The sequence below is a fragment of the Alosa pseudoharengus genome, unplaced genomic scaffold, assembly GCF_046254945.1.
Source record: "Alosa pseudoharengus isolate Yale_2024_CS ecotype anadromous, Long Island Sound unplaced genomic scaffold, YU_APseudo_1.1 YU_APseudo_1.1_scf_1, whole genome shotgun sequence".
Classification (NCBI taxonomy): Eukaryota; Metazoa; Chordata; class Actinopteri; order Clupeiformes; family Clupeidae; genus Alosa; species Alosa pseudoharengus.
In genome coordinates, this window is record NW_027468564.1 from 42,771,514 (window position 1) to 42,915,692 (window position 144,179).

General features: G+C 40.6%; 9 protein-coding genes and 1 long non-coding RNA gene across 14 annotated transcripts; 4 read left to right on the forward strand and 6 right to left on the reverse strand.

Annotated features, from left to right (window-relative positions):
- Positions 1–10,708: 10,708 nt before the first annotated feature.
- Positions 10,709–17,546, forward strand: LOC143128643 (GTPase IMAP family member 8-like). Of its 2 annotated transcripts, XM_076289861.1 has the most exons (6): positions 10,709–10,866; positions 12,885–13,565; positions 13,851–14,636; positions 15,092–15,175; positions 15,288–15,455; positions 15,979–17,546. In XM_076289861.1, the coding sequence occupies exons 1-6, from the start codon at positions 10,836–10,838 to the stop codon at positions 16,080–16,082; spliced, it is 1,854 nt and encodes a 617-aa protein (XP_076145976.1). In that variant the 5' UTR covers positions 10,709–10,835; the 3' UTR covers positions 16,083–17,546. The 2 variants fall into 2 exon arrangements, with proteins under 2 accessions (XP_076145976.1, XP_076145977.1); XM_076289862.1 differs by lacking the exons at positions 15,092–15,175; positions 15,979–17,546 and having other exon boundaries at positions 15,288–15,375.
- A 4,146-nt stretch (positions 17,547–21,692) lies between these two features.
- Positions 21,693–24,767, forward strand: LOC143128686 (chymotrypsin-like protease CTRL-1). The gene is made up of 7 exons (XM_076289864.1): positions 21,693–21,814; positions 22,129–22,232; positions 22,426–22,505; positions 22,950–23,028; positions 23,421–23,601; positions 24,146–24,276; positions 24,472–24,767. Exons 1-7 carry the CDS (start codon positions 21,763–21,765, stop codon positions 24,631–24,633), a joined length of 789 nt encoding a protein of 262 aa, XP_076145979.1. The 5' UTR covers positions 21,693–21,762; the 3' UTR covers positions 24,634–24,767.
- A 2,049-nt stretch (positions 24,768–26,816) lies between these two features.
- On the reverse strand, positions 26,817–29,977 carry LOC143128669 (GTPase IMAP family member 8-like). The gene is made up of 5 exons (XM_076289863.1): positions 29,441–29,977; positions 28,522–29,289; positions 28,255–28,365; positions 27,731–27,874; positions 26,817–27,524 (listed from the first exon to the last, which is right to left on the reverse strand). The coding sequence occupies exons 1-5, from the start codon at positions 29,886–29,888 to the stop codon at positions 27,388–27,390; spliced, it is 1,608 nt and encodes a 535-aa protein (XP_076145978.1). The 5' UTR covers positions 29,889–29,977; the 3' UTR covers positions 26,817–27,387.
- Positions 29,978–34,671: 4,694 nt separating this feature from the next.
- LOC143128702 (GTPase IMAP family member 8-like) lies at positions 34,672–47,008 on the reverse strand. 3 transcript variants are annotated; one of them, XM_076289865.1, is made up of 6 exons: positions 46,629–47,008; positions 43,441–44,121; positions 36,961–37,731; positions 36,643–36,753; positions 36,135–36,299; positions 34,672–35,931 (listed from the first exon to the last, which is right to left on the reverse strand). In XM_076289865.1, the coding sequence occupies exons 1-6, from the start codon at positions 46,654–46,656 to the stop codon at positions 35,810–35,812; spliced, it is 1,878 nt and encodes a 625-aa protein (XP_076145980.1). In that variant the 5' UTR covers positions 46,657–47,008; the 3' UTR covers positions 34,672–35,809. The 3 variants fall into 3 exon arrangements, with proteins under 3 accessions (XP_076145980.1, XP_076145982.1, XP_076145981.1); XM_076289867.1 differs by having other exon boundaries at positions 36,135–36,278; positions 46,629–47,006; XM_076289866.1 differs by lacking the exons at positions 43,441–44,121; positions 46,629–47,008 and adding exons at positions 37,913–38,587; positions 39,330–39,564.
- Positions 47,009–70,322: 23,314 nt separating this feature from the next.
- On the reverse strand, positions 70,323–92,687 carry LOC143128738 (uncharacterized). The gene is made up of 5 exons (XR_012987988.1): positions 91,409–92,687; positions 91,283–91,303; positions 90,885–90,952; positions 75,633–75,769; positions 70,323–74,617 (listed from the first exon to the last, which is right to left on the reverse strand). It is a non-coding gene; the product is annotated as an uncharacterized LOC143128738 (long non-coding RNA).
- A 117-nt stretch (positions 92,688–92,804) lies between these two features.
- Positions 92,805–100,931, reverse strand: LOC143128749 (GTPase IMAP family member 8-like). Of its 2 annotated transcripts, none has more exons than XM_076289870.1 (6): positions 99,281–100,931; positions 97,619–98,302; positions 95,393–96,163; positions 95,095–95,223; positions 94,606–94,755; positions 92,805–94,369 (listed from the first exon to the last, which is right to left on the reverse strand). In XM_076289870.1, the coding sequence occupies exons 1-6, from the start codon at positions 99,306–99,308 to the stop codon at positions 94,239–94,241; spliced, it is 1,893 nt and encodes a 630-aa protein (XP_076145985.1). In that variant the 5' UTR covers positions 99,309–100,931; the 3' UTR covers positions 92,805–94,238. The 2 variants fall into 2 exon arrangements, with proteins under 2 accessions (XP_076145985.1, XP_076145984.1); XM_076289869.1 differs by having other exon boundaries at positions 94,591–94,755; positions 99,281–100,930.
- A 104-nt stretch (positions 100,932–101,035) lies between these two features.
- Positions 101,036–111,615, reverse strand: LOC143128775 (GTPase IMAP family member 8-like). The gene is made up of 6 exons (XM_076289871.1): positions 111,417–111,615; positions 109,180–109,875; positions 108,110–108,868; positions 107,811–107,897; positions 105,814–105,963; positions 101,036–102,071 (listed from the first exon to the last, which is right to left on the reverse strand). The coding sequence occupies exons 1-6, from the start codon at positions 111,439–111,441 to the stop codon at positions 102,034–102,036; spliced, it is 1,755 nt and encodes a 584-aa protein (XP_076145986.1). The 5' UTR covers positions 111,442–111,615; the 3' UTR covers positions 101,036–102,033.
- Positions 102,078–103,875, forward strand: LOC143128791 (uncharacterized). The gene is made up of 3 exons (XM_076289872.1): positions 102,078–103,027; positions 103,317–103,487; positions 103,686–103,875. Exons 1-3 carry the CDS (start codon positions 102,775–102,777, stop codon positions 103,871–103,873), a joined length of 612 nt encoding a protein of 203 aa, XP_076145987.1. The 5' UTR covers positions 102,078–102,774; the 3' UTR covers positions 103,874–103,875.
- A 5,306-nt stretch (positions 111,616–116,921) lies between the features above and the next one.
- Positions 116,922–124,118, reverse strand: LOC143119034 (hatching enzyme 1.2-like). The gene is made up of 6 exons (XM_076280253.1): positions 124,050–124,118; positions 123,665–123,677; positions 119,553–119,684; positions 117,818–118,000; positions 117,435–117,516; positions 116,922–117,147 (listed from the first exon to the last, which is right to left on the reverse strand). Exons 1-6 carry the CDS (start codon positions 124,116–124,118, stop codon positions 116,922–116,924), a joined length of 705 nt encoding a protein of 234 aa, XP_076136368.1.
- Positions 124,119–126,043: 1,925 nt separating this feature from the next.
- Positions 126,044–130,036, forward strand: LOC143128950 (HEPACAM family member 2-like). The gene is made up of 8 exons (XM_076289873.1): positions 126,044–126,069; positions 126,273–126,336; positions 126,638–126,967; positions 127,154–127,405; positions 127,586–127,855; positions 128,234–128,315; positions 128,470–128,521; positions 129,029–130,036. The coding sequence occupies exons 2-8, from the start codon at positions 126,294–126,296 to the stop codon at positions 129,080–129,082; spliced, it is 1,083 nt and encodes a 360-aa protein (XP_076145988.1). The 5' UTR covers positions 126,044–126,069; positions 126,273–126,293; the 3' UTR covers positions 129,083–130,036.
- Positions 130,037–144,179: the final 14,143 nt, after the last annotated feature.

The window sequence follows — 144,179 nt, forward strand, 5'->3', positions numbered from 1 at the left end:
ACACCCCAGGATGGTGGAAGTATTTCCCAGCCAAGAACACCCCTGATAGTGTTAAGACGGAACTGAAGAAGAGCCTGACCCTGGGTTCTAAGCATCCCCATGCCTTCCTCCTGGTGGTTCCCGCAGATGTGTCCTTCCTGGAGGATCAGAGGAAGATCATTGAAGATAACATGAAGATCTTCGGTGAACAGGTCTGGAGACACACACTCATACTTTTTACTTGGGGCGATCAGCTGGGCAGTGCAAGCATCGAGGAGCACATTGAGAGTGAGGGAGAAGCCCTCAGGTGGCTCGTGGAGAAATGTGGGAACAGGTACCATGTCTTTGACAACAAGAATAGAGGAGATGGCTCTCAGGTTAGAGAGCTGCTAGAAAAGGTAGAAGAGATGGTAGCAGGCAACAGTCTCTACAGCCCGAATACTGAAGAATGGAAAACCAAGTCTAAGGAAACAGATGAAGAACCAGATGGGGCAAAGATGGAGGTTGTGAATCCACTGGATCATGAGTGGAAAAGGCTGGACAGACAGCTGGAGGAGAAGGTTAACAATATGTGGAAGCAGATGATTGATCCTGAGCTGAAAGGAAACCACAGTGGAGCAGGCCGTCCTAACTGTGAGTTAATTGTACTTGGGGATTGCTTAAAACTTGTGAGATCACTTCAATTTTATATGAAAATACGTTTAGATGCAGGAAAAAAAAACGTTCTTGGTGCATCAGTGCAGTTTGATTGAATTGCTTTTATTCTAGTTAACATGATCTTAACAGGCTTTAAAAAAGCCTGAGTTCAGATAACCCTAAAGCCATCACGCATGATCTTAAGTAGCTTTACAAAGCCTGAGGTTAGATCACCCTAAAGCAATCACACAGCAATATCACTACATTCATAGGATGGGGAAAAAACTCCCATTAACAGGATAATATATTGAACAGAACCAATCCATCTGCTTGAAACAGAAATGCTCACTTACTATTCAGATAGTTTAGAAATGTTGTGTATGTATCACCCACATACTGTATTCTTATAAAGAGCTCAAACCACACAAACACCATTAACCTGTTCATACATGTTAACAATTGAATTTCCAGTTCATGAGCCACCACAGAAAGAGAAGGAAATCAGTGCCCATACTTCTCAGCTAAATGTGCCATCGAAAGTAACTCCAGGTTGTCTTCGAACTTTCTTCTACTTTTAATTTTACCAGCAGTTCATATTTCGGTTTCGCTTAATATAGTATAAACTAAAGAACTGTCCTATGAATGCTATGTGTTCCATGTTAATAACATCAGAAGCTGGTAATGAGAGACAGACTGAAGGTCAGCTTCAAGGACATGCTGACAATCCAGAGAGTTCCACTGATGGAATGACTGAGCTGTTTGCACGTGAGTGGGGGAGACGAGAGGCTGTGATCATGGACAGAGTCCGTGGAATTATGTTCCAGCTCCAAGAATCATTTGGTGAGCTTTCACAAGGAGAGAATTGTCATTGATATAGATCTTGGGCCCTAAGTCCAGTGCCAGGCAAAGTGAAAAGTGTAAAGTAACTAAAGCTAATTTAAAGCAACACCAAAGAGTTTTTTGTTCCCATAAAATAATGTTTCCAAAATCGTTTCAGTGGTTCATCAAGTCGTAACAGGGTGAACGGCCTTTCTGCATTCTCTTCGCGACCCTCTATCGGCTATAATCACACTCTGTAAGTTTGCCAGATCGGATAGCGGATCTGTAGTTTGATGGAATTAGACATAAGAAACTACAAATTTGTCGCAATACATCATACTTTCATAAAATCATGCAACATATTCTACCTTGTCTCTGGACATCGTTATATGCAAAGCCGGTAAGCCTACTGGGTAAACAAAAAGCGTGCTTGCGACAGAGGAAAAGTTCTTTGGTGTTGCTTTAAGAACTGAGCAAACTCTATTTGCTAATGAAATACTCAGCAAGACACTACAGGTGTAAACATTGGTGGGTACCTTGAAGCTCTCACATGCCACATGATAAATTTAGCACAAAACACTTTACTCATTGACTGACTTCGCACTTTGCCCAGCATTTGAATTTAAGACCTAATTTGTTATATCTCCTTTTTTGCATTATTATTTCACAAAATAAACTGTATTGCAATATGAATTAAATAAGTATTGTGAAGGAATGCACAATTATATTGAAAGGGAACACTAAGGAGCTCAGACAAAAAAATCACCAGGGGCTTAGTACATCTTTGTAATGAATGCATATTATTAAAATGGTAGAATAACTGATAAAAAGGCAACAAAATACAGCACCAATATAGCACCTTTGTCAGAGGACACCTCATATAACATCTAACAATCTGCAGGTCCTTTGTCAGATGTTGATGAGAGACAAAGGGAAGACTCCCGTCAAAAGGTTCAGAGATGGTTTGAAGGATGGTCTGGAGTTTCTGGATATGAATCAGGGTGAATTCCTTCACTCCACTGTGAAAGGTCTTCTATATTGATTTCACAATATGACCTAGGACATCAGTTTATTATCATTTAACATCAGTAAGAAGTCTTGGAATAGAAATAGATATTGTAGCATAAAGAAACTGACTGTGATGCATGACAACAGATTGGGTATCTGTGGCCCACTGGTCAGCAAATCAGACTTGTAACCGAAGGGTGGTTTGATCCCCGACTGGTGGGACAAATGTGGGTGGGGATAGTGATTGAACAGCATTCTCCAACATCCACATTCGTGGATGAGGCACCCTTGAGCAAGTCACCTGAACTCAAGCTGCTCCATGGATGCTGGATCAATGGCTGCCCACTGCTCTAGGTGTATATGTGTGCTCCCAGAGGATAAATTTACTTCAGGAGAAATAAAGTAATGTATAATATATTTAATAATATTTATTAAGATTAATTGCCATTCTTTGCAATAATTAAAATGATTAATTATTATTATATTTAGAGATGTATTAGTTGACTGTATTCCACAGAAGACTCTTTAGACAGCTCATATATTTCTGGTGGAGTGTCAGCTCGGCATCATCTGTTATATGCATCTTTCATGTTCACTCGGGCACTGAATATCTTGTTTATGCACAATAGGGCAACACTTTAGCATCTTAACATGCTCATTCATTAGGTGCAACATTCGTGTAAACAGGAACCGTGTAAAACACGCCACACTGGAAATATATGACCTGGCTGAGAACCTTCCTTGCTATGCGATCCATTGCCTAGCTATGTGAACACATGTTATCCTCTTTTTTTGTCATGAGTGTTGGACCATGCATGCTGTACAAGTTAAAGTTTCTACACAAAGTGCCTTTCATAATGCTATGCTGTACTGCCTTTTCTCTCTGAGCTGTTGATAATTAAAGGATTTAAATTGTATTTTAATAAATCTACTATTGTAGCCCACCAAATCCATGTATGAACTGTGTTCATGCCTGTTCATTTAATCTGTTTTAGTTTTTGTTTCTCTTAACATGTTCTTTTCTTTATACTGAACATTCTGTAGACACTTGTCTCTGTAACACTGAGTGGGAGGCACCTTTTTATGCACACTATGATGTCAGTAACTTATGTTTTTTAAGTAGTCAGTGATTTGTAAGCGGATGAGGTCTTCCTCTTTAAAAAAATAGCTTCTCCCGTAAATCGAGACTGCGTTATGGCTTAGTCTTTTCACTTCTTCTTCACTTTTTCTTCTCTCCACTTTCCTTTTGCTCATTCTTTCTCCCTCCAGCATGCTCCTGACTTCTCTAAGTGCCATCTACGGAGCCTGTGTACCTGCACAAGAGCAACCAAGTGTTTCTAAGCTAGTGCTTGGTGGTGATGATTCTGCAGGTCATCACAATTAAACCAATAGTTGCAGCAACAACTTATGCCACCTGTGTTCTTAGACAAACTTTAGACTAAAAACTATCTACACGTGAGCCACATTGACATAGCCTCGTCAGAAAAATTTAATTATGACCATTATGTCCTGTGGTTGCTATCATTATCTCCCTATGATTTCAGTAATTTTACTGTGACTTTGGCTTTGCATAATGTTAATGTTTCAGAAAACGTTTCTGTTAAACCTATTCTAGTGTCCATAAATAGTGTTCATGAACATTAGAAAAAAAACATTTAAATGAACGATGACTGCTAAACCATAAAACATGATTGATCAGAATGTCCATGGCAACAGTTTCTGAAGATATGATGTTACAGAGGGAATGTCATTAAAGGAATTTTGCACGGAACTCTGCTGGACTTTTGCGCCTTCTTTTAGGGATACGTTTTTGACTTCAGCACTAAAAATGGCATATTTTTGTTACATTGTAGAATTTGCACTTAATTTCTGGCCCGAGTCTGAATATCTGATTCGACAATTATATAGAGGGAATGCATTGACGGCAGTCTGTAGAAAGAGATCTCTGAATTCCTGTTGAATCTATTTGCACATTCCCAGTTTGATTTTGAGATTCAAATGGAATGCTGCCACTCATCTTTTTGCCACTCAGTGATAGTAACCACGGTGACTCATGCTGTGACATTGTGTGCAGGGATGTGCACAGAGAATTTGGGGGGCAGGAACTCAAATGAAAAAAAGAGCTCTTCTCATAAATTTCCAAATAAAAATTGCTTTAAAGGTAAACTTGGCAACTATTTCAACTTAATAAACCCGTTTAGAAATCATTTGGATGGTTAAATAACCTATTACGGTGAAAATGGTAGCGTCCCCAGGCTAAAAACCAACCTTGCAACATTGGGACTATCCCCGTAGAGAAGTAAGAAACAAGAAACTCATTTTAAATCGTGTTGCTTACCTTGTAACATCCGCATTGTTCTGCCGAACTTGCTTACCGTTTCGCTGGCTTGTAAACAAATCTATTTGCTTTATCGTTACCTTTTTCCACAGTTTGAAATAGCATAATGCACAACTTCTCCAGCAGAGGGGGAAGCTGATCCTGCCAAGTTTCCCTTTAAAATAAGTGGATAATGTATAGGCTTGCAAATGTTTGACTAACCAATTTATTAAAATACCCTCACACTCATGCAAACCTTTAATCATTTTCTACAAAATAATCAGTAGTATTATACAATCCCCCCTTTTACATGTAAGGCAGGGCTGTCTATATCATATATTGATGAAGATCCATTGGCAAAGAACAAACTAGTGGAATGAATAGGCCTAGTTATTGGCTAAGGAGCCAATTAACGTTTTTAGGAAATTAAAGTGAGCTATTTGTTTTAGCGGTGATTTGCTTAGTTGCAGACTTTGGAGGAAAGAGGAAGAAATTAAGGAGTTGGTATGGGACAGAAGGACGTCATGACCTTTTGGGCCATGAGGTGTCCTCATTTTTTTATAAATGAGGTAAATTGAGGTACATTTATTTATTTATTTATTATTATTTGTTTCTGATCTTACTGATTTGAGCCTGGTTAAGATTTGGATATATATATTTTTTATAGATATTTTTTTTTTTGGGGGGGGGGGCTTTTTTATGCCTTTAATGATAGGACAGTGGAGAGTGACAGGAAGCGAATGGGAGAGAGAGCAGGGGTGGGATCCGGAAAGAACTACGGGGCGGAAATCAAACCCGGGTCGCCGGCTTACGGTGGAGGTGCCCCAGCCAGTTGGGGCCAAGATTTGGATATTTTGAGACTCTTTCTTTCCAGCTGGTCTTACCGAGTATTTCTATAGTGCTTGTGTCACTGTTCTGACAGATTTATGTCTGGTGAAATTAATCAGGCCCTTATGTCTACTGAAATTAATAGAGATGTTCCAGACGGATCCAAAGATCGACAGATCCACCTTTTATGTGACATGAAGGCCCCGGCCGTGGCGCAACTGGCTGGGGCACCTGCACCGTACGCCGGCGACCCGTGTTCGATTCCCGCCCCGTGGTCCTTTCTGGATCCCACCCCGACTCTCTCTCTCTTCCTGTCATTAAAGGCATAAAAAGGCCAAAAAATAAAAATTACTTCAGAAGAGCTGTCTGTGTTGGTCGATGAGGACACAATGGCTGCTCTACAGAGAGTTCTGCAGTTGAGCCAGCGTTGCCGCCAGAGGTGAAGCAGCGATGAATACATGAATGCCTGCATTCGTACAGCGCTTAACCCATTACACGTTCTTTCGGATGATGCCATCATCATAGGGGGGAAATGGGGGCATTTTCCCAGCGACACCTAGTGAGGGCCACTAGGCGCAACTTCGGTCACACAGATCCTTCCTGTCTACAGCAGAAGACATTATCCACATCAGCGGTGGGTTTTATGCCATTGCTGGCATCCCACGGATGATCGGCGCCATAGATGGGACCCTCGTTTGCATCAGAGGCCCAACCTATCCAGCCCTTAACATCCAGGTAGTGACCCCGCAGAGTTGGAGAGTTTTCATGTTTAGTATGTGTTGTGTTCATGTTCAATGATCTTGTTGGTTTATAACAAGCAACTACTGACTGGCTGCAACATTCAGTGGTGTTCCCGAACAGTTGCACACAAGGCCACACCATAATCACAACCCCCTCATGTCAGGGCAGGGCCCCATTATATACTGTACATTATAGCTGGCCCATGTTTACTCAATGGTCTGGCCTCTGGGCTGCTTTATAGTAAATACATAAATAATAAAACATGATGAGAGACAGTATTCAAAGTCTTTAAAGTTCAAATTGCTCAATGAGGCCATCATGCCATTAATCTATATTACAGGTAAGGTTGTCACACACAAAATGTATAAAATGTTTCTTCCCACTCTGGCTCGTCAACTATTTTTACTGACAAGCTCTATCACGAAGTCTTGAACATTGGACACATATTTGCATGTATTCAGTCTTCTTTGCATGTTCCAGTACATAGAGTGAGTGAGCTTTGAACGTGCCGTATCACCATGTAGGCTTTAACCCTCCTGTTCTCTCAAAAAAGTAGTAAGTTAATTTATTCTGACTATCATGAGGCTCCATGACTTTGTTAACACAGGACATTTGAACACACAGAGCAAATTTTTATCATTTTGATAACAATTTGGGTGTTTATATGTTTATAGGTTAGGTCAATGAGGACTGCAGGCCATGAATAGCAAATGGAAGTTCAAAACTGGTAATATCCAATAGAACATAAGTTGATACAAAGGTCTAGCACAACATTAGATGATAATATATGTGTTACTATGGATTTATAACAAGTCATAGCGTAGCGGTAATTTTTGACCAGGAACACAAAAGTAGTGAACATAAAACGAACACAACAAGAGGGTTAAAATGTAAAAGGTTACAGATTTGCTACCATGTTATAAATGTCATTGTGAATGTAAATAATGTAACTACTTTAAGCAAACTAATGTAAATTTGAGTACTTGTTGAGAGAACCAGTTTTAGAAATACTAAAAATCTGAGCACATATTGCCAAATGAGTTGAGCCTGTCTAGTTGATGAAGTGATACCGGCATATACAGTAGCATTGCTGGTTTATACTGATGGCTCAGTCAAATCAGGTTAAAGCCATTTTTGAAGCACAAATAAAGCTAATGTTGTGCTTTGTGTAAATTGTTCTGTCAGCTCTGGCTCCACCCTTTGTGTTTTGATTAGCAGAAATAGCGGTAGGTGATAGGAAATGGTGTGATCACTCTTGGCGGTCTACCAGCGTCTTTTTTGTTTACATGTTCCTGCTTAAACCAGTCAGTCTGGTTTATAATAATCTAGTTTAAGATGCCTCAACGTGACACTTTCGATGTGGACGCTTTTAGGCAGCACAGCAACAATCAACACTCTTACAAATGGACAGTAGGAAGAGACCAAAAAAATACTAAAAAGTAAGAAGAGACCAAAACATGTCCGAAGAGAAACATCAAAGGCAGCATGGTAAGACCCACAATTTAATTAGAACAAAGTGTTGTTCACTATGTTACATGTTTGGGCTTGGGCTCAGGTTTCCCCTGTTTGTTTGCGTGTGGCTTTACACAAAACAGCATTCATCATTTTCAACATACTTAAATTGCATTTCTGCCACAACTAAGGGTGTATGGCCCATAAGCTTTGAACATTCTTGTTAGCAAGGAATAAAATAGTGAATAATCTATATCCATTGCCACACTCATGTACTGTACTTACATTACGTCCATTTTATGCTGTATTTTGTCACACACCTAGTAGTGTCTTATGATACAGTACTGTGTTTGTGTTGTCATGTCTACTGTATAGTGAGTTTAGATAATATGCGTTACTAATCTGGCCTCTCTTCAGCTCCTCTCTGCCTCTTTGTCCATATTGTCTGATGTTTGTTATTTATAGTCAGCTTGAACTTCTTGGTTGTTTGTTGCTGTCCTGTCTGGGCCTGCTATGCTGTTAATTTGATCTGTGTTTAGCTATGTAACGAGGCCCAATCTTTTATGTCACATGTACCTAATAATCTCAATAGCTATTTTTACAGTATTACACATGTTTTACCATTAGTCTAGCAGATGTACAACAGACCTTTGGCTAATGACATTCTTTTTTTAATGTACTCTTTTTTAATTTACTCTTGTTGTAATGGGCATAACATAAAGAAATATGTGTGTAGTTAAACCAGTTTGAGTACAGCCATTCTATCCAACTGCACATACAAATCAGAAGATTTCACAACCGCAATAAGAATGTAGTTATACAGTACTAGCCTGGAAGCCAGCTCCAATATATTTAGATTCTGATATTGTGTATGTTATACAAGATATTGACAGTGCAATAACTTTGAAAGCAGTGGCAGCAGTGATGAGTCCTTGAGCTATGCCTCCTTTCTCTTGTCCTTAATTGTTAGCTTTAATTAGAGACAGCACTCAAAGAATCCTACATAGAAATGCCTGGTTAGCGCTTCGAACTTGTTACCGGAGGGTTGCCGGTTCGAACCCCGACCAGTAGGCACGGCTGTAGTGCCCTTGAGCAAGGCACCTAACCCCTCACTGCTCCCCGAGCGCCGCTGTTGTTCCAGGCAACTCACTGCGCCGGGATTAGTGTGTGCTTCACCTCACTGTGTGTTCACTGCATGTGTGCTGAGTGTGTTTCACTAATTCATGGATTGGGATAAATGCAGAGACCAAATTTCCCTCACGGGATCAAAAGAGTATATATACTTATACTTAATATGGCAGTAGTCTCTACACATACTCCTACTTTGCCAGAACTTTGCTGGAACTTTGCCTTTAGCGGCCAACACTCGCCAACTTCTGGCAATATTAAATGGGGGCATTTTCCCAGCGACACCTAGTGAGGGCCACTAGGCGCAACTTCGGTCACACAGATCCTTCCTGTCTACAGCAGAAGACATTATCCACATCAGCGGTGGGTTTTATGCCATTGCTGGCATCCCACGGATGATCGGCGCCATAGATGGGACCCTCGTTTGCATCAGAGGCCCAACCTATCCAGCCCTTAACATCCAGGTAGTGACCCCGCAGAGTTGGAGAGTTTTCATGTTTAGTATGTGTTGTGTTCATGTTCAATGATCTTGTTGGTTTATAACAAGCAACTACTGACTGGCTGCAACATTCAGTGGTGTTCCCGAACAGTTGCACACAAGGCCACACCATAATCACAACCCCCTCATGTCAGGGCAGGGCCCCATTATATACTGTACATTATAGCTGGCCCATGTTTACTCAATGGTCTGGCCTCTGGGCTGCTTTATAGTAAATACATAAATAATAAAACATGATGAGAGACAGTATTCAAAGTCTTTAAAGTTCAAATTGCTCAATGAGGCCATCATGCCATTAATCTATATTACAGGTAAGGTTGTCACACACAAAATGTATAAAATGTTTCTTCCCACTCTGGCTCGTCAACTATTTTTACTGACAAGCTCTATCACGAAGTCTTGAACATTGGACACATATTTGCATGTATTCAGTCTTCTTTGCATGTTCCAGTACATAGAGTGAGTGAGCTTTGAACGTGCCGTATCACCATGTAGGCTTTAACCCTCCTGTTCTCTCAAAAAAGTAGTAAGTTAATTTATTCTGACTATCATGAGGCTCCATGACTTTGTTAACACAGGACATTTGAACACACAGAGCAAATTTTTATCATTTTGATAACAATTTGGGTGTTTATATGTTTATAGGTTAGGTCAATGAGGACTGCAGGCCATGAATAGCAAATGGAAGTTCAAAACTGGTAATATCCAATAGAACATAAGTTGATACAAAGGTCTAGCACAACATTAGATGATAATATATGTGTTACTATGGATTTATAACAAGTCATAGCGTAGCGGTAATTTTTGACCAGGAACACAAAAGTAGTGAACATAAAACGAACACAACAAGAGGGTTAAAATGTAAAAGGTTACAGATTTGCTACCATGTTATAAATGTCATTGTGAATGTAAATAATGTAACTACTTTAAGCAAACTAATGTAAATTTGAGTACTTGTTGAGAGAACCAGTTTTAGAAATACTAAAAATCTGAGCACATATTGCCAAATGAGTTGAGCCTGTCTAGTTGATGAAGTGATACCGGCATATACAGTAGCATTGCTGGTTTATACTGATGGCTCAGTCAAATCAGGTTAAAGCCATTTTTGAAGCACAAATAAAGCTAATGTTGTGCTTTGTGTAAATTGTTCTGTCAGCTCTGGCTCCACCCTTTGTGTTTTGATTAGCAGAAATAGCGGTAGGTGATAGGAAATGGTGTGATCACTCTTGGCGGTCTACCAGCGTCTTTTTTGTTTACATGTTCCTGCTTAAACCAGTCAGTCTGGTTTATAATAATCTAGTTTAAGATGCCTCAACGTGACACTTTCGATGTGGACGCTTTTAGGCAGCACAGCAACAATCAACACTCTTACAAATGGACAGTAGGAAGAGACCAAAAAAATACTAAAAAGTAAGAAGAGACCAAAACATGTCCGAAGAGAAACATCAAAGGCAGCATGGTAAGACCCACAATTTAATTAGAACAAAGTGTTGTTCACTATGTTACATGTTTGGGCTTGGGCTCAGGTTTCCCCTGTTTGTTTGCGTGTGGCTTTACACAAAACAGCATTCATCATTTTCAACATACTTAAATTGCATTTCTGCCACAACTAAGGGTGTATGGCCCATAAGCTTTGAACATTCTTGTTAGCAAGGAATAAAATAGTGAATAATCTATATCCATTGCCACACTCATGTACTGTACTTACATTACGTCCATTTTATGCTGTATTTTGTCACACACCTAGTAGTGTCTTATGATACAGTACTGTGTTTGTGTTGTCATGTCTACTGTATAGTGAGTTTAGATAATATGCGTTACTAATCTGGCCTCTCTTCAGCTCCTCTCTGCCTCTTTGTCCATATTGTCTGATGTTTGTTATTTATAGTCAGCTTGAACTTCTTGGTTGTTTGTTGCTGTCCTGTCTGGGCCTGCTATGCTGTTAATTTGATCTGTGTTTAGCTATGTAACGAGGCCCAATCTTTTATGTCACATGTACCTAATAATCTCAATAGCTATTTTTACAGTATTACACATGTTTTACCATTAGTCTAGCAGATGTACAACAGACCTTTGGCTAATGACATTCTTTTTTTAATGTACTCTTTTTTAATTTACTCTTGTTGTAATGGGCATAACATAAAGAAATATGTGTGTAGTTAAACCAGTTTGAGTACAGCCATTCTATCCAACTGCACATACAAATCAGAAGATTTCACAACCGCAATAAGAATGTAGTTATACAGTACTAGCCTGGAAGCCAGCTCCAATATATTTAGATTCTGATATTGTGTATGTTATACAAGATATTGACAGTGCAATAACTTTGAAAGCAGTGGCAGCAGTGATGAGTCCTTGAGCTATGCCTCCTTTCTCTTGTCCTTAATTGTTAGCTTTAATTAGAGACAGCACTCAAAGAATCCTACATAGAAATGCCTGGTTAGCGCTTCGAACTTGTTACCGGAGGGTTGCCGGTTCGAACCCCGACCAGTAGGCACGGCTGTAGTGCCCTTGAGCAAGGCACCTAACCCCTCACTGCTCCCCGAGCGCCGCTGTTGTTCCAGGCAACTCACTGCGCCGGGATTAGTGTGTGCTTCACCTCACTGTGTGTTCACTGCATGTGTGCTGAGTGTGTTTCACTAATTCATGGATTGGGATAAATGCAGAGACCAAATTTCCCTCACGGGATCAAAAGAGTATATATACTTATACTTAATATGGCAGTAGTCTCTACACATACTCCTACTTTGCCAGAACTTTGCTGGAACTTTGCCTTTAGCGGCCAACACTCGCCAACTTCTGGCAATATTTTCTAGTGAACTCATTTGTTTCCACAAAGTTCACCCAAAAGTTTGCTGCAAATCTGCCGCAAACATTTCATTTTTGTAAGGGTGTCACATAAAATGGGAGCAAACAACAAAAAACAAATTTTTGGCATCTCTTTCTTCTACTCTTCAGATGTAGCCTACTGATGGCTTGCTGTGACATGCAGTCAGTCTGGTTTATGAACCCTCAAGCTAAAACAAACAGATCACTTTAGCTTTATTTTTAATGTGTCACACCAGAGAAAGGAGGCCTATTCATTCTGTGAGCTGAATGTTTGAACATTTGTACAGTATGTACTTTTTAGTGTGCAGGAGATATTTGAAAGACTGCGATTTATTTTGACACTACTGCTCAGAATAGATATATTTGTCTGTGAATAAGGAGGAAATGTCTCAAAACCAACTTGATCCAGGTGGTAAGTCACCGATTTGAAGCTGTTCCTTTTAAAAGACTTGTATTGTGTAGATCTTGAATTGTTTCTGAGTACTGAATCTCAGATAATTGTGTCAGTCGTCAAATTACACCATTTAAAAGCCTTTTGTCATACAACCTATAGAGATCATATGCATTTTATTTTACAACCATGTTAGCATGAACTCTCCATTATACAGTATATGGTATTATGTGAATAGCTCTATGTGTCTATTGCAGCGCTGCGGGTGGTTCTGCTGGGTGGAAGCCAGTCAGGCAAGACGTCCGTGATCAACACTGTGCTAAGCCAGGAACCCGGAGGAGGAGGAGAGCGACATGCTGGTTGTTTGAAAAGAGAGGGTGACATTAGTGGCAGGAGGGTCACCTTGATTGACACGCGTGGATGGTGGACGGGCTATTTGCTGACAGACACAGCAGAGTTGATGAAGCAAGACCTAGTGTTGAGTGTGTGTCTGTGTGCACCTGGACCACATGCCTTCCTTCTGACAGTTGAGACTGATGCCCCATTCACTGAGAGAAACAGGAAGGTTGTAGAGCAGCACTTGGGACTCTTTGGGGAGAATATCTGGAGACACACCATTGTAGTCTTTACCAGAGGAGACTCTCTGAAGGGTAAAAGCATAGAACAGCACATTGAAAGTCAGGGAGTGGCTCTGAAGTGGGTAATACAGAAATGTGAGAACAGGTATCACGTTGTTGACAACCACAGCAAAGATACTGACCAGGTCATTGAGCTGCTAAAGAAGTTAGTGGCTGTGAATTTGGCTAACAGTGGAAGTTATTTCCAGATTGACATGGAGACTTTAAAAGAGGTCGAAGAGAAAAAGGCTGCAGTGAAAGTGAGAGCTAAATCCAGGCAGGACTGTATTACTGAGCAAAGACAAATGCTGCAACAACAAGGTGAGCTTGTTTTAACCAGATCTATTAGCAAAAGTCTATCAAATTCTATCAAATGAGGTAATTTTTATAACAACCACATGTATAGTTTCTATGTGACCTACCTGAATGTTGAAGGGCATTAAACCATTTTAGTCTCAAATATTTATGCAAGCTTTTTGCAACTACTGATATGAAAAATATAATTACAATACATTTTTTGCAGACCTTCACTGTATGAGAATTACTGTCTCATTGTGTTCTGTGCTACAGTATGTATACATAACTGTTAAATATGTATTGCTTCAGGTGAAGTGAAGCCTTTAACAGAAATGAGAATTGTCTTGCTTGGTTGGGTGAGTTCTGGGAAAAGCTCTGTAAGAAAAACCATCCTGGATGGAGAAGAATTGGTCACCCGAAACATAACTGTTCAGTCTAACAAAAAATCGGGAAAGGTGGAAGGGCGGTGTGTCACAGTGATCGACACTCCAGGATGGTGGAAGTATTTCCCAGCCAAGAACACCCCTGATAGTGTTAAGACGGAACTGAAGAAGAGCCTGACCCTGGGTTCTAAGCATCCCCATGCCTTCCTCCTGGTGGTTCCCGCAGATGTGTCCTTCCTGGAGGATCAGAGGAAGATCATTGAAGATAACATGAAGATCTTCGGTGAACAGGTCTGGAGACACACACTCATACTCTTTACTTGGGGCGATCAGCTAGGAGGTACAAGAATCGAGGAGCACATTGAGAGTGAAGGAGAACCCCTCAGGTGGCTTGTGGAGAAATGTGGGAACAGGTACCATGTCTTTGACAACAAGAATAGAGGAGATGGCTCTCAGGTTAGAGAGCTGCTAGAAAAGGTAGAAGAGATGGTAGCAGGCAACAGTCTCTACAGCCTGTCTACTGAAGAATGGAAAAACAAGTCCAAGGAAACAGATGAAGAACCAGATGGGGCAAAGATGGAGGTTGTGAATCCACTGGATCATGAGTGGAAAAGGCTGGACAGACAGCTGGAGGAGAAGATTAACAATATGTGGAAGCAGATGATTGATCCTGAGCTGAAAGGAAACCAGAGTGGAGCAGATCGTCCTGACTGTGAGTTAATCATTCGTACTTGGGGATTGTTTCAAACTTGTGAGATCATTTAAATTTTATATGAAAATATGTTTACATGCTGGCAAAAAAGTGTTCTTGGTACATCAGTTCAATTTGATTGATTTGTTTTATTCTAGTTAGCATGATCTTAACAGGCTTTGAAAAAGCCTGAGTACAGATAACCCTAAAGCAATCACACAGCCAATGGTAGCATGGGTAAGTGTATTTTGCAGGGAAGAACCATCATGGTGCCTCACTTCAATTTGATTTAATTCCTTTTGTTGTAGTTAACATGATCTTAATTAGCTTTACAAAGCAGAAATGTAAGTACAGTTCACTTGCTGTTCAGCTAATTTAGAAATGTTGTGTATGTATCACCCACATATTCTTATCAAGAGCTCAAAACACACAAACACTAGTAACCTGTTCATATATGTTAACAACTGAATTTCCAGTTCATGAAAGTGAGCCACCACAGAAAGAGAAGGAAATGAGTGCACATACATCTCAACTAAATGTGTCATCGAAAGTGACTCCAGGTTGAACTTTCTTCTACTCTTAATTTTACCAGCAGTTCATATTTTTGCTTAATATAGTAGAATCTAATGAACTGTCCTATGAATGCTATGTGTTCCATGTTAATAACATCAGAAAGTGGCAATGAAAAACAGACTGAATGTCGGCTTCAAGGACCTGCGGACAAACCCCAGAGTCCCACTGATGGAATGACCGAGCTGTTAGCGCGTGAGTGGGGGAGACGAGAGGCAGTGATCATGGACAGAGTCCGTGGAATTATGTTACAGCTCCAAGGATTGTACGGTGAGCTCTCACAGGGAAGAATTGTCATTGATAGAGATCCTGGGCCCTAATTTAAGTGCCAGGCAAAGGGAAGTCTAACTAAAGCTATTTCAACAACTAAGCAAACTCTATTTTGCTAATTTAATACCATGAGCAAGACACTAAGCAAACATTGTACTTTAAAACTCTCATATGCCACATAATATATAGCTATATAGCTTTAGCACAAAACACTTTGCTCATTGACTGACTTCACACTTTGCCCAGCATTTGAATTAAGGCCCAATATATATATTGTTTTAATTATTTCAGATAGTAAACTGTATTGCAATAGGAATTAAACAACTATTGTGAGGGAATGCACAATTATATTGAAAGGGAACACTAAGGAGCTCAGACAAAAAAAATCACCAGGGGCTTAGTACATCTTTGTAATGAATGCATATTATTAAAATGGTAGAATAACTGATAAAAAGGCAACAAAATACAGCATCAATAGCACCTTTGTCAGAGGACACCTCATATAACCTCTAACAATCTGCAGGTCCTTCGTCAGATGCTGATGAGAGAGAAAGGGAAGACTCCCGTCAAAAGGTTCAGAGATGGTTTGAAGGATGGTCTGGAGTTTCTGGATATGAATCAGAGTGAATTCCTTCACTCCACTGTGAAAGGTCTTCTATATTGATTTCACAATATGACCTAGGACATCAGTTTATTATCATTTAACATCAGTAAGAAGTCTTGAAATAGAAATAGAAATTGTAGCATAAAGAAACTGACTGTGATGCATGACAACAGATTGGGTATCTGTGGCCCACTGGTCAGCAAATCAGACTTGTAACCGAAGGGTGGTTTGATCCCTGACTGGTGGGACAAATGTGGGTGGGGATAGTGATTGAATAGCATTCTCCAACATCCACATCCGTGGATGAGGCACCGTTGACCAAGTCACCTGAACTCAAGCTGCTCCATGGATGCTGGATCAAGGGCTACCCACTGCTCTAAGTGTGTATGTGTGTTCCCAGAGAATAAATTTACTTCAGGAGAAATAAAGTAAAGTATAATATTTAATTATATTAATTAACATCAATTGCCATTTTTTGCATTAATTAAAATGTATTATTATTATATTTAAATATGTATTAGTTGACTGTATGCCACATAAGACTCTTTAACCAGCTCATGTATTTCTGGTGGAGTGTCAGCTCGGCAAAGATGCAAATAATCATGTTATATGCATCTTTCATGTTCACTCAGGCACTGAATATCTTGTTTATGTTTAATAGGGCAACACTTTAGTATCTTAACATGCTCATTCATTAGGTGCAACATCCAACCAGGTCCGTGTAAAACACGCCCCACTGGAAATATATGACCTGGCTGAGAACCTCTCTTGCTATACTGCCGGATGTAATTTGTCATGAGTGTTAAAAATATCAACCTGTTGGTCCATGCGTGCTGTACAAGTTAAAGTTTCTACACAAAGTGCCTTTCATAATGCTATGCTGTACTGCCTTTTCTCTCTGAGCTGTTGATAATTAAAGGATTTTAATTGTATTTTAATGAATCTACTATTGTAGCCCACCAATTCCATGTATGAACTGTGTTCATGCCTGTTCATTTAATCTGTTTTAGTTTTTGTTTCTCTTAACGTGTTATTTTTCTTTATACTGAACATTCTGTAGACACTTGTCTCTGTAACACTGAGTGGGAGGCACCTTTCTATGCACACTATGATGTCAGTAACTTTTCACTTCTTCTTCACTTCCTCTTCTCTCCACTTTCCTTTTGCTCATTCTTTCTTCCTCCAGCATGCTCCTGACTTCTCTTATCCTTTTATCCATTTAATTTACTATTTCGCCTCCTCTCTTCCTTGCCTGACTATACAAGGGCCGTCCACGGAGCCAGTGTACCTGCAAAAGAGCAACCATGCGACACCATTGGGTCTGGGAGAAGATGGCAAGGCATCTCGCAAGACTGTGTGACATGACATAAACCTCTCATTTGTCGTACTTTTTCTCTTTTTCCAATATTTATCTCTTAGTTTAGTTTACCGTGCCTCCCCTTGTTGTTATGTAATCTATTCCAAGTAAACACTTTACTATATTATAACCATATTCTCTTGTGCTTTGATTACTTTTTAAAGGTGGAGAGTTTCTGTGTTTCTAAGCTAGTGCTTGGTGGTGATGATTCTGCAGGTCATCACAATTAAACCAATAGTTGCAGCAACAACTTATGCCACCTGTGTTCTTAGACAAACTTTAGACTAAAAACTATCTACACGTGAGCCACATTGACATAGCCTAGTCAGAAAAATGGATTGCATTATGACCATTATGTGCTGTGGTTGCTATCATTATCTCCCTATGATTTCAGTAATTTTACTGTGACTTTGGCTTTGCATAATTTTTCAGAAAACGTTTCTGTTAAACCTATATTCTAGTGTCCATGAATAGTATTCATGAACATTAGAAAAAAAACATGTAAATGAACGATAACTGCTAAACCATAACACATGATTGATAATGAATGGCAACAGTTTCTGAAGATATGATGTTACAGAGGGAATGCACACAATGTCACAGCATGAGTCACCGTGGTTACTATCACTGAGTGGCAAAAAGATGAGTGGCAGCATTCCATTTGAATCTCAAAATCAAAAGACTGTAAAATGAAGGAGAGAGCAGAAAACGTGCTGCCTGGATCATTGATTGGAACATTTCTTTTTTAAAAAATGGCCTGATGGTGTTAATTTAATGGATAAAAATAAAGTGTTGAAAATAAAGTCCTCTGCAATGTCTGCAGCAAGGAATTTGCATATCACCGGAGTTCATCAACTCTATAGTCGCACATCAATGCAAAGAAATAAGTGTTGACATTGAGGGGAGTGTTAATTTATTTTCATTGTGTCCCCTAGGTTATATCTGTGGCCTGAAATGCCTTGTATGTGAAAAAAAAACTTCTTCCCAAAGCACTGCTGAATTTATTTCCTCAGCATATTAGGTCATATCATAGATTATTATGGCCATTATTTGAACAGTGAAAATAATAATGAAAGAGTTTTTGAACTTTAATGTCAGTAATGCTGATTATTCAATGATTCATTTGAATTTAAATATTTAAAATACTTTCACAGCAAAGATTATATATGCGATTAATTTAGATTAATTAATCACAGAGTATGTAATTAATTAGATTTTTTTTTTTAATCGATTGACAGCCCTAATTCTGCTACAAGTATTTACAGTGATAACAGACACTTGCACTTGAAAACTGTAGGGGGACCCCGAGAGCAATTCTGCTGTAGTGCCCTGTTCATTTAAAATTGTATTGACAATATATAAATTAAGAAAATTAAAGTGAGCTATTTGTTTTAGTGGTATTGAAACCTAGGATTTACTTAGCTGCAGACTTTGGAAGTCCAATTAAGGAGTTGGTTTGGGAAGAACTCAGCATGATGTCATGTCATCACCTTTTGGACCATGAGGTGTCCTTTTTTTGATTCCATTTGAACCTGGTTAAGATTTGGATATTTTGAGACTCTTTCTTTCAAGCTGGCCGAGTCTTTCTGCGGTGCTTTTGTCACTGTCCTGACAGATTTACACCCTTATGTCTAGTGAAATTAATAGAGATATTCCTTGAGATGGATCCACAGAGCGACTGGGCTCAGATCCTGTTGAATGCCCAAGTCAGCCCACTTCCTTCAGCTACAGTTTCATTTGTGATCCTGATCTACCCATCAGGCCTTGGAGATGGCTCCAACAAGAAGAAGACAGAATGCAACCCTGGGCAACCAAAGAATATAACAGAATTCTATTCTCACTGGTATCACTTTGCACTTTTACTATATCAGCTGATAACAGAATGGGTAGACGACGTTAGCAAGTGGCCAACTGAAGTGCCCGACATGGTTGCCCAGTGTGTATACATCCAAAAAAGTAGTGTAAGTATAAGTTAAAGTAGTATAAGTAGCATAAGTAATTCAATGGGACGGAAAGTTTACTGACCCCAACATGCGCACATCTTTTCTGTGACGTGAACCGTGAAGGGGTCTATAGTCTTGTGTGCATTTTCATGTTCAGTATGCGATATAAGCTATGGGATGCCTATATTGTGTTATTATGACTTTTATAAAAAAAAGAATAATTTTCCAATATTTTGGAAATGCAAATACATATCAAGTCAACTTTATTATATACATGTAGTATTCACAATCAACATTGTTAATGACTAGTGCAGTGCCCGTTCAAACATGCTATTCCTGTAGCCCAATTACATGCCTGCAGGTAGGCCTGCTTTGAAAATAGAATAGGGAAAAACATAATTCCAGGTAAGCATTCAATAATGAATAGGCCTACAGATAATATAACTAGATGTACCGCAGAGCGGTACAAAATATGACCGCCGCCCAGTCCAGCACATTTTTTCCACAAAAATAAATCACGCTGAAAGGCCTATATGATTCTAACTGTCTCACTAAATTGCATTATCCACACTCAATTCTCACTGGTATCTGCTAGACAACAAGTACCAAAACATGATTAGTTCATAGATTTCACATGTAAAATTCATTTTATACAACCCCACCTCCATCTTGCCTGTTCATAATTCTGAGAAATTCTTGAATTGTGTGCATGTGTGCATGTACATGTTTATGTTATGCGTGTGTGTGTGTGTGTGTGTGTGTGTGTGTGTGTGCGTGCTTGTGTGTATGCCTGCGTATGTGCCTGTGCATGCAAGCGTACATATGTCTACTGTGTGAGTATGTGTCATACATATGATTACTGTGAATGTATGTGTGTGTGTGTGTGTGTGTATCTGTTTGTGCACATGTGTGCACATGAAATGGGTTAACATGACCCCTGGAGGCAAACATACGGAAAAAAATGGTCATCCTAGGCCCTACAGTTCTCAAGATATTCACAGAGAACTGTGTCTGCCCTACCCTCCTTTCGGGGGGTCCAGTCCAGCGGGGGGGCTACAGATCAAAACGAAAAACGATGGTTCCATGCTATCCATGTGGGGTTACATGCCCACCAAGTTTCGTGTACCCCGGTCTTTCAGTGTCCCGGGAATCATTGACAGAAATTTGGGCATGCGAAAAAGAAAAAAATAAATAAATAAATAAAAAGAATAATAAATCTGACTAAACCTATATGACCGCCGCTTCGCTGCGCGGCGGTCATAATAAATGTGAAGTGAGCAGAATTTAAAGCGATGGTTTAAATCAGTCTCTGGTGGCCCTTTAAGTGACATCACACTCTTTCTGCCACTCGTTGCTTATCGCTGGTTATGCTTTGCATGTGTGGCATTCTGAGACGTTCTTTAATCGGGACCATTATCGCTCGTTTCAATTTAGGACCTTGCAGTTGGAACTGTCGTTTGCTTATTCAAAGTCTAAAGACAGTCCAAAGTAGCCTGGGCTATTCGAAGTGTCCGTTTATTGCACATCATTTTTTACGTCATTTTGAAGAATGAAGAGCCACTGCATACCTGTGTGTCTTGGCGTGTTGCAAAATCCGTGGAGTTCACTTTATTGTTTAAGTCAGACATGTTAAGTTTTTACCCGTATAACTTACACTGATCCATCTTAGCCAAAGCCCTGCTTCTATCCTCACTGGTAGCTTACAGTACAGTGGTGTGTGGGAGGGGGAGTGGCTAGCGGCGAAAGCCAATGTGCTTCTTTTACCGATATATTTAACGATATCTTTTGCATTTCTTATTCAAACAACGTCAAATTTGGCACTGAAATCAGTCTGACAAACGGTCAGCGAGATATGCGTGCCACAGACAGACAGACACACAGACGCTTCTTGCTTTATAGATAGATGTTGAGGCCAACACCATCATAAACAATAAACAAAATGCACAGATTTACTAAAAGTGTACCCCCCCCCCCCCCCATTTTTAATTGTTATTTTATGAGTAAAGGCAAAATGTACTGTACAATGATCTAAAAAGTAACTAACTGAAGGTGGTGTTCTCAGAACACCAGTAGTGGTGTTCTCAAACATTTGCACACAAGGCCACGGCATAATCACAACCCCCTCATGTCAGGCCAGGGCCCCATATCTTGATATACATTCAAGCTGGCCCATGTTTACATGTTTACTCAACAGTCTGGCCTCTAGGCTGCCTTTATCCGTAACTGCAGTGCAAAAAAAAAATGTGTTCATGTTGTGAGATTGGAGCACCTGGCAGGTAGCACCTTGGTACTTTCCCAGCCGAATCAGCCAGTGCTGCGTCATCAGACACAGCCCCCGTCAGTCAGAGGGTATAAGAGCAGAAGAGGGTTCCAGTGCCGTGGTACATCTGTGGACACACTACGATGGCCATGCTTTGGATTGCCAGCTGTTTCGCCCTCGTGGTGTCTGCCCTGGGTGAGTGGGGCGTTTAGTGTTGCTGTTTATTCTGTCTGTCTTAAACTACTTGGCACTTGGTGTCTGGTTTGAACTATTTCGAAACCTCACAGTGATTAAATCATGAAAATCACAGATATGAAGATTTACACTCTACACACAGAAAAAAGAATACATATGGATGTAAAGTACTGCACTGTTTTGTACTGCAATGGCTTAAAGAATAGAATAGCCATTGATCAGATTTATGATATTGACATTATTGTGAAGTTATTATGTCACTGTGGTCAGTCACTCTCCAACCCCTCTTGTTCTGTATTCTCTTCCGCCCTCAGGCTGTGGGGTTCCCTCCATCAAGCCCCAGGTGAGCGGCTACAACAAGATCGTCAACGGAGAGAACGCCGTGTCCGGCTCCTGGCCCTGGCAGGTGTCTCTTCAGGTACGCTCAAAGTCAAAGTCAATTTTTACTATAGATTATTAAGGTTAGAAACTAACCATACGTATAGTGTGCCATCTGCAAATGTTTTAGAAATGAGTTGAATGAGTAATTAAATGAGTTATCTAAATGTTCTTCTAACATTCTTAAAGCTCTTAAAGTTATTTTCCTTTTCTTCTTCCTCTCTGACACACAGCAATCTAATGGATTCCACTTCTGCGGAGGTTCTCTGATCAACCAGTACTGGGTCCTCACTGCTGCCCATTGCCGTGTCAGGTGTGTGTGTGTGTGTGCCTCTGTGTGTGTGTGTGTCTGTGCCTCTGTGTGTGTGTGTCTGTGCCTCTGTGTGTGTGTGTGTGTCTGTGCCTCTGTGTGTGTGTGTCTGTGCCTCTGTGTGTGTGTGTGTGTGTCTGTGCCTCTGTGTGTGTTTGTCTGTGCCTCTGTGTGTGTGTGTGTGTGTCTGTGTGTGTGTGTACTGTATGTCTGAGAGCAAAATAAAGTGTGTTTGTGTGTGTGTGTGTGTGTGTGTGTGTGTGTGTGTGTCTGTGTGCGTGCGTGTGTGTCTGTGTGTGTGTGCGTGCGTGTGTGTGTGCGTGCGTGCATAGGGTGCGTGTGTGTGTGTGTCCAGGTGTCCAGCCCATCACTCTCATCCAGTGCTACATGTCTCTACACACTTGTACACATCCTCTTACATGCTGGTTGTTATCTCTGTGTCTCCAGTGCCTCTCACCGCGTGGTCCTCGGGGAGCACGACCGCGGCTCCTCTGCTGAGCCCACCCAGGTCAAGAGCATCGCCAAGGTGAGGCACCAGTCACAGCCTGCTGGCTTATCATCCCTCTGCATGTCCGTCTGTGGGATAACCTACTTCCCTTTTAGTGTTGTCTGCCTCTTTTATGTTCTATCAATCTCCCATCTAACATTCCAGGAATGTTAATTAATTTCCCTTTTTTTCAACATGTTTCACACCATATCTAAGCCATTTACTGTGGTCTGTCTGCTCTTAAGGTTATCACCCACTTCATCAGCAGTAACATCACTATGTCTTGCACCCGCTCTATGTCCTTCTGTAGACTCTTTACTATTACTGTCACTGTTATTATTAGTTTGTGAATCACTCAGAAGTCTCTCTCTCTCTCTCTCTCTGTCTCTCTCCCTCTCCTCTCTCTCTCTCTCTGTCTCTTCTTCCTGCAGGTCATCTCCCACCCCTACTACAATTCCAACAACTTCAACAATGACATCACACTGCTGAAGCTGTCCAGCCCCGCCCAGCTGACGTCCCGCGTCTCGCCCGTCTGCATGGCCTCCTCCAGCACCAGCTTCCCCGCTGGCATGCGCTGCGTCACCACCGGCTGGGGCAAAACCGGCTCCACCTGTGAGGACGCACACACACACACTCTTTCTCTCTCTCTTTTTCTCTGTCACCACTGTTAGGGGTATCACCTGTGAGGACACACACACACACACACACACACACACAGACACGCACGCACACACACACGCATGCACGCACACACACAGACTTTCTTTCTTTGTCACCACTGTTAGGGGAAGACTGGCATCACCTGTGAGGACACACACACACACACACACACACACAAACACACTTTCTCTCTCTCCCTCTCTTTCTTTCTTTGTCACCACTGTTAGGGGCAAGACTGGCATCACCTGAGGGTCCTGTATACACACAGTCACACACACTGTCAAACACACACACATACACACACACACACACAAACTGACACCACAAGTGAGTGTCTAATCCAGAAACACACATTCTCACACATGTTTATCCACACACACACACACACACACACACACACACACACACATACATATTTCAAGATGTTTTTAATTGTTTTGTCACCGCACAGTAAAATAACTCTCTTCTGTCCGCTCTCTCTCTCCCGCCCCTCCAGCGAGCCCCCGTATCCTGCAGCAGACCGCCCTGCCTCTGCTCAGCCCTGCTCAGTGCAGACAGCACTGGGGCAGCAACAGGATCACCGACGCCATGATCTGCGCCGGAGCCTCTGGAGTCTCCTCCTGCCAGGTGAGAACACCACTGACACACGCACACACACACACGCACACACACACACGCAAACACACACACACACACTTGTACGCACACACACACGCACACACTCATGCACGCTCGCACGCATGCACACACACCCTGTGTGTGTCACCTTTATATCTCGAGCTGAATACACAGTATATCATGCCCCATGTGTTCTCTCTCCAGGGTGACTCTGGCGGACCTCTGGTGTGTGAGAGTGGAGGAGTGTGGTCCCAGGTTGGCATCGTGTCCTGGGGCACCAGCAACTGCAATGTGCGCAGCCCTGCCGTCTACGCCCGCGTGTCTTACCTGCGCAGCTGGATCGACCAGACCGTCGCCCGCAACTAGAGCTGAAGCCTCTGGAGCTGAGAGAAGATGTACTATAGACTGTAACAATAGTCATTAAAAAACGAAATATCTCCACAGAGTTGTTTTGACCATTTTGTTATTAGGTAAGATGAAACTGTTCTGTAAAAGGTAGCATTTTTTTTTTTTTTTAGTATTGCCAGACTCTTACAATTTCAAACAGATAAATATTTTTTTTCATGCATTCAACACAGACTTTTATATACATTCCGCAACATTATTAATTAAACATGACAATTTAAGATGAAACTACACTAAAAGGAAGTCTTATTTGTTTCTGTAGTATTACCAGGTTCCAGTTATGGGCAAGCTACTTAGAAAATAAATTAAGCATTAAAGATAAATCAGTCAATTTTTCATATAGATCTGAATATTCATAGATCTGAAAGTCACTGAATATTGTCAGTACGTGAAAAAAAAATGGTAAAGCAGGCAGGCAGCTACATCACTACATTTGGGGGCATGAACATGGGGGCTCAAGAACCAGAGTGTAGCACTGTAGCTGCCCGTAAGCTCTAACTGTTGGCTGATGCAACTCAAGCTAGGTAAAAAACTATGGTTTTTGGATTTCTCCTTTAAGAGTAGCTAATAGGCCTAGAGTAGCTTGTAGCTTAGCTCACTACATTTTGCCCATCACTGCCAGGTTGTTAGGTCCGTGTACCTTCTGTTCATTTGATTTTCAAGGTTGAAACAGTGATCAAAAAACGGATTTGAAGACCTTTACCTAAAACAGTACTTCCCAGAGAAAAATAAAACACAAATATTGAAGCATTTTGTGGAAAAAATAATCAAATATACAATGAGGGTTTGAATTTCAATATTGTAATTTCAATTAGTCATTATTCAAGTTAAAAATGAAAACCCAGGCACACGAGGCCACCACACACTCAACAAGCTACTGCATGCTCACAGCATTTTTTTGCCACTGCCCGAATGGATAATTGCTAGCCTATATGTTCATCAAAGGGAGCAAGTGGTGATGTTGAAGGACAGTGATCTGCACATAGAAAAAAAAATCGCCAGAACATTCCAAGCTTCTCATTTTGATCGATATGTAGGCCTAATTTATGTCCAGGTGTGCTAGGGAGTGGGATTAAGGTTGCGTGCACCCTTCGAAGAAAGAGGGGAAATGTCACTGAAAAGACAATCAACATCATGCAATTTATTTGACTATGTTTTGTAGGTATAGGCTTAGCTTAACAGTTTAAACTGCAAAAAAAAAAAAAAAAAAAAAAAATCTAACGTCGGTGCGTTTGTCTCGTATCGGACTCCCATAATGCCATATGTGCATGTTGGAATGTGATATATCGGTTTTAGTAGGCCCATTGTATTTGCATTTACCTTGTGGTGTGTTAGCATGTGTAGTCTTCCCTTGGTTGTACCCATAGGTTGTACCTCATGTGTTTATTCATGTGTGTTGTGTGTGACTACCCGTTGTGCATGTGTTAGTGACTAGCCTTGTGTGTTCTATAATGATGTTTTGACCTGTCTGTGTTCCCTGCTCCTGACCCAATAAATGTACTGATTTGAACCTTGTTGCCTCAGTTGTTACAATATGAATATAAATATATAAATAGCCTACGCCTTGGTCAGCTGGCTACTATGCTTCCTTAGGCCTTATCACGTGCACCCCCCCCCTCCCCCAATGCAAGGACAACTCATTCTCGATTCTTTCTCCATTACTATTCTCCTTTACCAACATAATACAGGCAACGATAGGCTAGTCGCGCATACAGAACAACAGAGGAGCCCAAATGCATATTTTCGTGCCTCATGCTAGGCCAGTGAATTGTTGTCAGATTTTTTCCAGCTCTGCGTTCTATGGCTTCCACTCCCCTTGCTCCTAGTTGATACAACGTAGGCCTAGTTGACATTTCTGCGTAAGTTAGCTTGTTTACAAACATGTCTCTAATTAAAACGTCATAGGTTTCAATGTAGGACAGCCTAGCGGGGATAGGCCAAATGAAAAATTTGGAAAGTGCCGATTTCACATTATTGTTGTGCGGATTTTGAATTTCGGTCGTGGGGTTACAAAGTTTAATATCCAAAACAAAAACACGAGGGAATTTCCTATTTTGTTTTTAAAAATACAGATATAAGGTCGTTTTTCGATTTTCAATTTTCGTTTCGAATTTGAAAATGAAATGAACAGAAGGTACACGGACCTTGTTACCATTTCTGACAGTTTATTCTGTTTTACATTTAATCAAATGGACAAGCAAAAAACGCTGCCAAATTTGTTTTTAACAAAACATGACAGTAAAACAGTAAAACGACAGTGATTTGTTCTTAGCAAAACATAACAGTAATTAAGTTTACATTTTATCTACTGTAAGACCAAATTATATCAATGATATTTACAGGTTCTTACAATATAGGAATGATTACATTTATAAGTTATAATTTAGTGAATTAAGAGTTTATTATGAATACAATAAATTATGCAAATAATTCAGTCAAACTGAATGCAAGTTAAATATTCCACAATTTTGGGAATTACGCTCATTTTCCATCTCCCCTCGAGTTAAACAGTTGATTTTTACCGTACTTTAGTTTATCCCGTAATAAGACGGAAAATGAAACGGCCGAGGGGACTATTTTCAGGTGCTGCGTGCACCCCCCCCCACACACACATAAAACGATGACAAAACAAACAAATAAAAAAACTTTACTAACAAACAACAAACTAGCGGTGGTCATGATATATATTTTTTGTCCCTTAGATAGGACTACAATTCATTCATTTACACCCATTTCCTCTGTGTGTAAGTCATCTACAGGTAGGTCTGAGGCAATTCCTGATGATTCACGATTCATCCACCGGACGACTTTTCTGTATGATCGGTTAAGGTCATGCACATCAGCTTCAGACCCTGGGGGGATTCAAACATACATGAATGAGGAACTACTGCTGGCAATAATCATAGCACATCAGAAATGGAATATTTAACATGAAATACAATGCATATACAATTCACAAAGTTCACAGCTTGCAGGACAATAACCCTATGTTTGAATGATCAAACATGTTTAAAAATGGTAGTACAAGCCATTCTGTGAAACGTCTGTGTAATCTTACCAAATTCTTTTAGCTCTGATATCTGATGCTGAAATCTCTGTGTGACGCCAAACTCCCGTCTCCCCCACTCCCTCTCCAACATCTCTTTCATTCTCTCCATCTGACCAGCAGGCTTCTCGCTGGCCGGCTCTTGGTCTTCAATCCCTGGTTGATCACATGGGTGAGCCCAATAGCCATTCAAATGACCACCAAATCACATCATGTAGCATTTATGATGAGTAAATACTGCATGTGGACACTGGTCAAAACCTTGACCTTGCTATGGGATTTTCACTACTCAAAATTACTATTATTATATGCATTTGACACTTTATATAAAATAAAAAATAAAAAAAAATCATAAGTTGCTATTAGCAGATATTATGAGCATAGTATCTTGCTAATAATAGGCCATTATTAGTGGCATTGGTAATCTGAAAACCTAATTCAACCAAAGATGTTTAAACAAGTGGAACCAAGCTTAAGACTGCAATGAAAAGAGTGGCAGTACTGTATATCAGATGAGTTCAAAACTGAGTTATTACCTGTGGCAGCATTAATAAGAGATTTCTTGATGGGCAGTTTGGATTCAGATGGCCTCGGTGAACAGGTGCCTTCTCCTGAAGTTTCCTCAGAGGATGAGTGATCGTCTCTGACTGATTAAAATGTAACCGTATTTATTGATACGCAAATATATATTTCTGTTACTTACAATATTAATTGATATTATGTAATCAAAAAATGTAGCAAAAGCAGTAGAATTCATATCAAGATTTACTGAAGGGGGAGAAAAAAGCACGATCCAAACTCACATATTGTTCCGGGATTATCCATACTTCCTTTCAGCTTTGTTGTGAATTCACTGCAGATGGTCACAATCTTCTTCTCTAATTCGCTATCCATTTTCTGCCATTTCTGATCCAAGAACTGCACCATTTCATTTGGTAAATCTATCACATTTTCAGTGGTCTTTTTATCAATAAATTTTTGTGATTCAGGTTCTGGCCTAAACAAACAGAGATCGGCCATCATTTCCTCAATCTTCCTCAGCAGCGTCATGACTTCATCTTCTTTGTCATACCAACTCTGGACATGGTATCTATTCCCACATTTCTCCACAAGCCATCGCAAAGGTTCCCCTTCACCCTCAATGTGCTCCTCAATGGTTGTGTCTCCCAACAGATCACCACTTGTGAACAGCACCATGGTGTGTCTCCAGATATCATCGCCAAACATCTTCATATTGTCTTCAGTGATCTTCCTCTGTTCCTCAGAGAAGGTTGTGTCTGCTGGCACAGCCAGGAGAATGGCATGAGGAGTTTTGGAATGAAGTGTCAGCCCTCTCTGCAACTCTGTCTTCACCCATTCTGGAGTGCATTTAGCAGGTAAGTACTTCCACCAGCCAGGGGTGTCCACCACAGAGACTCGTCTTCCAGAAACTTCTCCAGATGTTCTCTCAGACTGACATGTTCTAGTTCTCTTTGTATGTTTCACACGGCGCAAGATTGTATTCTTTGCAGATGTTTTCCCAGAGAACAACCACCCCAATAGAAGAATCTTGAGTTCTGATAGTCTGACATCTGATTTGGAAATGTGATATCATCAGACCACAATCGTGGATCAAAAATAGTGTTGTGTTGCAATTAAGTTAGTAAGTCCTTATAGTAAAGAGATTACATTTTGAATGCTGACCATTCTGTATCAATTGTGCTTTGGGATTAATCTACTTACCATATTTCTGTAGTATTTCTCTTTGGATCTGAACCTTCTGCAATCTCTGCTGTGCTCTCTCCCTGTAAGTGTTCCTCTTCTCTTCAACTTCCCTCAGTATTTTCTCATCGAGCTCAAAACAGCTGTTTCTAGTCTTTGCTAGAATATCAATTTGTTCTAGTAGCTTATTCACCTCATTACAACCTTCTGTACTGTCCATGTTAAACATGTGACACCTGTTCCCACATTTCTCTCTCACCCACTTCAGAGCCTCTTCCTCACTCTCAACATGCTGCTCTATGCTTTCACCCTCCAGAGATTCTCCTCTGGTGAACACCACTATTGTGTGCTCCCATATTTTCTGCCCAAAGAGGCCAACGTGTTCCTCCACAGACCTCCTGTTCTTCTCAGTGAATGGCACATCAATACCAATGACCAGAATGAAAGCATGAGGTCCTGGTGGACACATAGACACACTCTGCACAATCTTGTGCTTGATAACCTCTGCTGTGTCAATAACAGGAAAATACCTGATCCAACCTGGGGTATCTATAAAAATAACCAACCTCCCCCTCTCTCTTCACACAATCACCTGTCTTTTTTTCTGACTCATCTGGCTCACCAAGCACATTGTTTATTACAGGTGTCTTTCCTGACTCAATTGGACCTAGGACCACCACATGCAGGTCTGAAAAAAGAGGAGCAGAGAAGTCACTGTATTAGGACGTTAATAGAATTTCAATAACATATTACGTAATAAACTGGACAGTCTGCATTTTCAATATGCCATTGCAATATCTGATGAGGAAAAAAGATCATGCAAAACGATAACCAAAACTATTCTGTGATTTACCTTGTAATTTGTGACTACTGTCATAAAGTGTTTTAAGTAGTGTATTGTTTTGCCAATAACAGTTTGTTATCATTAATAAGTCAACATAAAGGGAGATTGACAGCACAGTAGAGTGACATAGTGAGTAGTGCATTCATTGAGCAATCTTAGAAAAGGAAACTTTTGAACGTCACACCACAAAGCCCATATCAAAGTGTAAAAATACAAATCAATGTTGGACATTAATCATTATACTCTCATAGTAACAGCACATGTACTGTACAGTACACACATTCTTCTTACATAATCTGAAGCCTCAAATGTCTCACAGTCTCTTTCATGAACCTCATGTTCAGTTCACCTTAATGTACAGTACCTCACCATGTCACAGCAATGTAATTAATAGCCATTTCAGTCAGTAATATGAACTTGGTATATACATTTGACCTGAGATATCAATGATGAATTCTTAAATTTATATTGTTGCATGACCAATAGATATTGCTTATTTTATTTACCTTGTTGATTGAGATGTCCTGACATGGTCTTCTTCTTTTCAACATTTATTTCTTCCTCTGTTCAGCACATCCATATTCAGTGTTGCACTCTAACAAGTAACAACTGAGCTCTGAGTTCTAACTTTCAGCTCTTTCACATTTGCGTCACTGATACATGCGGAAAGGGTTTGATACTGATCAACTGGAATGACTGCTTTCTCCAAGCGTCTTATCAGAACATTCAGACTGATGCTAAGATAGAGCTGTACCAGAAAATAAATCACATGATGCCAAATGTTTGTTTGGACAGAAGCATGAACGACTAAACCAGGTTGAGACAGATAATGCTTGTTGTTTTTTTGACATTGCATGATGTCATTGTGCCTCAAGATGGCTGACAGTAACCTAATTTCAATCATTTTCATTTTGTTGTTGTTGTCATTGTTGGTATTGTTGTTGTTTTTACAGGCACACAGTATAATATTAATGAAAATGTGATTTGTTGCATCAGATACATTGCTGTATCATTACCAAAAGCATAGTCTCCAATCTAGAACCTGGTCTTCTGACCTCTTTTGGGATATTTCTTAGGCCTATCCTAAGCTTTAAGTTCTTACAGTTTTCCTTTTCCTTTTCAGTGTATCATTTACCTTGATAGTGTAAATTAATATATTGCAGAGTTGTAATTCAGCAAGCAGTGTCTTAATATTTTTGCTGCCATCTAGTGCTCTTCCACATTCACTTACATCACCACTTTAATCATAAAATTATGATTGTAAATACCAGTGTCTATAAAAACTAGATGTACCGCAGAGCGGTACAAAATATGACCGCCGCCCAGTCCAGCACATTTTTTCCACAAAAAAAAATCACGCTGAAAGGCCTATATGATTCTAACTGTCTCACTAAATTGCATTATCCACACTCAATTCTCACTGATATCTGCTAGACAACAAGTACCAAAACATGATTAGTTCATAGATTTCACATGTAAAATTAATTTTATACAACCCCACCTCCATCTTGCCTGTTCATAATTCTGAGAAATTCTTTAATTGTGTGCATGTGTGCATGTTCATGTTTATGTTATGTGTGTGTGTGTGTGTGTGTGTGTGTGTGTGTGTGTGTGTGTGTGTGTGTGCGTGCGTGCTTGTGTGTGTGCCTGTGTATGTGCCTGTGCAAGCGTACATATGTCTACTGTGTGAGTATGTGTCATACGTATGATTACTGTGAATGTATGTGTGTGTGTGTGTATCTGTTTGTGCACATGTGTGTACATGAAATGGGTTAACATGACCCCTGGAGGCAAACATACGGACAAAAATGGTCATCCTAGTCCCTACAGTTCTGAACATATTCACAGAGAACTGTGTCTGCCCTACCCTCCTTTCGGGGGTCCAGTCCAGCGGGGGGGCTACAGATCAAAACGAAAAACGACAGTTCCATGCTATCCATGTGGGGTTACATGCCCACCAAGTTTTGTGTACCCCGGTCTTTCAGTGTCCCGGGAATCCTTGTTGGTGTACGTCACTAAATGTACACATACATTATTTTATTGTAAGGCCCCCCATGAACGAAAGTACACAAAACTTGGCAGGCATACGGAGGGTGTCATTATGATCCTACACCTTTAATTTCGTGCAGTTTTGACCTTGTCAGCCAGAGATATTGTGATGAAAACACCTAATTTTTTGCTTTTTAATTTTTAACTAGGTGGCGCTATACATGAAGTGAGTGGTAATGGGATGGGTTGACATGCCCCCTTAAGACCAACATACATAAAAAAGGTGGACCTCCTAGGCCCTACGGTTCTCGAGATATTCACAGAAAACTGTCTCCGGCCACCTACAGGCCAGTTGGTGTATAGTAACATAAATTAATTTATTGTGTGGCCCCCCATGAACGGAATTCCACGAAACTTGGCGTGCATACAGAGGGTGTCATAATGATCCTACACTTCCAATTTCGTGCAGTTTTGACTATGTTAGGTCACAGATACCTGCGATTACAACACCTCATTTTTACTTTTTTGTGTTTAACTAGGTGGCGCTATACATGAAATGAGTGGTTATGGAATGGGTTGACATGGCCCCTTGAGATCAACATACAAAAAAAAATGGTCCTCCTAAACCCTACGGTTCTCGAGATATTCACAGAAAACTGTGTCTGCCCTACCCTCCTTTCGGGGGGTCCAGTCCAGCGAAAAACGATGGTTCCATGCTATCCATGTGGGGTTACATGCCCACCAAGTTTCGTGTACCCCGGTCTTTCAGTGTCCCGGGACTCATTGACGGAAATTTGGGCATGCGAAAAAAAAAAAAAAAATCTGACTAAACCTATATGACCGCCGCTTCGCTGCGCGGCGGTCATAATAAAGGAATTGTAACTGAATATAAAAGTTAGATTTGATATAAAGTACAGCTGATAGATTATTATGACCGCCGCGCAGCGAAGCGGCGGACATATAGGTTTAGTCAGATTTTTTTTTTTTCGCAAGCCCAAATTTCCGTCAATGATTCCCGGGACACTGAATTTCAGTCTGTAGGCTAATGGCTACCTTCACATTTATATTTTTCCAATATGTCTGCAGGCAACCTTCAACTCCTGAAATTTAGATAGTTAATGCAATTCTATGAATATAGCTTATGCCAGTTTATGACACAGTGCAATTTGTGTGTTCTCTCCCCAGGGTGACTCTGGAGACATAGCCGTCACTCATCCAGGCCTCTGGGGCTGAGAGGATGTGTACTAATGGCAACGTAGGAAGGCTTTTTGCACACCTCTTTTGTCAGGCAGGTGCGTAGGATATGACCAAATGATCAGGTGAAGGTCCAAGACCGAAACTTTGTAATTTCTAATAAAAAAGAATTGCTTGCGGAATGGTCAGTGTGTGGGACTCTTTCTAAGTTCAGGATGTACACTAAAAACCATTAAAAAACAAAATGTGTGATGTGTGTTGTGTGCTGTCTGTGGGGAGTTTTGTTTTTACCATTTTGTGATTAGGTAAGATGAAACTGTTCTGTAAATGGCAGCCTTGTTTGCTTCCGGAGTATCCGGAGACTCTTACCATTACAACTCTTAACATTAACTGATTAGTTATTTTTCCGTGCATTCAACTCAGAATTTTACCATGTACAGTACATTCTGACACATTATTAAGTTAAGTTATGCTGTATGGTCATGTAAGAAGTTTCCTACTAGAAATTTGTTCTCTGTATTTTACCCATCCGGGGGCACACTCAGAGCAGTGAGCTCAGTACGAACACACCCACACTAGGAGTATACATACACACCCAGAGCAGTGGGCAGCCTGATCCAGCTCCCGTGGGAGCAGTTGAGGGTTAGGTGCCTTACTCAAGGGCACCTCATCCGTGGATGTGGTAGAGCGCTGTTCAATCTTTCCCCCCACCCACATTTTTCCTTCCAGTCAGGGATCGAACCGATTCCCTAACCAGTAGGCCACAGATGCCCAACTTAAACATCTATCAACTTTCAACTTTTTCATCTATCAAACATGACAATTTACTGAATATGTGTGATAAAACTACTTTAAAAGGAATTCTTATTTGTTTCTGTAGCATAATGCCTTTTCTGACAGTTTATATGATTAAATGTAAAATATACAGTTTATCTTTTACATTTAATCAAATAAACAAAAAAAAATGTTGCCAAATACGTTCTCAGTAAAACAACAGTAATTTGATGTCAGCTAATGACAGTAATGACAATAGTTAGGCCTAAATTGTAACTACTGCAAAAAGAAGCCTTTGAATCTGTGGAATTTACAGGTTCTTACTAAATAAAAATAACTACATTTCTAATTTATGATTTAGTAAATGAAAAGTTCATTATTAATACAATAAAGTGTACACTTTTACAAATATCAGTCATTCTGAATGTAAGTTAAAACCTTGAAATGGAAATGCCTTTGACCAGTCTTTTATTTTTTATACATTTACAAAATACCTACAAACACCTGTTAGGGTACATGAATCATCATGAATTTATGCATGAATTAATCCATGATTTATGTATTACCAGAGACTTTCTAATGAGGAGACACAGCACTCAAAAAATCCTCCGTAGAAATGCATGGGGCTAGTTTGTAACGCCAATATGGCCGTTGTCTACACATATCCCACCCCTTCCGCGGCAAAACGTCAACATGTGAATACATTGAGCAAATCATGTGCTGTGTTGTGAATACATTGAGCCAATAATGTGGTGTGTTGTGAAGACATCGTGCCAATCATGTTTTGTGAACTCGCCGCTGGAGCAAGATAGGATGCTTGATGAATGCCCAAAAAGCGTTGCAATATGGCCGCCGAGTGGAGGGACTTGCCTAAAAGGACTTTGGTATTACTTCATTCATTAACATCTCATGAACCATCATGAATTGACATGAGTTCATAGTTTGTCATTTGTGACCTCATACATGAACAACACATCAACTAAAGCATTAAATATGGTGGGTACATCATTATGATTTATGATTTATTAAGAATGACCATGATTATTTATTTTTCTGCCAAAAATGTGGTCATCACTACTCAAATTCCAATTTGATAACTTTTGCAGTTCTCTAAACAAATGCCATTGTTCACACTTTAGTTGAGGGGCCACAAACATGATCATGAGTATTTAGTAATCATGAGTAATAACCTTAAATGCATGTAATCATGATGATCATGCTTAAGAAATCATAAATCAGAATGATGTACCCACCTTAACTTATGCTTTAGATGATGTGTTGTTTATGCATGAGGTCATGAATGAGAGACTATGAACTCATGTAATTTCCTGATGATTCATAAGATATAAAGGAATGAAATAATGCATAAATCATTAATTAATTCATGCATGAATTCATGATAATTCATGTACCCTTACCGTAAAGTTTTACCGTGGACTCGTGGAGCTACATGCCGACATGCATGTGCCTCAGTGTCCCAGGAATCATTAGCCAAAAATTGATAAGGAAAAAGAAACTGAACTTTGCTGACAAACAACATATTAGCGCTAGTGGCAGTGTGCCTTAGTTTTTCCGTTCCTTAGTCGTGACTACAATTCAGTGTGTAAGTCATCTACAGGTAGGTCTGAGGCAATTCCTGATGATCGACGATGCATCCACCAGACGACTTTTCTGTATGATCGGTTAAGGTCGTGCGCATCAGCTTCAGACCCTGGGGGGATTCAAACATACATGAATGAGGAACTACTGCTGGCAATTACCATAGCACATCAGAAACAGAATAGTTTACATGAAATACAACGCATAATACAAGTTCACAGCTTGCAGGATGAGAAGCCTATGTTTAATTGATCAAACATGTTTAAAAAATGATAGTACAAGTCATTTTGTGAAATTTCTATTGTGTAATCTTACCAGATTCTCTAAGCTCTGATAGCTGACGCTGAAATCTCAGCGTGACGCCCAACTCCCGTCTTCCCCACTCCCTCTCAAACATCTCTTTCATTCTCTCAATCTGACCAGCAGGCTTATCGCCAGCCAGTTCTTGGTCTTCAAGTCCTGGTTGATCACATGGGGGACCTCAATAGGTATTGCAATTACCACCTAATCATGTAGCTTTATGATAAGTAAAATACTGTATGTTGACACTGGTCAAAACATTTCAGCAATGGTAATGTAATTGCTTTTGCACATGCATTTGACATTTTTTTTATTTAAGACTGAAATTAATAATAATAATGCTAGTTGCTATTAGCATATATTATGAGCATAGCAGTATCTTGAAAAATCTAGGCCATTGTTAGTGGCACTGGACAGGTAATCTGAAAACCTAATTCAACCTAAGATGTTTAAACAAGCAGAAACCAGCCTGCAATGAAAATTGAGGTGATATATCAGACAAGTCCAAGATTGGAGTTATTACCTGTGGCAGCATTCATGACTTTATTCTTGATGGCCAATTTTGGATCAGATGGCCTCGATGGACTGGTGCCCCCTCCTGAAGTGTTTTCAGAAGATGGGTGATCGTCTCTGACTGATTAAAATATGTATAACTGTATTTATGCCAGTTATATATCTTTCTGTTTTAATGCTTACAATATGAATGAATTATAAATTAATTAACATTCCTCTCAAGGTTTACTGAAGGGGGAGAAAAAAGCAAGATTCAAACTCACACAACAGCAGTTATATTAATCTTAGGTACATTAATGGGGAGGAAGAAACCAAGACCAAAACTCACAATCTAAAACAGAATCCATACTTCCTTTCATTTTTGAAGTCGTTTCACCACAGATGGTCACAATCTTCTCCTCTAATTCTCTATCCATTGTCTTCCATTTAATATCCAAGAAATGCACCATCTCATATGGTACTTCCATCAGATTTTCAGTGGTCTTTTTAACGACGGGTGTTTGTGCTTCTGGGTCTGACCTAAATAAACTGTTACTGGCCACCATTTCCTCAATCTTCCTCAGCAGTTCCTTGACTTTCTCTTCTTTGTCATACCGACTCAGGACATGATATCTGTTCCCACATTTCTCCACAAGCCACCGCAATGGTTCTCCTTCACTCTCAATGTGCTCCTCAATGGTTGTGTCCCCCAGCATGTCCCCACATGTGAACAGCACTATAGTGTGTCTCCAGATATCATCACCAAACATCTTCATGTTGTCTTCAGTGATTTTTCTCTGTTCCTCCAGGATAGTTGTGTCTGCTGGAAAAGCCAGAAGAATGGCATGCGGAGCTTTGGAATCAAGGATCATCCCTCTCTGCAATTCTTTCTTCACCCATTCTGGAGTGCATTTAGCAGGTAAGTACTTCCACCAGCCAGGGGTGTCCACCACAGAGACTCGTCTTCCAGAAACTTCTCCAGATGTTCTCTCAGACTGATATGTTCTAGTTATCACGGCATCTTCCACTTGGCCCAAAATGGTATTCTTTGCAGATGTTTTTCCAGAGAACAACCACCCCAATAGAATAATTTTAAGTTCTGGTAGTGAAGGTATGACATCTGATTGAACAGATTTGGGAATGTGACATCATCAGACCACTTGTGGAAAATATATGTTTTTATTGATGCTTGTTGTGTGCTGTGCAGGCTGCATTAAAGTTAGTAAGACTTCATAGTGAGGAGATTACATTTTGGATGTTGACCATTTGTTATAGTTGTGCTGTGTGATTAAGCTACTCACCATATCTATGTAGTATTTCTCTTTGGTCCTGAACCTTCTGCCATCTCTGCTGTGCTCTCTCCCTGTAGGTGTTCCTCTTCTCTTCAACTTCCCTCAATATTTTCTCATCAAGCTCAAAAAAGCTGTTCCTAGTCTTTGCTAGAATATCAATTTGCTCCAGTAGCTCACTCACTTCATTACAACCTTCTGTACTGTCCATGTAAAACATGTGACACCTGTTCCCACATTTCTCTACCACCCACTTCAGAGCCTCCCCCTCACTCTCAATGTGCTGCTCTATGCTTTTACTCTCCAGAGATTCTCCTCTGGTGAACACCACTATTGTGTGCTCCCATATTTTCTCCCCAAAGAGGCCCAAGTGTTCCTCCACAGACCTCCTGTTCTTCTCAGTGAACGGGACATCAGTTCCAATGACCAGAATGAAAGCATGAGGTCCTGGTGCACACATAGAGACACTCTGCACAATCTTGTGCTTGATAACCTCTGCTGTGTCAGTTGAAGGAAAATACCTGATCCAACCTGCGGTATCTATAAAAATAAGCTTTCTGCCACCAACCTCCCCCTCTCTCGTCACACCCATCTTTTTCTCTGACTCATACTTTGTCTCACCAAGCACACTGTTTATTACGGATGTCTTTCCTGATTCAATTGGACCTAAGACCACCACATGCAGGTCTGAAAAAAGGAGCAGAGAAGTCACTGTATAAGGGTGTTAGTTAAAAAGACAATGACATTGAGTTTCAATTACTGTTCATAAACTGGGCAGTCTGCATTTTCAATACGTCATCACAATATCTGAAGAGGAAAAAAGATCATGCAAATTGATAACCAAACGATTCGAGTTTTACAGTGCAATTTGTGACTACTGTTATACATTGTTTTATGTGAACTTTGTGTGAATGTTGTTGTTATTCCATAGCGCATTACTTAATATGAATTAAATTAACCTTGTTGATTCAGCAATAACAGCTATGTTATCAATAATAAGTTAGCACAGAAGGGAGATTGATAGCATAGTAGTTTAACATTAGTGAGCAGTGCATTGAGCAGTCTTAAAACAAAACTTTTGACCATGTCACATCACAAAGTCCATATTAAACTGTAAAAATACAAATACATGGAGAATAAAGCATTAATTATTATACGATCCTAACAGCACATTTACATACATTCTTCTTACATAATCTGGAATCCTTGTTTCAAATACAAAGCCGCAATGTGATCTCTCAGTCTTTCGTGTACCTCATGACACCTTACCTCACAACCTACACCATCACACAGCAATGAAATGAATAGCAATTTCAGCCTGTAGTATGGACTTACAGTACAATATTAATTTGACCTGACATAAAAAATGGAATTCTTACTATTTTTTTGTATTGTTACATGTCCAATAATCATTGCTTATCTAATTTACCTTGTTGGTTGAGATGTTCTCCAGACATAGTGTTCTTCTTTTGAACATTTATTTCTCCCTCTGCTCAGCACATTTGATTCTTAATCTGGATCAATATTCAGTATTACACTCTTAACAAGTAACCACTGATTTCTAACTTTCCACCCTTTCACATTTGCGTCACTGAAGTGTGCATCAATATGAAGCCAAAGGGATCTGCCTTAACCGGTTTGATACTGGTCACTGGAATGACTGGTTTCTCCAATTGTGTTCATCAGAATATTCAGACTGATACTGAGATAGAGTTTTACCAGAAAGAAATCACATGATGCAACTAAACAAGGTTAGGACAGAGACTGAGACTGTCATCATGAGACTGATGTGGTGATTGGTGTGTACTTGATTCCGTAACTTGATATATTGCAGAGCGAGGTTTTAATTCAGCAAGCAGCCTTGTATATTTTTGCTTGCATCTAGTGTTCTTCTTTCACATTCACTTATCACAAATTCGATTAAAATAGAATGATGCTGAATACCAGTGGAGTCAAATAAACTGATTTCTTAAACCACATTGTCAGTGTGATGTCACTCTCTTTTCAATACATGGTTAATAAAGAACATGTATTACATATTTGCTAACTGTTGCTGAAATGAAGATGTTTGATGTGCTGTTTCTATCCAGTTAGAATCAGAATGTTAGCAATGTTAAGTCTCTTTGGTTCATTTTAGATGTATAACTGGCAGCTTCGTAGACAGAGAGCCAAAACATCAATATGATTTCTGAATTTAGGTAATTTATTTGGGACCAGACAATCAATAGCAACAACAATTTCATTGGTGTTTAAATGTGGTTATGTGATTTACATAATGAACATTGGTGTTAGATAAGAGTGAACAGTTTCAGCAGTCTCAAAACAGAAACCAGGTAGACTGCATATTTACACTGGACTATGACAAGAGGGAACATGACAATATTTGTTCAGCAATTACAATATTTTCACAATCATACATTGGTGTTTAATGCAAAATGGGAAAACAAACTAAGAACATTTTATATTTAGGGCTCAATTTTATGCATTACAATTTGGTTAATGATTTGTCCATGCATTATGTCAGATCACAATATCACAATACACAAACCATACTATGGTATACATAAAACATCAGATAGATAGATAGATAGATCAACCAACTACACTTCCACATAACATCAGACAGTGATATTTAAAAAGACAGAATAAATAAGTTAAGTGCCTAGAGATAAAAAAAATAATTAAAATGGTCCATTTCACAGCACAGTCCAGTAAAGTTGTGGCAGAAGGGTGTACAGGTATGTGTGACTGAAATGAAGGAGGTGTTGAACAGTCTTATTGGGGTGGGAACAAAAGATCTCCTGAAACGTTCTGTTCTGCAGCACAGCGAGCAGAGCTCTGTTCCAGGAGGCTGTGGAGAGGGTGTCTGCTTTTGTCCATTATAGTATTCTGTCTGTTCAATGTGCCCCTCTCCACCACAGTTCTTAGTGGGTCCAGTCTCCTGCCCAGCACTGAGCCAGCTTTTTTAACTGTCCAGTCCCTTGGGGTGCCTGTGGGTCAAGCTGACCACCACGGTGTTATACAACATGTCCAGCATCTCCACCACACACAGCAAAACACCTCAGTGTCCACAGAAAGAATAGGCAGCTCTGCCACTTCCAATAAAGGATGTCACCAGACCAACTTATCATCTAAGAGGACTCCCAGATATTTATAGGTGTGTACCGCCTCAGTGTCCTCCCCCTTTATGGAGACTGGTTGATGGGGTGCCCTCTTTCTTCTAAAATCCACCACCATATCCTAATACTTAAATAGATTAAATGATTGTACATGGGAATAAAGAATAATACTAGAAGAACAAAGAATAATAGGATAGTTTATTATAAAAAATGAAATGTATTAAATTCAACCCATTTCCTCCGCGTCTACATCAGAGGCAATTCCTGATGATCCACGCTGCATCCACCAGACGACCTTTTTAAATGATCGGTCAAGGTCATGCGCATCAGCCTCAGACCCTGGGGGGATTCAAACATACATGAATAAGTACTGCCTGCAATAATTATAACATGTCAAAACAGTAGCCATGCCTTGAAACTGTTGTTCTCTAATGTGTAATCTTACCAGATTCTCTTAGCTCTGATATCTGACGCTGAAATCTCTGTGTGACGCCCGCTTCCCGTCTTCCCCACTCCCTCTCCAACATCTCTTTCATTCTCTCCATCTGGCCTGCATGGTTCTCACAGGTTTGTTCTTGGTCTTCATGCTCTATTTGGTGACATGCGTATCATTTTCCATTTATTAATTGTCATGCCAGCATTTATTGGCTGTAACAACTGAATTTAATTTCTAGGCATTAAGTACAAGCATTTAGCAAATCGTCCCCTTAGAATTCTGAGTAGTTCTGAGTAGTTCTGAGATATTGAGCTTCAAAGTTTTAGAATTCCATAGAGTTATACTGATAAGTGGAACAAACCTCTTCAGATATAATGTCCAAAAATGCATACAACTACAAGAAACACCTCACCTCATCTTTTTAAGGTGTCACAGAATAAGAATATGTCAATAACTCAATTTTGACAAAAATGTCAGATAGAACCTTATAATTCTAAGGGGACGAAATGACCTGGTAATAAAGATTTTAAGGTCCTTTTACTTTGGAAAGAATGGAAAACTGCATCTGACATTACCAACAATAAAACATTTTAGAATAAACGTTCAACGATAGTATCTCCTACCAACTCCACAATAATTGTTCTTTGTGCATGTACATCTCAAAAGAAATAGTTTTTACATGTAATTATGAGTATGATTATTAGTAGAGGCGAGAAGTAAATAGTCAAACATGTTAAAGGTGAGTGTAATACCTATGGTAGCATTAATAATGCCAGATTTTCTGATGGAGGATTTAGACTCAGGTGGGCTCAGGGGACTGATACACTTTCTTGAGTTGATTTCTTCCAAAGTATCCTCAGAGGTACTGCCATTGACTGATTACAGAAAAAGAACTATATTTATTGCATGTGCATTTTATGTATTATTGTATTGTTGCTTATGATAATATGAGTTAATATTGTGTACAAATATTAGAGCAACAGCAGTTATGTTAATCATAGGTACATTGATGGGGAGGAAGAAACTAAGACCAAGACTCACAGTCTAAAACAGCATCCATACTTCCTTTCAGCTTTGAAGTCATTTCACCACAGATGGTCACAATCTTCTCCTCTAATTCTCTATCCATTTTCTGCCATTTCTGAAATGCACCATCTCATTTGGTACTTCCATCAGATTTTCAGTGGTCTTTTTATCAACAGGTTTTTGTACTTTGGCTTCTGGCCAAAATAAACTGTTACTGGTCACAATTTCCTCAATCTTCTTCAACAGCTCCATGACTTGATCTTCTTTGTCATACCAACTCAGGACGTGATATCTGTTCCCACATTTCTCTACAAGCCACCGCAAAGGTTCCCCTTCACTCTCAATGTGCTCCTCAATGGTTGTGTCCCCCAGCATGTCCCCATTTGTGAAAAGCACCATGGTGTGTCTCCAGATATCATCACCAAACATCTTCATGTTGTCTTCTGTAATCTTCCTCTGTTCTTCATGGAAGTTTGTGTCTGCTGGAACAGCCAGAAGAATGGCATGGGGAACTTTGGAATCAAGGATCATCCCTCTCTGCAACTCTGTCTTCACCCATTCTGGAGTGCATTTAGCAGGTAAGTACTTCCACCAGCCAGGGGTGTCCACCACAGAGACTCGTCTTCCAGAAACTTCTCCAGATGTTCTCTCAGACTGATATGTTCTTCTTTTCTTTGTGTCTTCCACTTGGTTCAAAATGGTGTTCTTTGCAGAGGTTTTCCCAGAGAACAACCATCCCAATAGAATAATCTTGAGTTCAGGTAGTATTATTTCTGATTTGGAAATGTGATATCATCAGACCACTGGATCAAACATATTTTTTCATGCATGCTTCTTGGGTACTGTATTGCACTACAGTACAACACAAATTATAAGTTATTCATAAAGAGATGGCATTTTAACATACTGTATGGCCATTCTTTCTCTGTAGATTTGCTTTGTGTGATTAAGCTACTCACCATATCTATGTAGTATTTCTCTTTGGTCCTGAACCTTCTGCCGTCTCTGCTGTGCTCTCTCCCTGTAGGTGTTCCTCTTCTCTTCAACTTCCCTCAATATTTTCTCATCAAGCTTAAAATAGCTGTTCCTAGCCTTTGCAAGAATATCAATTTGTTCCAGTAGCTCTCTCACTTCATTACAACCTTCTGTACTGTCCATGTAAAACATGTGACACCTGTTCCCACATTTCTCTACCACCCACTTCAGAGCCTCCCCCTCACTCTCAACATGCTGCTCTATGCTTTTACTCTCCAGAGATTCTCCTTTGGTGAATACCACTATTGTGTGATCCCAAACTTTGTCACCAAAGAGTCCCAAGTGCTCCTCTATAGACCTCCTGTTCTTCTCAGTAAATGGGGTATTAGTGCCAACTACCAGAATGAAAGCATGAGGTCCTGGTGGACACATAGACACACTCAGCACAATCTTGTGCTTGATAACCTCTGCTGTGTCAGTTGAAGGAAAATACCCCACCCAGCCTGGGGTATCAATGAAGGTGAGTTTCCTGCCACCAACCTGCCCCTCTCTCTTCACACAGGCAGCTGTTGTTTTTCCTGACACATACTTTGTCTCACCAAGCACAGTGGTTATTACAGATGTCCTTGCTGACTCAATTGGACCTAAGACCACCACTTGAAGATCTGAAGAAGAGAAGGGTGACGAAAAATTATTGGAATTTGATATGGCTGTGCAGGCATAAAGCAGAATTGGTGAAACTTAATGTGCAATAAATTATCAACTGAGTATTTTGGACTTTCTAACTATAACAATTTCATTATGACTAGTGTTCTAAGATATGGTCAGAAAATATTATGGGAAATATGCACTGCTTGACCAAAACAAGTTGCTGTTTGGATCCAAATAAGCAAATGGGGTTAAGTGTTATTGCAGTGCCTTTGTGAAGAGACCAAGCGAGAGGTCACTGTTGAGTCCTGTATGCTATGCATTATATCTACCTCGGTTAGCAAATAAAGAGGAAAATCCGAAGATACTGTAACCTACACTGTAAAAAGTTTAACGTAAAATTTACAGCAACTTGCTGGCAGCAAATAACCAGCAAGTTGCTGTATTTTACTCTACAGTACACCTACTGTATATGAAATCACAGTACCTATGCCTGATACTGTAAATGCCAACTACAGTAGTACTACCAGTGCTGTAATGTATACTGCATTGAATTGTCTACCGTATTTTTAATCACAGTACTTATGGATCATACTGTAACTAAGTACAGTAGTAATACCAGTGCTGTAATATTATACAGTAATTTTGGGAAATTCATATCCTGCTTTATCTACAGCCAGGATAAATTTGGCTAGGCCTAGGTATGGTTTAGGCTACACAAACTTGCATAAATAACCATTGACAACTTGTTATCAGTTTGAAAAGCAAGTACATTTATTCACTTTTTTCCTTTAGAAATTCTCGTGTGCTGCATCCTAACGTTAGACCAACGGTTGCAGTCAGCCTGTAGCAGAGTGAAGCAGCACCTAGCAGAAATAGAAGAAGAAAAGATAAATAGTGTTAGATAACAATTTTCAACTGAAACTGAAGGCTACTTACAAGTGAAACTTTAGAATAATCATTTATATATATAGGCCTACTGTATGTTTTTTGAGTTTACTGTCAAAATGCCAGGCTGAAGATGGTGTTAGCATAACTCAGTTTCGCAAGGTATATTTAACGTTAGCCAGCTGGGTGAGCTCATTGATGATGTTTGCTTGCAGCAACAGCCATTCGCGCTGTTCGTCCGAACAACGGTTAATGATAGTCAGATGTGACTTAAAGTTAACTTATATCAATATTGCTAAAGTTCGCCTATTAAACTCACAAAACCGTACATGATTACGAGGAGTTAACGTTACATAAGTCAGCTAAACCTTCACGTTAACGTTAACCAGCAGCACATCATCTTCAGCCTAACATTGTGACAGTAACATACTAGCTGCTAGGCCTAGCACTACTAGTGAATGTTTTATATAAATTATATGAATATAATAAACTGTAACTTACTGAGAACTAAGGTAGGCCTAATATAAATGAGACTGCCATAACGTTAACGTAACATAAAACATTAACGTTAACTTAATGCCATCGTCACAGCAACAGCAACTATGATAGCTAGCCTAACGTTAGCTGCTACTTACTTAGTTGATCCAACAAGCATGGATGAGTTGTAAGTTAGACAGTACAACGTACATAGACTGTACACATGCCCGAATTTAATGTAGTACAATTTCACAATGAAACATTAACGTTACATAAATAAATGCTTTCTTACCATTAAGGTGGAGCTGCGAACTTGTCAGAGTGCTGAACACCGTTGGTCTGACTCTGACTGAACTGTTGCTCAAAAATGATCTCCCGCCGTACAGTTCAAACGTCGTCGCGCGGTGCACATTTCAATCACCACGTCAAAATTTCCCAGTAAACCATAAATCCATGACTTTTCAATATCTTTTCAAAATGATGATTTGGATGGAAAATCAACATAATATCAATGTCACCTTGCTATCTGGGAGCTTAACTTTGTATTTATGTGCAAAAAGAAAACAGAAAACCCCAACTGATTTTCCGCCATGTTTTTTCAAAATTTTCAAAAAGCTGACAAGTGAGGGAGGAGTCAGATTTATTACTGTGTTATGATTCGCAGCAAATTTTTATTACTGTAGTTTGACCATTTTTGACCATAATTCATAGCGAAACCACAGCAACATACTGTATTCACAAATACAGTACACATTTTTCCCAAAAACAGCAGTGATGCTGTGAAAATCACAGAATCTTGTTACAGTGTATCGTTGTATATTGCAGTATTTTGAAGATACACGACAACAACAATATCATATTTGTACATAAAATGCAGGAAAACACCACAGTAGTGAAAGTAGTTTAATTACATGAGAACAAAATATGAATGAATTATTATACCTTTTCAGTTATAGAACATTGACACATTTTCTTTTTACATATAACCCTTATGAATACAAAGTCATAATGTGCTGCTTTCTCATAGTCTATGTACCTTTATCTTTCTATCTCACATCATTAATAGCCAGTTAAACATTTAACATGGACTTTGGCGTACACATACTGACTCTCATATTACATTGTTACATGGTAAATCCACATTGATTATGTAATTTACCTTGTTGGTTGAGATGGTTTCCCGACATTTTGTACTTGTTTTCCACATCTATTTCTGCAGCAAGGGTCACTTTCTCTACACTGAACAAGTAACAACTGACCAACAGAGTTCCAAGTTATACACTCCTCATACTCTGGCTTCTCTTGTGTTGTTGGTGTAAATATGAAGCCACAGGGATCAGCCCTAACAGGTTTGGTGATGAATGTGTCATCAAAACATCCAAAGTGTCATCAAAACATTGAAATCATGGATACTAAGATAGATATGGATTGCCTTTCTTAAGTATGGCTGACGCCCCCATACGTTGTAATTAATTCAATGCAATGTTGTTTCAGAAACCAAAAACATATTTCCCCATGTTAAAGGAGAATTCCGGTGTGATATTGACCTAAAGTGTGTTGAAACATGATACCGAGTGTGAACGTATGTCTCATAGCCCATCTCGGCTTGTCCCCTGCACTCCAAAATCTGGCGCTAGTTAGCCGATGCTACCAACAGCTTTTTCAATGGTGGTGCTTCGGCATCGGGCTAGCCATGCAAATAAATCACTGTTTTACACCATTTACGAGGCTCAATGTATCTCCACACTTCATTGGTAGACTACCGAAGGCCCTGACATTTAAAACGAGACATTGAGAACTTTGAAAAAGCACTGGTAGTTTACTTACAAGAAGTTTAGCGTTTGCAGCCATCTTGAATTTAGTCACGATAAGTCGAGCGACGAGTAAGAATGAACAGGTATGATAAGGGATCAGATTCCAAAAATAATTCAGTGGAAATGCATGGATTCCAGTTTCTTCCAGTAGCAGCAACTGGAATCCATGCATTTACACTGAATTATTTTGAAAAAGCTGTTGGTAGCATCGGCTAACTAGCGCCAGATTTTGGAGTGCAGGGGACAAGCCGAGATGGGCTATGAGACATACGTTCACACTCGGTATCATGTTTCAACACACTTTAGGTCAATATCACACCGGAATTCTCCTTTAAATATATACGAAATAGTACACAGATAGTACTACAGGGTAACACTAATACAAAAATATGAACATGAACCATGAATGTTCAAATGCAAGCATTGAAAACCAGTGCAGCAGGACATTACTTTTTCCTTAAGGTGTCTTAATTTGTATGGCATAATTGCGCTTTATTTCTGCGTTTGGAGAGGTATCTCAACAGACTATAGCCTAGGTCGAACACTTCCTTTGATTCCTGGATTCCTATGATTTAGAACTTAATTTACCATGTTGGGGGGTGGGTATTTGATTGTTCACTGTTACATTTTAGTTGAATTTAAGTGTCGGGCATTCCGCCACCATCTGTCTTACGTTCAAGACTGCTGTGCCGCAATTGGATTTCAGAAGTGTGAATTGTTAAAGGGACACCAGGCAACATTTTCGTGTTAATTAATCATCTTCGTAAGTCGGTATATGGTTAAATGACTCATTACAGGGCGAATGAAGACTCTCTCATCCGCCCCTACTGCCTGTAGGAAGAATATCCCTTGCAAGTTCAGTGTATCGTACCCGCCGACCTTCAGTCTCACAAAGTCTCAGACATTGCGAGAAGCAGGATTAGTTTACATCCATCCACAGCACAGAGGTAGGCTAACGAAACGCTAGCGATTGTTGCAAACGTGTGTATAATGGCAGAGCCGGCGAAGAAGCAGCGAAAACCCTTGATGGAAGATGCAAAGACAAGGAAAAGAGCTTCAGACCGAGCGAGGGCTCGCACACGTATCGACACGTACAGACGCTAGGGGGAGTTTTGTAGAGAAAAAGCATCAGGCTTGCCTGGTATCTCTTTAAATCGTTACAATGTCATTTAAAATCTGCTTTAAAAATAAACATATATGTTTATTTACCATGTTTGTTTTGTCCATATGTGTTTGTGCTGTATCCCCCAAGTGGTAGGCCAGGTCTAGCTGCTAAAATTAGGTTTTTTATTTTTTTGGTTTGCCCCCCCTGTCTCGAATGTCAAACTGCGCCTATGGTTACCACCTGTAAGCTTGCACACCCTTTTCTTAAACATGTAGCTCAGATCATGCATTGGCTCTGCAAGATGACAATTCAGGACATTGTGTGTAAATGAAATTGAAATAAAATGTAATTTTTAGTAGGCCTATCGGAACTCCCCCTATTACCGTCGGTCCCGTATTTCCGCCGTCTTGCGTGTATGTGTCACTTAATATAAATTTCAATAGAAACCAAGACGGTGGATTAACGCAAGCACCCACACCATAGGTGTATCTAAATTAGCTATGTACCAAAAATTACATTTTACCGTGACTCGAAGAGCTGTGAACAGTGTTGTAAGACTGTGTGTACACATCCGCTTGGAGCTCCAGTGGAATTTTAATTTCATGACGAGAATTCTCGGTCTAACCGTTCATGTGCCGTAGAAACGGCGTAAATAGGCAACTGACCAGGCCAGCACTAACCTCCGAGCGTGGTAAACAAAATCAGATATTTCAGGCAGTAAATGCTCCCGTTAAGAAACAAAACAGATTTTGTTCAAATCTAGACACCTATGGCTACTGAAAAATGTAAGGTTCATTTATCAAATGTTATTTTGAAGTATTGAAAAACATTGTTGGGTAACACTTTATAATAACTACACACAATTCATCATTTATTAAGCCTTTACTTATTAGTTAATGGTTTGTTCATCATTAGTAATTTCTTGTTCATACATAATTTATCATCAGTAAAGCATTTGTTCACACAATTATAAATGGTTTGTTCATAGTAAATAAGCCTATCCAAAAAATATGTTTGTAAGTACATGATTTATACTTAATAAGTAATGAAACAACCACTTATAATGAAATCATTTTATTATTATAAACCAGTTGCAAACAATTACAAAATGCTTTGTTCATCATTTGTAAAGCATTTTTCCTATGTTAATTCTCATAAATAAAGTATTTGTACACAGTTATAAATGGTTTGTTCATAGTAAATAAGCCTTTATCTAAAATATGTTTATGAATTATTGTTAATACTTAATACATTATGCAATATACACATGCACTAATGATTAATTAAGGTGAGGATACATATTTTATAAACCACTTCCTAATACTATAATTCATGATTAACTCAGGGGTTACAAGTGGTTAGTTGATGATATTTTGTGAGCTTATCTAAAGTGAGGACTTTCTATGCCTTGCAACACATTTTCAAATGAGTTGTAAAGATTGCATTCACATTCATTCATTTAGCAGACAAGCGACGTACACATGTCAATTAAATTGAAGGCCATAACAGTGAAAGCCGGGAATCGAACCCCCCACTTTTCAGGCTATTGCATGCTAGTCCAGCTCCTTATCCACTACACTACCTTGACCCAGATAGAAACCCCTACAACTATGCAAGAGTTTCTGTTTTCTTCTACTACACACTGTTATTAAACATCTGTAAACTATTATTAAATGCTGTATTCTTCATTTGTAAAGCATTATTCCTGCATTAATTCTCATCTGTAAATCATGTTTACACACAGTTAAAAATTGTTTGTTCATAGTAAACAGGCATATCTATATTATATTTTTTAATTGACTGTTGTAATACCACTGGGCAGAGGTAGTGTAGTGGATAGGGAGCCGGGTTAACATACAGTAACCCATAAAGTTGGGGGTTCAAACCCTGCCATCCACCAATGTGGCCTTGCCCTTTAATTTCATTGACATGTGTAAGTCGCTTTGGGTGAAAGTGTCGGCTAAATAAATAAATGCAAGTGTAAACTTTATAGCCTAACTCATTTGTAAATGTGTTGCAAGGCATAAAACGTCCTCACTTTAGATGAGCTCACAAAATATCATAAACTAACCACTTGTAACTCCTGAGTTAATTATTAATTATAGTATTAGGAAGTGGTTTATAAAATATGTATCCTCCTAACTTATCATTAGTGCATGTGTACAGTATGTAACAACTGTTAAATAATGGAAATATTACTTAATCAAAAACATATTATTGCATCATGTATTAAGTATTAACAATAATGTATAAACATATTTAAGATATAGGCTTATTTACTATGAACAAACTATTTATAACTGTGTGAACAAATGCTTTACTGATGATAAATTAGAAATTACTATAGAACGCCGGTCATTACTGGGAAAATAAGTCCCGACAGGGCGAACCGGACCCCGACGCGCAGCGGAGGGGTCTTGTTCCGCCTTGAAGGGACTTATTTTCACAGTAATGACCGGCGTTCTATACATTATCCCGCTTATTATACGGCTACTTGCCAAAACGAAAAAATAAACTCCCCACGATATGACTTTAGCCTACATAACCTAGCCTATTTGTTACGTTCATCGTGGCATTTTCTGAGAAACAAATAGTTCGCAACAACACACGCTGCTGAACTTGAATCAAACATTCTTTAGAACACAGCTGATCAACCGTCTGCTTTCACGTTTGAATGAAGTTCCAGTCCTTGCGTAGTGATATGAAAGACGTATCAGAAGCACAAAACCCGTTGCCGTTGACAGCGGTAATTATATGTTTGCAGCGGTAATTACATGAATTTATTTACCGCTAGAACTTTGTCCCATTGAAGTCAATGGAGCGTTCTACTAGCATTGTGAAGAGCCGTATAATAAGACGTAGTTAGATACACTTGAGATCCCAGACCCCACTTTGTAGTTACACGCGCCTGTCTAGCTTAGTTGCTCTATAGGCTAATATATGAAAGGGACAGCAGCAGGGAAAAGAGTCCAAAGCGAGTGTGTGCATCTATGTCAAAGACTGCATCAGGGCAAATATAGGTAAGTGGGAAGTCACACCAGGCCCGTTACTGAATAGTTGCGTTCAGTTTGACACGTACGCACCGCTATCACATATGGGGCTGCCAACTCTCACACATTGAGAGTGAGATTCATTCATTTGATTGGCTCCACGCGCTCTTACACCAATCGAATGCATGAGGGTTGGCAGCTCTGTAGCTACTTACATTGATTACAGTGGAAGCTAATTGTTGCAGCAGACACAACGCGAACAGAACGCTTCAATTACGTGCCTGGTGTAGCTTATAACTGAGATTAGGAAATGTTTCAACCACACGCATCACGCACAAAGGCACCAAGGGGCAGGTGGGGTACCAAAATGTAGCCAATAAATAGCCCCAAATCAGAACAGAACCCTGAATGATTGCCTGCGTCTTGGTGGGGAGATAGGGCACATTACAAGATAATGTAGCCTGTCGTAGCCTTCTCTGACATGCTAGACTTTTGTATCATCGTTTGGTAGCCGTAACCAAACAAGTCTTCTTCTGCATTGGTTTGCTGCGTTTTAAGTGTTCAGATTCTATGTGTTCCACCTACTGGAGGGGCATGTTTACAGCAGTTCCGTTTCACACATGCGCAGTCTACACGTCAACATGACGCGCGGTCTTAACTTTCGGTCGACTTAAAAACTCCCCAGTGCCACGTGAGCGAGACGCGGGGGCGTACCATAGTCCTGAAGAGGTGTCTGCCTGCTGAGCCACTGACTCAGTAGTAGTGACAGTTCATGCATTGACAGCAATGACTAGCTTCCGGATGCATCAAAGATAATTAACAGAACTGCCTTGCTGCTTTTAAAGTTGGAGTGTACTGTATATATAATGTATCTGCTCGCTGCATTGATGACCTGGTTGAAGAACTCTGGTTTAATTTGAGCTTGACATCAGTTTCTTGTTGGCGCAAGATTGTTCAATCACATTTAAGCAAAAATAACGTTGCACCTAGTGAAGAGAGTATTGAGGAATTTGTTGAAGAGTTATGAAACTCCAATCCTATTGGAACTGCATTAGTTGGTCCTTTTGGCTCAGTATTTAAAAGAAGGCAGTATTTGAAGACTCATTTGGATGTTGTAGATCCTGTACAATATAGTTTGTGTAGGAGCCAAATTGAGCTTTATGTTAATTCTTATATTTTCCTTGTTTATTAGCCGGAGTAAGTATGTGTGTGCATGTCTGTGTGCGTATGTATGTGAGAGTGGTTGATTGGATTGAGTATGGGCACAGGTCTGTCTGTCCCACCTACAGGATCCTGGAGGAGGTTGCTGAAGGTGGAGCCCCAGGGGGATGACCTTAAAAGCTGTAGGCTGCAGCATGTGGGCGTGGCTGAGAAGGGCATACAGTCTTTTGACCGTGCTGCTCTGCTGACTAAAGCTTGGACTTTTGGACTTTAATAGAAAGCCTTATAGTGTATTTTCATGTTTTTCTTTACAACAAACTGTCAACAATAAATGGTCAGAAGGGACCGACTTGGAACAAAACCACCACTCCTCATCATTTCACTACTCCTCATCAACACGCGTCAAGACTAGGATCCACTCAGCCACAAGTAGTAGACAAATTTAAAACTTAAACGCTACTACAATTTAGTCAAAAGACTACCCTGGATGGATTCTTGGAACATTGGATGACATTGGATGAATGGATTTCTATGCATGCAACTGGAAACTGGAACAAAGGAAGTGAGTGTCACTCTGGATTGTTTGAATGCCCAAAGTTAATCCAAGGGAATCTGGATCAATCGGTATGTTAATGAAGAAACTTTGAAAGGAATCTTGTTTAGTATCTTAAGAAGAATCAGTTTTGAGGAATATTGAGTTAAAGTTTGAAAGAAAAATAACTTTTAAGTTTGTCAAGTTGAACAAAAAACTTTGTTTAGTTATCAAGATGGATGCCAATGCCACGGCTTCTTCACCTCTAGGAGAGCTGGAAGAAATTGAGTTAAGAAAGGCTTTGACATGTGAAGATGCAAAAAATGTTAGAAAGAATAGAAGTGCTGCAATGACTCGCAAAATGAATAAGATAAATAAACTTATGTCTGATCAAGCAAATGTAGAGGAAGTTAAAAAGGATTTACAGAAATACATAGAAATGCTGGAGAGTTTTAATGAAGTTCACAAGCATTATCAAACTTTCCTGTCAAAGGATGAGCATGTTAAAGACACAAAGCAGTGGTATGAACCAAAAATGAGGACCATTGAAATGTTTAAGGCCAAGGCAGAAGAGTGGATTCAATCTTGTCCAACTTTGCTCTCACCAGTTTTACCACCACCTGAGAAAGAGGAGGAAGTTCGTCCTCAGGACAGCATCTCTGTGGTAACTCGGGCATCAAGCAAAGGGACAAATGTTAGTACAGCATCAGCCAGACTGGTAGCAGAGGCTGAGAAGGCCGTTCTTGTAGTCAAGACTGCCGCTCTGAAAGAAAGACATGCTTTAGAAGAAAAGGAAGAATGTCTAAGAAAAGAAAGAGAGGAATTAAGGAGGCAAAAGGAGACTCTGGACTTTGAAGCTGAGCTCTCTGCTGTAAATGCCAAGCTTGCAGTGTTGGCTGGTGCTGAAGAGCAAGTGGCTTCCACTCCAGTGGATGGAATGAAACGAGTACCTACAGGAAATGGAAACCTTGCGTGCAGGACCTCAAACCACTAACATGCTCGGTGGAAGGACTCAAGGATTAAAGTTCTCCGTCATAGGACGGATTTCCGTCAATTTGATTTTAGAAATGTCATATTTGAGATCGATGCAGATCCGATGAGAAAAAAAATAGGAGGGGGGGGACTGTCACCTTTGCTTTTCCTTTTTAACGCAACTACAAATATTAGGTAAATGTTTAAAGACCTAATAGTGTTCTTGAGAACTTTCTGTGTCTCAATCAGTGACCGCTCAAGAAGATAGCCTACGTCAGCCATGAGTTTTGCTTTGTAGCTACACACTTGTCTCGGGCGTTTGCTTAAAAAAAAAAGAACACGTATGGAGGACTATAACGGTCTAAAAGTTGGATTATAGTGACACAATCGAGACAGCTGATGAGGTTGGCCAATCCGTTTAACTTTTTTGGATATGATATTGTGAGCTCTATGTGTGAATTCGGAGAATAAGCGTAGGCTGTGTTCTTTCCGTGCATCAATAGACACTTACTATCGCGAACTCTTGTCAGGGGAGGTCATTCATTTTGGGTGTCACCTATGACTTGAATAGATAGCCTGCTATGCCACCCGATGTAGGCTACTATTATTGTTACAGTTTTTAATCAATGCAACTAACATTATGTGTAAAGCGACGCAATATAAACCGTAGCCTATGCAATTTATTATCCCGTCTGTTATGACATGTACAACAATGTTTTTCACAATTTGCGACGGAAGGTTTTGACTGATCGTGTCGAGTAAGGGGGTCAGTCGTGTTTGTGACGCACAGACAGCCTTGTAGCCTATTTTGCTTAGGCCTCACTTTTAACGACAGTAGGTTGTGAGTGTATGTTGACAAAAAATAACCATACAATTAAAATAGTCAACTTAAAACTTTGCTATAAAATATTATTAATTTATAGCACAAAACCATAACCAGTAGGCCTACCAGAACCTCGCATATTAGCGTCATGATTTGTGTGCGTCTATTTGGCAAGGCCACTAGCTGTCATGGATGCGTTGTTGCTAAAGGAAGGCAGGTGTCAAAAGTTAAAAAATAAATGCAGATGTGCAGCTGTTGGAAACGGGGGAGAACTAACAAGCCATGGTGTAAAGAAATTAAAGTGCCAGTGGTTTGCTTTTGCGCGGTTCGCTGCAAGAAAATTGTTTATGGATGCAATAGGAAAACGTTTTAGCACGCCACCAATCAGAAGACCGCCATAAGGTTAACGTTCGTGCACTTCAGGACATCTTCCCTACCTGGTGCAACTAGCCACCACGACAGAGGTAGGCTACGTTTATCTATGGCTGACCGTTTTTACGTTTAGAAAGTAGGCTACGCATGTTCTTTCATAGCGCAACACATATGTCCTTAACCATATCGCAACCTCTTGTCAACCTTATACAATCTGTTGCTGAAGACAAAAGCGCCGTCTCCAGATTGTCGTTATCAAATGCGCAGACCTCCTGCATGAGCACACACAGTATTGCTGCTCATTGGAAAACTGAGTTGTCTGTAAAACTCAAAATTACCATGTTTTCATTAAATGCGGATGAGGCAACAAATGGAAATATGAACAATATCTAGAATGTTCTGATTAGTTACTTTGATGAGGAAACGGGAAGTCTTGCAAACTTGATTTTATAGATTTTACTTGGTGTTGAATTGCATATTAACAAGAAAAAAATCTCCCCTTTAAACACTTTTGGCCTGAAGTAATTAAATAAGAGTGTGTTAAAGCCTTTCTACAATATTGCTGCAGTAGAAAAGAACAGCAATGGCTAATCAGCAATGGTCAGGGATGGTACTAAAATATATTTTTGTTCATCAGGAAAACTCAATCTCAATCAAGAACACTCTCAATTCGCCTTATTCACATGGCGGCCATTGGCGGCTAAAACGAGGCTAGGGTACACAAACCATAGGATTGTTATGTTCTATGCATTCACCTGTAGGTGGCATTAATTATATAGTAAGTGCAGGGGCGCCTGCAGGAATTAATGCTATGGTACGCACACCCATCCCCCCCCCAACCCCCCGGAAAAAAAAAAAACGTTCACGCGTGGACAGTATTTTTCCTTTAGGTTCGTGCTTACATAGCACAACATCCACATGCAATAATGCAACAACAGGCTAAAGCTACCTTTAGTTGTGTTATAGCGTACTGTAACGTCTGGCTTTAAACGACTGTAATGCAGTCGTTCTGACAAGCACACCAATTGCTTAGCCAACCTTGTTCTTGCCCATCTTAAATAGCTCTAGCTTTGCTGCCTCCATCCTTTCTGTTTTCGTTGTTTAAACTTGTGATATCCATGAATTGAGTTAGTGAATTAGCTCAACATCGTGTGCTGATAACCATATAGAAAGCCGAGTAAAAGAAAAAAAGTAGCCTATGCGTGCCTGCGTGCGTATTCTCTCCTGCTCAAACATGTGTGCGCGTTAATTTTAATAAGTGTTCACTAACTTTACTTAATAGAAAATTGTAAATAGCCTGATGGCATGCAACTAATGGGATACTGTGCATAGTTGGAAAGGTATGGTGGGCCAATATGGTGTGAATATACACACACACAAGGTAAATTTTCTCTCGTTGTTGAGTGATGGTACGCACAGTGCGTACGGACGTACACCTGCAGGCGCGCCTGAGTAAGTGTACCCTGTAGCCTCGTTTTGGTTTAAACAATGGCCGCTGTGTGAATAAGGCGAATACTCCCTTTACTTTGCTGTTTGCATCTTTTTGTACATTAAAAACCAATAGGTCGCGACCGCAAAAGGGGTGCTATCTCTATAGGTAGATATGAACAACGTATGACTTATGGCCTGAAAAAAGTTCAGTCAAATGATTTTTTTTCACTTTAATCCCTGAGGACTGTTCGACCCAGGCATGGTGTGCAGCATATACCCTTGTTCCAACCGCGCAGCAGACAAGCAGGTTCGGGTGAGGACGACAAAGAACACTGGCTACTCCAGGACACCCAAGAGGCTATAGGTGCAGCTCAAAGGCCACAGTCAGTGCAAAGAGGTAATGTTCTTCGGCAAACTATTGTGGAGAAATCTCATGATCTCTCAGAAAGAATTGAGCTTAGTACAGAATATAAACAGCTGGCTGATGATGTTATTGTAAAATCACATGCAGACACAGAAGGTCCTGTGAAAACACATCAAGGACAAGAACAGCGCAGGCCAGTACAAGACAGTGCAACCTCTGGTAATCTGATAAATATTTTGAATAGACAAAATGAAATCACATCTATGCTACTCAAGCAACAGCAATTGTCTTTATTGCCACCCAAAAGTGTTACCATCTTTGAAGGGGACATCTTGCAGTTCAGGTCATTTATGTCATCTTTTGAGCACAACATTGAGATGAAAACTGAAGATGCACAAGACAGATTGTTTTACCTTGAGCAGTACACAAAGGGTCAAGCTAGAGAGTTAGTAAAAAGTTGCCAGCACATGGATAGAAACCAAGGCTATCTCAGAGCCAAACGCCTGTTGCACGAACATTTTGGCAATGAGTGTAACATTTCTACAGCTTACATTGAGAAAGTACTTAATTGGCCTACCATAAAGCCTGAAGACCCAAAGGCCTTGAACGACTATGCCTTGTATCTCAAAGGATGCTGTAATACCATGGACAGGCTGGATTACATGAAAGAACTGAATGTAGCTTCCACCTTGAAAGCCATTGTCATGAAATTGCCCTACAAGTTGCGGGATAAATGGCGGACTAAAGCTCAAGAAAGGTTGGAGAACAACAGCGCTATCACATTTGCAGATCTTGTTCAGTTCATTGAGAAACAAACAAAGATATGTTCCAACCCAATATTTGGAGACATACAAGACAAGGTTGCGGGCAGGAGAAGTCTCAATATCAGTAAGTCCATCTCTAGGCCCAAGTCTTCTTATGCAGCTAATGTGGCAACACTGAGCACTCCAGTGGCTCAAAGCTTGAACAGCAATGATCCAATTCCCAAATGCCTCTGCTGTGAAGGTGCCCACAAAGTCAAAGGAGCATTGCTCTGACCTCAGGAAGAAAACCCACAGGGAAAAGTTAAACCTTTTAAAAGAAAAGGGACTCTGTTTTGGTTGTTTGTGCAAAGGGCACTTAAGCAAGGACTGCAAGGACCGTCTGTCATGCAACATGTGCAACCGAAACCATCCCAGTGTGCTTCACATCAACTTTCAGGTCAAAGGTGAGACTTCCAGGTCAGTGGAACCACCACAGCCCATCCCAACTGTGTCATCAAACATCTGTAGGCATAATGGGGCCGGGAACTCTAAATGTGCACTTTCAATTTTACCTGTTCAAGTGAAATCTGTTAAAGGAAACAGGATCATTCAAACTTATGCTTTTCTCGATCCGGGAAGTTCAACAACATTCTGCACGGAAAGGCTGGCGCAGAAGTTAAGCCTGGAAGGAAAACAAACCACTGTGTTATTGAGAACATTGTCATATGAAAGACCTGTCAAGAGTGTGTTGCTGTCAGGACTGGAAGTGAGTGAGCTGAAAAGTAGCAAATTCATGCCTATAACTGAAGTTTACACTCAAAAGTCCATGCCAGTGACAAAACACAACATCCCAACACAGGAGGACTTAAAGGAATGGCCTTACCTCAGTGAAATCCACTTACCCCAGATAGACTCTGATGTTGACTTGCTCATTGGAATGAACGCAGCAAATGTGATGGAACCCTGGCAAGTGATCAATTCACAAAAACATGGGCCTTATGCCGTTAAAACCCTGTTAGGCTGGGTGATAAATGGTCCATTGGGAGGATGCAGCAAAGGTGTGGAAATTGCCACAGTGACTGCCAATAGGATCTCCTTGGTCGACCTGCAAGAACTTCTGGTGAGGCAATACAACACAGATTTCAACGAGAAGGCCTATGAAGAAAAAACTGAAATGTCAGTGAATGACAAGAAATTCCTGAACATTGTCAATGAATCTGTGAAAGTGAAAGAGGGTCACTACTGCATTAACTTACCTTTCAAATCAGATAACATCACAATGCCCAACAACCGCGTTGTTGCAGAACAGCGCCTGTTGAATCTGAAAAGGAAGTTCAAAAGAGATCCGTACTATCAAAGGGAGTATACAGAGTTCCTCAGTGATGTCATTCACAAAGGCTACGCTGAAATGGTTCCCTTTGCACAACTGTATAGGACAGATGGAAAGGTTTGGTATATCCCTCATCATGGGGTATATCACCCAAAAAAGAAGACCATTAGAGTAGTCTTTGATTGTGGTGCAACCTTTCAGGGGACATCGCTTAACTCTGAACTACTCCAAGGCCCAAATTTGACGAACACGCTGATTGGAGTGCTGACACGTTTCCGAGAAGAACCAATAGCGCTGATGGCGGACATACAGGCCATGTTCCACCAAGTCCAGGTGACTGAAAGTGACACGGACTTCCTGCGCTTCTTATGGTGGCCACAAGGGAATGTGGATGATGCTCCAGTGGAATATCGCATGACTGTTCATTTGTTTGGTGCAGTCTCTTCACCAAGCATAGCCAACTTTGCTCTCAGAAAGACTGCACAGGACAATGCAAACAACTTCCCTCCTGAGGTAACAAACACAATTATGGAACACTTTTATGTAGATGATTGTTTAAAATCTATGCCCACAGAACTAAAAGCAATGGAGCTCATCTCAGACCTCACTGAAGTCTGTCATAGAGGAGGCTTCCATTTGTCAAAATGGGTAAGCAACAGCAGAGCTGTCCTTGGTGCTGTCCCACAAGAAGACAGAGTTAAAGAGATAAAAGACTTGGACTTAAGCAAAGATCCATTGCCCATGGAACAAGCCTTAGGACTTCAATGGTGTGTCCAAAGTGACTCCTTCAAGTTCAACATCACCATCAGTGAGCGTGCACTTACCAGAAGGGGCATCCTATCAATGGTAAGCTCTATATATGATCCATTAGGCTTTCTGTCTCCACTTACCTTGCCAGCTAAACTGTTGTTACAGGAATTGTGCCGACAGGACCTTGGATGGGACATGACCATTCCCAACACACTTTCTGACCAGTGGACCAAATGGACCGGAAGTCTCTCACAACTCACAGACTTTAAAGTTTCACGCTGCTTTAAGTCAAATGATTTTGGTGAGTCAGTGCAAAACCAGATTCACCACTTCTCTGATGCCAGCGAGCTAGGCTATGGAACAGTCAGCTATCTCAGAATGACAAATGGAGAAGGGAAAGTCTATGTATCATTCTTGATTGGCAAGTCAAGAGTAGCTCCATTAAAACGACAGACCATCCCAAGGTTGGAATTAGCAGCTGCAGCTTTGTCAGTTAAAGTGGATAACATGTTAAAAAAAGAATTGCCGCCACCTACAGATAGGTCAGTGTTTTGGTCTGACAGCACATCTGTCTTAAAGTATATCTCAAATGACCACACTCGTTTTCATACCTATGTGGCGAATAGGACATCTAGGATTAGCGAGGCTACACAAGTCAATCAGTGGAGGTATATTGACACAAAGAGAAACCCCGCAGACGACTGCTCTAGAGGTGTGAGCGCAGAGAGGTTCATGAGGAACCCAAGGTGGATCTCTGGACCAGAGTTCCTTTGGTCATCAGAAGAGGACTGGCCGAATGAATCAGTGGACAATGTTGAACTTTGTGAAGATGATCCAGAGGTGAGGAAATCTGCAACAGTGAATGCAATTATGCAGACATGTGAGGAAAGGCCCACAGACAAGTTGCTCAATCACTTTTCAGATTGGCTGAAGTTGAGAGTAGCTGTTGCATGGATCCTTAAAGTGAAAGAAGCATTAAAACACCTTGTGCAGAAAGGAAATGACTCAAAGAAAGATTGTAAGCAAACTCTAAGGGTAACCAGAATGACAAAAGGGTATGTCAAAGACAACATAAAAGAAGCAATAACAGTGAATGATCTGATAAAGGCAGAAAAGGCTATTCTATCGTATGTACAGAGACAAAGTTTCCCTGATGAAATCAACATGCTGCAAGAGGGCGCTTCCAATGTGAAAAAGACCAGTAGCATATACAAATTGGATCCAGTGCTGGACAATGGAATCCTCAGAGTGGGCGGTCGCCTCAGAAGAACAGCAATGCCTGAGGAAAGAAAACATCCTGCCATTTTGGCCAAAACCCACCATGTGTCCACTCTGATCTTACGCCATGTCCATGCTCAAACTGGACATGGAGGAAGGAACCACATGTTATCCCAGGTGCGTAAAACATACTGGATTACAAGTGCTAATTCTGCTTCAAGAAAGATTATCTCTCACTGTGTAACTTGCAGAAAGAACAGAGGAAAACCTGGTGAACAAAAGATGGCTGATCTGCCAAGGGAAAGGCTAGTCATGGACTTACCACCATTCTCCAACATTGGTCTTGACTATTTTGGCCCTTTAGAGGTGAGAAGGGGAAGGAGCACAGTAAAAAGGTATGGTGTCATCTTTACCTGCATGACAAGTCGAGCAGTACATCTGGAGGTTGCCTACTCTTTAGATACACACTCGTGCATCAATGCCATCAGGAGGTTTCTATGCCGAAGAGGCCATGCACAACACATAAGATCTGATCATGGCACTAACCTTGTCGGTGCAGAAAGGGAACTAAGAGAAGCACTCAGAACATTAGACCAAAGAAAGATCCACCAAGCTCTGATGAAGGAGGGAGTTCACTGGAGCTTCAACCCCCCTACTGCTTCTCATCATGGTGGGTGCTGGGAACGCCTCATCAGAATGGTAAGGCATATCTTATGTTCAGTCTGCAAACAACAAACACTAGATGATGAAGGCCTAAGCACTGTTTTCTGTGAAGTTGAGGCGATTCTTAACAGCCGGCCTATTACAAAAGTTTCTGATGACCCACACGATTTGGAAGCCCTGACTCCTAATCACATTTTGTTGCTCAGGACTAACCCACTTCTGCCCCCTGGAGTGTTTTCAAGGTCTGACCTTTACCACAGGAGACGCTGGAGACAGGTCCAGTATATAGCAGAGCTCTTCTGGAAGAGATGGCTGCTGGAATACCTACCTCTTCTTCAAGAAAGGCAAAAGTGGTCAAGAGTCAAAAGAAACTTCATCCCTGGAGACATTGTCCTAATCGCAGACAACTCAGCCCCTCGTAATTCATGGCTACTTGGAAGAATTTTGGAGGCCAAACCTGACACCAGAGGCCATGTCAGAGTTGTGAAGCTGCAAACGAAGACCAGTGTGCTGGAGAGGCCAGTATCTAAAGTCTGCTTGCTGCTGGAGGGTGATGACACTTCTGTGATGGGTTCAGAACAAGTCAAAAAGGATTAAAGATAAGTGAACTGATTCACTTTGCTTTAATATTTTGAGATTTCAGTTGCAAATAATTTAGAATAATTCGGGTGCAAATAGAAATGGCTCCTTTTATAATTTAATGAATTAATTGTCTTTGCCTCTACAAATACAATTAGGGGCCGGTATGTAGGAGCCAAATTGAGCTTTATGTTAATTCTTATATTTTCCTTGTTTATTAGCCGGAGTAAGTATGTGTGTGCATGTCTGTGTGCGTATGTATGTGAGAGTGGTTGATTGGATTGAGTATGGGCACAGGTCTGTCTGTCCCACCTACAGGATCCTGGAGGAGGTTGCTGAAGGTGGAGCCCCAGGGGGATGACCTTAAAAGCTGTAGGCTGCAGCATGTGGGCGTGGCTGAGAAGGGCATACAGTCTTTTGACCGTGCTGCTCTGCTGACTAAAGCTTGGACTTTTGGACTTTAATAGAAAGCCTTATAGTGTATTTTCATGTTTTTCTTTACAACAAACTGTCAACAATAAATGGTCAGAAGGGACCGACTTGGAACAAAACCACCACTCCTCATCATTTCACTACTCCTCATCAACACGCGTCAAGACTAGGATCCACTCAGCCACAAGTAGTAGACAAATTTAAAACTTAAACGCTACTACAGTTTGGATGTGAGTCAAAAGAGAAGTTACCAGTACAGTATGTGCAGGTGATAGACAGCAATTTCCAACATTTGCTCAAAGAGAAATCAAGTGCCCAGTCTTCTTTTGAATCATTACTTGATAAGGAAATGTTTTTTATGAGGGAAGTGAGACTAAATTTGTCGTTAATTCTTTACATTGATGATTTTGAAGTGTGTAATCCTCTTGGTACATCCGAGAAAAAGCACAAAATTACTGCAGTGTATTGGGTTTTGGCCAACTTGCCTCCTGAACTGAGATCATCAATTGTAGCTATTAATCTAGCTATTATATGTAAAGCCAATGACATCAAACGGTTTGGTTATGCCATGGCCCTTCTAAGAGACAGTCTTTTGGATCAGCATGGTGTTTACAGTGACAATTTAGGGAAAAAACATTAAGGGTGCAATACTTTGTGTCATAGCAGACAATCTCGGTGCCCATTCTCTTAGTGGTTTAGTTAAAAGTTTTCCAGCAGGTTACATTTGCCGGTACTGTGTGGCTAATCACAAGGAATTCAAGGAAAGGAAGTCAGGTTAGGTGTCCTAGAACAGAGGTGACCTATGCCCTGCATGTACAGACTGTTAGGGAGGACCCTCAATAAACCAACTGCTTTGGCATTAAAAAGGCCTGTGTGTTGACAGAAAACTTGTCACACTTTCATTGCACTCGTGGTTATCCCCTGATCTGTCACACAACTTATTTGAAGGGGTTGTACCAGTTGAACTACTGTAGCACTGTGCCTCACTCTTTTTTATAAAGAAGCGCTATATCACTTTAAATGAGCTCAATAACTGCATTGGGCATTTTCCATTTAGAGACAGTGATAAAATGTCCTCAGGTAATACCCCAAACTATTTCCACTAGGCGGACAGTAGGGGGTAATGCTCACGAGAAATGGACCCTGCTAAGGCTGTTGCCACTCATTATTGGAACAAAAATACTGTGTGATGAACCAGCATGGGAGCTGCTTATGGTTCTGAAAGATATCATTGAACTTGTGGTGGCCCCTGCAGGGCACAGGACCAGTAAGGGGCCCTGGGCACAGTCAAAGTATTATTATGACCGCCGCGCAGCGAAGCGGCGGTCATATAGGTTTAGTCAGATTTTTTTTTCTTTTTTTTCTTTTTCGCATGTCCAAATTTCTGTCAATGATTCCCGGGACACTGAAAGACCGGGGTAGACGAAACTTGGTGGGCATGTAACCCCATATGGATAACATGGAACCATCGTTTTTCGTTTTGATCTGTAGCCCCCCTGCTGGACTGCACCCCCCGAAAGGAGGGTAGGGCAGACACAGTTTTCTGTGAATATCTCGAGAACCGTAAGGTTTAGGAGGACCATTTTTTTTTTGTATGTTGATCTCAAGGGGCCATGTCAACCCATTCCATAACCACTCATTTCATGTATAGCGCCACCTAGTTAAACACAAAAAAGTAAAAATGAGGTGTTGTAATCGCAGGTATCTGTGACCTAACATAGTCAAAACTGCACGAAATTGGAAGTGTAGGATCATTATGACACCCTCTGAATGCACGCCAAGTTTCGTGGAATTCCGTTCATGGGGGGCCACACAATAAATTCATTTATGTTACTATACACCAACTGGCCTGTAGGTGGCCGGAGACAGTTTTCTGTGAATATCTCGAGAACCGTAGGGCCTAGGAGGTCCACCCTTTTTTTGTATGTTGATCTCAAGGGGCCATGTCAACCCATCCCATTACCACTTATTTCATGTATAGCGCCACCTAGTTAAAAATTAAAAAGCAAAAAATTAGGTGTTTTCATCACAATATCTCTGGCTGACATGGTCAAAACTGCACAAAATTGAAAGTGTAGGATCATTATGACACCCTCCGAATGCATGCCAAGTTTTGTGTACTTTCGTTCATGGGGGGCCTTACAATAAAACAATTTATGTGTACATTTAGTGACGTACACCAACAAGGATTCCCGGGACACTGAAAGACCGGGGTACACAAAACTTGGTGGGCATGTACCCCCACATGGATAGCATGGAACTGTCATTTTTCGTTTTGATCTGTAGCCCCCCCGCTGGACTGGACCCCCCGAAAGGAGGGTAGGCCAGACACAGTTCTCTGTGAATATCTTGAGAACTGTAGGGCCTAGGATGACCATTTTTTCCGTATATTTGCCTCCAGGGGTCATGTTAGCCCAGTTCATGTGCACACATGTGCACAAACAGATACACACACACACACACACATTCACAGTAATCATGACACATACTCACACAGTAGACATATGTACGCTTCCATGCACAGGCACATACGCAGGCACGCACACACACACACACACACACACACACACACACACACACACACACACACACACACACTCACACACACACACACACCCACACACATAACATAAACATAACACAAACAATCAAGAATTTCTCATAATTATGAACAGGCAAGATGGAGGTGGGGTTGTATAAAATGAATTTTACATGTGAAATCTATGAACTAATCATGTTTTGGTACTTGTTGTCTAGCAGATACCAGTGAGAATTGAGTGTGGATAATGCAATTTAGTGAGACAGTTAGAATCATATAGGCCTTTCAGCGTGATTTCTTTTTGTGGAAAAAATGTGCTGGACTGGGCGGCGGTCATATTTTGTACCGCTCTGCGGTACATCTAGTTTTATATCACGTTACAAACGCAGGCCTCACTTCCCAAATCATATGCAGATTTGTGCAACCCGTTCGATCAAAATGTTAAATCACGTCAAAAACGGTGTCTGCACAAATGCCGCCTGCCATCAGCTCTACTCTGACACGGTCAGTGAGTGAGGTCGAGCTATCACGTCGAAACAATTCATAACATCAAGACTAGGCTATTCGTCATGTCGAGATGTCATTTTAGCTAATGAGGTTAGCGGTTTCTCGAACGCAATTGAGCATTTAGTCCACACTTCAACAACCCATAAACATGAAATCTGCTTATGTCTAAACTTTTGAGAGGTAGAGACACTACATTAAGTTTCGAGTGTAGCGCAGTAAGCACACACATAATTTAGTGGCTTTACGCATAGAGCGAGCGCATTCGTGCCTGGTATGGATTACAATTTAATGCAGACAAGGCTTACATGCTATGAATATGACACACGTTTTGGCGAGACAAAGCTAAAGATATCTATTAGGATGTGAGAGTGCCACTCGTACCCCAAAGCACAACCAGTAGGCTAGTTTACAGATGCTTTGAGAACCACCGATGGGCTGCTTAGAAATACTTTGTGGTAGTTTCTAGATGATAGCCTAGCAGATTTATTTATGGGTATCCTCAATGTCCAAGTTCCATCCCAGATAGCAAAATCAAAGATTATGGTCCATGCGCTTTGAATCCAAGCATAGCTTCTTCAAGCGTATTGTAAGGCACTCAAGAAATATAAAAAAATGTCTCAACTTAGCTAATGATGGCCTATAGTATACAAGCAAATGGAGGAAAGGCCTCATTGTCTGTAAGCAAGGTGTCAGCAATGCCTGTTGAATTGCTACATACAGATGTGCAAGAAGCACTAAGGTCTAAAGCACCAAAACCACACAGTTGTAGATCTATCCAGCACTGTGGTTTATAATAGAGTTAAGTACAGGCTTGGAATGATTCTTTCATACGGTAGCACTGGTGGTCTGCCTGATTTTGTGGAGATTTGTCAGATTCTCATCTTGGAAAACAATGTCAGTTTCATTGCTGTGTTCATGGTATGATGAGCATCTCAGATCATATTACCTTGAGTATTCTGGAGGTATGCGTCTTGTTGAACACAAGGAACTTAATGATTGGTATCCTTTGTCAGCTTATACTGTGGCAAAAGAAGCGCATGGTTACACTGAAGCATCACATACAGTACAGTATGTATCTCATACTAGAGAGGTCTTTGACTATCAGAGGATTTATGGCTAGCTGTAATAAGTTGTTTCTGTGTGATTTCAGGTACTTTTCAGTGTGGATCATTTTTTGGAAAATATATTGTTTCTTCCTATTTCAAGGCTTCTTGATGACCCAATGGATCCAGTCGGCCTCCCTAAGAGTGCTCATTAAGCAGGACATCAACAAGTTAATACTTCCCCTCAGGGATCCCAAATACAGTGGATGAATTGAAATTGGCTGTAAAGGATGCATTTCACCTCTCTGACGAGTTCAGTTTGCAGTACATGGATTTGGGGTGTAATGATTTTTTTCACTCTCGCTGCAACAAACCAAATTCAACATAAAGACACAATCAAAGTTTTTTTTATCCTGCTCCGATTCTACTCAGACTGTGCTGTGAGGATAGTGATATGACCAATGCAAGCATGTCAGCACTCTCAGATGAGACTCATTCATTTGCTGCCATTCCGCATCCCACACATACTTCTTCTCCACATGCATCTACATCCTACTCAGATCTTACCACTCCTTCCTCTCAAGACAGTCATGCAGTCCACACAAAGTGGTCAAGAGAAGCTGCTCTGGCCAAAAGACTTCCCAATACCTAAATTCTCACCTGAAGTGGAGAGAGCTCTCCAAAATGCCATGGATACAGGAAAGAAGGGACATTGATGGACTTCAGTCCAATTGAAAAACAACTAAAGGAAAAGTTAGCGCAAGCCATACACATAATACAGTATACCCCACAGGCGCTCAAACTACCACTGTTGCCGCAGCTCTAGTTCAACAATATCCTTGTCTTAAAGAACCAGGATCTTGGAGCGGCCTGTATGCTTGGTGTAACACCTCAGAAATAAAATGGGGGATTATCGCCGGCGCTTAAGTAAATTCGGCTGTCCAGAAGTGGCTGTTAATTCGCTAAAAAACAAGAAGCCCGAGGACTGGATATCGGCCAAGAACATAAAAAAAACAAGAAAAGCAGAAGTCAACTATCTGCCTCCCTTTCCAGTGGGGGAAAATGAAGAAAGCTTGGAGAAAGAGACACAAGTACTACTAAGCGAAGTACTGTAAAGAAACGTGATAATGCAATTGTCATTAAACAAAAGATGTCCCAAGACATTTTCACTCAGGAGGAATGAGATTGTGCAGTAGTCCCCCAGTGTGGCACACAAGGAAAGATGGCCTGCCCTGTTCAATTGCGTTAACGTAAGTCACACTTGTCTGTCATTTATTAATGTATTTTCATGTACTTTAGGATTATGTTTATAACAAGAAAATGCAATTGACTGCAACAAAGAAGAGGAAGGATAATTGTCCATTGCATTGACATGTTTCATGTCCTCTGTGTAATGCATTACAATGTGGTATTAACTTGACAGGGTAAGGTTGTTGGGTTGTCATTGGTCTACTGGTCATATACAACATATTGTCTCATGGTGTACATGTGTGGATTTTTTGTTTTGTTTCAGGTATAGGAACAATTGGGTTGAACCAGAGACTTTCTAATGAGGAGACACAGCACTCAAAACATCCTCCATAGAAATGCATGGGGCTAGTTTGTAACGCCGTTGTCTACACATATCCCACTCCTTCCTCTGCAAAACGTCGACATGTGAATACATTGAGCCAATCATGTGGTGTGATGTGAATACATTGAGCCAATCATATGGTGTGTTGTGAAGACATCGTGCCAATCATGTGTTGTGAACTCTCCGCTGGAGCAAGATTGGTGTCGTGAAGCCTTGCGCACACACATTTCTGCCGAATAGGATGCCCGATGAGTGCCCAAAAAGCGTTGCAATATGGCCGCCGAGTGGAGGGACTTAGGTTGAACTTGAATCACCATGTTAAATCTGGAGGCGAAGTTGCGCAAGCTGCTGTCTTCAACTGTATATGTTGTATGGTGGTAACCTGACTCCGCCAGATGGATTGCTTTGCATTTGCTCGGCATATCCATGTGGGAACTTTCCATTGGAGAACTTTTGGGAAGGGGCGAAAATATGCACGATATTGAATTTTAGCCGATATGCCGATCTTTACGAGCTCATTTTGGTCGATTGCCGATACCGAAATTCACCTCTATTTTTATTAATTGAAAAGTTTCTCCTGTACTACAATTAACCTGTTATTATGATCGTGTAGGCTACTTGCTGTCGATAAGGGACATTAAAAACTTTACTTTGATTCAAACCTGTATCATTTTAGAAATAGACATTCACTCATGAAAAATATTTAAATTATTTCAAATATGGCACATTTATTAAGTAGCCTAAAATTTTCACATAAACTTGTAAATGTCATACTTGAACAGTAGCCTGCAACAGTGTTTCTCAAACTTTTTCAGACCAAGGACCACTTAGCTAAAAAAAAAAAAAGAGTAGACCTACTTAAACAGTATAGTTACACAACAGGCCTACTCAGTGAATGACCTTGCTTATTGTCTTTGAGTTGCTTATTGTGTCAGAAGATTTATATGATTTAAACTGGCGTACATAGGCAGTGTTACAGAACTGTTTGGATTTTGTGATATCATGAGAGGCTACACGGCTCTCGGCGGGACAGTTCAGCAGTGCAAGGACACAAATTTAGAGTACAACGAAGGTTTTTAATAAAGTTCTTGGGAATTATCAAAAAGGTATGCCAAGTTCAAAAAGGTAGTGATGTTACCCGTGAACCCCCTGCTTCGAAGCGCGTATCGAAGACATGAACCAATTTGGAGTGAAGCTTTGTATCGGAGCTTGATTCGTTTTGTGATAATCACGTGATCAGTGACGTCCGAAGCTTCGTTTCACACACACCCACGTGACTGCTTCGAAATTTAATTCAAAGCATTAAAGTTGCGCGACACGGGGGGGCGCCGTTGTGGGTTGTTGAAGAAGTAGAGCCAACAGAGTCAATAGTGCTGCTGACACGACAGCTTATAGCCCGGGCTTTTAGCTCAATTATCAGCACGCTTGACTCCCGTTCTAAAGTGCGTCTGTTCCGCGGGCAGGACTGAATCGCACAGTTACAACACAACCCAGACTACAATTGGTCTAGGCTACGTACTCAATATAATCACAGAAATGTGTGTGCAATGTGCATGCCCATTCTTTATTCCTCCCTTCTAAATTGATGTATTTGGGCTTTTCTCAATACAAAGTACACTAAAGAACGGTCTCCCGTTCTTGAAAGTTCGAACTTGAAAAGTTAAGATCGTGAGTCCAGACTCTGGAGAACGCGAGGACACAGGACGCTCAATTTGCAGTTTGAGACAGCAGCGTTCTTGTCAACGGCAGCTTCTCTCGGAACAGCTCGGGAGTCTAGTCATTTACCTATTGCTCTATTGGTCTACCCAGTATTTCTGACATTTACAATAAAATATATAATTCACCAGCTTGTTTAAGTTTGTTTCTCATTGATTTTTTTTTATTATTAAATATTAATAAGAATATATTCACTTGCCGATGGCGGGAACAACGTTTGAAGTTCGCAGTTTAAGTGACAGTTATGATTAACGTTAGTTGTGAAGCCTGTAGCCTACCGTTTATAGCCTAAACATGGATCAGATTGTAGCAGCAATTATGATAGGTAGGCCTATTATGTATCAATGCTGCCATTTCTCTTATGTGAGTGTCACGGCTGAGCTGACGTAATGCATTGTGGAATCTTCAATCCACCAAGTCACCACCCGATGCATCCTTGCTAAAACCAACGATTCGAGAACACTTCCGGGAATGTTATGCGTTCTTGAATAAATGCGAACTTGTGAATTGGAACAGTACTTCGGCGGTGATTGATGACGTTTCAGAACGATTTTCAAGTTCATGAGAACACAAGTATAGAAAAGAACGCATATTGAGAAAAGCCCTTTGTTTACGAAAACAAGAAATGTTCACAGCCAGAATACTACCTTTATTGTTTTTGTAGAGAAGGCAATTACATTTGTATTTATGCAGGGTACAAAATAGGCTTAGTTAAGCCTATTTATGACATTATTTATTTATTTATCCATTAATTCATGCTCAACATTTATTCATCTTCGACTCAAAGACATGCTAATGTCTGAAACACTTCCGTGAACTTTCGTGAACCTTTTTTCGATACAATTGGATTGAAAGCTTCACTGGTTCAGAAAGCTTCAGTTCGCCATCACTACAAAAAGGTAACTAAGGAAAAGGTTGATCTTTCAACCGTCAAAACTTAAACAATGTCTCTTCAAACGTGAAATCATAGTCCCGATTCCCTCAGGTAAATCTCTTCTTGAAAACAAGTCTTCAGCCTTACTTTAGACAGCACCGCAGCCCGTGGCCAATCCGGCGGTAAGTATTCCAGTCTTCAGGTAAGTATTCCAGTCTTTAGGTAAGTATTCCAGTCTTCCAGTACTTCACGTGGAAAGTGCCACTTCGCCCGTCTGTAGCTCCTCTGAGCGCACAACTTGAGCTTGTCTCCCAAACCCCACTCTGACACCAACTGTGTCTCTGGGCCTTAAAAAGCCCTCCAGCTCATCAGGCCCTGATCGGTCTCAGGTGTGTTGGGATATCGTGTGTTTGAGGGGTGGAGTTTCCAACGCTGTCTGTGACTGCAGCCATCTCAGGGGAATGTAGCGGCCCTCCAGAACGCAGCCTCTCGTGACATCACAATTTACATACAGGTTGTTTCAATATTGAAACACTGCTCGCGAACCACTTGGGATAGCTTGCGGACCACACTTTGAGAAACCTACAAGACAGTTCCCCAAGAACTGTGTTGTTGACAATATGGCACATTGTTCTCAAAATTAACAGAAATGCAGCTGTAAACTTAAAATGTTGGTCTGTAGAGTAAAATGAATGAGACTTACAACACATAGGCTAGTAACTTTACAGCTAGCCTTTGTTCTGGACTTCATGAAAACTCACGCTAGGTTTCTAATGTTAGCTAACGTAAACAAAAGCTCAGCAATGCGTCGTCACGGTTTTAGCTAGTGCCGTTTTTTCTGTCTTAGTGCTTTGTACTGTAGAGTTCAGGATGATGGCTCTTAAGATGTGTAATTAAATTGGTAACGTTAAAAGAGTATCGTTTTACCCCTCCTCGCATCACTGGTACATTACAAGCCTTGCAAATAGCAATTTTGTTATCAGTTTCCGGAATTTGGAAATACTGCCACACAGCCATGTTGAAGGATGTTGTTGGCGCTCATAGTAACGTAAACATTTGCTTCGCGTGTGCATAATTAACAGGTCACCTTATCGGCTAGGCACATCGGCAGAAATGTCCATATCGGCCGATGCCAATAATTAAGTTATGAAGCTTTTATCTGCAGATACCGATGTCAGACCGATATCATCGTGCATCCCGAATCACTATGTTGGTGATAGACGGGTCAAATCAACCAATCAGATCAACGAAGCGTATGACATACAGAACGTCGACGAAAATACAACCATAAGCTATATTGCTGGTAAGTTCCGCCCTTTCCGCTATCCCCGCTGGACCTCTAGATTGAAAAATCGTTAATGCAAGTGAATGTGAGAAAATAATTATTTTCTGGTCCCGTTTGAATTTTGCCATGAATGTGAACATATGTTGTCTGTGAATTTTTAATATAAATTTTCGTGTAAAGAATGCTACAATTGAGCGGGTAGAAGTTTGATGCGGTTAAACTTTGTGTGAGAGCACTTTGTGGACTACAACTTTCCGCTAGATGACAACTAACTAGTTTCCCATAACAACCATCAGCTGGTCGAGATGTAGAGGGTTATTAAGATCGACTTTGAACACAGTGAACCATACAACTTTACAATCACACTGTATCATAGTGTTAATGTGTTGAGTGAAGCTAGACATGTTTCTAATATTTTTGTTACCATGTGTGTTTATTCCTGCCGTTACAAAAACTAGCATCTCAGTTAATGTTAGCGATTAGAGCTAGCTCACGTCACAGGCGACATGTAGTCTTTCTCGTTATGTCTTTTCCACAACTGATAGCCGAAGAATCATATATTATACTGTCAAACTCGTAACATGAAAAATTATATTAAAAATTCACAGACAACATATGTTCACATTCATGGCACAATTCAAACGGGACCAGAAAATAATTATTTTCTCACATTCACTTGCATTGACGATTTTTCAATCTAGAGGTCCACTGGGGGTTAAACGGATGGGCGGGACTTATCAGCTCTATAGGCTACCCATAACCTAAACCCACCTCAAAACCAACGCTGATTGGCCATTCGTTTGACGGCTCCAATTTTTCTTTATCGCAAGAAACCAGATTGATCTGCGAGTGGAAAAATGGTGGAGTTAAATAGATGAATGAAGAGAAGATAAATCAAAAGTGCATAAAATCAGTTCAGTTAGTGTCATAAGGCCTTTATATGGATACAGTCACATTTAAAGCACGGATGGCCTGAGGGTAGAAACTTTTCTGCATTCTGTCCATGCTGGACTTCAGGCAGCGGTAACATTTCTCAGATTATTAACATAGAGAAGAGGCAGTTATTGGGGCGGTTAGGGTCATTTCATTCCACCGGATTTTGTGTAAGCATTTCATCTCAACAGTAACTCTCCCAACATGGTCGCGGAGAACTATACCTTTTCAAACTGTTTGCGAACGTTTGCAGAAAACTCAAGGCAAGCAGAAAACTGTTTGCAAATGTTCCAAATGTTCTCCTATGTTTGCGAATTTGAACGCATCTCAGTTGTTAGATCATGGCATGTCACATGAGAAGTTATATGAATGGTTAATGAATGAAGACTTTATTACTAATACAATAAATTGTCAGTCAAACTAAATGTAAGTTAAAACCTTAATGAAATACAACTGTAAATTATAACAGTTGAATAAACAGTGCAATTACACTGAATATTCTCAACTAATCAAATAAACCTGACACAGGTGAATGCATGAGAAAGAAAAGAACATCAACTTAAACCTGAGTTGAAATGGTGAAGGAATGACAGTGATGGAACAGGAGAGGAATGGGGAAGAGAGGATCTTCACAGTCAGCAGCAGAAAGACACAGTATATACACACATACAACATATACTCGGATTACATTTGCTGGTATATGGTTATGGTTGTTGTTACTTAGCAGACACTTTGTTCCAAAGTGACTTACAACATAAATATAGGTTGCATGCACACTGCACAGTGTATCATTTTATAATGTTAAAAGTGAACTAGATGTACTACATAGCCGCTCTTCCCTGCATTTTCTCCCCACATAAACTAAATCATGCTTCTCAATTTCTCTCCATTCCCATTCCTTCAACTCTTTGAAAACCACACATCACATGCTCTACCTTTGGGTACTGAATGATTGTTGAAACTAACATTTTTGTTGATGTATGTGTGCGCAATCTGCACATGCGTGTGTGGGCATCTGTGTGCCCGACCATGTATGTATGAGTGTCAGTTTGTTTGTGAAAGCCCTGCTTGTTCCCTCTGTTAGCCTATAGATGGAGGTGTGGAGCCAGATGGACTCGAGGAGCTACAGTACATGCCGACATGCATGTGCCCCAGTGTCCCAGGAATCATAAGCCAAAAATTGCTGAGGAAAAAGAAACTGAACTTTGCTGACAAATAACAAATTAGTACTAGTGGCAGTGTGCTATATTTTTTTCGTTCCTTAGATAGGACTTCAATTCATTCATTTTCACCCATTTCCTCTAAGTCATCTACAGGTAGGTCTGAGGCAATTCCTGATGACTTCATCCACCAGACGACTTTTATGATCGGTTAAGGTCATGCACATCAGCTTCAGACCCTGGGGGGATTCAAACATAAATGAATGAGGAACTACTGCTGGCAATAACCATAGCACAGCGGTTCCCAAACTTTTCCCCCCGCGTACCACCGCCTACATTCCGACTCGGCTCGCGTACCCCCACCATCCGACACATAAACACATAGCCTAAAAACGTAACGCATTCTATAACACCCCCCAGCGTTGACAATATTTGTCCGTTTCCCGGTTTTAGGTGCGTGCATTTGGTCAGTTAAAAAGTTATGAAAATTAGCCTGCATAGTAGCCTAACATCCACATACAATATCTTATCTTATAATGGGCCTACAACAACGCATGACAAGGATGTATTCGTTTGTACAACACTATACAGCCTAGAAAGGCTAAACTTAGGCTACCTTAGTTTGTTAAATGTAAAGCCTAGCTTAATGTTACCTTTCTTGCCCATCTGAAATAACTCCTAGCTTTGCTCCTTCCCTCCTTTCTGTTTTTGTTGTTTTCAAAAACCTGTTATATCCGTGAAACTTTACCCCCACGGACCATCCAACGCATTCAAAAGTAACGCATTCTATTAGCTATTCCAGGCGTCATGTTTAATAAGCTGGCCTTTTTTTGATGAACACATACAGAGTTTATAAATGATATCCTTTAATTTCATGTTTTCATATCATTATGACCTGATTCGAAATTATGTATTTATTCATGAATTAATTACAAAAGATGTAAAATTTTCATTTTATAGGCTACCTGTCCGCCATAGCCCTTTTCATCTCGCGTACCCCCTAGAAGCAGCTCGCGTACCACCGGGGGTACGCGTACCACAGTTTGGGAATCCCTGCCATAGCACATCAACAACAGAATAGTTTACATGAAATGCAATTACAATTTTTTACATTCATAACTGGACAAATTGCACAGCTTGCAGGACAACAGGCCTACATTTAAATGATAAAAAAAAAATCAGTCAAAATCTTTTCTTTTTTTCTTTTAAAGGCAGTACAAGCCACTCTGTGAAACTTTTAAAGTATAATCTTACCAGATTCTCTTATAGATGACGCTGAAATCTCTGTGTGACACCCAACTCCCGTCTCCCCCACTCCCTCTCCAACATCTCTTTCATTCTCTCCATCTGACCAGCAGACTTCTTTCTGGCCGGCTCTTGGTCTTCAAGCCCTGGTTTATCACATGGGTGAGCTCAATAGGCATTCAAATGATCACCTAATCACATCATGTAGCATTTATGATGAGGATTAATATGGGAATTACTTATACAACATACATTCAGACACGTTTGATTTAAAACTTTGACCTTGCAATGAGAATGACATTTGCCATGGACGGATTATGAATGGGAGGGGGCATTTGGGGGTCATCCCCCAGAAAAAAATGTATTTGTTTGATGTGATTTCCTGCATTCTGGTGCATTTTGGGGTGGCCAATACTAAATTCAACGATTCATAGCCTACATCCTGATTTGTTGATATTGAGGCAAAGGGGTATATGGGGTTTTTTTTTTTTTTTTTTTTTTGCAAAAACCAGTATGTTTATTAACCCTTAGAACCCGATTGACGCAAAGTGCGTCAAAAAACACACCCTTTCTTCTCTGTTACATTGCTCCGGAATGGTTCATCGCAGCGAGATGAAACCTTTATTGCACGACAGAGCAGAAGTGGGGCTTTCCAACGAGACTACACACTTGTCTGTACGATCAAGTATGAAAATTAAAAAAAATCATGAAATTAAATCAAATTGCATCATATTTACAGTCTATACTTCTCTGCGTTCACCTGCACACACATTACTCTAGTTTGAATTACTCGCGAACCCGTGATCGCATCGATATGGCAAGCATATCAGATGAAAGAGGGGGCACAGGGCTATCCATTGGTACCATGTTTATCGATCGATCCTTCTGGCTTATAAAACCAGACGAAGTGACTGCAAAATAATAACGTCATGTACACAAACCAACGCTGCACACTCATTACTCTCGTTTGAATTACTCGCGGACCCGTGATCGCATAGATATGCCACGCATGTCAGATGAAAGAGGAGACTCAGAGCTATCATTTGATACCAAGTACATCCTTCTGGGTTATAAAACAGACGAAGTGACAGCAAAATAATAACTTCATATAGCTGGACTTACCCCACGTTTTTGTCTGTTCTTGTGGCAAAGCATGTTTATAATCCAATGCTATCATGTGTTTCTCTATGGCAAAGCATGTTCATATTCCGGTTTTGAGATCCTAGCAAATTCCTGCATGGCATCCAATTCAAGGCTCACATTGCATCCCAATTTGTTCAACAAATAAACACCTTTTTTGCCTTTACTTTGTTCATGGCAATGCAGTAAAGAGTTGAGAATTATTATGACTGCATACACACAGGCACGCAGGCTAACATGCAACCTCGGGTCAAGTCAGGTCAGATCAGTTCATGTCACAGATATGGAGCGCAGAAAGGTCATTTTTCATCACTAAATAAAAAATGGCATTTATTTCCGTAAATCACACAGCAAATATTTCTGTAAATTGCTCAGCCCCAGAGTATCCCTCCAACATGGCGATTATATTGCCCGATTCAGGACAGTCTGCCCTGCACACAAATGAAATGCACGTAGAGCTGTGAGCTTGCTGTGGTGAGATACATGTCGAAATATAAAATAAAATTTTTATAATACACTTTTTATATTTTAATTCTTTAAAAATCAAAATAAAATCAATGCTAGTATTAATACATGAAATGATGGCAGATCTGAATAGCCTAAACTCTCCTGAAAAAAACAATATATAATATATGTGTGTGGCACTTACAATGACCAGAATAAATCCTTATGAATAAAGGTAGTGAAAATGCCCTAAAAACAGCTTAGGGTTCTAAGGGTTAATTGGAGAGTTTTGAGGCAGCATCTACATCTTTCGCCTCCCAAAGAGGTTAACGTTGTTTCTATGTTAAGGTGCTGAATAAGTATCAATACCACTGTTTTTAAAGCCTTTTATAAAGTTCAATACACAATGGGTCCCCCCCAAGAAAAAAACAAACCTGAGTCCCCCAGAGCCATCTGATCTAGTACACTGAATAGAATACACAACATGTGATATTAGACAACCAGGAAGATACAATTAACACAGGAAATACCATCCAGAACAAAATGAGCCAGTTCAAAGAGTCACTTTTATTTAGCAAAACATACCATAAGTATATAACCATGTAATAACATAGTCATATGCAAGTAATAACATTAACACCCTCTGAAATGCAGAATGTTCAAAATGACAAGATCTATAGATCTACTAAGGTCACCAAACATGAGATCACCATTTTTCATTTAAGCCCCAAGGTGTAATAGTATTTAGCTTCAAAATCCAATTTCTTTCCAAATTCAATCTTTGATTTTTGTTCCAGGAAGAGTTAGACTGAAGGCCAATGATGGAGAGCTGTTCCATGGGATGAGTTTGGAAATGATTGTACAAGATGCGATCCTTTTGAATCCGAATATAATACAAATGTTGCTTAACCCGTACCCTGATTGAAGATTGGGTTTCTCCTATGTAAAGGAGTCCACAGGAGCGACACTTAATAGCATAGATTACATTAGGTGTATCTGGGGAGATGGACTGGTTAACAGGAGCACCCTTACCCGTGCAAGAATTGACTATGAAATGGGTTGAGAAGAAAGGTCCCTTTTCACGGGCGGGACGGTCTAGTCTAGTATGCACCAATGCATCTTGGAGGTTCTTATTTCTCCGGAAAGCTGAAATCATGCGAAAGTGTTGTAATTGTGGGACTTCAGCTTGTAATTGTGTGAAGTTGTTCTTAATAACTCTACCCCAGTTAGTCACCCCCCGATGAAAGGTCTGTACAAACGGCACCAAATCGGAGTTGGTAGGGATTGGTCTACCAGTGTAAAGGTCATTTTGGAAGGAATGTTGGACCTGAGCCTTAATTCCCCGCAAGAACCTTCGCGAATAACCCCGTTCCCGTAAAGCCTTAAACAGTGTCCTGGTTGCTACCTCAACATCCTCACTCCGTGTGCAAATCCGATGGAATCGGATCAACTGGGACTTCACTATTCCCCTAAAGGTGTGTCTGGGGTGATAGGAGGACTTGTGCAGAAGCGCATGCGTATCGGTACTTTTAAAGTACACTCTAGTGCCAATACCTTTAAGCCCCGTCGAATCGCTATCAGTAAAGAACACCTCAGTGTCTAAAAATTAAATTTTAGATTTGTGGATGTTGCTGGTAACCTTAATAGTACGATCGTGTGAATTAAGGATAGTAGTAAATTCATAGAAAGCCTCCAAACCATGAGACCAGAGGCCAAAGATGTCATCTAAAAAGCGAAAATACACTAAGGGGCGCTTAGGGCATTTAGGGAAAACAGATGTCTCCCACGACGCCATAAAAATATTGGCGTACGAAGGGGCAAATGTTTTTCCCATAGCTGTACCATGAATTTGTAAAAATAATTGTCCATTAAACAAAAAATCATTACGGGTCAAACCTAAACGGAGAAGGCCAAGTAAGGCCTCATCTGGACGGTTTGCATCTGGAAATCTCTGAAAAACATCGGCCACGGCTCGGAGACCTAATTCAGTGTCAATATTGGTATAAAGTGAAGTAACGTCAATAGTAAATAGAAACGTGTCTGAAGGGACCTTCAAGTCTTTGATTTTACTTATGAAGTCATATGTATCCTTCAAATAGCTATCATGGCCCTGAGAAAGAGGATTAAGATAGAAATCTTTAAATTTTGCGATGTTGTATGACTCCGAGCCGCAGTCGCTAATAATGGGTCTACCTGGAGGAATGCCGGGCAGAGGCCAAGACTCTGGTTTTTTATGAACCTTCGGAAGAAGGTAGAAGAGTCTTGGCCTCGGCTCGTCTGGGCCCTCCAGGAAGCGAAGTTGTTTATCTGTAATATGCCCCTGCTCTTTTAAACTCTGTAAAATTGGCCTCTGGATCTCACGGGTGGCTGCCTGGATCTAATTGGTAAGCGGGGTGTAATGGTCAGTCATAGAAAGCTGTCTATCCGCTTCTCTCAGATACTGAGCCCGATCCTGTATCACAATGACAGAGCCCTTATCGGCCGGTTTAAAGACTAGTAATTCGTTGTTACACAATTCGGCTAAGGCTGTACGTTGTTCTATAGAGACATTCGACGGGGTTTTGGGGAGAGTGGAGCGTTGGCTAATCACGGCTATATCTCGGTCACAGTGTGCAATAATAGACGGTGTAATTTGGTCCCTGGGAGGTTCCCAGGTCGAGGGAAGTTGGAAGGGGATAGGTTCCCCAGAATCGTCATAATCAAAAAAATCCAATAGTTTTAATCTCCTATGGTAGGAATGGAGGTCCTTTCGGAATCTATCCTTATCAAAACCTAGGGGTGTGGGGATGAAGCTAAGCCCTTTGGATAACAGTTCAACTTGGGGAGATGTCAATTGAAAATGTCTGGATAAATTCAAGATGTTGTCTACACTGGGGCCTGAAGGACATGTTTGGCCCCCAGTGAGTTTAAGCAACCCAACCAGAAGTCCAACATGGTCTCAGCGGTGCGTTTGAGCCAATGGATCTTATCCCTTGCATTAATCTGGAAGTCCTTAGGATCTAAAGTAGGTAAAAAATGTTTGCATCTACTCTGGACCCGATCATTAAAATGTCTAGCTCGATCCACCACCCCCCGATCTAAAGATGGGGACCAAGAAATCTGGGCTATGTAGATAAGTGCGTTAGGAAACTTAGCCTTACAGGCTCGATTTAAGTCCAAAAACTGTTTCCAGATCGTCTCCGGTTCATTAAGTTTGCAGCAATTGATAATACCGGCCGAAATCAGAACCAATTCTACCTCTTTTGTAATAGGTGTTCCTTTAACTAGGTCAGTGAGGTGGTGGAATGCCGCCCCCGGGAAGCTATCAATTTGTAGATTTGGGTGGGAAAATTTTGGGATGCGGCTCAAGTTGAAGTCGCCTAAGAATAGAATAGGCTTGGTTACCGTTAGGGACCAATCTGCAAACTGGTCTTCCGCCCTCGTATGGCGAGTTGGAAAAAAGACCAGAGGAGTAGAGGGGATGGGCGGAGCGGGAAGGGGCCCAGGGGAACCCCCGGCACCGACATGGTTTACGGAGGTGGACTCAGACTGAGGTTGATCTGTCAAGTGATCGACTTGATTTTGTGACCCAGTCATCCTAGTCCCTCCATCACCCAAATTTCGGTTACCGTTGGGCACCCCCGTGGCGCCACCCACTCCGTCCAACCCTAGGGAAAAAGATAACATCAAATCCAGATTAGACTGGGGGTCCAAGGCAGCATCTACTCCAGATTTGTTAGGGGTTATCAGAGGACAAGACAAGCCAGAATGATCAGGAACCAGAGCAGTAGCACCAGGCAGAAGGTCAGCAGAAAGTGGAAGATCAACCAAAATACCAGGAGAGGCCGGGTGTCCCATAATAGGATCCGGGTCCCTCCTGGATAGAGTCAAATTTAGAACAGGCATTACCCCTGATCTCAAGGCGTCTAAGGGAGATCCCTGAGTAGAACAGTTAGCATTTGGATTAATCAAAACACTACGCCTCTCTGAACATGATCCTGTCTTGGAGGACTCAGACGGGTCCTCAGAGACAGGATCAGGCAAATCTGGAATAGAAGGGTCTATTGATAAGACCTGCGCTATGACTGATTGCTGTCTGGAAGTGACTGGAATGATGGGAGAAGAGCTCCGAGGGGGGTTATCAACTGGGGCAGAGCACAGAAGATCCCTAACCTTAACACTGGAGCTGTTCGTGAATTTTTTTCTATATCTAGTTTTTGCCCATGAAGTTGCTCTGTCAAAGGCCTCCAAGTCAAAGCCCTCACAGATCTCTGAAACATTAGAGATTACAGATTCGTAATGCTCAATCATAATTTTAAGAATCTCCTTCATCCAAGTTTCTGTCATATTGGACACTCTGCCAGATGTAGAAGAATTTGGACAGGCTGGTTTTATGAATTTAGTCAATTTCAGTACTTGTTTCAACATCCCCGGAGGAAGTACATTGCTACTAAGGGCCAAATTTAAAATTTCTAGATGGTGAGTAGCCTGGTATAATTTAAAGTATTGTTTTGCTATACGGGTGGTAGCAGGAACTGGAAAACCACCCTGGCGACCCTGTGGTCTTGACTCACCTTGCTCATGGACATCTGCCAAAGGCTGGTTCCGATTCTGAAGACTAAGAATCATAGTGAATAAATAAAATCAAAGAAAGGGTGAAGGGGGAGGGACTAGACAAGTGCTAAAAAGGGGTAAAAAAGGAAAAAACAAGAAAATGAAACAAAGGTCAATACTGGCCAAACATACAAAGTGCTATAAAGAAATAATAATATATAAGGGATCAACTAAGACACTATATCAATAACACTGAAGGTCTGCATCAATAAAGTTACTGACCTGGGAGTCCACCTCCAATTTTAAATTGTTTTAAGAAAGGTAAATGGAGATCAAAAGTTCAAATTCTGCTGTTTAAAATCCCAACAGGTTTCTAATCGGCAGCAATGTTCAACAAAGAGGACAGGGATCCAACCTCTCATTGAGAGGCATGTGGTAAGGCTATTAAGGCAGATCACTGCAAATCCACTGCAAGACACTCGTGAGAAGTCAAGACTATAACACTGCACACTGTTGTTCTCAAAGATGGCAAATCCAGAAGTGCTCAAAATCCATGATAGATAAGAAAGCATGTGCAAAAGAAGCCATTACCGTAGCCTCCTAGAGAGAAGGATCCTCCTGGATTCAGTTGTCCATGTGCTTGAGCCACAAGCCATGTGCTTAATCCATAGGCCAAGGATATAAGGCCCACAAATGTGAGTCCACCGAAAGATAATCCAAAGTTTTAGAAGGGATTTAAAGGGAGTAAGATCTCCAACTTACATTAAAAGTCAATAAAAGATGAGTTAGCATATACCCCTTTCACACTGGCAAAACGAGTGTCCCTTTCACATAGACGAGGCGGAACGGCGGGACAAAGGGTCTCGCCAAATTTACTACCAAGCCCCCTAGACATTTTGCCGAGTTTTTTCGTTCCGCCACCAGTGTGAATGGGTCAAGGCGGAAAGGGGGAACGTGGGCGTGGGAAGGGGACGTGGGCGGGGGTGTCTAGTGACGCTATGCAACCCACCACCGGGAGATTTAAAAACACACACAGCTGATCAGAACGAAGAAGAACAACAACAACAAGGAGAAAGAAAACATGGCACACTGGGGAGACCAAGAAATCCGGACGCTCCTTGCCCTTAGGGGAGAAGATAAGGTGAGGCGCCACATGAACGGGACAGTAAAGGATGGTCTATTGGAAAGACTGGCCGGAAAACTCTGCGACCTCGGCTATGCACGGGACAAGATGCAGGTCACCAGCAAATTAAAAAGCCTGCAAAAAATTCAACAGCGTCAATGACCACAACGGCAGAAGTGGCAGGGGGAGACTGGATTGGCCATATTTCCACTCGGCCAACCCTGTCGCTCTTCTGAGCAGCATGGAGGCGACACCTGCATCCCCAGCACCCAGTGTCTGTTCTGGCGCCGACACCAGCACCAGCGATTCCAACACCGAAAGCCAACAATCAGCCACCGATAACCAACCAGGTAAATTCGTAGGCCTACTCATTTTCGCAATTGCAGGCTATAACATTCCCCTGTGTGTTTCACCGATTTGTTTGCCTATGAAACAACCCGACTAAGTATCCAAAGGGACATGCAGTCGCAGTCTTCCCTTATGCGGGACATGATTGCAAGAATACCAGCTCCTGTACCAGAGCACAGCACCCCACGCCACTACCGTGCACCTGCTGCAGCGTCCTACCACTCTCCTCCGCCACCATTCCCCAGCTTCCACATGGATGAGTCACACAACGGGCCGTCTGCGTCTTATCAGCAGCTGGACTGATCATATTGTTGTTTTTAATTTTTTAGCACTGCATATTTTGCAGTTATAGGGCTCTATTTTTGGTATGGATGGTCTTTTTTGTATGTTTGTAAATAGTTATAATACACTGTTGCACTGATGTTTCATTTTGCACTTGTAAATAGTTAATGTTTGTAAATAGTTAGGCTATAATATGCCTACATTGCACTGTTGGATGTTTCATTTTGCACTTGTAAATAGTTCAAGCACATTTCTTTCTATTAAAACATTTATAGTTTAATCTTCCTGTGTACTTCACTCATTTACATTCGCCAGACTTCACAAATACAGCCTAAGTCCGCGGTTATTCAAATGTGGACGTCTAATCGGTGAAATCACACTTCTTATTGTAATGCTTAATGCATTGTATACCGATTGCTTTGGTAACTGCACCTGTTTAGAATATTGTGGACTTTAATGCTAGGAATGCCTGCTGTATTGTTCGAGGACAGGCGATAATGCTCTTGAACAAGAGTAGGTATTGTAATGCTTAATGCAACTGCTCCCTGCTTCTCTTCAATTTCTCATTCAAATTACTTTTTATTGTCCGAAGACGTTGCTCGCAAGATGAATCCGATTCTATCGAAGCATAGCACTGCACGATGATGCAAAGCAACTTCAATTGCATCTGCAAGGTAGGCCTACTAAAGATGTGGGCAGCAGCTAGCCAAAGTGTTGTCGGTTCTCCCGCCATGGCTTTGAAAATTACACACCTGCTGCATCTGAAGGGTGCATAAGGCCCACGCATATCAGTCTACACGCCCCCTATTGCACGTCACGTTTAAATTTGCTAGCTGGTCCCACCCATAGGTCCTGTCTCCTGGCTCCCCAAATCGCCGGGACTTGTGAACAGATCAGCAGGCCGGCAAATTTTCACCTCATTTTCAGACACACGTTGCGGCAAAAAGACGTCTCCTCTTCCCGCAAATTTTGTGTAATCTCTGTGTGAAAGGGCCTATTGATTCCAAGCAAAGGCTTGGGCTTCAGGGCCCTTGGCCCGGTAGGCCCGTGCAGTAATCCATCCCTGACATTTGCTACATATATTTCACACTTTTGATATTACTAGTTCAGTGGTTCTCAACCTTTTTTCAGTGATGTACCCCCTGTGAAATATTTTTATAACTAACCAGCGCAAAGTTGAGAAAAAAGACTTAAAACAGAGCACTGTGCCATCAGTGTCTAATTTATGAAACTTTGAAACCGATAAACACATACACATATAACGTATATTTTCTTGAAATATTTATTAAATAATTGTTTTTTAAGTATTTTTGCATGGATTCTACTTTTTAAATATATGTATATTTTAACCCTTAGTACCCTAAGCTTTTTTTAGGGCATTTTCACGACATTTATTCATAAGGATTTATTCTGGTCATTGTAAGTGCCACACATATATATTGTTTTTTTCCCCCGGCTGAGTCTAGGCTATCCAGATCTGCCATGATTTCATGTATTAGTACTATCATTGATTTTATTTGGATTTTTAAAGAATTAAAATATAAAAAGTGTATTTTAAAAAATCTTATATTTTGACATGTATCTCACCACAGCAAGCTCATAGCTCTACATGCATTTAATGTGTGTGTAGGGCAGACTGTCCTGAATCTGGCAATATCATTGCCATGGTGGAGGGATTCTCTGGGGATGAGCAATTTACAGATGTGGTGTGCGCCCAGGGCCGGATTAACCAGCAACTGGGGGCACGGGACCAGTAAGGGGCCCTGGGCACAGTCAAAATATTACTTTCGATCACTTCCCTAATTTTATGCAGATTTTGCAACCCGTGCAATCAAAATATTATGTTAAATCACGTCAAAAACAGTGTCTGTAGCTGCCTGCACAAATGCTGCCTGCCGTCAGTCAATGAGTGAGGGCGAGCTATCACGTCGAAACATTTCATAACACACAGACTACGCTATAGTCGTCATGTCAACGTGGTTAGCATTTTCTCGGACGCAATTGAGCAGTTAGTCCACACTTCATCAACCCACAAACATGAAATTTACTTCTGTCAAAACTTTCGAGACTAAATTAAGTTTTGAGTGTAGCGCAGTAAGCACAAGCATATTTTTGTGGCTTTACGCACAGCAAAGGGCATTCGTGTATGTTAATGCCTGGTACAGATTGCAATCAAGATTGCAGACAAGGCTTACATGCTAATAATATTACCAGGGGCGGACTGGGACCAAAAATCGGCCCTGGCATACTTGGCCCAAGCGGCCCTCAAATCGGTCGGGCACACCTAATTAAATACAGAATCTTTGTATTACCCTTGAATATGCATATATTTTCAACTGTCATGGAGCACTGAAAGTGATGTAGGCCTCATTGGCTATCACTCTGTCTGATCAGAGGTAGCCATGGAGCACATGATCTCCATATTCAAGTAGCCTATAGTTTATACAAGCAATTATTAAAGAAGAGTTTCTGCTTGAATTCGAAGTATCATTTAAACTATACAAGGCTCAACTGACAGCAGCACCAAACAGTTACTGAATTTGCCTATGTGTAAAGAGCTAAATTACCTAGATTGTAGTAGACATTAATCACTGTAGGACAACTGAAACAACACAAAATAAATAGGGCTGTTGCTGGAAATATTTTATTCCCTTAGTCTATACTACATTGCTGGTACATTTTGGAACATTATAGCTACATTAACTAATTATCTTTAATGTCTTCCAGTAGCCTATCGTATAGGTTACTGTATATGGCTTGTGCATGAATATGACGATGTTTTGTAGCCTACATTTCCGTCAGTCTACAGTCTTTTAGTCCATCTTTACCCTTCCAAGATATAACCCTTTCGACGCTCTACTTTGAGAGACCAACCACCACTCATGCCATCGATGTTGAATTTTGGCCGTCTGACGGAAACTGATCAATCTGACCAACAATTAACATCGATTTGACACTTTTGCTGACCGGGGTAGCAAATAATTCATTTAGAACATTTAAGTTACGCTGTTTGTTATTATAATCACAGCACGGCCTTACGTTATCATAACCACATCATTACATTATCGGAATTGATAAGTCATCATAATCATCATCGTCAGCATGGCATGACGAAGCTGAAGTTGGCCGCACATTCAGAATGCGATGTAGTTAAGTTTCCGTTCCACCTTAAATATTGCAATTTTCTACCGACAGGGGGCAGTGCTGACTGCAAATACGCGATGACACTGGCATTTGCCTAGTAGCAGACGAACATGTAGGCTACTCCTCACAGACCAATAAAAGCCTTTTGTCGACCAATCTTTAGGTAAATGATAGCCTTCATGCTTTCTGTCAAATAAATCGGTTCATATTGCACTTGTTTTGGGGGGGCTTCTTCTTTACATGAGCTATATTTCATATTTTACAATTTATGCACTAGATTTGATACCCATTGCTCACACATGATTTGCCGTGAGATATTACACCACATCCCGATACTACAGTCTCTGAGCTTTCATTTGACACCATGTATGGCCAATTTCGTCGTGAAAATTCACCCTTTTATTATGACCGCTGCGCAGCGAATTTCTTTTTCGCATGCCCAAATTTCCGTCAATGATTCCCGGGACACTGAAAGACCGGGGTACACGAAACTTGGTGGGCATGTAACCCCACATGGATAGCATGGAACCATCGTTTTTCGTTTTGATCTGTAGCCCCCCCGCTGGACTGGACCCCCCGAAAGGAGGGGGGTCCAGTGTGAATATCTTGAGAACTGTAGGGACTAGGATGACCATTTTTTTCTGTATGTTTGCCTCCAGGGGTCATGTTAACCCATTTCATGTACACACATGTGCACAAACAGATACACACACACACACACACACACATACATTCACAGTAATCATACGTATGACACATACTGTAGCGGTCAGCTATGCCTGCCTACTTATAATGATAATAATATATTAATTAAATAGTAACTGGTGGGTTTTGGCGTAGACTGGTGGCAGTTGAGGGGTTCTGTTTGTGTTGGGACGTGACGCGATGACGTGAGTGAGCGTAGGCCTGTCATTATTTGAATGAAGTTTGTGGCGGGGAGAGTGTGGGCCGATGGCGGATGAGTTGCGGCAGGAGAGAAGTTGCTGAGAACGGAGAGGATCGTATGGATTCTATTGGGATACTCTGGTGGATTATTCTATGCCCTGGGAGCACTTTTGGACCCCGACATCCGTTTCCGAGAATTCTGCAAGACACAGGGAGACGGAGCTTTCTATGACGAACAGCGCTGGATGCCGGGTTTGATACAAACTTTTTCTGTTGTGACCGGTTTCCCTAAGCCTGTTTGTAGCCTCCAAAAACCCTTTCACCTGCCCTCAATACCTACCGCTGCCCCAATCCCATTTAAATTCCTCGTTACAATAAACTATAGCCTACTTTTCCGTGGCGGCGCCCACACAACAAGACGTCTCACCCCTTCTTTCACCCCTGACTCCTTCAGTTGATATTTTGACCCTAACTCTACTCTAACTTTTGATTTCGTTTCATACATTTTCTTTCTTTCATTTTCTTTCTTTTGATTAGAGATCGTATGCTCTAGGAGCACGATTCACTTTGTGTTGTCGGCCTATGTGACCGACGTTGTCGGAAAACTGGTAGCCTGCATTTAGTTAATATTCCTGAGCTCAATAGAGGGTTGTTGAACCTGACTACTATTTATATGTATGCTATTGTACGAAAGTGAGTTAACGAACAACTGCGTGTTGAACATTTTCAGTTTGGTTTGAATGGAGTTTTTTTTATTGTTTGGGGGCGATTCCTTTGTTCATATGCGCCTTGACGGCGGCTTACCTACAGCTAGGCCTGACGTTGGTAATACGCCACGGTCTTAAATCCTGTTGTGAACTGTTGTGAACATTTCAATACATTCATTTTTCATTTAAAAGTTCAGAGTGAAACCGAGTCTCCTTCCCACATACAAAAAATAAGCTGGCGTAACTGAAATGAATATATGTCCGGATTTCAGTCACGTTACAATACTCACACAATAGACATATGTACGCTTGCATGCACAGGCACATACGCAGGCACACACACAAGCACGCACGCACACACACACACACACACACACACACACATAACATAAACATGTACATGCACACATGCACACAATTCAAGAATTTCTCAGAATTATGAACAGCCAAGATGGAGGTGGGGTTGTATAAAATGAATTTTACATGTGAAATATATGAACTAATCATGTTTTGGTACTTGTTGTCTAGCAGATATCAGTGAGAATTGAGTGTGGATAATGCAATTTAGTGAGATAGTTAGAATCATATAGGCCTTTCAGCGTGATTTATTTTTGTGGAAAAAATGTGCTGGACTGGGCGGCAGTCATATTTTGTACCGCTCTGCGGTACATCTAGTTACAATTGAAATTCCATGAGCTGTTTTTCATATTCCACAATGTATGCACTATACTTGATACCTATTGCCCACACAACATTTGCCGTGAAATATTACACCACATCCCGATACTACCGTCTCACAGCGTTCATATGACACCCAGCATGCCAAACTTCGTCGTGGAAAATGGCCATTTTTCTTACATTTAAATTACATGAACTATATTTCATATTCCACAGTATATGCACTAGATTTGATACCTATGGCCCATACATCATTTGCCGGGAAATATTACACCACATCCTGAAACTACATTCTCTGAGCTTTCATATGACACCTTGCATGCCAAAATCCATTGTGGAAAATGGCCATGGCCAATGGCAATAGGCATCAAATCAAGTGCACAAATGGTAATATATGAAATATAGCTCATGTAAATTAAATCTATGAAATATGCCCATTTTCCACGACGAAATTGGCCATGCATGGTGTCAAATGAAAGCTCAGAGACTGTAGTATCGGGATGTGGTGTAATATTTCACGGCAAATGATGTGTGGGCAATAGGCATCAAATCTAGTGCATAATTTGTCAAATAAGATATATAGCTCATGTAACTTAAATGTAAGGAAAATGGCCATTTTCCACGATGGAATTTGGCATGCAAGGTGTCATATGAAAGCTCAGAGACTGTAGTTTCGGGGTGTGGTGTAATATTTCACGGCAAATGATGATTGGGCCATAGGTATCAAATCTGGTGCATACATTGTGGAATATGAAAAACAGCTCATGGAATTTCAATTGTAATAAAAGGGTGAATTTTCACGACGAAATTGGCCATACATGGTGTCAAATGAAAGCTCAGAGACTGTAGTATCGGGATGTGGTGTAATATCTCACAGCATGTGTGAGCAATGGGTATCAAATCTAGTGCATAAATTGTAAAATATGAAATATAGCTCATGTAAAGAAGAAACAGAAAAGCCCCTCCAAAACAAGTGCAATATGAACCGATTTATTTGACAGAAAGCATGTATCATTTACTTAAAGATTGGTCGACAATGGAGTCACCAGAAAAAAAGGCTTTTATTCGTCTGTGAGGAGTAGCCTACGTGTTCGTCTGCTACTAGGCAAATGCCAGTGTCATCGCGTATTTGCAGTCAGCACTGCCCCCTGTTGGTAGAAAATTGCAATATTTAAGGTGGAATGGAAACTTGACTACACCACATTCTGAATCTGCGGCCAACTTCACCTTCGTCTTGTCTTTGCCTTGTAACTGGACATTTAACTCAAATGTATCGCTAAGATATATCGCTAAGGTAGGCCAGCTTCGTCAAGAAATGTTAATTAGTGAACGTGCTTGCAGATTCAAACATGCGCGACAGCACTTTACCTCGGGAAAGCCACCTTGCCTCGCTGTGAAACAGTACAGCCTTTTGGTCAGCTAATATCTCTTCGCAAAGTGCGGAGAATAGACGCGCTTTTAAGGGCCGGGATTTGATGAAATTCACCACTCTCACAACAACCTTCAAAATCTCATGTAGGTCGGGACTAACTAAGCTGCCTTGACACGAGCGCTTCCCTATGAATAACACAGTGCGTCCATTGCGCATCGGGTGCTACCTGGGCCCAGGCTACAGATAAAAAAATAAATAAAAAAAACTTTTTTCACGTCAGTTCGCATGTCTCCGCATGGCATGTCTCCGCGACCCACAGTTTGAGAAACGCTGGACTACTCCTGCTTGCCCTCTGGATTATTTACCTGCCATTGACTGCTCTTTCTGCTATTGACCTCTGCTGCACTGTGTTGAACTTGTTACAAGGAATAAAGACTTGTTATTGCAACTGCTACTGGTCTGCTTTTGGGTCCGACTAGAAAACCTGACACTCATCCCATTTTTGACAAGTAGTTAACTTTCCTTGATTACATTGTTTAATGTCCACATTATGATATGTCGTATAATATGTTGTATAATGGCACACAGCACTTTGTGTTACTTACCCCTCTGGCTGATATGTTCAGTATGGCTTGCTTTAACCAATATCAAAATCCTCAGCCTTCGACTGCAACTGGTGAAGGAATCAACAGAAAGTATTACAGTTCTTCACATTACTTCACTCCACTCATGTTTGCATGTTCAAAGGCAACCGCATTGGCCAGTTTATATGAACAACCGGAATAATCGCTTTTTTTCTGAGCATGTTATCAGAACTTCTGTCTCAGTTTAGATGTTGTGTTGTATGATGAAAGATTACTGCATCAGTATTGCATCAGAAAACAAAGCCTATATTATGTTGTCACACATGTATGTTTTGTGTTAAATATCACATTAGTTAACATTACTTCACCACAACCACTACAAACACACACAATATCCACTACATAAACATTGGGCTTACCCCATAGCTTGACGGAAGTTACTGTAACACAACAAAGGACACAACAAAAAGTTTTAGTTTTAAATTGAAAAGATAATTTATTCAAAATAGAGCAAAATTAAAGCAACTAATGTCTTAATGTTGCACCTGCATAGATGTCATGAATATGTTAGTAGGTATTTGAGAGAACCAAAAGAGAGAGATAGTGAGATAAGAAGGGTGGGTGTAAAGGAGGACATGAAGAAAAGTGCCAAAGAATGCCTATACTGAGAGAGAGAGAGAGGTGGACGATCGGTTGACTCGGGATCTGTCTCAGTTTAGATGTTGTGTTGTATGATGAAGAATGTATTTCTGTAATATTGCATCAGATACCAAAGGCTATATTTACTGACTGACAGTAAAGCCTCATCCCCAAATACAGGTGCACATAATAATGGTAATAGCCCAACCATACCCAGCCCTGCTAGTGCACTGACAGATCAGGACCTTTAAGACAAAGTAAAGTTCATTAATATGATATTGTTACTTGTAATTGTTACTAAGCCATTGTATACTTATCAATGTAGCAAGTTGCACTATGGCAAGTTCTAATATCAGACTGATGTCATGAACTGGGTATGACACGCCAATGGCCATTAGCGTGTTATCTAACGCATAATAGCATTTTGGCGTGTTTATCAACGCCATAACCTAACCATAACCCTAACCCTAGAGGGTGTCATATCCTTGACGTTGACATACACGCGGAAGTGAGACGATAAGGGGCGTGTATGTTTACGCGGCGTTGACATACACGCAGATAGCTCAAAATGCGTGCAGATAACATGCCAGTTGCCTATTTTTGAAGTGCATGTATATTTATGCAAAAACATGATACCAAGTTGCTAATATAGAGGATAACTACATAATAGTAATAATTGTACATCATTACGACAGGTGAGTTCAGTCACAAGATTCAGTTCAGATTCACAAGACGCTTTATGATACACAATGGAGTTTGCTAGAAAAACATAAACCAGATAGACTGCATGTTTTCACTGGACTATGACAAGCAGGAACATTTAGACACAAAATACAAGTGCCCAACTGTTGACATTATTTCCTCTTTCCCCTCAACTATCATCTCTGCTTCTCACAATACAAAGGGTGGAATCAGAGCAAGATATACTGTATAAATGCTACAACTTCTGTAGCGAGCGTGCATATTCTCTCTCCTGCTCAAACAAAAGGTGTGCGCGTGCATATAGTTCTGCATAAGTTGATTGTTTACAAACTATTTACAGGAACTTGTAAATAGCCTAGTGGCCTACTGCCATGCAGTTAATGGGATACTGTGCAGAGTTGGGAAGTTATGGTAGGCCAATTTGCCGTGAGTACACAGGGGAAATTATCTCTCATTGTTGAGTAGCCTGATACGCACAGTGCATACGGCGGTACACCTGCAGGGGCACCTGTATATATATATATATATATATATATATATATATATATATATAGGTATATATATATTACAATGTCCTATTCACAGTCTGGAACAGTTCACTAGCTCTTCCCCAGGTCGGCAGACTACCTGGCCAATCAGCAATGAGAGGGGATGACCCTATAGATTCAAATCTGAAAGGGGCTATGGTAAATGGTAGGAGAAACGCCTGCAAACATCAAAAATTGCAGTCAGAAGAATGTGTACATTTATTTACAGCAAAGATGGGCTTGCATTGTTTCCTGGCTACCAATGCTGTTTTTTGTCAGTTTGTGTATGCAAAGGATGAAGTCACATCAGGAATCCCTGATCAATGTGATTGGATAAGTTGGACAAATGATTTCAAAGTTAATGCTATGTTTATGCCCGTCACCATGCTAGCGTTGTAAATGATTCCCGATCCTATAGTGGCCGGACTATATTCACTTTGTGAATATGACTTGCCAGGCTAGTGTTGATGCACAACACTTTCAGAAATGGTTACTTTAATGGCCTTCCAGTGTGTCCAATATGCAGGTCAGGCAACTTTTATGCCCAACTCTTGATATTTAGTTATGCAATGTACCTTTCTGTTTTTGTCATGTGCCTTGTTCTCTGCCCTTATCCTTCCTTGGTCTGTGCTTCCTGTCTTTGTTTAGTTCCCCAACACTCTCAGAGGTAAACTGTTTTGTATGATTGCCCTGTTTATCTTAACAGTCAATTTGTCTTTCTTTTAATTGGTCTCTGCCTTGACGTGAGTACCATCTGAGATGAGATTGTCTCACCTTAATGTCTTTTCGTGACGTTTGTGAGTACCACCTGAGTTGTTGTGTGTGTTGCCTCTGTGTTTTTGATTTGATTGGGCCCTTGTTTTACTGTGAGTTGGGCATATCCTGACATCTAATTTTGTTTCTCAATTTCATATTGTTCATATTCATATTTCCCAACAACTTCACATTTTTACAGAATTGTACTCAAAGAACACATACAACATTTTTTTTTAAATTTTTCTCAAGCTCCAAGTTCAAGGCAGTTTTCCCTTTTCCTTATCAGTGTATTCTGTAACTTGATCCTCATATACAGACAGAAAGTTTCACTGCAAACACTTAGGCTACAAGCTACCTCAGACCTGTGTAGGTGTTTGCTGCCGTGTAGTGGTGTTATTTCACACTCAGCACCAGTCACCATGTGGATATCTCCAAAGAGCTAATAAAGAATGACGAATTATAGTGGAGTCCATATGAAGTGTACTAAGTTGTACATTATACAAACATAACATTTCAAATATAAAATATATACTGTATTTTCACAAATGTTTGGAAAAATAAAGTTTGCAAACCCTTCTTGAAGAAACCATTGCTACGGTAAAATTACAATTACAATAGCTAAGGTAGAATTACAATTACAACAGAATTACAAACAATAGCTTTTCTGCGGATAGGCTTATATCATACCATTTTTGGTACATCAACATCCATATAATTTGCTAGTATTGAATAATGTGCTAGGTCCTTATCCCTAACATGAATCAATTTCCTCTGTGTCAAAGTCCTCAAATGACCCATGTCCTGATGTTCCATGATGCATCCACATGACGACCTTTCTAAATGAGCGGTGAAGGTCAAGCACATCAGTTTCAGACAACATACCTGCAGGGATTCAATCATACAATAACCACTGTCACGCTTGCCATTATAACATGTTTAAACTTTAAAATGTATAAATACTTATATCAAATACAATATACATAACTGGAATTTCAAAGATTTGGAATTGGACAAGGCTTACAGCTCGCAGGACAATACCTACAGTATGGACAATAAGTATGCATAAACCATGCTGAAACTTGTGATGTACTGTGCAGTCTAACCAGATTGTCTTCGACCTGATAATTGGTGCTGGAATCGTCCTGTGATAGCCGATTCTCTTCTCCCCCACTCCCTTTCCAACATCTCTTTCATTCTCTCCAACATCTCTTTCATTCTCTCCATCTGGCCTGCATGGTCCTCATGGGTCTGCTCTTGGTCTTCATGCCCTATTTAGTGACAAGAGTATCATTTTCCCTCATAGCAAAAGAGACATATTCATTGTTTGCAACAACTGAATTCAATAAGCACAAATAATTTTAGACAGAGCCCTTTTCCTTTGGGGAAACAGCTGAAAACTAAACATCTGACATGATGACCAACAATAGGACATTTTAAAGTAAACTGTCAAAGAAATTGGCACCTTCTATCAACCCCAATTGTTGTTCTGCAAGCACATCTCAAGAGAAAACATTTAAAAATAAAGAATTTGTACATGCCATTTATGAGTATAATTATTAGTAGAGGCGATACGTAAAAGTCAAACGTGTTAAAGGTGAGTATAATACCCATGGTAGCATTAATAATGCCAGATATGTTGATGGAGGATTTAGACTCAGGTGGGCTCTGTGGACTGATCCACTTTCCTGAGTTGATTTCTTCCAAAGTATTCTCAGAGGGCGGGTGATCGTCTCTGACTGATAAAAAAAATAAAATATAACCATATTTATACCAATTGCAGTTTATTTCTTATTGTAGTGCTTATGATAATATAAATTGATATTGTTTAAATCAGTTACAGCAACAGTAGTTAGAGTTCACTATAACTTCACTGAAGGGGAAGAAGAATCCAAGACCAAAACTCACAATCTAAGGGATCAATCAAACTTTTTGTCATCTTTAAGGTAGTTTCAGTCGAGATTTTCCCAATCTCCTCCTCTAATTCTCTATCCAGTTTCTGCCATTTTTGATCCAAGAAATGTACCATCTCTTTTGGTACTTCCATCAGAGTTTCAGCAGTCTTTTTATCTACAGGTTTTTGTGCTCCAAGCTCTGGCCTAAACAAACAGATACCGGCCATCATTTCCTCAATCTTCTTCAACAGCTCCATGACTTGATCTTCTTTGTCATACCAACTCAGGACATGATATCTGTTCCCACATTTCTCCACAAGCCACCGCAGTGGTTCCCCTTCACTCTCAATGTGCTCCTCAATGGTTGTGTCCCCTAGCACGTCCCCACATGTGAACAGCACCATGGTGTGTCTCCAGATATCATCACCAAACATCTTCATGTTGTCTTCAGTGATCTTCCTCTGTTCCTCCAGGAAAGTTGTGTCTACTGGAACAGCTAGAAGAATGGCATGAGGAGATTTGGAATCAAGTGTCAGCCCTCTCTGTAACTCTGTCTTCAACCATTCTGGAGTGTATTCAACAGGTATGTACTTCCACCAGCCAGGGGTGTCCACCACAGAGACTCGTTTTCCAGCAACTTTTCCAGATGTTCTCTCAGACTGATATGTTCTAGTTATCACGGCATCTTCCACTTGGCCCAAAATGGTATTCTTTGCAGATGTTTTCCCGGAGAACAACCACCCCAACAGAAGAATCTTCAGTTCTGGTAGTGAGGGTATGCTCTCTGATTGAACAGATTTGGAATTGTGACATCATCAGACCTCAATTGTGGATCAAAAATACTTTTTTCATACATGCTTTACTGTGATGTATTAAAGCAGGGGTCTCAAACTACCGGCCTGCGGGCCAAATCCGGCCCGCGCCCGGCCCAATTCCGGCCCGCGGCCTATTTTAAAATAATAATGTAGCCTAATTCGGCCCTTGAGGATATTTTTAATTGCGACAAACAACAACACTGATTAAAATAGACGATACATCTAAGTACGGTGACAAATCTCATTTGTACTCTCCTCCACTAGTTGCTAGACATCCAGAGCTTGATTCAAGCCCAAAATCGCTGCACAAAGTTTTCAGGAAATACAGTGTATTAGCCTACACGCGAGAAACATGAAGACGTGCATTTGTTTGTAATGACGCGGAAGCGATGCAGACCATAGTTTTGCACAAATTGAAGCAGAAATAGGCCTACACCAAATGTTGAAAAAACTTTTACGTGTGATGAAGTCTTGGGTAGGCTATGCTATTCACCTATTCTGATTCTGAAGGAGAATATCTGCCCTTTGGAGATTATATTATGATCGATCGTCCATTGACAGTGATAGTCACGGTGCGTCTGTGAATGGAGGTGCGTCTTTGCGTACGACGGTGTCCACTAAGCATACCATGCTTATTTCGACCCTTTGCCCAAAATAGCTCGAGGAGGCAGTGGTAATCGTGATGATAGTGTCCGTAATGGACGTGGTACAGACAGCTCTGAGGAACTACAAAGTCACCCGCGATAGGAACTGATTTGACCAGGCTACTTTATTGTAGACCTATAATAACGGTTTGTGGAACAGGCTAATAGTTTACTATTGTTACATCTTAGGCCTACTGTTTTCCGGTTAATTTGTTATTTGGGTAATATGACAAAAAGAAAGTAAACCTGCTCAAATATGTTCAACATCCAGTATTTACTGAAAGGTGCATCATTTGAGGTGCTTACCATCCAGTGTCAAATTATATGGGTAAATTTACCCCCTTCATAAACTTTTGTTTATACTCAAAGATTTTTACATTTACAGTAGGACTTTATCTCTGACCACTTTCAAGCCATGGCCTTTTGAAATTTTGATATGCCAGGTTTAAATAAGTTATGAGAGGAACATATTTTTATTTGGTGTGAAACACACACTTACCTGATTTTATGCTTTTTTGTTTCTTTTCATAATTTGTATTTATATTTATTTTATCATTATTTTATAGATAGATAAAAAAGACTTGCAATTTGTGTTTGCATTATTGTACTGTTTTACAGTATTATTCTTTAACATTGACGCGGCCATCCAATCAGATGACGTTGGCAGAAGTGGCCCCCAGCTCATTTGAGTTTGAGACCCCTGTATTAAAGTAAGTAATAAGAAGATTTCATTCTGACAATTCCTTCTCTAGTTTTGCTTTGTGCGAATAAGCCACTCACCGTATTTCTGTAGTATTTCTCTTTGGTCCTGAACCTTCTGCCGTCTCTGCTGTGCTCTCTCCCTGTAGGTGTTCCTCTTCTCTTCAACTTCCCTCAATATTTTCTCATCAAGCTCAAAGTAGCTGTTCCTAGTCCTTGCTAGAATATCAATTTGCTCCAGTAGCTCACTCACTTTATTACAACCTTCTCTACTGTCAGTGTTAAACATGTGACACCTGTTCCCACATTTCTCGTTCAGCCATGTCAAAGCCTCTTCCTCACTCTCAGTATGATGCTCTATGCTTTTACTCTCCAGATATTCTCCACAGGTGAACACCACTATGGTGTGGTCCCAAACTTTCTCCCCAAAGAGGCCCAAGTGCTCCTCTATAGACTTCCTGTTCTTCTCATTAAATGGGACATCGATACCAATGGCCAGAATGAAAGCATGGGGTCCTGGTCGACACATAGACACACTCAGCATAATCTTATGCTTGATAACCACTGCTGTGTCAGTTGAAGGAAAATACCCCACCCAGCTTGGGGTATCAATGAAGGTGAGTTTTCTGCCACCAACCCGCCCCTCTCTCTTCACACAGTCACCCGTCTTTTTTCCTGACTCATACTCTGTCCTCTGACCAAGCACAGTGGTTATTACAGATGTCTTTGCTGACTCAATTGGTCCTAAGACCACCACTTGAAGATCTGAAGAAGAGAAGAAAAGTCACTGTATTTAGAAATTAGTTAAAAAGAAAACGGGCCCTATTTTAACGATCTAAAACGCATGGCCATTAGTGAGAGTATAGGCTACATGCATCTGCACTCGTTTAAGTGAAAATAAATTCACTGTGGTGTCATAGTTAACGACAAAACAGTTATACACAGTTAATTACTTTCACTATTGACTGACAATGGGCATTGAAAACATAGCCTGAAAAAAGCAAGACTTATCCCAATAATGTTCGAATGACTGAATAAAAAAGGACATTTATCTTGCAGAGGAACTGCCTACATCTCGTTACAGTGCATCTTCAGCTGTGCTTCATATGCGCCTTTCGCTATAGACCAGGTTTTTTTTGGTCAGTGGTGTAATGCTTTTTAGATGGTGTAAGATAGCGATTTTTTGATCATGCACCAGACCACACCTTATGTCGTTAATTGCCACACCCCTGGGCGCATTGTTTAATAAAATTGAAGTGTAAAATTGAAGCTTTGCGTCGGGATAATACAGTAATATGCTTTGCGCCTGGTTTTGTGTCACGAAAATAGGGCCCAATGGCATTGAGTTTCAATGAATGCTCATAAACTGGTCAGTCTACATTTTCAATACGTCATCACGTCATCAAAAAAACAAGGAGGGAAACAAGATCCTACAAAATGATAACCAAAACTGTTGTGTGATTTACTGTGCAATTTACGCTACTCTTTGTGTTTTATGTGCACTTTGGTGTGCTCCCAAACTTTCTCCCCAAAGAGGCCTAAGTGCTCCTCTATAGACTTCCTGTTCTTCTCATTAAATGGGACATCGATACCAATGGCCAGAATGAAAGCATGGGGTCCTGGTGGACACATAGACACACTCAGCACACTCAGCCTGTAATATGCATACATTTGACATGACAATACTGACTTCTTGTGTTTACATTGTTACATGTGCAATAGTCATTGTTTCATTTTTTTTACCTTGTTGGTTGAGATGTTCTCCTGACATGGTGATCTTCTATTCAACATTTATTTCTCCCTCTGTTCAGCACATCCAATTTGTCACCAGGATCAATGTTCAATGTTACACTCTAACAAGTAGGCAGTTGACCCATGGACTTCTAACTTTCAGCTCTTTCAAATTTGTGTCGCTGATGTGTGTGTAAATGTGAAGCAAAAGGCAACAGCCTAAACAGGTTTAGTAATGATCAACTGGAATGAGTGCTGGAGCTGTACCAGAAAGGCATCACATGATGCCAAATGTGTGTATGAAAAACAGCATGAACGTCTAAACAAGGTTGGAACAGACAATGTTTATTTTTCATGAGACTGATGTCAGTGTGCCTGGTGTTAGATAAGAGTGGACAGTTTCAGCAGCCTCAAATCATGTAAACCAGGTAGACTGCATGAAATACACAATGACAAAACATGATTTATTAATGTTTTCAAAAATGGAGATATAGCGTTTTGGAACCAAACTCTTCATATAATGCCTCTATGGTTGGAACTACTGTGTTCGAATGGCGGAATAGTGAATTGTGACACAGGTGGGATACTTTGTTAATGCTTTCAACAAACAGGTGTTAAAACTTAGTTGTTTGAGCACAAGTTGTGTCGTACAATGTGGTACATTGTTGTACTGTACATTGCCATTGTTGTTTGCCCTTATCAGGCCTTTGTCGTCTTACACATGGCATGTGCAGCAGTCACTTCAGCCATCACATTCAACACATTTTCATCTCTCTACATTTGATGCTGAACTGCTGCAACCAGTAAAATCCAGACTTAATTATTTTGGTGGTCAGCTGGCCTGACATGCAGAAGTGTCGGACTGGGGGTAAAACCACTACTGTTTATAGGGGCCGAAGGGGAGAGAGGGCCCTTGAAAAGTCTGAAATAGTTTTTATTTTACCTGGGTTAAGGAACATGGGGGCCCATCAGGACTGCCTATGCAGGGCCCCAGGATCTTGTGCTACACCCATGCTGACATGGTCTGACATGTTACACACCCTTCTTGAGAAGCCAGATCAAAGGCATGACAAGCGTGTCATTTTTACTTTCACGTTGTTTCGGTCCAATGGTTTCACTGTTTTACAGACTTGATTAGCGTTAGGTAAAGAAAACATTTTGATTCATATGGATTGTATGTGTCCTAAGATTAAATGCTTTATTTCCAATCTAGCACTGTGTCTCTTGATCAAAACCTTTCTAATAATAATATGTTGGACTCATATCCCATGCTTTGATATTGCAAGACATAAATTCAGTTCTTACAGCTTCCCCTTTCCTTTCTCAGTGTATTTGTTTTCTGTAAACCAATACACGCATGCAGAGAGAAGCTTGTAAGAGCCTAGCAGTTTAGATGTTGGTTGCCATCTGGTGGTCTTATTTTGCACTCATCAAGCATCGTATAGACATTTCCAAGGGGCCAAGAAAGACAGAATCATACTGACATTTGATATATCAAAGAACATGAACAGAAAATGTAATCTCTTGTTGAATCTTTCCCAAGCTCAAAGTTCAAGCAGTTTTCCCTTTCCTATTCCGTAACTTAATCCACATATACAGAGAGAAGATTTTACTGAAAACACATAAATAAGCAACCTCAGACTTGTTTGTGTGTGTTTGCATCCATCTAGTGCATGGTCTTATTTCACATTAACCAGTCACCATGTGGATATCTAATAAAGAATGATGAATTCCAATGGAGTCCGTATGAAAAGTGATTTCAGCTGATTATTTTTCAGAATGATTATTTTATTCATAAAGTTGCAATTTAAATATTCCTATTTCCCATTGCCTGTGTTTTACAGAACATAAATGAAACATATACACATATTTGTTAGGTGTTGTTGAAAGAAAGATAGACTTTTTTCAGTGGTTGCTGAGTTCTTCCACTGTAAATAAACACTCAGGTTAAAACAATCATACACATAGGATTGGATGAACAGATTATAACAAATATTGTAAAGATAAATTACCCATATGGCCTACAAAAAAGCGCTCTGATGAAGGCAAAACTATGGGAACGAGTATAAATCAACACTTTTAGAAGTTTAAAGCAATTAGAAGTTTACTCATTGGCGCTTTAGAAAGCAAAGCATAGGGTATTGTATGCTGACAGCATATAGATTCCCTTAAATACAACAGCTAGTCTAAGCTTTTTACCTCTCACAGGTTTTCACCTCTGATTGGATGAGAGGCATTCCAAGACTCATAATGAATGGAAATAACTCGGGGGTAGCTGCGGCCTGTGGCCAAGCCATAGCCGTACTGTAGGTAGGGTCTATATCCTTTCCTAGCCCCGACTCTCACTCGTGCCACGTTGCTTAAACAGTAGTATTTACACATGGCACACAGAAAATGATAACGGAAATTCACATTGACATTTGCACAGGCGAAAACCACTTGTAAATTTGCCATAAAATGAACATTAGGCAGCACACTGCATTATGGATGACATATCACACACACACACACACACACACACACACACACACACACACAGACACATACACACACACACACACACACACACACACACACACACACACACACACATCATAGGGGTGCACAACGCCCCTTACAAAATATAAAATTACATAATACACAGTACATATAATCATCTCATGTGTGAATGTGCTATTCATTTTTCTCATGGTCAAGATCTTCATCAATGTCATGTCCAGAGGTGCCATCAAATCATCTGAAGATATGTTTTTGGGAGTTCACGCTCATGATTGATCACTCTCATCAGATTCAGATGATAGACCTTGGGTGTCAAACAGACAAGAAATGGAGAAAAATGGTAACACTTTACTTGACAGTATTGACATAAGAGTGACATGACACTGTCATGAACACATCACACTGTCATGACACATGAACCCTAACCCTAATCCTAACCTCTAACCCTAATCCTAACCTCTAACCCTAATCCTAACTCCAACTGTAACCTTAAACCTAACCCTAACTTGTAATGACAAAAACAGAATGACACTTAATGACAGGAGCATTGTCACTCTTATGTCGATACTGTCAAGTAAAGTGTAACCGAAATACTTTGAGCAAAAACAATAGTTTAGTCTGGAACAGTCTTTAAACCAGTTGTAGCTCTGGGGCCTCATTACAGAAAGAATCCTAACTGCTCATCCTAACTTAAGTTAGGAAACCAAAGATAGGACAAATCCTAACTTCCTATTACAGAAGCAGTGCCTAACATTATGTCCGTTTCTTATCTTATCTGTGGCTTCCTATCTTATCTTTATTTATGAAATCCTAAATGTTCTATCAATCTGATTTTTCGACGGCTATCAACAGTTTATGTCTTTTTCTGCACTTAAAATGTGCTCGAGACTGATAGAACGCATAACTGTACCGACAAATGAGCCTAAACGTTAACGTTAAAGCTATAACCAGAGACGGTTGATAAAGCGGTGGAAGACAGGAAAACTGTATTGTTCGGAAAATTTTCAATGACCGTAACGGCGCAGTCTAAAGACAGACACTGGAAAGAGGTGGCGGACTCTGTCTCAACGGTTTGTGGGATGCTGAGGACGGTGGAGAGTACTAAGAAAAAGTGGTCTTCTCTAGCAAGTGATGCTAAGATCAGGGGGGTCTTACAAAGGAGGGACCAAGCAAAGACGGGGGCTGGTTTGCCCGAAGTGAAGCCCCTAACCTCACTGGAGGAGAAGATCCTGGCCGTCATGGGTCAAGTTTACACCGAAGGTAAGTTGATTTCAGCACTAGCTTCCATCGCAAATTAGCCAGCTGCTAGTGCTACGATGTAACGATGATAATCTAAAATGTAGCAGCGTAGCAGCTACCTGCTAGTGCCAGCGCTATCGATAACTGGCTTGGAGGAGTGGCTACATAGTAACCCTAGAATAGGGCCACCAGAAGCTACATGTTACTTGTGTCGAACCAGACAAAATACAGTCTATGTAGGCCTATGTAGACCGCAAAAGAAAAGCCAACGCTGACAACTCCCTAACGTGAAATCATTTGTGTATCATAGGCATTGCAACCGGCACGGAGGTGGGACTGGATGAGCTGTGTGAGCAGAAAAGTGGCGAGGTGTGTCAGTCGACATCGTCTGACCCTGAGTCGAGAAGGGTCATATTAACGCTGATGGATTCAGAGTGTGACACTATGAATCTGCCACCAGCAATGGTGATCCCATCACCTGGTAAGTCGAATTCAACGTTGATGGTAATTTAAAATAAATAGGCTATGAGGTGCATTTTCACAATGATGCTGTCTCAACTGTAGGCTACTCCTTAAGAACAGTTGAGGTATATAATGTCCCGTTTAGTCTATGCGGTTCACTGAAAGGTGCCTATAGGTTCTGAATCTAAGATTCACAGTTTTTGATTCTTCTCTACAGCTAAAAAGAAGAAGCACATAGGCCTACAAGAGGAGCTTCTGGAGTTGGAGAAGGAGAAGCTGTGGGTAATGAGAGAAAAGGTCAATATTGATAAGGAGAGACTGCAATTGGAAAAAGAAAAATTCGAATTCATGAAGGAGTATGTAAAAAATCGAGGGAACAACATTGTTGATCTCTTTGAACTATAAAAAAAGCACACTTATTTACATTTATTTATTTAATATTGTCAAAAATAAATATTTTAAATCAAAACTGCAATGTTTTGTCTTTAATTATCTTGTAAAATAATGTGCAATTAAGTTGTTTCTGGCGGTTCTGCCAGTCTGTGCACCATCATGTAGGCCTATGCCATCATGGCCTTCCTCCTCATCTTCAACCGGGATGTTTTCAGGGTCCGGGAGATTAGCCATCCTGCATATGTTGTGCAGCACAGCAGTGGCCTTTACAAACATCACCACTCTCTCAGGGGAATACTGAAGATATCCCCCACTCTTATCATGGCATCTCCATCTACAACAACATAAATTAACCAGCAGTGCACCAATTAACCAGTTAGTTTGTATTGCCATCATGGTAACATGCTTTACTTTTTGGTATGATGTTATAGTCCATATTAATATTAAATAATATTAAACTTATACATTTGCTACATTGCTTTTGAAATGTATAGTTTAACACTAGCTTCTTCTTCAGGGTTACTACACACTCCTTATCTACACTATTGAATGCAACAAAGCAGTATGTCTCACCTTCCTTTCCATATACCATAAAGCCTCTCCTGACGGCTACGGCACCTTTGTGTGCCACATTATACTTCCTCTCTGCCTCTGTCTGCTCATTCATGACTGGTGTCATTAGGTAGGGTTTCAAGGGGTATCCCGAGTCTCCCAAAAGCCATCCACTTGCCCTGCCCTCACTCAGGTAAGCATTGATATCACTGTAAATGGGCACATTTCATATTTTAAATAGTATTTGAGTGGAGCCTATAATGAAGTCTGTAAAACAATAATTTATGTTAGTGTCAAGGACCTACCTGGTGTTGAATATGAATGAATCGTGGATGGATCCAGGCCACTTTGCCAACAAATGCCGTATAACCATATTTTGGTCCCCTATGGCCTGAACGTTAATGGCATGGTATCCTTTACGGCACACGTATGCCGGCTCACTTGGGCCACTTGGAGCTTTGATTGGAAAAAGTGACCCATCTATAAGCCCAATTACCCCTGGCATTCCACTCTGTTGTAAAAACTCCTCCTTTATCCGCAGAAGCTCTTCTCCACGCGGAAACTGAATATAATTTGGTGCCAGATTGCAGATGGCTTTGGTGACTTCCATGAGGTTGCGTGAAATACACGGCTGTGACACCGAAGACAGGCTTGCAACCTCAGTCTGGAAGTCACCCTTGGCAAAAAAACGCAGAGCATTTGTTACCTGCACAAGCACTGGCAAGGCTCCATGTCTCCTTGTAGGCCTCTCCAGAACTGGAAGTAGTTCTTCCACCAAATTCAAAATTAAATGTCTTGGCAGACGATAAAATGAAATTAAAACACGGTCCGGAAAATGTAACACATCATTATGCGGTCTAAGTAGCCTTTCTGCCATTACATTTCTGTTAATGTGTTCATCTTCATTGTCAAAGATACCTACAAGCAGTGCTGCTGCCATATTTTTTTCAGTTAGTGACAGTTATTTTGATTTAGGACAGGGTGAATGGCAACCTAACTTAGGCATCCTAAGTTAGGAATTTCCTAACTTAGTATGATTCTGTAATGGCTAAATTCCTATCTTAAGATAAGATAGGATCTCATCCTAAGTTAAGTTAGGAAACCTGCTTCTGTAATACCAAAACCCCTAAATGCCTTCCTAACTTAAGTTAGGATAGGATTTCAGAGTTAGGAAGTTTCTGTAATGAGGCCCCTGCTCTAGCCAACACTTAGAATGTGATTGTGTGGGTGACATTTTTGTGTGTTTTTCTTTTTCTACAGACAGCAAACATTAATATTTATTACCATACCATAAACTCAACACAAAACTAAGAAACATGAAACAAACACCAAAGGACGATTAACGGTTATCAAACACCACAGGAGGAATAATGGTCATCACCAGCTGTGTGTGGACTCACCCGCGGGCGTGTGTTGCTCTGACAGGATTTCGTGAAGCCGCTCCCTGACCACCACTTCCTGTCGGCCCCACTCGCGCTCCAGCATCTCCCTCACCCTCTCCAGCGCCTCCCCTTCAGCCTGCTCAGACAGGTCAGCTGGCCCCTCTCCTTCTGCCATGGAGCATACAGAGCATGTAAGGGATAATGTATAGAACGCCGGTAATTATCGGAACATAAGTCCCGACAGGGCGAACAGGACCCCGACGCGCAGGGAGGGGACTTATGTTCCGATAATTACCGGCGTTCTATACATTATCCCGCTTATTACACGGCTACTTGCCAAAACGAAATAATAAACTCCCCACGATATGACTTTAGCCTACATAACCTAGTCTATATGGCATACAGAGCATGTATTCAGTAAAGGTCAGCCAGGCAGCTACAGTGCTACACTCCTTCATGCCCCCAGAGTGACAGAACTTTTTTTTTTACTACTTTATTTAAATATAGTGCTTTCATTTACAATCCAATCATTATGAAAAGTCTTCTTCTACTGCACTACCATTTAACATTTTTACATTTTGCCCCTTCAGAGTGACAAAACTGAGAACAAAACTCTGTGACCTCGAGAAACAGAGATCTATGAGAAAAATCGCCAAAATTCTCCTTCAAGGCCCATCCACAACAACGGTGAAGATAACGATAAAGGCAAAAAGAACAGTTTTAAGTAAGCTTTCGGTCTAGCTAGCTAATATAAACGACATCGTCCACACCACCCTATACGGTCAAAATAGCAACATGACGAATTATATTGTCTGGGATAACTTTCAGAGCAATTCTGAAAGCTGGCAGCCAATGGAAATCCATAACATTTTTGACATCACATTCTTAAACTTGAGGGCCCCCTTGGTCAGTGTGGTCGCTCGTTGCAGTGTTCTTTATAGCAGTGTTTCCCAAAGTCTGGGTCGCGACCCACGGGTGGGTCGCAGGAGATTTTATTTGGGTCGCCAGCACAGTTTATGTTGTGTTATAGGCCTGATACCATTTGTCATTTGATACCAGCAAAGCTAACAGTTTTCTATTAGGATGTAGTTTGTTAACTACCACAGTCACGGTTTTGTCATAAAAGCTCATGAACATGGCGCATGAAACTGGGGGACGAACGCATCGCAGAGGGGGTGCCAGAGCATGGATATCTACCTCTCAAAAATGAAACCTAAGGCCATTCAATTTGCATGTAGATAGTTTCGATTGTAGATGCAATCTTTAAAGTTAATAGCAACCTCCTCACATTCTTATTTCTGATTTAAAATACACAACAGTGCATTATATTAGGCTACAATTTAAATGGACATTTTAAACACTTCATTCATTTCATTTTCTACCTCGCTAACTCCAAAGGCGCATCCTTCCGGCTATTGCGCAAAAGCCTCTTGTTCTGATATAACGACTAATATAATATAATGCAACAATACAATATAACGACTTGAGTTATTTGCTGTTTGCATCGGAATTGACGTCCACAGTGTTATGGACCCATTTGTCTGCAACGCAACGTAGCCTACAACATTTTTTTTTTAGAAATACAGGAACAGCTTATGCTGACGAATGACGACTGCGCAACATGCGAGAATTTCCCCAAACTCTCGGATGCACATTAAAACGTATCTTTTCAGTAGTCATTTCCAACTTTTCACGCTGATGGTGCTCAAAATGCAACACAGCCGTGTTCAAAGCAGGATCTATCTATGTAGATCTTATAGCAATGTACAGTATGGTTGGGGAAGGCATAGAAAAGTTGGAGAACCTGTGGCCTAAAACAATATTGGTGGTTGCAGGGTAGATTTGAAGTGAAATGGGTCGCGATGGTCTGTCATTTTTAAAAAGTCCCCAGAAAAAAAGTTTGGGAAACACTGCTTTATAGTTATCCTTACTGGTGGGAACAGGCATCTATAATAAGGCAAAGTATTCAGATCATCACTTGGAAAGGATTGGGTTGAAATAGCATGTGATCTCACCTGAGACGGGGTGATTTATGGTCAGTGGGCTGATGCACTTTGTGGACAACCTTTCATTCCCACTGGTATCAGTGAATGGCTCATTTTCTGATTGGAACAATGAAAACATTCCATAATTTATCATAATTTGATATAAAAAGTATCATTCACAAGGCCTAAGCAAAACACAATTAGGCCAATATTTCTATTTTATGTTGTTGATAATTGTTTTAGTAATTAATTTGTTGGATTTTTAATTCATTTTTTAATCAACATTACCATTCTGACTAGATACAGTAAGTCAGAAAATCATAACTCACGGTCAGGAAAATCATCTATGCTTCTATTTCCCTCCAGGACAAGGGTTTGGCTGCAAATGCTTTTGATGGTCTCTTCCATTTGTTTGTCCATCCTGTTCCATTCCTGGTCCAAGAATCGCACAACCTCTGCATTTGTTTCATCTGGTTCTTCAGCCATCTCCTCGACTTCTGGTGTTTGAGACTCTTCGTGGAGACTGAACATGCTGTTTGTAGCCACCATCTCCTCAACCTTCTCCAGCAGCTCTGTGACCTGTGAGCTTTCCCCGCCTTGGTCTTTGCCCAAGACGTGATATCTGTTTCCACACTTCTCCACCAGCCACTGCAATGGTGCTCCTTCATACTCAATGTGCTCCTCAATGCTTGTGTCTCCCAGCAGATCACCACATGTGAACAGCACCATGGTATGTCTCCAGACATGCTCGCCAAATATCTTCATGTTGTCTTCTGTGATCTTCCTCTGTTCCTCAAGGAAGGTAGTATCTGCTGGAACGGCAAGAAGAATGGCGTGGGGATTCTTACCGTCAAGCGTCACACTCCTACGTAGCTCCGTCTTCATCCACTCTTGAGTGAACTGGCCAGAGAAGTACTTCCACCAGCCAGGGGTGTCCACCACACTGACCAGACGCCCCGCCACTATTCCTGATTTTCTATTTGTCTGGATGGTTCTTCTCCAGCCTATGTTCTCCTTTAGGTTTAGGATGATGTTTCTAGCCATGGTCTTTCTAGAGCACACCCAGCCTAGCAGAAGAATTTGGATCTCTAACGTCAACAACAGAAATGAAAAAAAACAAATCACAAAATGAGTGGAAACTAGAAATGAAAGAGAAAAAGAAACAACTTACAACAAACATATGTCTGTCCTTTTAAAAAACATCATGGAAGGATTAATATCTATGCCCTTTGACATCAATATTCAAACAGCACCCAGTTAAGTGTTTCAGGTGCACATTGGCAATGCCAGACTTCATTTTTCATTTTTCAGAATGAGTTTGAAAATGTTATTTTAAGGTAAAAGAACTGCATTGTGTTGCTTTAACAAAGTTGTGAGTGGTTAAACAATAGCCACTCACCAGGTTTACTTCCTTCCCGTTGCCTGGCAACTATAAGACGCCGGGACCTGGCTTTCTCCTCGTTGGCTTTCTTCTTCTCCTCAATTTCCTTTAACACCTTCTCATCGAGTTGAAAATAACCCCCGTGATTTTTCGCTACCACACCCTCTATCTTTTCCAGCAGTTGGGAAATCTGCTTAGAATCATGGTTAAGGACACAATATCGGTTACCACATTTCCTCACTAGCCATCTCAAGGTCTCTCCCCCACTCTCAATGTACTGGTCAAGGCTTTCATCTACCAGTGCCTCCATGGTTTCTGCTCCCAGCACATCTCTTATGATAGTGAAGACCACTATTGTACGTTCCCAGATGCTCTCCCCAAAGAGACTCAAATGTTCCTCGATGGCTCTTCTGTTGTTCTCAGTGAAGGGGTTGTCGATCTTGACTGTTAAGATAAAAGCATGAGGTCCTGGTGGACATTTGCAGACACTCAGCATAAGCTTCCGCTTCTTAAACTCTGCAGTGTCAATTAACGAAAAGTTCCTCCACCAGCCTGGGGTATCGACTAGAATGAGTTTTCTGCCTCTGACCTCCCCCTCTTTCCTCACACAGTTAACTGTTCTTTTCCCCAAATCGGACCCTGTATGACCAAGTAAGGTGTTTATCACAGATGTCTTTCCAGACTCAATTGAACCCAGCATCACCACTCGCAGTTCTGAAAAATAATTCAAAAATATATTTTTTTTATTATATATATATTCCAGTTATCTTAATGTCACATTTAAATTAAAAAATGGCCATACTGTACATGCAGCAAGAAAATGTTGAACTTCAACATGTTTATGTTGATGATAAATTAATGTTATCATCATAACAACAATTGTTACAGTTAAGAGATAGCGGTACAAGAGGTTTCATGGGATCTTAGCATATTTGTGTCATTCCAATACATTTGTTTTACAGTATTTGTATTTAATTTGTATTTTTTTTAGTTCAAGTTCAATTATCTGGGGCTCTGTTGTTGATAGGTTTCAGGTTTCAACAGGTTTGACAGGTTGTCTGTGTGCATTTCCAAGTATGTCATCAAAACAAGTGTGGAGTAAAAATAGATTACACATCATGGTAGCAACATTGCCTGGCCACTATTAACAGCTTCCTGTCAGTTTGTGATGTTAATCAAGAGACCATGACTGAATGAAAAAAAGACAAATGGCATTGTTTTCTACCTTATACATTGATGATTGATTAGTTAAGATAAACATAAGGGAAACAGCATCAGCACTTTATGTATATGCTTTAAATAATATTACAAACAGGGGCTTGAACGCACCATTGCCTCTGCAACGGCACTCTCCAATGGGATTGCATGTATTTGATACCCAACACAGAGCAAATGTTGACATTATGTCAAACGAGTTTTTCTTCACACTCTTAACTCTTAAAAATCTTATAGCCACTCTGTGCTGGTTCAACAATAGCATAGCTTTTTGTAACAGACATAAAACACTGAGTTTATATAACAAATAATCTTAGGTAATATTAAAAACATATTGCATCTATAAACAGTATTTTTTTTCTACTACACTGTCCATGAAGTATTATACATCCAGTAATATTGGTTCCTTTTTTATTAGTATCTAAATGTCAGTATGCAAACAGATATTCCAGACTACCCACAATTTCCCGCATATTAACTGAGGTTTACAGAGATTATGCAAAATCTTCAGCTATGACGTTAAAGAGGGCTATACATGGGAATGCTCTTTTTCTTCATTCCTCTCAATCTGATTCTGAATCATTGGGATATTGGGCACTGCAGTAATACACGGGTGCGATTAATACATGTTTTTGTTTTATTAATTAGCATAAAACACTGTCCTGCAGTGTATAGCCTGTGCAATGCAGCGAATACACCAGAAATGACCCTATTTATCAAATTCAGCAGTGCAGCATTACATACTTAAATGTTTGTTGTGCATTCCCCAATCATTTCATTCTAGTCACAAAAACATCATATCATACTTTCCGTATAGTACCGACTGACGTACAAGGCATTGCTATAGAGACAGTCCGTTGGCATCCCATTGTTCCAATCCAAGTATTATGTAAGTATTAAGTATAACTATGATGCTTTCTTCATTACTTGGTATTATTGTTTTAAATAATTATCAATAGTTATTCCATCAGATACAGATACACTGTACATTCATTAACTTCATCTTGTTACACAGAAAATCATATTTGCATATAACTTACCTTCTTGACTGGGTTGTTGTGACATTCTATTCTTGTGATTCACTGCTAATCCTGCACCTGTTCAGATCACCTGCTTATTTTTCAAAAGATCCGAACTAACACTCAGTATTCCAGCACTTACCAGTGCAACACAGATGTCTTCATGACTGTGACACGGGAATCTGAGTCTAACTGAGATAACATCTACAAAATGGACACCCAGATTTCCGAAGTCTGGCCAGGGGCCAAATGGAGAACTTTTCTCTGATGTCACAACACAGGACTGACAGTTTACAGAAACAGCAACCCCCATAGGCTCTTGGTAGGCTAAAGGGGAGGAAACTGGCCACCCTGCCGGCTGTGAAGGTGAAGCCAGTCCGCACATGGTGCATGTACCCGTGTGCAGGCACGTGCACATGCACATATAGACATCAAAGAGGTCTTGAGCCCCTGCCCTTTTTCATCCAGGAGATAAAGTGCCCTTTTTTCTGGAGTGAAAAAAAAAACATGCCAATGCAAATTGCTGTTTGCACACAGCTTCCATGTCAAACATATTGATTGAACTAAAAACCTAAATATGAGGTCGGGAGTTTGTTGCCTTCGATGCCCTCTCTACCTCCCTCCACGTCTCTTGCGCAATGCTGAGCACACTCAGTCATAGCCAGACTTCATGATGGGCAGACAGGCAGCCCCTCTCAGCACCCAGCCCAATTGTGGGGTTTCTTGCCTTGTGTGGAGGTGAGTGGTGATGAACGGGTGACTAAAGTAGGCTACCTAGGTTACAGCTGACTTGCCAAACGAAAACAAATGTAGCGTAGTGAACTTGATTCTTGCTGAAATACCCTAAAGTACGAGCTACAATCCAATAGCTGAAACGTTAGTTCCCTCTCTCACACATTGAACTTGCATGAAATTTAATCATATTTACACAAAGCTCTGCACACCAATTACTCTCTGTGAAATGTCTCACAAACTCTTCACTCAACACATAGCATACCGTATTACAATAAACAGCAGACCTTACCGAATGTGAGGATATAAAGCATACCTCTGTACAATAAGCGTTTCCTGAGTAATCTAGTTTTGAAATGGCAACAAATGTCTAGAGCACCTTTAAACATTAACTTCATTATCCTTACCCAATAACTAGGCCTATTCATTTTTATTAGTTCGTTCTTTGCCAATACATCAATATATGATATAGACAGCCCTGCCTTACACGTGAATGGGGGGATTGTATAATACTACTACTGATTCTTTTGTAGAAATCTGTTGAGTATTAGGTATTTTAATAAATCGGTTAGTCAGACATTTGCTAGCCAATATACTACCCACGTGCCATAAAGCAATTTTTATTTGGAAAATTATGAGAAGTGCTCTTTTTTTCACTTGAGCCCCTTCCCCCCCAAAATCCTCATGCCCCTGCCCGTGTGTGTATAGGCACTCAATAGGCACAGGACTCCTTGCTAAAAACATTGTAACCAGACTGGACCAGACACACACATGGACTGGGGCACCCAAATGGCCGAAATGGCCCCTACAGAGTGGTGAGGGGTAATAAAGGATTAGATACAACACAGACATACACAGACAGAAGGAGGTCATACACAACACGTTCTCAAGTTGTGTAGATGGGAATGCTTGTCACACCAAATGCAAAGCTGGTCTCATGTTTCAAAACTGGTTTCCTTTTCCAGCTCCTTCTATCAATGAGGCACCACAAGTCATTGTCTCCACTAGAACTAAACAATTCTTAAACTGCTTTTTTATATTAGCCATCAGTACTAGTATTCCCATGTTGCTATTGCTATCTAGTTAGTTTTATACAAATCTTTCTTGTTGCTTTTGCTTCAAGATTTTATTTAAGGACTGAGGGTCTTATTTGTGCACTGGAACATTTGAAGACTTTCACCCTTTCTCTCACAGTCCACTGTTCAACAGAGATGGCAAAAGTACTCACTTTCCATACTCAAGTAGAAGTACAAATACTTGTGTTAAAAAATACTCTGGTAAAAGTAGAAGTACTGGTTTAACTTCTTTACTCAAGTAAAAGTAACAAAGTACAGGCTTGGAAATTTACTTAAAGTATAAAAGTAAAAGTAGTCTTGTGAATGACAACCATTTTTTATGCAACAGCACCTGGATCACACAAATGTTACCAGAGTGCAAGAGTGCCAGTCTCTCTTTTTAAATCTTAAACCCATAACCTGCCATTTATTGGCTTTCTCCCCCAACATTGCACTGCCTACTTCAGAGGGCAGTGTGTTCTTTTGGCCTACCATCAAATGCTGGACATCTTTAGAAAGCTAAGATCCTGTAGTTTCTTAGGAAGCACTGGCACAGAGTTACAGAATATAGTTTTTTTTCTTTCTGCGAGATAACAAGCATCTCTGAACTGATTACATTTCAGTACTTTAGGTCACTTGATATGGTTTTAGAAACACAATTGAGCCCTAGCACCAGGTCTTGCGAAGCTGTGTGCAAAAGTAGATCAATATAAAATGAAAAATCTGTATTTTAGGACTATACATCTGCACAACTAATATTGGATAAAACAACATGAATATTTAATTCCTAAGGATTCCTGTGAATATTTCAAGACCAGGAATGTAGTGGTAAAATAAAAGGGTGGGTAAACTATGAATTCTGTGATCACAGTAAGGTATCAGATTTTTAGAAAAGGCATTCAAAACATGTTTGATGATGGTGCGGTTATTGTCAAATGTTTATAACAATACAAGTGGCATTAAGTGGTTCATAGAATGTTGATGAGTGTACATATTGTTATTGTGGATAATACAGTGTGATTTTTAAATGCTAACAGTTGTAATTGGTGAATAAACTCTTTTGTTTAATAAGCTAATAAGAGGTGGAGAAACTATTTCTGAAATTTCAGTGGTGGGTAAACTGTGTTTAGTCTGCTTGTGTTTAGCGGCCTCCACTAGCCTACATCCCTGTTCAAGACCCAAGGCTGCATCTAGCCTACTTATTGCACTTCCAGTTATTTATGCTAAGCTAGGCTAACGGCATCACATGTTTCTTGGTGTTTTATGCCCCCAACGTTGTCTTCAAGGTAGCGCTGCCTGGAAGACGCTATGGTTAGGCATGGGTTAAGGTTAGGGTTAGGTTTAGGATAAGGTGCCTTTAAGTCGACGGTGACAGCGCCTTTCAAAGTGCTGAGACTGGTCTGGCATATTTTTATTTATTTTTATCATTATATATATATATATATATATATATATATATATATACCGGTGTTCTATACATTATGCATTATATATATATATATATATATATATATATATATATATAGAACGCCGGTCATTATTGGGAAAATAAGTCCCGACAGGGTGAACCAGACCCCAACGTGCAGCTGAGGGGTCTTGTTCCGCCCTGAAGGGACTTATTTATTACACGGCTACTTGCCAACACGAAACAATAAACTCCCCACGATGTGACTCTTTAGCCTACTGTACATAGCCTAGGCTATAGCCTATTTGTTACCGTTTCATCGTGGCTTTTGGTGAGAAACAAATAGTTTGCAACAGCACACGCTGAACTTGAATCAAACATTCTTTAGAACACAGCTGATCAACCGTCTGCTTTCACTTTTGAATGAAGTTCAAGTTCCAGTCCTTACACAGTAATATGAAAGACGTGAAATAGAAGCACAAAGCCCATTTTCCTTGACAGCGGTCTGTTATACTTAGCAACGGTCTGTTATTGAGAATTAGCAGACCACCGAATGTTGGGAAGGCCCATTCATGTGAATGGAGCAATCTGCAGCACTCTGAAGAGCCGTGTAATATATATACCCTAATTCAACAGCTATTCATATTATCATTGCATGGTGTCTCATACAGTATATTTCATGTATGTGATACTATTTACTCCTCTATAATCCATTGTACATATATATTCCTTAACTAATATGTATGATCTCTCTGCTTACTTGAAAATTTGCCGTTAGGAATAAATCCTAAAAATGGGGCACATGTGGGGAAATTTCCAGTAATTAGACAACATTAAGCTGTTAAATGTCTATTGGGGTTGTTGTTGTCCAACTGGTTACACTTTAAAAAAATGTAGATATTACAAGGATGAACTGAGTTATTTTGGGTTTCATGACCTCTGATGTCGCCCTTAGGGACTAGGGAGTCTGGAGTAATAACAGCTTTTCCTTATCATGACAGCTCTTTGTCTTTCATTTCATGCAATCCATCAAGACTATCCTGTTAGTCCTATAAATAAAGGTAAAACTTTGTCTGTGACAGACTTGTTGCTCTCATGCTCGCTAAGATGCTTGTGTGTTTGTAACCTGTCTCCGGTGTTGTGAATACATCTTTGTACTCTGCCGTACAGTCTGCTTGTCTGTGCGTTATACTTTTTGCCTCTTTGTGGATTAATACTTAATTTTTAACACAACCACAACGTCCACAAGGAAGACTATTGACTAAAAGTTTTAATTTTATTGTAGTTGGTTAGAAATGATGGGCAGAACAAAGAGAAAGTCATATACAACAACTTGTACAATACTAATTCAGAAGGTATTACATTGGGTTTTATATAATAAGATTAACATAATCATTACTTTATCTGTTAAAACAATTCATTACATGATTTGGAGTTTATCACATTATGGGGTTTTATTGCCTCTTTAATGGACTTAACGAAACTTAACTTTTGGGAAATTGGTTATTTGCCGTCTACCCCAGAAATAGATAGATATTCTTTTCTCTGTGTGATGCGCTCGATGGTGTTTTATGCCCCCGACGTCGTCTTCCAGGCAGCGCTGTCACCGTCGACTTAAAGGCACCTTATCCTAAACCTAACACTAACCTTAACCCATGCCTAACCATAGCGTCTTCCAGGCAGCGCTACCTTGAAGACAACGTTGGGGGCATAAAACACCAAGAAACATGTGATGCCGTTAGCCTAGCTTAGCATAAATAACTGGAAGTGCTATCGGCTAACTGGTCTGACTCACTTCCAGTGACTTAGGCTAACAGTGCCAGACTAGGTTATTGCATGCACAGAGAAGAGAAGGGTATCCTTTTAAATGGGGTGGAGGGAAAAATAAATTGGCTTTTTATTTGAAATGGCAAATTATGAATGTATCACACATACTGAGGGTGTAACATTAACATTCTTGAGAAATTGTTGAGTTGACATTATTACATCTGATTTTACACCACAGTTGTGAGAGGCAGCACCATTGTCTCCAGGTTTGAGATATGTTCTTTTATGTTTAGTCAACAATCGCCATTCCTGTTTTGAAGATTTGCTCCAATCCTATGAGGTGAAGCAAAACATGACAAAACAAGTCTGTTATCCTTTTCTAAAGTTCACCTAATCATTTACATCTCTATTTGTTTATGAGAAACTTATAAACAATACATCCAGTGAATTTACATTTAGATTTATTAATTTAGAAAACACATGATAATAATAATAATAATCATAATAATAATAATAATAATAATAATAAATATTCTTTGTGAATCCCACCCTTCAACTTTCTGACATTTACTCTGGAGTGGTGATCATGTTGTACTCTGGTGTCTTACAGGCCGTTCCCAATGCAGTTAGTGAAAAGAGTAGTGCACTGTGTAGTGTGTACTCACAGCATTCGTACAGCTTTTTGATCCTCAGGATGTCAGTGGGGGAGAGACCCTGTATCTGGCCAATGGGGACGTCCGGGTCAGGGATGGGAGTGAGCGTTGCCTTTCCATACTCGGTGGTGAAAACAGTTCTACAGAGGCCAATGGGTGGTAGTTATTGAGATATTTGGGGAGAGAATAATCATCTGATTCATGTAATGACAGACACAGATTGATTGACTGATTGAGTGAGTGAGTGAGTGAGTGAGTGAGTGAGTGAGTGAGTGAGTGAGTGAGTGATTGATTGATTGATTGATTGATTGATTGATTGATTGATTGATTGATTAATTGATGGATGGATGAATATAAAGATAAATAGGTATGGGTAGATTTTTATATTTGTATAAGTAATTCAGTGCTTTATGTTGTGTTGCCTTACCGGGAGTAGTGCATCACAGATGAGTAGTCATATGGAGTGCCCATGGTGTTACCATATTGTTTTCTAAAGTTGTATGCCTGGTCTGTCAAATCAATAGAAATGGGATGAATAGAAGTGGAACATTTAGTTTAATGACAGTGTTAGGGGAAAGTTCCGTCTAAGGCTTATGTACCAGTCACTCGTTTTCAAGTTAATTAATACATATTCAAATATTATTATTACTATTAATGTAATCTAATGCAATGATATACTTATATAACATAATATTTAAATGTTATCATTACTTTTAAAAAATAACCATGAAACTATCAAAAATGAGGAACTTTTTTATATTTCAATATGTATGTGCTGAATGGAGAGAGTAGGCGAGGTCAATCCCTTACCTGGGTCGACGTATTCCCAGTGGACTATCACATACTGGTCCCTGTCGGCCCTGTTGTGCTCGTGGTAGAAGCCCAGGGCGTGGTTGAGCTCGTGCTGGATAAGGCCATTGTCAGTGACGGACTGAACGGTCTGGCATTTGGGCAGATGCCGGAAGGGCCGCGGCCCCTCATGGGCCGTTTGGGCTGGCCAATCACGGAGCGGCATGCTTGTCGGGTTTGCGCGGCCCATTTATCTCTCGGCCCACTATCAAGCATCAAAAGTGTTACATGGCTTACGAATAAGCCATTAATCTCTAACTCCCTTTTCGAGAACTGTAGGGTTTAGGAGGACCATTTTTTTTTGTATGTTGATCTCAAGGGGCCATGTCAACCCATTCCATAACCACTCATTTCATGTATAGCGCCACCTAGTTAAACACAAAAAAGTAAAAATGTGTTGTAATCGCAGGTATCTGTGACCTAACATAGTCAAAACTGCACGAAATTGGAAGTGTAGGATCATTATGACACCCTCTGTATGCACGCCAAGTTTTGTGGAATTCCGTTCATGGGGGGCCACACAATAAATTAATTTATGTTACTATACACCAACTGGCCTGTAGGTGGCCGGAGACAGTTTTCTGTGAATATCTCGAGAACCGTAGGGCATAGGAGGTCCACCTTTTTTACGTATGTTGGTCTTAAGGGGGCATGTCAACCCATCCCATTACCACTTATTTCATGTATAGCGCCACCTAGTTAAAAAATTAAAAAGCAAAAAATTAGGTGTTCACAATATCTCTGGCTGACAAGGTCAAAACTGCACAAAATTAAAAGTGTAGGATCATTATGACACCCTCCGAATGCATGCCAAGTTCTGTGTACTTTCGTTCATGGGGGGCCTTACAATAAAATAATGTATGTGTACATTTAGTGACGTACACCAACAAGGATTCCCGGGACACTGAAAGACCGGGGTACACAAAACTTGGTGGGCATGTAACCCCACATGGATAGCATGGAACCGTCGTTTTTCGTTTTGATCTGTAGCCCCCCCGCTGGACTGGACCCCCCGAAAGGAGGGTAGGGCAGACACAGTTCTCTGTGAATATCTTGAGAACTGTACGGACTAGGATGACCATTTTTTTCCGTATGTTTGCCTCCAGGGGTCATGTTAACCCATTTCATGTGCACACATGTGCACAAACAGATACACACACACACACACACATACATTCACAGTAATCATACGTATGACACATACTCACACAGTCGACATATACGCTTGCATGCACAGGCACATACGCAGGCACACACACAAGCACACACACACACACACACACACACACACACATACACACACACCCACACACATAACATAAACATGTACATGCACACATGCACACAATTCAAGAATTTCTCAGAATTATGAACAGGCAAGATGGAGGTGGGGTTGTATAAAATGAATTTTACATGTGAAATCTATGCACTAATCATGTTTTGGTACTTGTTGTCTAGCAGATACCAGTGAGAATTGAGTGTGGATAATGCAATTTAGTGAGACAGTTAGAATCATATAGGCCTTTCAGCGTGATTTATTTTTGTGGGAAAAATGTGCTGGACTGGGCGGCGGTCATATTTTGTACCGCTCTGCGGTACATCTAGTTAAATTACATTTAGTTAGTCTTTTCACATTGGCCATTATTCAAATTAGGGTCATTTATGCTATAATATATATATGGAGAAACCCACTCACAGAAATCAGGGCTCACAATCACAGGCACTTCGACAAGGCCGGCAGATTTCTTCCACTTGCAGGAAGAGCAGGACAACGCATTCCTCTGTCGCGGAACTGCAATATCGCCCTCCATGAGAAGCTCACCGGAGGCTACAGGAAGAAATGTCAGTCATGAAGGAACTCACTGTTGCATATTATTTTATATTTAAGAACCACAATGGAAATAAGCCCTGTGACTTTGTTGCTTTCATCCTCTTGACCGATAGTGTACAAAGACATTTTATTTATTTATTATTTATTTTCTATTAGAAAACATTCTTTGTACAGTAACAACAATAAAGAATTTCAATCAATCAATCAATCAATTAGGCACTTCACTCGAGCACTCTAAACATGCTGTGAAACACATTATCTTGTCATAAATCGGTAAATGATATGTGACCATCATCGGTAAGCTCAAAAGACTTGATGTCATGGCGGCCAGGGTTGGGTAGTAACGGATTACATGTAATCTCGATTACGTAATCAGATTACAAAAATCAAGTAACTATAATCAGCCCAGATTACAATAAAAAAAAATGTGTAATCAGATTACAGTTACATTGTTGGGGATTACCTGATTACATTTTATCATGCAAATAATGCAACTTTTTAGGATACCCTATTAATTTGACAAGCAGTTCATTCGGATGTTCACTTTTTAGACTTTTTTAAGATATAGTTAAGAACAAAATTATTCATACCCCTGGCAAATATTGATTTTCTCTTGACCAATATCTTTGTTCTTAATTAAAATGACACTTGCACATGCCAAAAGCTTGCAAGACGTGGTAAAAACATGGAATAAAAAAAAGTGTTTTTATCTTTTTTAACATTTTTATTAAAAATTGCGTGTTCAAAATTATTCATACCCTTTTTAAACAATCACTGGAAACATCTTTATTTACCACCACAGCTCTCAAAATGGTTCATATAATACCCACTAAGCCTCTTCATGTCTCCACAATGATTGTAGACTGCACCTTTTTAGCAGCAATCTGGGTTTTGAGGCAGGAACGATTATTTGCCATCACTTTGGCCTTGTGCTCACTTTTTTGACGGATTGAGGTCAGCTCTAAAATGTTGATATTGTTCTCTGTTAACCATTTCTTGCCTTGTTTGGCTGTATGTTTTGGATCATTGTGTGATTTAATGTTCAAATGCTACCTATTGGGGCAGCCATGGCCTACTGGTTAGGGCTTTGGCCTTTGGGCTTGCCGGTTCGACACTAATTCACGGATTGGGATAAATGCAGAGACCAAATGTCCCTCACAGGATCAAAAGATATACTTACTTACTAACTTACATACTATTGGGGCAGGTCTCTCGGCACACTGCCTGATCTTTTCCTCCTAATCTTAATGTAGCCTCTTGTTTTAGTGTTACCGTTTACTTTGAGAAAGTCACCAGGTCCCCCTGGTTGAAAAACATCCCAAAATAATAAATTTCTCACTTCCACAATTGAAATGGACATGGTGTCATTTGGGTTTAATGCTTCCCTTTTTTATGCCAATCTCAGGCCATGTCCCTGGGTCAAAAAAAATCCAGCGAAAGCTGAATTCTTTGTCCAGGTGTGCCCTTATAAAGGTTAAGCGGAGTTGTGCATGTTTGGAGAAGAGCAGAGAAAAATAGAATTCTTTCATCAATTCTGTGGTGGTGTCTTTTACTTAATGGGCATATTTATTGAAGTAATCTAAAAGTAATCCTAAAGTAATCAGATTATGTTACATGTTTTTGGTAATCCAACTGATTACGTTACTGATTACAAAAATTGCCATGTAATTTGTAGTCAGTAATGGATTACATTTCAAAGTAATCTGACCCAACCCTGATGGCGGCTTATAGCCATGTTACATAAACTGTTTTGTAATAGACCCCTTCAATGTTTGTAATCATCCAGAGCCTATGTTTATTTGGCAATTGATAGGGTATACATCCTAGTTCCTTACATCCAACAAAAAAATGAACCTATTTGTATAACTTTGCAATTGTTCAAATCTAAACTGTCACTGTCAAATAGTCACAAGTTTTCAAAAATATTAATACTTTAGCAAAGTACAGATACTCAAAAACTAGATGTACCGCAGAGCGGTACAAAATATGACCGCCGCCCAGTCCAGCACATTTTTTCCACAAAAAGAAATCACGCTGAAAGGCCTATATGATTCTAACTGTCTCACTAAATTGCATTATCCACACTCAATTCTCACTGGTATCTGCTAGACAACAAGTACCAAAACATGATAAACATGTAAAATTCATTTTATACAACCCCACCTCCATCTTGCCTGTTCATAATTATGAGAAATTCTTGATTGTTTGTGTTATGTTTATGTTATGTGTGTGGGTGTGTGTGTGTGTGTGTGTGTGTGAGTGTGTGTGTGTGTGTGTGTGTGTGTGTGTGTGTGTGTGTGCGTGCCTGCGTATGTGCCTGTGCATGGAAGCGTACATATGTCTACTGTGTGAGTATATGTCATGATTACTGTGAATGTGTGTGTGTGTGTGTATCTGTTTGTGCACATGTGTGCACATGAACTGGGCTAACATGACCCCTGGAGGCAAATATACGGAAAAAATGGTCATCCTAGGCCCTACAGTTCTCAAGATATTCACAGAGAACTGTGTCTGGCCTACCCTCCTTTCGGGGGGTCCAGTTCAGCGGGGGGGCTACAGATCAAAACGAAAAATTACAGTTCCATGCTATCCATGTGGGGGTACATGCCCACCAAGTTTTGTGTACCCCGGTCTTTCAGTGTCCCGGGAATCCTTGTTGGTGTACGTCACTAAATGTACACATAAATTGTTTTATTGTAAGGCCCCCCATGAACGAAAGTACACAAAACTTGGCATGCATTCGGAGGGTGTCATAATGATCCTACACTTTCAATTTCGTGCAGTTTTGACCATGTCAGCCAGAGATATTGTGATGAAAACACCTAATTTTTTGCTTTTTAATTTTTAACTAGGTGGCGCTATACATGAAATAAGTGGTAATGGGATGGGTTGACATGGCCCCTTGAGATCGATCAACATACAAAAAAAAGGTGGACCTCCTAGGCCCTACGGTTCTCGAGATATTCACAGAAAACTGTCTCCGGCCACCTACAGGCCAGTTGGTGTATAGTAACATAAATTAATTTATTGTGTGGCCCCCCATGAACGGAATTCCACGAAACTTGGCGTGCATTCAGAGGGTGTCATAATGATCCTACACTTCCAATTTCGTGCAGTTTTGACTATGTTAGGTCACAGATACCTGCGATTACAACACCTCATTTTTACTTTTTTGTGTTTAACTAGGTGGCGCTATACATGAAATTAGTGGTTATGGAATGGGTTGACATGGCCCCTTGAGATCAACATACAAAAAAAAAATGGTCCTCCTAAACCTTACGGTTCTCGAGATATTCACAGAAAACTGTGTCTGCCCTACCCTCCTTTCGGGGGGTGCAGTCCAGCGGGGGGGCTACAGATCAAAACGAAAAACGATGGTTCCATGCTATCCATATGGGGTTACATGCCCACCAAGTTTCGTCTACCCCGGTCTTTCAGTGTCCCGGGAATCATTGACAGAAATTTGGACATGCGAAAAAGAAAAAAAAAGAAAAAAAGAAAAAAATCTGACTAAACCTATATGACCGCCGCTTCGCTGCGCGGCGGTCATAATTATACTTAAGTAATCAAGTAAATGTACTTAGTTACTGTCCACATCCCCTGGTCTTAGCTAATGGCGATTGTTTGCCTGAGCTGATAACAAAATGGGTAGGCGACGTTAGTAAGTGGCCAGAGATTGATTAGCCCAACATGGCTATCTGGTTGAGCCCAGCTTGTATACATGCAAAAAGTAGTAATAGTAGGCATTTTTCTTGACGTTTTCTTGACGTTTCAGTTATGTTTCATGTTATCTGCCATGACATGTTTATAACTATGTCAAATTACATTTTTAAGTTAGTTATTCCATCAAGATATGAAATTAAGTATGAATTGACTGAAGCTCTGTGAGAGGTTAAAGGTGAAACCTGCCATTGTTAGCGGTCAGAACGTTGAGAAGTCGTTGTCTGCATCGTCGATAAGCGTTTCAATGTCAACACCATCTCTCACCATCTGTAAGAGACACACCACAACCCTTAAAGTAGCCTGTTTTTTTAAAAAGGCATGATTGACATTTTTCTTTTAATTAGCGAGCTAACAGGCCTTGCAATCAGATATCTAGCTGACAGGCTTGCATTGCAATCAACATACACAGTATAACTGACAATGATTAAAACTAACTAATGTATTTTGGCTATATACTGTATACATGTATGTGTGATGTAATGGTTTACAATTATTTAGGGTTTAATACTCAATAACTATATAGTGAGATATACTATACCCCAATAGGGTGAACTAAGTCAAATCCTTCACAGACTGTATACTGTACCATTAAAACTATAGCATGTTTTTGGTATGTTGCTAAATTGCTGAAAATCTTACCATGAAGGCCAGACCCTTACACAAACCCAGCAACAGCACTAGGAGAGAGAGGGATGCTCTGAGGTCCATGATCCTTCACTATGCGTGTGTGGAGATGTTCCAGATTGTTCCTTGCTCCTTTAAGGCCTGATGTATGAGGGACCTTTATGTCTGGACTGTTAAATACAGATCCTCTAAGGTGTGTCCACGAGTGGGATTTAGGCCTGCTGAGAGGCTCAGGTGTCTAATGGACACTCTAGGAGGGTGGACGCCACCGCCTCTCCCACAAACCCAACAACTTATATTTGGGGAGTTCATTTGTTTTTCTTTGGATCTTGTCTAGCTGACATACTGTGGCTGATTGTGAAGGGTGTAGTATTTGTTTTGGCTTGGTTGTTTGTGATTTATGGTGTTGTGCTTACAGTAGATTGACTTCTTCACATACAGTATGATTAGTGTGTTCTACATACAGTGCAACCAGAATGTTTTCAGACCTTTTCAAATTTTCCCCATTTTGTTATTTTTCAGACTGATCTTAAAATGGATTCATTTAATTTTGTTAAAAAAAAAAATGTAAAAGAAACAGTCCTTCTTTACGCTTCTCTCATCGTCTCAAAGGAACTCTGGATCTCATTCATAATGACCATTGGGTCCTTGGTTACCTGTCTGAGAAAGGCCCTTCGTCCCGGATTACTCAGTTAGCTGAGTCTGGAGCTGAGTGGCCAGATCTAGGAAGACTGTCGGTTGTCCCAAACTTTTCCATTTGAGAATGATGGAGGCTACCATGCTCTTAGGCACTTTCAATGCTGCAGAAATGTTCTTGTATCCTTCCCCAGATCTTTGTCTTCACACAACCCTGTCTCGCAGGTCTACGGACAATTCTCTCAACCCTTGTGGCTTGGTTTTCACTCTGACATACACCATCAACTGTGAGACCTTATATAAAGAGATGTGTGCCTCTCCTACTAATGTCCAGTAAATTCATTCAGGCACAGGTGGACTCCAATCAAACCGTAGAAGCATCTCAAGGACCATTGATAGAAGTAGGATGCAACAGAGCTCAATTGCAAGCATCATAACAAAGGGTCTGAATACTTATGTAAATGGTATATTTCAGTCTTTTATTTTTTATACATTTGCAAAAGACTCCAAAAATCTGTTTTTTGTTGTGGAATGTTGGAGTATTATATGTAGATTAATGGGAGAAAAAATTAATTGAATCCATTTTAAGATGAGTCTGAAACATAACAAAATGTGTAAAACTTGAAAGGGTCTGAAAACGTTCCGGTTCCACTGTAAAATCCACTAATTTTGTATAAGTGCATAGATTATATACTATATATTCAACAAAATATATAAATCCAACATTTATGATTTCAAAAGCAGTTAAGAGGAGATGACAACTAGGACGTGTCAGATCATGTTATCATGATATGGGCCACAGAAACAACCTGCTTTTGAAACAGGTGTGACCGTTTTCTGTCTTTTTTAGCACCGTGTGGAGTATCAGCTGTTAGCCACAGCCCTTCCTTCACATGTGGCCTTACTTTTTTGAAAACTGTATATATACAAACATACACACATTTTTTTCAAAAGCTAAAACTAAAAATGACACCACTCCTCAATCATGACAGATGTGTGATGTTTAGGGTGGTGCTTCCTGTGATAAACAGCAGAGGAAGTCTCTTTACTGTAGGTTGTATGTACTTGTGTAGTTTTAGTAAAGCTATTCAGTGGTAATAAGGACCTTCTCAATATGATTATTAATGTTGTTAGAACGTTTGAAGGCACTATCTACCATTCTGAGGTGCATTTATAGAAAAATAAATAAATAAGTGTGTGTGTGTATGGGTGTGTGTGTGTGTGTGTATGCGTGCGTGCGTGCATGCGTGTGTGTGTGTGTGTGTGATAGAGAGAGTGAAATGAGGAAGTACAAATGACGTCAGCAGAGCACTAATAACTCTCCCGTTTTCTTTTAAAGCCGCATTCTCAGTTCCTCTAAAGTTTCACTGAAATCACGGACAAAGAGATATCAACTGGGGTAAATAAGAACCCATCATGCTTATTTCAATTGATATGAATGAACAAGCGAAAAGCGTATTACAGAGTTGAGATGATGATTATGATGATGATGATTATGATAGGCCTAATGATGATTATAATGATGAGGGTGATATGTGAATGAAACTCTAAGTCCATTAGTCATTCAATAGACTCCTCTAAAATGCATGAACATCCTGGCAGGTTTTCACTGTGCACAAGAAAATGCACAGAATCAGATGCATCATTCTGCTGTTATACACACTGGGTATGTATATCATATTGTAACACTGATATCTTGCTTGGGTTGTTTTACCATCGTATGTTTGTGTGAGTGTAAATATGTTTAATACAGTTGTTCCTGAAAGGGGTAAAAAGTTGTGATTGACATTACAGACACAGACTTCATTTGTGTGTGTGTGTGTGTGTGTGTGTGTGTGTGTGAGAGAGAGAGAGAGAGTGTGTGTCTGTGAGGGAGTGTGAGTGTTTATGTGTGTGTGTGGGTGAGCTAGTCAGTGAGTGATGGAGAGAGAGTGTGTGCATCCATGATGAGTGTGTTTGTGTTTCAGGTCTTCATGCCCAACCACCCCTCACTGTGACCTACTCTCCTCAGAACATCTGTGCTCTCACAGGCTCCTCAGTGCTCCTTACCTGCAGTTACACACTTCCACAAAACTACTATTTTGGAGCAGGATATTGGTACAAAACTGATGGTCAGAAACATGTGACGCTTGTGAAAGCATCTGAAACTCGTGTTAAATATGACTACAACTCCCCTGAGTGTAGTGTGATGATAAACAATCTGATTCCTAGCGACTCTGGTGTATATGAGTACAGAATTATGGCACCATCTTTCACATACCTACAAGGCAAATATGGAGTTACTCTCTCTGTTACAGGTAAATACACGTTTTGCTTGGTTTACAGCTTTAATTATAATTGTAAATGTTAGAATCATTTGAGTTTTATTTTGCACTATTCAAAAATGGGTGCTTTCTCAGTAACAGGTAAGTACGATGAAGTTTTAATACATGATTTTTAAGATGATGATTGGTTTGAGACAGTAACCCCTGACATTTTTTCAGATCTCCATGTCTTATTGACAACTGGTACAGTTTATGAGGGAGGCAATGTGACACTGACCTGTGACACCAACTGCAAACAAAAGGCCGACACCAGCTTAATCTGGTACAAGAACACACAGCCTACCAGACACAGAGCCATCAACAACACCCTCCACCTAAACCCAGTCAGCAGTGAGGATGCAGGCAGCTACTCCTGTGCTTTTAGAGGACATGAACAACATCCATCACCTGAGGCTGCTTTAGATGTCAGATGTATGTGAGAGAGCAGCTACTGGATATTAACTTGTCAATTAAATTTAACTGATGAAAAAGAATGTCAACAAAGGTTAAACTGATTACTAGTATATGTAACAAATAATTAACAGCATTAGAAATGGACCAAACAGATGAAGAAAAAAGTCTAAATATAACTGTTGGTCTTTGTGTTGGCAGATGCACCACGGAACACCGATGTGCTTGTGGATCACCATGGTGAAATAGTGTTGGGTGAGTCGGTGAATCTGACCTGCCGGAGTGATGCCAATCCACCGGTACACACCTACACCTGGTACAGGAAGATGGGAACTCAAATCTCACTGCTAGGAGGAGGCCAGAGTTACATCATCGCTAACATCAGCTATGAGACCAGTGGACTCTACTACTGTGTTGCACAGAATAGTGTTGGTGAACAGCACTCGGCTGCTGTGTCAGTGCCAATAGCAGGTAAGATCACTTGCTGTCAGATTATTCAATCGTGTGTCGGAGTCAATTGTGCACTCTTATGACAAATGATTGTTTTCTCCCTGTTTGGAGTCCTAAGTAAACGTGCTACTATGGACTAGTGTAAAAGCAAGTGGGTACCAATTACAGAACTGTATGGTTTCAAGGCATGTACTGTACATGCAAGCAACTGATCATTCACACGTGTTAGCGTACTCCCTTTCACCATATAGTACAGAACTAATAGCATGCTCACTAGCTCTCTTGCCTCATATTCCAAGGGTTCATGATCCAAGCCCACTACCTTGACTTATACTACTGTTCAGCTATAAAAGTAATTTTATTGGTCACTATTGTGAAACATTGTGATTCTGTTTATAGGCCAAGGCTGGGCTAAGCATGTAGCCATTAGGATCCTTATTGTAGTAGCTCTCCTGCTGCTCCCATGTCTTCTGTGTCTGAGGTAAGGAAAAGTTTTCCTCTAAATTACTTTTTTGTGTAAACAACAGTCATTATGGAACCAATACAATAATGTGGTAAATATATAATATGGTATGATATGTGTTGTTGATTTCCCATGATAACTGGTCCTAAGCCTTTCTTCTCCACAACTGCAGGTGTAAATCTAGCGCTCCCCACAAAACAGGCAGCACGACGATTTCACAACAGGTGAGCAAACTGACTGTGCTAAAGAGAAACTATAAAACAAACTAATCAATGACGGCCCAAACAATAGATTCAGTCCAGACTGGATTGTCCTAATTATTATTATCTTAATGCAGCACTATACGTTTTGGTCCAAAACTAGCAAGCTGCTTAAAAGACATGTAAAACCTGCAAACACCTAGAGCCTTATTAGTGCTGCTACAAACTTGTGAACATGCTGACATACAGTATATTCAGTAAAGTTTTCTTTCAGGTGTGAAGTGAGTAGCCTACATCCCAGAACACAGAACTGCAAATTGCATATGCTGGATTGGACACAGATAGATAGAGGAGAGACTGCCAGGATGATTCTAGGTAGCCTGGTTTCACCAGACCAGTTCAACTTGTGTAATCTCAGTGAGGAAATTAACTGAGAGAAACAAGCTTGCAGAGCCAGACTAAATTCTAGGAGCTAGACATTTTTTTTTTTTTTTGGAGTTACTGTTTCCTCAACTTCCTCTTTTCATCCAGGAGGCAGACTCAAGCCCGGTGTACAACAACATAGTGACCTCTGACCCTTTATGAAGACTGAATGCAGATGCAGACGCTTGTATTGCTATTTCCCAGTGGTGTAGTCTAGGTTTCTGCAGTGGGTATACTGGTGATATTGATTAGGCAGCCTGTAGAGCGCAGGGTGAGGGGTGGCAGAGTGCTGCCTTGTTGGACAAGAGTGCATTTTATCTTTGAACTGAATGATTAAACGGTTTCATATTGAGGCATATACTGTACATTGTAACCTATACCAATGACATGTATGAACTGTAATGCAAACTTATGAAAAACGGTGACCAACTTCATAAGAACTAGACTTGAATTCATGATGCATCCTGTGTGTAGATTGAATTCAAGATGCATACCATTATATCTGCCTTTTGTTTGTTTTTATGTTATTTTCTTTCCGTTGTATCCAACACTCTGTTACATGACTTGGACTTGACTCTGAACTCTGTGGGAGAGGCACCCTTTTTGTGGGCAATGTTTGTAACTTGTGGATTTTTAGTAGCCGATGATTTGTTAGGGGATGATTTTTCCTCCTTTAAAAGGCACATTCTCCCGTAGTCTGGGGCTTGGACTTCTAATTGGTCTTTACTTCAATTTCATTTCTCTTTCTCTTTACAATCACCCCTTTTATCCCCCTCCAACATGTTCCCGACTCTTCTTGTACTTTTCTTTACTCTTTCATTTCGCCTCACGTCATCCTCGTCGGGCCACCTACTAAACGCTATCCACAGAGCGGTCCCAGCGCACCTGCTTAAGAGCAGCCATCCCAAACCACTGGGTCCAGGAGAAGACAGCGAGGCCAAGGAGCCTCACAAGATCGGGCAGCGTGACTAATAATTTTCTTATCCCTTCTTTTCCTTTACCTCTTTCTCCAATGCTGTGTTTTTAGTACTCAGATCATTCAGGTTAGATTAATGTGCCTCTTGCTTTTTATCATGTAATCAATATATCATCATATAAAAGTTTACTTTATTCTAACCTTTTTCTCTGGTGTTCTTATTCCCATTTCTATGGGACAGGTGTGATTCTGTGTTAGAAAGCTAATGTTTGGTTGTGGTGATTCTGCAGATCATCACAATGAAACCAATGCTTGCGGTAATTCTATACTATATTCCATGTTCCAGATAACCTTTGGGACCAAAACCATCCGCACGTTAGCCATACTGACAGGCCCTAGGCATAAACAAAATACCTCTGAACTCGTGTCAACTTCCAATGGGGAGACCTGCCTAAAATAGCCAACTTAGGGTTATATATGACAAATAAGTGAGACGTGCGGCTTTACCTTTATATCGGGTCCTTTTAGTGACACATGAAAATACTCAAACCCAACTTTTCCACCTATGCATTGTAACACGTAAGGGTGCACCTTTGTTAAATTAGGCCCTTGCACAGTTCCTTAGTAATCACCACTAGGTGGTGACCTTATTCACAAACACTGTTTGGCTGAGCTTCTCATGAGATTCAGTGAGCGGATTCACCTGGCCTGGTGGTCATGAGATATCATGTGATGAAGAAGTTAACAAATTCAAATTGTAGCTAATGACTAACAAGGGCATACTTACTGAAAGGGTAGTTTAATGCTGCAGCAGTGGACATTATGAGCTAACACAAACCCTTAGCCAAGAAACACTCAGTTGCTTAAAACAACATCAAATTAGTTTAAGTGACATTCAGCATCACAGGAACAGAGCCATGTATCTCAGATTGGATCTTTTGAATTTACGTCATTAGTGGCAGCTTGCCCTGCATCCACAAGAGGTAAGTTCAGCCCAGGATTGTGAGGCCTATTAGTTGGTTTGATTTGCTTTGAGCTCAATGAGCATCAAACCAGCTAATAGGTTAACGGAAATAACACCATGCCAATCTCTAGTTATGGGGAAGGGTATGTGATGATGTGGGGCTATTTTAATTCCAAAGGCCATGAAATAACTGTCTGCCTGCCTCTAAGGGAATTTAAGGGTGCCAATACTTATGACCCCTGTATTTTAAGGAAGAACATTTATTTATGTGTGATACATTATTCATTCACAAAGAAAATTGGTGTCCTTAAAGGTTGGATATTTCCTCATGTTTTACTTAAGGCATTAAGATGTAATTTCCAAAAGATGATTTTATATTCCCCTTTTTACTCAACTTTAGCATGGGTGCCAGCCAACACTTTTGACCATCACTGTATATCTGTATCTCTGTGTGTGTGTGAGTGAGTGAGTGTGTCAGTGTCATAGAAACGAGGAAGTAGAAATGATCTCATCAGAGCACTAATAACCCTCCGTTTTCTTTCAGAGCTGCATTCTCAGTTCCTCTTAAGTTCCACTGTAGTCACAAAACGAAGTATCAACTGGGGTAAGTAACAACGCAAACATTCTTATTTCAATTGATATGAATAGACAAGCGAAAAACGTATCGCCGAGTTGAGATGATGATGATGATGATGTATGAATGAAACTGTGAGCCTATTAGCCAGTGAAAAGGCTCCTCTAAAATGCATGACCATCCTGGCAGGTTTACATTATGCCCAAGAAAATGCATGAAATCAGATGCATCATGTCGCTGTTATGCACACTTGGTATGTACAGTACATTATATTGTATATTGATATTTTGCTTGGGTTGCTTTACCATCTTATGTTTGTTCAACAAACATAAGATTGTTTATTATTTGTGGGCAGCTGTGGCCCACTGGTTAGCACTCTGGAGAGTTGCCAGTTCGAGCCTCGACCAGTGGGCCGCGCTTGAAGTGCCCTTGAGCAAGGCACCTAACCCCTCACTGCTCCCTGAGCGCCGCCGTTGAAGCAGGCAGCTCACTGCGCCGGTGTTGTGCCCCTTCTGGTTTTTCCACCTACTGGTTTCCGAGCTGTTTCCGAGCCTGTCCAGATGTCATGTATACCTATCAACAGCAGCTGACGGCTACCACGTCGACAGATTCGCTACATATTCATAAACATTTTACTGGCCTTTGCATGTCGCACCTCAATAAAAACTGCACTGAACTGAACTGAATACCTGAGAACTACATTACTATAACATTTTCCAGCGAGGAAAATGCTTTTTTAAAGTAACCTAATTTCGATTCTCTGTGTCGCGCTGGATTCGAACCTTCATCAGCAAAAGTATCACCATGCTAGACTGTCTCGCTCTCCACTAAACTATCAACATCTACATAACTTCTAGAACACAACGCTGTGTTCACTCAGTAGGCCTAGGCCATGATTCACCATTTATCTGAATATTTTGAAACAACTGGTTACCTTGATTTAGGCTTTAAAAACGTAACTGTATCATGCACTCTACCTTCTGTTACACCTCTGCGCTATTCATGTGCAAGGATTTGTCATAAATTCTACCAGGCAACGCACGAGTTATGAAACAATGGGTCTAAAACAACTGGTTACCCTGGACTGAAAACGCATGATCTCGCTCTCAAACAGCTAGGTTGCAATAGCCTACGTTCCCTGGATGCATATGCCTACACATTTTACTGGCCTTTGCGTTTCGCACCTTAATATAATCCGTACACAGCTGAGCACTATAACATTCTCCAGCGAGAAAATTATTTTTTAGAAGTCGCCTAATAATGACCATGACCATGATCTAGATTCGAACTCTCTTCAGGAAAACAAATTACACGCGTGACCACACCGTTCCCCACTACACCATCAACACTGTGTCAATGATCGTTTAACTATTTTCTATCAAGTCATACATCACTGTTTGTCTGAACATTCCGAAACAACTGGTTACCTTAATTTAGGCTTAAAACATATCGCTCTGCTACACCGCTGCGCCATCTGTGTGCAATGATTTGTCAAAAATTCTACCAGGCAGCATATGGATTCTGAAACAATGGGTCTGAAACCACTGCATGGTTACCCTGGCCTGGAAACGCATGAATTCGAGACTGTGAAAAACAGCTACAATAGCCAGTTCCTTTGGTTTAGGACAAGCAGATTTCTATGGCCATGGCGTCTCGTTTCCAAAATTATAGCCTATGCTATCCTACAACGTTATGTTTACGACGGAATATAAATATTTGCAACCCCTACAATGCTTTTCATTTCAGGTTTTTAATTTTAAAAGGTTAACCTCATATCCCTGTTATCACAAGCAGCTTGTTCTAAATTGGGATGAAACTGGTTACCTTGCCTCAATTAGGCTACAGATGATCCCCACAAGCTGCTTGCGCATATACCAACATTATGTGCTAGTTAATTTGCACCAAAAGCTCTCCAGCTCCAGCTGTTGAGTGTTTGACAGCGAGATCATGCGTTTTCAGTCCAGGGTAACCAGTTGTTTTAGGCCCAATTGTTTCATCATCCGTGCGCTGCCTGGCAGAATGTATGACAAATCCTTGCACATGAATAGCGCAGAGGTACAGAAGGTAGAGTGCATGATACAGTTACGTTTTTAAAGCCTAAATCAATTAAGGTAACCAGTTGTTTCAAAATATTCAGATGAACGGGAAATCATGGCCTACTGAGTGAAAACAACATCATGTCGAATGAGTTTTGTAGTTGTTAGTAGTGTGGTGGAGAGCGAGACAACCTAGCATGGTTTTACTTTTGCTGAGGAGGGTTCGAATCTAGCGCGACAGTTCATCGAAATTAGGTTACTTTTTAAAAATAGCATTTTTCCCGCTGGAGAATGTTATAGTGATGTAGTGCTCAGATGTTCAGTTCAGTACAGTTTATATTGAGGTGCGACACGCAAAGGCCCGTGAACTGTGTATGAATCCAAGGAACGTAGGCTATGGCAACCTAGCTGTTTGAGAGCGAGATCATGCGTTTCCAGGGCAGGGTAACCAGTTGTTTTAGACCCATTGTTTCATAACTCGTGCGTTGCCTGGTAGAATTTATGACAAATCCTTGCACATGGACAGCGCAGAGGTGTAACAGAAGGTAGAGTGCATGATACAGTTATGTTTTTAAAGCCTAAATCAAGGTAACCAGTTGTTTCAAAATACTCAGATAAACGGTGAATCATGGCCTAGGCCTACTGAGTGAACACAGCGTTATGTTCTGGAAGTTATGTAGATGTTGATAGTTTAGTGGAGAGCGAGGCGGTCTCGCATGGTGATTCTTTTGCTGATGAAGGTTCGAATCCAGCGCGACACAGAGAATCGAAATTAGGTTACTTTAAAAAAGCATTTTTCCCGCTGGAAAATGTTAAAGTAATATAGTGCTCAGGTATTCAGTTCAGTTCAGTGCAGTTTTTATTGAGGTGCGACATGCAAAGGCCAGTAAACTGTTTATGAATATGTAGCGAATCTGTCGACGTGGGTAGCAGTCAGTTGCTGTTGATAGGTATACATGACATCTGGACAGGCTTGGAAACAGCTCGGAAACCAGTAGGTGGAAAAACCAGAAGGGGCACAACACCGGGATTAGTGTGTGCTTCACCCAACCCGATCACACTCGCCATGCGTATGATTCCGGACGCAAACCTGTGCACGCCAATGCGTACAGTAATGTACGCAATTGTCAATAATTCGCACATGCGCGATAGCCTGAAATAGGCTTCCTCGAGCTTGCAATGGTTTTCACAGGTAGGCTACAGTAGGCTAGCTTAAATCCGTTCATTTGCTCGTGTTTGCTATTGTTTCTGTTTCAAAATGTGTGTTTAAACTGCTACCCTATTTTAGTTGGATAACATGACCTATCACGCACATCTGTAGGATATTTAATATTTATTGGCGATAGTGTTTTGTTTTTTTAATTGGTATAAGCGAGCGTGCCTTTAATAGGCTACGAGCGAGCCTAATTTTAATAATAATAGCCTGGTAAAGCTGTAATATTTTAATTTGAGCCTTGTTAAACATCCGCGATATATTTAGTAGTTTGTTTGAGATTTGTGGACTGTTTGGAAGGTGACTGCTATAAAGTTCTCGGACATACTTTTTTAAAAAAGTGGCGAAAGTCCAGTTCAAATCGGAGAAATTTTCCATCACGTCCTATATTGATGTCATTAGTTTGCGACATAATTGTTCACTCCTCGGCTGCCGCAGCCCAGATGGATGCATAGGGATGGATGTTGTGGTCAGCCTTGGTAAATTGGTACAAAAGTATGTCTTTTTTCGTGGTCAGTTAAACTCCTGTTCTGCCTTGTTCGCTTCCAAGTTTTGCAAGTATAAGAAAACAAGGATCACGTCAATAGGCCTAGGTTTTAAGACAACAGCTGGCAGCAGTCTGCCTGCCCCGTGTCTTACCATGCCGCCGGTGATGTAAGTAAGCAATGTCCCGTTTAATGTCAATATAACTTACTGTTCACCTTGATAGTTGGCTATTGGGTAATGTTTCCATTTTCTTTTCTAGTGTACTTTGATAAGAAAACGAAACATTTTCAATGATGGAATGGATCATTCTATACACATCGATGTTACATGCACGCAATGAAAAAGCTAATAAGCTAGCGCTGGCAATGGCAATAGGCAAACTTCATCAAAATGGACAGTTCAAAACAAACGTTGAATCTTATCATTCTCTGTTGCAGTACCTTAGAAGAGATGGATATTATAACAATATTGCAGTATTACTACAATATTTTCTTCAAATAAATCAACTGGCCGATACAATACTGCACTGAGGTAGCCATCTAGTCATGAGTTTGTGGTTATAGCTGTTGAGATGCCCAGCTGTTATGGGGAAACAAAAATAACATGGCACCAAAGAATTGTCTTGTTTACAGGGCAATCCATGTATTAGTGAACACATGATGATTTCCTGTGGCCCAGTGGTCAGATAAATAAATGAATGAATTATTGAAAAAAAGATTCTTCCCCTTTCAGAAAGAAGCTGTTCTGATGTGTTTTCCTTTCCACCCCAAATCCCTATCCCACATAATTTGACCAGTGGTCCTTGGTATGTCCATCTTGCATTTGCATTGAACACATTCATATTTTTTATTTTCTTTCTCTCAAAATGTATTGCTCGGCATTCTTTGGACATTCGACTCTGGCAGTGATTGTAAGTTGGAAGAGGTTAGCAATGTAAGGAAGGGTATAGTACATATGATTTAATCTGGAGTGTTCAGTAGTATATATTATTTTAACCTGAGTGTCCAGTGTTCAGAAATCAGTCTTAGAATTAATATATAAGACTACTATAGAAATACTATAGCGTCTAGAATATTATAGAGGTATTACAACATCACAGAATTATGTTATGTTCCGCTTGTGTTGTCCTGCTGTGGCTGTCTGTTGTTGTTGTTGTTGTTGTTGTTCTGTGGTGTATGTGTTGTTGTGTGTGCAATTGTTGTGTGTATTTTTGGTGGGCTGATGGTTGTTGTTGACTGTTTTTGAAAAAAGAACACTAACTGTAGGCATAATTGCTCTTGGATGGGGATTTAAAGCAAGGTTCCTATTGATCTCCTTCAGATAATGTGGCCTCTTCATTTTCAACTGGGAAGGACCTGCATGGACTTGAGAATACAGAGCCAATCGGTATGTACAGTATTAGACACACACACACACTCACTCACTCACTCACACACACGCACTCTCTCAGAGGAATCAACGCTGTTACACCTATCCTGTAGATGTCAATTAATATGAATTAAGACATGTCACACCTTCCTATTTACTATGGTACATCATATTCAGAAAATACATAGTTTTCATGGCTGCAACTGCTTTGCCTTTGTGTTGGAGCTCAAAACATCAAATGCCCCATTCATTCGCCAATATACAAAATAGAAAAATATTTTTTTTGCAGACACAATGCTTTGCGTTACAGCTAGAGGGATGAAACTTTGCACACTCCATGTGGGTCATGTGCAGAAGGTCTGACTTGAATTTCAGTTCGTAGCTCCATGCTACCACCCAAAACTCCACCTCTGAAGTGGGAGTGGTGAACTTTTTTAAAGTTTTTCCTTCACAGTTTTTTTTGTTAGTGTCTCAGAGATCCCACCTTTGGAGCAGTTGTCAGGGGCCTCAAGGCGGTGCCGTTCGTCTTGGTCCCATCCCTCTAGCACCTAGCGTTACCGCGCCAGAAGAGAGAAACCTTGTACGTTTCGAACAGTTTCGAACAGTTTATCTCCTTCCGGGAATAATCCACCGACTCCAAACTGAGCCTGGCTTGTTTGTGATGTCCCGTTGTTCAACATATTCTGATTTCATACTTATCAGACCAACAAAAGTGAGTTTTTTTGGCTAAAAATGTAAAAATGGCTAAACGTTAGCAATTCCACTGCTTTGTTATTTTGCATAGCAACCACCATATGTACCCTAGCAACACCGAAGCAACCACCTTAATTACCCTAGCAACACCCTAGCAACCATCTTAATTACCATAGGAACCGCTTGAATAATGTCAAGCTAGCAACCACTATAGCAACCAAGATGCTTACCCTAACAACCACCATAGCAACCATGTTATTTTGCATAGCAACCACCATATCTACCCTAGCAACACCATAGCAACCATTCAAATTACCCTAGCAACAACCTAGCAACCACCATAATATGACCATAGTAACCACCATAGCAATGCCATTACTGACCTGACCAACATATGTGTGTTTTTTGGCTAAAAATTGAAAAATGGCTTAATGTTAAATAGTCAAAAAATATTTTTTTGCAGACACAATGCTTTGCGTTACAGCTAGAGGGATGAAACTTTGCACACTCCATGCGGGTCATGTGCAGAAGGTCTGACTTGAATTTCAGCCTCGTAGCTCCATGCTACCACCCAAAACACCTCTGAAATGGGAGTGGTCAACTTTTTTTATGTTTTTCCTTCACAGTTTTTTTTGTGGGTGTCTCAGAGATCCCACCTTTGGAGCAGTTGTCAGGGGCCTCAAGGCTGTGCCGTGCCTCTTGGTCCCATCCCTCTAGCACCTAGCGTTACCGTGCCAGAAGAGGTAAACCTTGTACGTTTCGAACCGTTTATCTCCTAACGGGAATAATCCACCGACTCCAAACTGAGCCTGGCTTGTTTGTGATGTCCCGTTGTTCAACATATTCTGATTTCATACTTATCGGACCAACATAAGTGAGTTTTTTTTTGGCTAAAAATGTAAAAATGGCTAAACGTTAGCAATTCCACTTCTTTGTTATTTTGCATAGCAACCACCATATGTACCCTAGCAACACCCAAGCAACCACCTTAATTACCCTAGCAACACCCTAGCAACCATCTTAATTACCCTAGCAACCACTTGAATAATGTCAAGCTAGCAACCACCATAGCAACCAACATGCTTACCCTAACAACCACCATAGCAACCATGTTATTTTGCATAGCAACCACCATATCTACCCTAGCAACACCATAGCAACCATTCAAATTACCCTAGCAACAACCTAGCAACCACCATAATATGACCATAGTAACCACCATAGCAATGCCATTACTGACCTGACCAACATATGTGTGTTTTTTGGCTAAAAATTGAAAAATGGCTTCATGTTAAAGGAACACGCCACCCAAAATCAGTAGTAATATATGTTCTTACCTTAACTTTCACGAGTTGAGTCATACCTCTCCCGCGCCGGTAAGTGCACTCAAACGCTCTGTCGCGCGGCGCGAATGTGTTAGCATGTTGCTATGCTAGCGGGCTCTGCCGTGGCCGTAGAGAGAGGAACATAGCAGTAATCAAACACCTCCACATTATTAATATTATTAACACCTAATTGTAGATCCTATCCACCACAGAGTTTAGAATCCATGCTGGATCGACCCTCAGCCTCTCCCTCTCCTCTGAGCGAGAGAGAGGCACACACACTAGAGATGCGCTGATGGGCTATTATTTCAACCATAACTGCATTGCAAAACTTATCATCCATCAGCACCAAAGTTTGTTGCATTAGATCAGTCTTTCTAGAACAGGCAAGGGCTTTCTAGCCTCACGTCAGCAGCGCTGCATCACCCATATAGGCTAGCCTACATTAAAACAACGGATGGTGGGCGGGTGCGGTTTTGAAAATTGGTCAACAAACTTTGGTGCTGATGGATGATAAGTTTTGCTATGCAGTTATGGTTGAAATAATAGCCCATCAGCGCATCTCTAGTGTGTGTGCCTCTCTCTCGCTCAGAGGGGAGGGAGAGGCTGAGGGTCGATCCAGCATGGATTCTAAACTCTGTGGTGGATAGGATCTACAATTAGGTGTTAATAATATTACCACGCTAGGTCGAAGTACTCCCAAGTGCTATTGCGCCACACATTGTAGTTCTCCTGTTTATTCGCTTGGAAAATCGCCACGTTTCATGTTGTGTGACGTACACATTTTTATCAACTACTCGTGCAACTGTATTTAAGTAGGGAAAATGTGGAGGTGTTTGATTACTGCTATGTTCCTCTCTCTACGGCCACGGCAGAGCCCGCTAGCATAGCAACATGCTAACACATTCGTGCCGCGCGACAGAGCGTTTGAGTGCACCTACCGGCGCGGGAGAGGTATGACTCAACTCGTGAAAGTTAAGGTAAGAACATATATTACTACTGATTTTGGGTGGCGTGTTCCTTTAAATAGTCAAAAAATAATTTTTTGCAGACACAATGCTTTGCGTTACAGCTAGAGGGATGAAACTTTGCACACTCCATGCGGGTCATGTGCAGAAGGTCTGACTTGAATTTCAGCCTCGTAGCTCCATGCTACCACCCAAAACTCCACCTCTGAAATGGGAGTGGTCAACTTTTTTTATGTTTTTCCTTCACAGTTTTTTTTGTGGGTGTCTCAGAGATCCCACCTTTGGAGCAGTTGTCAGGGGCCTCAAGGCTGTGCCGTGCCTCTTGGTCCCATCCCTCTACCACCTAGCGTTACCGTGCCAGAAGAGGTAAATCGTGTACGTTTCGAACCGTTTATCTCCTTCCGGGAATAATCCACCGACTCCAAACTGAGCCTGGCTTGTTTGTGATGTCCCGTTGTTCAACATATTCTGATTTCATACTTATCGGATCAACATAAGTGAGTTTTTTGGCTAAAAATGTAAAAATGGCTAAACGTTAGCAATTCCACTGCTTTGTTATTTGGTATTGCAACCACCATATGTACCCTAGCAACACCCAAGCAACCACCTTAATTACCCTAGCAACATCCTAGCAACCATCTTAATTACCCTAGCAACCACTTGAATAATGTCAAGCTAGCAACCACCATAGCAACCAACATGCCTACCCTAACAACCACCATAGCAACCATGTTATTTTGCATAGCAACCACCATATCTACCCTAGCAACACCACCAGCATATATTTTCTAACAGTTTTACCTTTACATCCTGCAGAAGTTCAAGAGGGATCTCTCGTATGCAGTGCTGCTCCTTTGCCTCATCAAGGTGAGACATGTCTAACCTACAGTATATTCCACCCTTATGTTTGCTTAATCTCATTCTGGCATATGGTTTTATTAAGCACTAAAAACTACCTGCACTCGTCACGTCACTCTGAACAGTGATCTCATCCTGGCATATGGTTTTATTAATCACACAGAAGGGAGGAATATAACTTATTATAGCTTAAATCACATCTCCACACTACAGGCGTTCAAAAAATATATAATTTAGGCTATCTACGGTAGGTACGGTTATGGTAGGTATGGTTATGGATATGGTTTGCATGGCTGAAACTGCTTTGCCTTTGAGTTGGAGCTCAAAACGTATCATATGTGTACCTCGTTCGCCAATATGCAAAATAGAGCCATGTATAGATTTATGTCCTCCAAAGTTTGCAGGAAAGTGGGACATGTCCTATTGTATGTTAAATCACACCTACAACTGATCGATCGTATGATATGCAAAAGTCTGCAGGAAAGTAGGTCAGGCTTTCAGAATATATACAGTGGGACATGTCTCAATTCATGTTAAATGTTAAATCATTTTCTTCATAATTAAAGGTTTGAAGGGACAGAGGACGGTGGTGCAAAAGAGAAGGAGGGCCAGCCGGGCCTCGTGGAGTTCAATCAGTGGCAGGGTATTTTTTAGCCTGACAGTGTAGCTGTAATGTTAAAGTTGGTGACTTTGGAGAGCTAGACGGTAAAGATGTGCACCCGCTAATATTGGGTACAGTGAAGAAAGAAAGGGAGGGAGGCTGCTTTTAAAAGAGAGGTAAAGTATAATTTTTTTACGGGTGCGAAATCACGATAAATGACCGGCAAAACCCTACTGCTGAACAAACTAGCCATGAAGATGAACAATTTTTCAGCATGTTCTAGTTGGAATATAGTAGGCTAGAAGCTAATGTAATAGTGTTATTTGATGCGATATCCCGTGATATTTTAGAGGAGGCTGCGCTTCCCCTTTAGTCTTAGAGCAATCGCCTCTAGATTAGATCTATCGAAGATGACATTCAATGGAAGAACAATTATTTTAGTATGGTCACAATCTGGCCCTGAGTTTTGATACAAATTATATTGACATGGCAACACAAACCTAATTGATAATGGATTTTAAGGGGGGGGGGGGGGTTAACCCTAGATTACGGTTCATTTAGGGCCAAAGTATCTTGAGGCCTTTTGGACCAATGACAGGAAGGCTGAGCTGCTGAACATATATACTCTATATATACACTAATAGGGGTGTGTCAAGTGGTATGTATAAATGAAAGTGGTGTTAAGGTTTGTTTTTGTGTCAATCCTTTCTTGAAGTTCAGAAAAGGAACCTTAACATTTGTTTTTAATGACACTGAGCGTACTGTCTTACAGATGCTTTGGGGGGTGAGAGGCCGTACGTTGACCCTGATATCAGTGGCACACATTGCCGGATGGCAATTGGCCGTCTGATAAAAGAACATGGTATGACTGGCATTCTATGTTTTCAATTTCCTTATTTAAAGATCAAAATGATGCAGACTACTGAATCTGATTACACTTTAACACCCTTCTATCTCAGCACTGAGTCAGGGTTTGTCTCGGCCAGAATATCTGCCACAACACAGGCCGCCTTGGTGGCCTGAGGAGTTGCCCTTTGCCTCAGCCAGTGACGGTACGTTAATATTGAATAACCAGCTATTACTGTTTCGACTGCATGCACACAGCTGTTGCAACATGATTTGACTTTAACTTTGTTTCTCACTATGGTCATTTTGATACACTTTGATGCATTTTTTAAAGGAAAAGGTGAAGGGCGTAAAGCTTTCACTGCTGAAAAGCTGAGGCAGGTGGTACACTCATACAATATATTGTATTACAATCTCCAGGTATATATACAATTGTATGAACCTGTCTAAAACCTTTTGCATACCAGTGTGTTTTACAGACTAAAACAGATTTGTACATACATATCTAACAATAATGCGCTTTTCCTTTAATCTGTTGAGCTGCAGCAATCTGTTGAGGCACCACCATCACCCCCATCACCAGCACCAGCAACGACCCCCCACCCACCCCCATGATGCAAGGGCGCTGGGCACCAGCAGCAGCATCACCACTTCCAGCCTTTAATGCAGATTTCAATCTCCAGGTATATATGTACAATTGTATCAAGCTGTCTAAATTGCTGTAGTTTTGCTTCATTCCTTAAAAACACAGAAAATACTTAAAAAGAGAAGGATGAATGATTTCAAGTGCAACCATTGTGTTTAAAGACATTTGTACATACATATCTAACAACGATGCGCTTTTCCCTTAGTCAGAGAATGTGCAGCAGTTTGTTGAGGCACCACCAGCAACAGTAGCAGTACCAGCTGCAGCTGCAGCTGTGTCAGTGGCAGGAGCAGCACCAACAGCAGCACAAACACCATCAGCACCACAAACACCCAATGCAATAACAATAAAGGCATTCATTCATTTACTCATTAGTCATTTTAGTTTGTATTACTACAGTCATTATTATTGTTGTAATCTCACATGTACTATGGCTACCATAATTAAAATTAGATAGATACATAGATAATGTGTCTTAATAGGCCTACAGTGAAAATACATTATATGTAGCCAACTGTTCCAGCAATTCAATTCAATTTCAATTCAAAAAACTTTATTTATCCCCGAGGGGCAATTTTTCTATGCAGTCATAGTGACATATAAGACATAACACAACATATAAGACATAACACAACATATAAGACAGGACAGACAAAGAAAGAATAGGACAGACAGGAGTGTAGGGGGGGGGGGGGGGGGTAGTCCCAGGAGATGGAATTGGAGGGGGCTTGGATTCAAGTTCAAAAGGCGAATAGCCTCAAAAGTAAAGGTGGCCTTCCTCCTGTTAGTCCTAGCCAGAGGACAGCGCAGACGCCTGCCAGAGGGCAGCCATTCAAAAACCCTGTGTAGGACATGGGTAGAGTCTTCTAGGATGCAGTAGGCTTTCCTTAATGTTGCCTTGTCGTGCAGTGATGTCAGAGACTGAAGAGGGTGGCCAATGATTTTAGAACATGTGTTCACAATGCTCTGGAGGTGTTTCTTATTTTTGACTGAGAGGGAGTGAAACCAGCACATGGATGAAAAGGTCAGTATACTTTCAATAAAGAAGTGTAAAAAATGCTAAGAATCTTCCTGTTCACTCCAAAGGAGTAAAGCTTCCTCAAGAAATACTGCCTCTGTTGACATTTTTTCATACTCACCTCTGTATTAGAGTCAAAACGCAGTTTGTCATCAATGATAGTGCCCAGATATTTGTATTCATGTACAACTTCCACTGGTTCCCCATGGATTGTAGTTGCAGTCCTGCTCCCTCCACGCATAGTGAAGTCAATAAACATCTCCTTGGTCTTTGTAACATTTAGCTCCAAAAATGAGCTATCACACCATTCCACAAACTCACTGAGGACAGGCCCGTGATCTTGGACAGAACCATGTAGCAGGGAAAGGAGAACAGTATCGTCAGCAAACTTCACTAGGTGACGATCAGCATGGCGGCTTCTACAGTCATCTGTGTACAAGATGAAAAGTAGTGGTGAGAGGACACAACCTTGGGGTGAGCCAGTGGACGTGTATCTGATGTCAGAGAACCTCTTGTTGACCAGCACCGTCTGTGTTCTTTGGGTCAGAAAGTCTGTAATCCACAGAATTAGCTGATGATCCAGGTTGAAATAGTCCATACGTTTTTTAGCCAGCATGTGAGGTTGAATGGTGTTAAAGGCAGATGAGAAATCTGCAAATAGGAGCCGGGCAAAAGAATTTGGGCTTTACATGTTCATGGCATTCAAGCAAGGAGGAAGATGCATGGGGTATGGATATTGGACATGCA

Excerpts from the sequence above, each read along its gene's own strand:
- LOC143128686 (XM_076289864.1), top strand. The coding sequence starts at position 21,763 with ATGGCCATGCTTTGGATTGCCAGCTGTTTCGCCCTCGTGGTGTCTGCC. Across the intron at positions 22,233-22,425 it reads CCTGGCAGGTGTCTCTTCAG|CAATCTAATGGATTCCACTT; the intron begins GTACGCTCAAAG and ends TCTGACACACAG. Across the intron at positions 24,277-24,471 it reads CTGGAGTCTCCTCCTGCCAG|GGTGACTCTGGCGGACCTCT; the intron begins GTGAGAACACCA and ends TTCTCTCTCCAG.
- LOC143128702 (XM_076289865.1), bottom strand. The coding sequence starts at position 46,656 with ATGTCGGGAAACCATCTCAACCAACAAG. Across the intron at positions 36,754-36,960 it reads TATGGATTCTGTTTTAGATT|TCAGAGACGATCACCCATCT; the intron begins GTGAGTTTTGGT and ends TATTTTAATCAG. Across the intron at positions 36,300-36,642 it reads AGTCATGAATGCTGCCACAG|GTCCCCCATGTGATCAACCA; the intron begins GTAATAACTCCA and ends ATACCTATTGAG.
- LOC143128669 (XM_076289863.1), bottom strand. The coding sequence starts at position 29,888 with ATGTGTCCACCAGGACCTCATGCTTTCATTCTGGTCATTGGTATTGAT. Across the intron at positions 29,290-29,440 it reads AGAAATACTACAGAAATATG|ATGTCAGACTATCAGAACTC; the intron begins GTAAGTAGATTA and ends TTTCCAAATCAG. Across the intron at positions 27,875-28,254 it reads TCTTATTAATGCTGCCACAG|GGATTGAAGACCAAGAGCCG; the intron begins GTAATAACTCAG and ends GTGATCAACCAG.
- LOC143128950 (XM_076289873.1), top strand. The coding sequence starts at position 126,294 with ATGCACAGAATCAGATGCATCATTCTGCTGTTATACACACTGG. Across the intron at positions 126,337-126,637 it reads TCTGCTGTTATACACACTGG|GTCTTCATGCCCAACCACCC; the intron begins GTATGTATATCA and ends TTTGTGTTTCAG. Across the intron at positions 126,968-127,153 it reads AGTTACTCTCTCTGTTACAG|ATCTCCATGTCTTATTGACA; the intron begins GTAAATACACGT and ends ACATTTTTTCAG.
- LOC143128749 (XM_076289869.1), bottom strand. The coding sequence starts at position 99,308 with ATGTCAGGAGAACATCTCAACCAACAAG. Across the intron at positions 98,303-99,280 it reads AGAACATCTCAACCAACAAG|ATCTTCAAGTGGTGGTCTTA; the intron begins GTAAAAAAAATG and ends TCTCTTCTTCAG. Across the intron at positions 95,224-95,392 it reads TTTGATTGATCCCTTAGATT|TCAGAGACGATCACCCGCCC; the intron begins GTGAGTTTTGGT and ends TTTTTTTATCAG.
- LOC143128643 (XM_076289861.1), top strand. The coding sequence starts at position 10,836 with ATGTCCGAAGAGAAACATCAAAGGCAGCATG. Across the intron at positions 13,566-13,850 it reads ACAAATGCTGCAACAACAAG|GTGAAGTGAAGCCTTTAACA; the intron begins GTGAGCTTGTTT and ends GTATTGCTTCAG. Across the intron at positions 14,637-15,091 it reads TGGAGCAGATCGTCCTGACT|TTCATGAAAGTGAGCCACCA; the intron begins GTGAGTTAATCA and ends CTGAATTTCCAG.
- LOC143128775 (XM_076289871.1), bottom strand. The coding sequence starts at position 111,441 with ATGTCACAACAACCCAGTCAAGAAG. Across the intron at positions 107,898-108,109 it reads CATAGATGATTTTCCTGACC|AAAATGAGCCATTCACTGAT; the intron begins GTGAGTTATGAT and ends TGTTCCAATCAG. Across the intron at positions 105,964-107,810 it reads CATAAATCACCCCGTCTCAG|AAGGAGAGGGGCCAGCTGAC; the intron begins GTGAGATCACAT and ends GCTCCATGGCAG.
- LOC143119034 (XM_076280253.1), bottom strand. The coding sequence starts at position 124,118 with ATGGACCTCAGAGCATCCCTCTCTCTCCTAGTGCTGTTGCTGGGTTTG. Across the intron at positions 117,517-117,817 it reads CTGGGAATACGTCGACCCAG|ACCAGGCATACAACTTTAGA; the intron begins GTAAGGGATTGA and ends TTGATTTGACAG. Across the intron at positions 117,148-117,434 it reads TCTGTGATGCACTACTCCCG|AACTGTTTTCACCACCGAGT; the intron begins GTAAGGCAACAC and ends TGGCCTCTGTAG.
- LOC143128791 (XM_076289872.1), top strand. The coding sequence starts at position 102,775 with ATGACCGTAACGGCGCAGTCTAAAGACAGACACTGGAAAGAGGTGGCG. Across the intron at positions 103,028-103,316 it reads GGGTCAAGTTTACACCGAAG|GCATTGCAACCGGCACGGAG; the intron begins GTAAGTTGATTT and ends TGTGTATCATAG. Across the intron at positions 103,488-103,685 it reads AATGGTGATCCCATCACCTG|CTAAAAAGAAGAAGCACATA; the intron begins GTAAGTCGAATT and ends TCTTCTCTACAG.